At 43.1% G+C, this 120,082-nt stretch overlaps 3 protein-coding genes and 1 long non-coding RNA gene across 34 annotated transcripts; 2 read left to right on the forward strand and 2 right to left on the reverse strand.

Annotated features, from left to right (window-relative positions):
- Positions 1-21,673: 21,673 nt before the first annotated feature.
- Positions 21,674-68,098, reverse strand: HELQ (helicase, POLQ like). 25 transcript variants are annotated; one of them, XM_032334793.1, is made up of 18 exons: positions 67,874-68,098; positions 66,442-67,135; positions 61,920-62,098; positions 61,135-61,335; positions 60,630-60,702; positions 58,562-58,659; positions 57,170-57,268; positions 55,530-55,675; positions 50,627-50,866; positions 47,705-47,846; positions 47,235-47,339; positions 39,340-39,553; positions 37,248-37,405; positions 35,991-36,089; positions 32,070-32,243; positions 29,379-29,492; positions 28,402-28,536; positions 21,674-22,324 (listed from the first exon to the last, which is right to left on the reverse strand). In XM_032334793.1, exons 1-18 carry the CDS (start codon positions 68,018-68,020, stop codon positions 22,217-22,219), a joined length of 3,126 nt encoding a protein of 1,041 aa, XP_032190684.1. In that variant the 5' UTR covers positions 68,021-68,098; the 3' UTR covers positions 21,674-22,216. The 25 variants fall into 25 exon arrangements, 22 of the variants coding, with proteins under 22 accessions (XP_032190684.1, XP_032190685.1, XP_032190687.1 ...); XM_032334794.1 differs by lacking the exon at positions 57,170-57,268; XM_032334796.1 differs by lacking the exon at positions 47,235-47,339.
- Positions 33,484-45,167, forward strand: LOC116585306. Its single transcript, XR_004283555.1, has 3 exons — positions 33,484-33,494; positions 36,748-36,751; positions 45,094-45,167. It is a non-coding gene; the product is annotated as an uncharacterized LOC116585306 (long non-coding RNA).
- Positions 68,099-68,224: 126 nt separating the features above from the next.
- Positions 68,225-72,728, forward strand: MRPS18C (mitochondrial ribosomal protein S18C). Its single transcript, XM_032334827.1, has 6 exons — positions 68,225-68,473; positions 69,646-69,698; positions 70,794-70,877; positions 71,881-71,938; positions 72,467-72,526; positions 72,610-72,728. The coding sequence occupies exons 1-6, from the start codon at positions 68,374-68,376 to the stop codon at positions 72,684-72,686; spliced, it is 432 nt and encodes a 143-aa protein (XP_032190718.1). The 5' UTR covers positions 68,225-68,373; the 3' UTR covers positions 72,687-72,728.
- A 514-nt stretch (positions 72,729-73,242) lies between these two features.
- Positions 73,243-93,003, reverse strand: ABRAXAS1 (abraxas 1, BRCA1 A complex subunit). 7 transcript variants are annotated; one of them, XM_032334825.1, is made up of 11 exons: positions 92,612-92,721; positions 91,415-91,649; positions 91,130-91,219; positions 87,058-87,094; positions 83,909-83,975; positions 82,317-82,510; positions 81,146-81,265; positions 79,520-79,604; positions 77,009-77,123; positions 76,228-76,632; positions 73,243-74,305 (listed from the first exon to the last, which is right to left on the reverse strand). In XM_032334825.1, the coding sequence occupies exons 3-11, from the start codon at positions 91,158-91,160 to the stop codon at positions 74,256-74,258; spliced, it is 1,104 nt and encodes a 367-aa protein (XP_032190716.1). In that variant the 5' UTR covers positions 91,161-91,219; positions 91,415-91,649; positions 92,612-92,721; the 3' UTR covers positions 73,243-74,255. The 7 variants fall into 7 exon arrangements, with proteins under 7 accessions (XP_032190716.1, XP_032190710.1, XP_032190712.1 ...); XM_032334819.1 differs by lacking the exons at positions 91,415-91,649; positions 92,612-92,721 and adding an exon at positions 92,811-93,003 and having other exon boundaries at positions 91,130-91,220; XM_032334821.1 differs by lacking the exons at positions 91,415-91,649; positions 92,612-92,721 and adding an exon at positions 92,811-93,001 and having other exon boundaries at positions 76,160-76,632; positions 91,130-91,220.
- Between the last annotated feature and the right edge of the window lie 27,079 nt (positions 93,004-120,082).

Consider the following 120,082-nt stretch of genomic DNA (forward strand, 5'->3'; position numbering starts at 1 on the left):
CGCCCCGCTGATCCTGAACCCAGTGCGGGGCTCCACGCGGGCAGGATCCCGTGACCCTGAGATCACGACCTGAACCGAACTCAAGAGTCTGATGCTTTAACTGACAGAGCCATCCAGTTGCTCCTTAATTTTTTGTTCCATTTACTTAGATAACTAAAGTCTCTCAAGCTTATTTTGGTATTATTCAAGTGAGAACCTAAATGGTTTTTATTTCTCCAAATTTTTAACTAATTATTCCAACATCACCTTTTCTGAAAAAAGATATTTATTTATTTATCACTTGAGAGAGAGGGAGAGTGTGAGCAGAGGGACACGCAGACTCTGCACCGCGCACAAAGTCCTTAGTAGGCTCCACCCCAGCGGTGGGATCACGACCAGAGCCAAGAGCCACGGCCAGGAGCTCAAGTGACTGAGCCCCCCGGGCACCCCTCCGGCTTCAGCTTCTGGACATGCCTTCCTTTTCTCACTCGCTCTGTGTTGGTGTCCTTCCTGGACTGTTGTAAATGTCTTGTGCAACTCTGTTGCTTTGCACCCAGACACCTGCGGGTCCCAAAGAGCACCGGCAGGAAGGAGGCCGTGTTCTTCCAGGGAGCATCCCTCGGCCGGGGAGGAGGCAGCGTAGGCCGGTCACTTGCAGATCTCCCTCCTTGACCTGGAGTCCTCTGTCTCCGGAGGCGTGCGCAGAACCTGGGGTCTACGCCTCTGCTGCCCCAGCGCCTTCCCTCCTCTTGGGCCAGGCGGGGGAGTGGGGGGTGCGCGCCGGGCTCCCTCGGTCTGACGCTCCCCGGGACTCGGAATCCGGGACAGACGGTCGCTCTTCACAACCGTGGTGACGCACTACAGCAGCAGCAGCAGAGCCTGTCACAAGGTCCCTCCCAGCCGTCGTGGCTGAAAGATGACTGTCTGTCTGTCCTTTTTGTTCCCTGGAGTGCCCCTCCCTCCAGCTGGTTTTCCCGGCGGCCCGCAGGCCCCAGGCCGCCCTGGTAACCCGCACTGTGCTTCTGCTAGCCTCACCCGGGCCGCTTCCCGTCTCTTGCATCCGAGGACTCTGACTGCTGCTCGTGGGGGCTTTATTGCTGAGCACGGGTTTTAGACTTGTCCCTGGTACTAGTTTGTGGTCTTGGACAAGAGGCTTAAGCATTCTGAGCCCTAATTTTTCTCGTTTTATGAAATAAGAATAAGAATGTATGCCTTGGGGCGCCGGGGTGGGTCTCAGCCATTTGGGCTCTGCCTTTAGCTCAGGTCATGTCTCGGGGTCCTGGGATCGAGCCGGCATGGAGCTCCCAGCTCAGCGGGGGGCCTGCTTCCCTCTCCCTGCTCACGCTCTCTCTCACTCCCTCTCTCAAATAAATAAACAAAGCCTTTAATAAAGAAAAAAAGCAGAGTTGTTAGAACCTAATGAAACAAGTGTAAAGTATCCTCAGCAGCACCAGCATTTCTGTAAGACCTTGAGAAAGAAGAGTCGCCCTTTTATTGACTGTTTTCCTATGCACGATCTCATGTGAGGTTCGCACAAAGCAGGACAAAGATCCCCAGTTTACAGATTTGAAAACAGGTTCGGAGAGGCCAGGTGGCACCATTGAACTCTCATGGGTGTACATCTAGGGCTTCTGATTTGTGGTCCAGTTTTCTTTGAGCCCCGGCGGTGAGCTTGTAGATGGATATGAAAGTTGCCTGCAGACCTCTGGAGAAAGGTGATTTAGGGGTGTGCATTTGGAGCTCAGAACCAGCCAGATGCAATCTAATGCTGTGATCGTCGTGAAGAGGACAGTGGGCGTGGTCTGGTGAACACTGGCTCAGAGGGGTAACAGGTGCAAATGGAGGGTAGAAGGAGAGAATCGGTGTTTTTAAATTTTTTTATTACCTTCACTTAGCCGACCTAGAGCACACCATTAGTTTCTGACGTAGTGTTCAGTGGCACATCAGCTGTGTGTAACACCCAGTGCTCACCACGACCTGCGCCCTCCTGTACACCCATCGCCCTGCTTCTCACGGCTCGTCTCCCTCTCTGGTTTCTTCCCGTTCGGTTTCTCTCCCTTTCCCTGTGGTCCTCTGCGCTGTTCCACACATGAGTGACGACGGATGACAATCGTCTTTCTCTGAAGGACTTGCTTCACGTAATGCAGTCCCCGTCAGTGTTTTGTTAGCCCCTGAGAACAGTAAGAGCCGGGGACGGGGGACAGAATTAGGCAGTTAACAGAGTGAATACTGAGAACAGGCCATCGGATGTGGCTGCAGAGAAGTCACCAGAAGCCGGATCTCCACATGTTCCGCTCCAGTCGGCTCACCAAGCTCACCTGTATCAGCAAATTGACAGATGTTTTAAAGTATTTGCTTCACTCATGAAAGTAGACATAATAGAACATCAATGACATTTTCATTAAATATACTGTATTATGGTATTTGCTGATTACCACTAATCCTCTAAATGACAATGTTCCCGAAAATGTAAGAACATAATAATAATTTCTAAAATCACTTTGTAAAGATGGAGGCATTTTCTTATCTTCAATACATTTTTTATTGACCATTAGGAAGAAAATGAACAGCTTTTCTGATACATGTAAGTGCACAATTAAAAGCTAAAAAAAAAAAAATCCAGCTACCCAAGTATTATAAAACCATTTCCTAATGCCTAGAGATAGGAAGTGTGTGGGGCACCTGCTGCCTTGCTTGGTAGAGCGAGTGACTCTTAATCTTCAGGTTGTGGGCTCGAACCCCACACTGAGTGTAGAGATTACATAAAAGTAGTAACTTTAGGGGTACCTGGATGGTGCGGTCAGTTGGGTGTCTGCCGTCAGCTCAGGCTGAGATCCCGGGGTCCTGGGATCGAGCCCCACAAAGGGCTTCCTGCTTGGCGGAGAGTCTGCTTCTCCCTCTGCCTTTCACCAGCTCGTGCTCTTGCTCTCTCAAATAATTAAATAAAATCTTTCTAAAAAATAATAATATCTTTAAAAAAGAAAAGGAAAAAAGGAGGTGTACAATACCGGTGAGCGTTTTGTTTTTGTTTTTTGCAAGGTTGAGTGTAAATCAGTTCTGTGCCTGACAGGTTCACTCAGCTCCAACATCTAAACTAAAGCTCTGAGCACATGATTTGAAACGGGCTTTGGAGGACAGAGAGCAGGATGGGTAAAGACCTTGCCTGGAGCTTGCACAGTCCTCTGTGTCTTCCGGGGACCATAATGAAAAATTGTTCTCCTTATGACAGTGAAAAAGATATTATTTGGAAAACAGACTGTTGTTCCATTTTCTTTTGTTAATTTCTTGCAAATTTATTTTCAAATATATTTTAATAGAAAATATGAATATAATTTTAAATGTTTTTATGAAAATGTATTAATACCCTGTTTGCATTATGAAAACTCATAAGAACAAAAGGGAGACTCTGGCTACTTGACGGCCTGAAGGCAGACTCCAGAATGTCCCCAACAGCATGACCTTTGAGACCAAATTCAACAACCAGAACTTCATCATTTTTCTCACCAAGTTTGAGCAGCTGTATCTGCTTGGACAATGCATGGCAGAGTCTGGCTCTTTGGCTTGGACCCCTATTTTCTCCAGTACCCCCCAAAGGAGCTGGCCTCCAGGGCTGTGCCCCAGTGGGTTTTCTCCTCCTGTGTTTCAGGCCACGCTGGTCCCATCCGCGCCTCAGAGCTCCCCGGCAGTGGGAGACTGAGCACTGGCCTAGCCGGCGTTGCAGGCTCAAGCGGAAGAGAGAGACGGCACAGGTTCTCTTGCTCATTTTGGGGGGTGAATGTTATAAACATGCAAAAAGAATGGAGATAAAAAAGAAAAGCCAAAGGGGATGTGGTCTCAGTGGCTACACCAGCTATCAGTTTATTGGTACTTGGCTCAAAATCTATCCTTCATTGTCTGCTCTGTGATAATGGGCTAGACCCTTTAAGCACTTCTTGTTGGCATTTTTTAAGACTTTGTCGATAGAAAGTGCTAGAAGGACACTGCAGGAGGAAAGCGCTTGTCTTTCTGGTCTGGTTCTTTATTTTCCCAGATTAGACACACTTGCCCACCCAGGCAGAAGAGCACAGGGCCACAGCAGGCTCCCTGTGCTAGAAGTGGTTGGTGTGAGGGGGACCCGATCCCTTTTGCCAAGAGGTCACCGACTCCCCTACAGCTGCTGATAACATGCACTGTTGCTGCCCTAGCTCGAGACTGCCCTCAGCCACAGAGGTGCTGCCTTGGCCTGCCCAGGAGGCTCTGCTAGCCCCTCGCCCATTGCCGAGTTGTCCAATGACTGACCCATGCAGAAGGGTACGAGCAGCCTCCAAGGGCACTAGCTCCGTATCACAGCTTGTGCTCCAGACCATCTCCAGGTTATGAGACAAAGCCGTGCTTCCGCGGAGACCGTATGCTTGCCTCAGCTTATTCCCCTATTCTGCCCTGCTCCGCCACTCTGCTCCTCCGGGGATGCTTCCCCTGTAGAGCACTTGAATGTGAATTTGCATCTCAGGTTCTGCATCTGGGGAACCCAACCAAAGACCCACCCTCAAAGGGAGGCCTGTCCCACTAACACTCATAACGTGGAAGAGCTGAGCAGAACAGAGGCTCCGTTAGGACAGGGTCACTTCTAGGAGGAAATTGAGAGAAAGCCTGTAGACACATTGCCCTGATCTCTGCCTCGCCATGGCATTCTTTCCTGGGTCTTCACATCGTCTTCCCGTAAGGACATTGGTCATATCCGACTTCTAGACCACCCTGCTCCACGATGACCTTGTCTTACTCTTGCGACAGTGACCTATTTCCAAATAAGATTACCTTCTGAGGTCCCGGGGTTAGGATTTCAACATATCTTTCTGGAGGGCACAATCCAACCCATAGTGGCCAGATAGGGCAGCCAAGACACCTGGGAGGGCCAGATTCGCCGGAGGGCGGTCCGCTGGCTCATCCTGGGGTCCCTCCTCTGTGTTTCCATAGCGCCAGCTTCCACCTGTGGGCAGAGGGCCCGTCTCTATCACAGCACCTGTTCGGCACTAATCACCCCTCTGCTTTGAATTCCCCTTTGACCGCAATGCCTTGAAGGGAGGAGCAATTTGTTATTTGGGACCCTCGGTCCCTCGCATCAAACCTGCCATGCACGATTCAGTTGCTAAGTATGTCGTTGGATAAAAGTAGGATGGTTCTAGACTCTCAGACACAGTTTGGCTCCGATTACAGGGCCCATTACTTAGCTCCTCTGGGCTCTGGTGTGCTATTTGTCAAACAGAATGAATCAAAACTAACCTGTGGAACTGTGTGAATAAAGGACCGTGCCCAGTGCCATGGTTCGGAAAGTGCTAGCTTCCGACACTTCTGTTGCTCTTCTGTCTTTGAAGGTGTAGGAACTTACTTGGAGCCCCCAGAATTGGTATGAAGATTAGTTTAAGTTGAAGATATTTGAGATTCAACCAATGTAGAATAAAGCCTTCCTGGAGCTTCCCTTATCTGACTAAAAGCAGAAACTCCTAAGAAATGAGGCTGCCATAAATTCTCTTTGGGGTGGTTTCTACTTCCAGGAGAGGGACCAAGAATAAACCTACCCTGTATCCCCTCTCCAGGGAAGCCACGAAGGAGACAGAAAGACCACCAGCACCCGTATAAACAAACCATGATTTTCTTTATCTCCTGTTTTTTGTGCTATTAAAAATCCACTTGTGTTTGCTAAAAGAATCGATTTCTTCTTTTCTTAGAAGCTGTTGGATATACAAACTTTTAGCCATTTAACCAGCCAGCTACTTCTTTTACCAGCTGCTGTGTGCACACTGATAAACCTTCTCCTGTAGCCCTGGTTCTTGTCAGGGTGCCTGGGTGGCTCAGGATGTAAGCATCTGCCTTTGGCTTAGGTCATGATCCTAGGGTTCCGGGATCGAGCCCTGCATCTGGCAAGCAGGAAGCCTGCTTCTCCCTCTCCCACTCCCCCTGCTTGTGTTCCCTCTCTCTCTGTGTCAAATAAATAAGTAAAATCTTTAAAAAAAAAATCTAGTTTTGTCCATTTAATTTACAGGCCATGGGCCCTACACCTAAGAGAGTAGAGGGAAGAGTCTATTCTGCTACAAAACTTTTGGAAAAGAGCTATTTTTTAAAAATCTGTGGCTCGGCAGCTCCACTATGTACAAATACAAACATCTTGGAACGTTATCTTGACAAGGATAGATGATTCTGCCAAAAAACCCAGTGTGATCATATTGCTCTCACCCGCTTCTAGCAACTGCTGAACCATGTCTGAACCACAGACGTCCACAGCGACCCTTCTCTCCTGTACACAGAAGGAACAGGCAGTGCGTTTACATCGTGAAAATGCATGCCTTTGCGAGGAAACAAGGAAAGAATACATACCAAAGTGTTAGCATGAGTTATTTCTAGGTGAAAACATTTTAAAATATCTTTTCTTAGGGGGTTTTCTTTATTTTCTAAATTTCCAGCAGCAAATATTAATTTTGTAATACAAAAGCTCTTTCCTCCTCAATAAATATTATTTAAAAAGCAAAACCAAGTAATGAGAAATACAAGACAGGCAGTATCTCCTAGATCACTCTTGTTTGCTGGGTTTATTATGGTTGTTTTGTTTCTTTGCTTTTTTACCTTTAATGCAGATTTTTAAATTAACATATAATGTATTTTTATCCCCAGGGGTACAGGTCTGTAAATCGCCAGGTTTGCACACTTCACAGCACTTACCACAGCACATACCCTCCCCAATGTCCATAACCCAACCTCCCTCTCCCTACCCCGCTAACCCCAGCAACCCTTAGTTTGTTTTGTGAGATTAAGAGTCTATTATGGTTTGTCTCCCTCCCGATCCCATCTTGTTTCATTTATTCTTTTCCTACCCCACGAACCCACCACGTTGCCTCTCAGCTTCCTCAAATCAGGGAGATCATATGATAATTGTCTTTCTCTGATTGACTTATTTTGCATAATACCCTCTAGTTCCATCCATGTCGTCGCAAATAGCAAGATTTCATTTCTTTTGATGGCTGCATAGTATTCCATTGTGTATATATACCACATCTTCTTTATCCATTCTTCTGTGGATGGACATCTAGGTTCTTTCCATAGTTTGGCTATTGTGGACATTGCTGCTATAAACATTCGGGTGCATGTGCCCCTTCGGATCACTATGTTTGTATCTTTAGGGTTAATACCCAGTAGGGTCACTCTATTTTCAGCTTTTTGAGGAACCTCCACACTGTTATCCAGAGTGGTTGCACCAGGTTGCATTCCCACCAACAGTGTAGGAGGGTTCCGCTTTCTCCGCATCCTCGCCAGCATCTGTCATTGCCTGACTTGTTGATTTTAGCCATTCTGAGTGGTGTGAGGTCGTATCTCATTGTGGTTTTGATTTGTATTTCCCTGATGCTGAGTGATGTGGAGCACTTTTTCATGTGTCTGTTCGCCATCTGGATGTCTTCTTTGCAGAAATGTCTGTTCATGTCCTCTGCCTATTTCTTGACTGGATTATTCATTCTTTGGGTGTTGAGTTTGATAAGTTTTTTATAGATTTTGGTGATGTCCTTTTTCTGATATGTCATTTGCAAATATCTTCTCCCATTCTGTCAGTTGTCTTTTGGTTTTGTTGACTGTTTCCTTTGCTGTACAGAAGCTTTTGATCTTGATGAAATCCCAATAGTTCATTTTTGCCCTTGCTTCCCTTGCCTTTGGCGATGTTCCTAGGAAGAAGTTGCTGTGGCACCTTTAGTGCAGATTTGACATGGCTTTTTAAATTGACGTATATATTCATCATTCCTTGTTCACTGGTTACAGAGAAGGTAGAAGAGTCATTTCTTCTAGGATTTTGTAGTTGACATGAGTGTTAGAGAGAGAGAGAGCAGGGCCCAAATGGAGACACTTGTGCAAGCCCACATCACCAAACCAAAATTTAACACCTAACTTAATGTCACCACAGTTGTAACTGAACTCACGTGAGTTTGTTCCTGGGTGAGTTACAGGTGGGGACTGCCCCAGGTGAGGTTGTCACACAAAGGGAATTCTATTTGCAGCAAATGAGATCACATGCAATAACTTCCAAAGCCGTAGCTCTGGCAGCAGGGGTGAGTGGGTTTCTTCTCTTTAGTCTTAGGGTAAATCTTCAGAAAGGGGATTTTTATCATCCTACGTAGGGGTAGGCCTAAGGTTGGGCATGCATCTTAAGGATACATCACTGTACTACCTTCCTTGTAAGTGATGTTACGGAGGCCTGTGCTCCTCCTTGGGTGGGGATTTTAACCTTGTAATGGGGCAAAGGAAACTTGGACAAGGGGAAGGGGCTAAGGGTAAGCTCCAAGAGCAGGACTGGACTGAATGGGGTCTTGGGGACCTTATCTTAGGTGAGGCGTGTAGGGCCTTGCTTACTTTAGAAACAGCACTGATCTATTGTCTCTGGATCTAGTAAGGCTATTTCCAGACCTCGAAGAGACTAACAGTTCTTGCATTCCCTTGACACCCTTCACAAGGGAGGTTTTTTGAGTTTCTTTGTAATTCCGTACCTCCTGGGAAGTTCTGCAAGCCGTGTGCTTGGGTGATCAAACACAGATCAGGGAAAATCTAAAATGACTTCTCTTGTTTCACAAAAGCTCTGTCTTATCTTTCTTTTTCTAACTCACAACCCTCGTGAGAGCTTTCCCAGTGTTATCCGAAACCAGCCCCTGTACTCACTGGGTAGGAAGAGACCAAAGGAAAAGCCAGGCCATACCAGGTTGGCAGGGGGAGATTTAATATTAGCAACGGGAACTTACTACGTAGGGAGCTTGTCCTGAAAGGCAGCGAGATGAACGGATCTCTGCATCTCAGGAGCTTATAAAGAGGCCCTCAGTGGACTCGGTCAAGCATACTGTGCAGGAGTTCTCAACATCACCTCACCACCTCCAGGCTATGTCCTTGGAGCAGCCTCTAGGAGCGGGAAAAGGCAAGTGAAACCCATGTTCCAAGGACAGGGGAGCGGGTAGGGAGCCTTGAGTGTCCAGCTGTTGGAGGCCACATCTTTTTGATGATGTCACCCATCATCTGGGGAACGCTCACCCTTCCTGCGTCCATCATAGTGTCTCAGCCTCTCTCTGGAATGGAGTCTGAGACCAGTCAGACTGGAGTCACCTGGTGAGCTCTACAGAGGTAATCTGCCTCCCAGACCCTTGCTAGCCCCCAAAAGGAAGGTGACCTTGCTGTCAAAAATCCACTCTTTGCTGGTAATTTCCTTGTCCTGCCCCCTTCTGCCTAAAAAGGTCTTTCGTTTTGTACAGCTCTTTGGAGCCCCTTTCTATCTGCTAGATGGGATTCTGATCCATGAATTGTTGAATAAATCCAACAAGATCTTTAAAATTTACTCAATTAAATTTTATTTTTTATCTCGGGGTTTCAATATTTGCCCCCCAAACTGGAAACCACAGCTCATTTTATTTCATTTGCCAAAAATGCCTGGGCTGGTCACTACTTCTTACTAGAGCCCAGTTCTGGGAGCTGTTTTTATCAAGCAAAGCTCCTATTCACAAAGGAAAGGAAAATTAAAAAAAAAAAGAAATGGGTAGAATAATTTCTTGGAAAAGAATTATGAAATAGTGAAACGTGCTTTTTAAACAGAGGTGATTTTAAGATCACATACAACTTATTTGAAAACAATACTAATGTTTATTATCATGTGGTTAAGGACAGGTTATAAGGACATTTAAACAACAGAGTGCTTAATCTTGAACTGGCTTGAGATAAAAAGTAAATAAGAATTAATGGGTGTCAAACGGCCTTATTAGGAAAAGGCAAGAAATGTGCGTCCGCGTTTCGGACAGCTTTTGCTTCTTAACTATTCTAATAAACTGGCATTCATTGGGAAATTATAATTAAAAATGAAATGTGTTTGTAACTCAGAAAACCTGTCTACAAAGAAGAGAAAGAAAATCATCTTTCTACTGAAGAAGCATTAGGCCAGAACATGATATGCATCTCGGGCCATCTGCTAACAACAGCAAAGACAGAAGGGAATCTTCCTCTCTCGCAGCTCAGTGGCTGCACCCCTGACATTCGGTGGGTTTTGCAATTTGAAGTCAGATGGTAGTTGAAGTTAGGTCCGTCCTGTCCCAGGGAACTGGGAGGTAGGGCGCGATCTTCCCTGATGATTACGTTTCAGAGAGATGGCTCCTGGTCCGAGGTCCTCCAGGGAAACATTCCTGAGTTGTGAGACCGGCAACAGGCTTATTTAGCCACTAAAAATATTTACATCTTTTGCTTGATAAAACAGAGAAAGAAATTCTGAAAGAAAAGGGAAAGGAAGGTCTCTTCCCTTGTTTCCGAAAGGCAGAATTAAACCCATATCTGCCCTTACACACACCATGGGTGACTTCTCAATTCACTTACTGTGTGAGCGTCAGAGAACCAGGAGGCCAAAGCAATTCAGCGAATGTCAACTACGCAGTTTTTCCTTTTTGGCAGAGCAGCAGAAGCATATTTTTTCTGAATGCCTAGACTGAGGATTTTTTAGCTACGGCACTGTTAACATTTTGGGGCCAGATGATTCTGTGTGGTTGGGACAGTCCTGTGCATTGTAGGGCGTTAAGTTCCACTCCTGGCCTCTTTACCCACTAGATGCCAGTAGAATAAGCCCCTCCCAATCTGTTGAGTAAGGAAAGGGTTAAGGTATAGGCAGGGAGAGATAGGAGGCTCGGCTAGGCTCGTGCAGGGGCTACGTGACCAGGCTCACGGAAATCCCACAGGTGGAGAGATGCTGAGGCGTACAAAACCAGAGATAAGAGAACACAATGAGACTAAGAAGACTGCCGTGTTTGTCTTCCATGTCGGAGAGGAAACACCACCGTGACACTTCGAGCTGGGCCATTGGAACTTACCCAACGTCAAAGATAAATGAACATGGTGCTCTCAGTGGTGGAGGGGTCAAGGAGATTGAAGTTCCCGGGTCAGTGCTCAACAAAAGATGCCACTCACAGCCTTCAGCGGCAACCACCCGGGACCCCTCTCCCTCTAGAGAGCTGTCTTCTTTCCTTTCTGTTCTCACTGTCACTTAGTAAACTTTCACTTCGCTTCACCCTTGTGTGTCTTCGAGATTCATTCTTTGACTCCGTAAGAGTGCAGTAACCTTGTAACACTGTGGCCGCAAAATGTCTTCAGTCATAATCAAATGTCTGCAGGGAGTGAGGGTGGGGATCGCCCTCCGTTGAAAACCACTGGCTTCGGCAAATGATCTAGATACACAGCTCTTGGGGTGCCTGTGTGGCTCAGGCGGTAAAGTGTCCTACTCTTGGTTTTGGCTCAGGTCATGATCTCGGGGTGGTGAGATCAAGCCCCCTGTGGGCTCAGCACCCAGCGGGGAGTCTGCTTAACGTTCTCTCTCTCCCTCTCCCCCTGCCCCTGTCTCCCACCCCACACCCTGTGTGGTGCAGGCACACACACTCTCTCTCTAGAAACAAAAGAACAAATGACCTCTCCTCCCACCAACCCCACAAAGCAGGGGTGCCTGCGGTGCTCAGTGGATTAAGCCTCTTGCCTTGGGCTCAGGTCATGATGCCAGGATCCTGGGATCGAGCCTCACGTTGGGCTCCCAGCTCAGCGGGGAGCCTGCTTCTCCCCCTGCCTTCTGTTCACCCTGGTTATGCTCTCTTTCTCTCTGTCAAGTAAATAAATAGAAATCTTAAAAACAGCAAATATGACAACAAAACTACAGCCCCACCAGGTAGTTGAGCCTCACCTGGGCGGGGATTCCAACATGTCTTCAGCTCTCCCTACCTGAGCCACACCGTCTGAGGCGCTCTGTGTAGCGTCTGGTTGTGTGCCGTCTGAGCATGGCTATTCCAGAGGAATCCACGGCCAGGCCGCTGAGGAGGACACCCCTGTTTGCACCAGCAGCAGCCTCCCACACCTCCCCGTGTTCCACCCGACAATACCTTAGTCGTCTTTCTCAGTCCTTATGACGCAGGAAGTGGGGACCAACAGGCAGACGGAAAGTTGAGATGTAGCAGTTGAGCCTGATATAAGGCTGGATCCCAGGACCCGAGGATCATGACCTGAGCTGAAGGCAGACTCCTAACTCAATGAGCCACCCAGGTGCCCCTTAACATCCCCTTCTAATCTCCCCCAGACTGGGCTCTACCTTCCTTCTGAAGCTCCTCTCCTCATCACGTTTGCTGTGGGTTATTTATGAGAAAGCCTTCTCTGGCACTAAGCTACATGTTTCTTAAGGTCCAAATCCTGTCAGATTCATCTCTCTTTTTTTTTTTTTAAGATTTTATTTATTTATTTGACAGAGAGAGATGGAGAGAGAGCAAAAGCAGGGGGAGTGGCAGGCAGAGGGAGAGGGAGAAGCAGACTCCCCACTGAGCAAGGAGCCAGAAGTAGGGATCCCAGGACCCCAGGATCAGGAGCTGAGCCGAAGACAGTCAGTCACTTAACCAACTGAGTCACCACAGCGTCCCCACATTCATCTTTATATCCTCTGCAGCACACACCAGACCCTCGGAAGTGTGGGTTATACGAAGGAACTTCAACAGGTACCAAACTCCGTGATCTGCACGTGTCTTAAACTGATGTCCTGGTGTCTGAAGTAAGATTAGGGAGAGTTTTAGCAGCGTTCAGATTCTGGGAGCTGGGAGCGTTTGTTTCCCCTCAACTGTCTGGACTCCATCTTTCCTTTGTCATAGCTGGGGACACGTGCCCAGGCTAAACAGCTCGATTGTCTCTTTACCGGCCAGTCCATGCTTCCTGAGTTCCTGCTGTCTTCAAAACACCAATGGGTTCCCTGTTCCTACAGAGTCGAAGCATGGCAGGCGTGGAGGCCCTGATGGTGCTGAGCAGGACCACGCCGTGGCTGTCTGTTTATCAGAGAAGGTGCAGTTTGGAAACCAGAGCCCACCCTAGACAATTCAGTTGACGGAATGTGATTCAGGCAACTGCTTACAAAGTGTTGGAAGAGTTGAAGAGTCAAAGAAAGGACAGGGGAGGGAGAGGGAGAAGCAAGCGTATATTAGCAAGAGCAGAAAGCTGCCGGTAGGGAGAGGAGGGTATTGCGAGGCCAGGAGCCAGAGCCACCACCATCTGCAGGAACCATAGAGGCCAAGGGCAGGCCCCCTCAAGGTGGGCCACTTTAGCATAAAGCTTGTTTCTAGTTAAAACGACCGAGAGCCGGCCGATTCAGGAAAAGGTCTATACCTTCCCCCACAACTGCTTACAAAGAATTTAGATAGAGGACCTGCTCCAGGTAGAGAACTATCACCGCAGACAGTTACCTACCTACACTCTGAACTGCACACGGTAGACAGGGAGAACCTAGCAAGGCCTGTTTGACCCAAGTCCTCTGTGTCCTGTTGTTTCTGAGTGGTTCGGCAAACATTTGCTTACCATTGACATTTTCCATTTTCCCAGAAGATTGCATTCCTCCTCTTTGAAGACGCAGACTCCTGCTCCCTTCTGCTTAGTTCAGAATGACATATATGTTTCCTTTTGACTGTCTTCGGGATTTCCATGTCTATGTGGATTCTCCGTAGATATGTTATTAAATGTGATTTTTCTCCTGTTAATCTGTTTCAGGTCTCTTTGACTCTTAGTTTGGCTGGAAGGACCATGAATGGGACAGGAGTCCTTGCCCTCTGACAGAACCACCCACACTGGAAGCTCCCAGAGGAGCTGGGGCCGAGGAGGGGCTGCCAGCCAGAAGCTGGCATCTCAGGGGAGCCATGGTCAGACAGGCTGCCCAATTCCCTACCAGTGTCTCTCATGGGAGAAACTGGAGAAGAAAAACTTTCTTCTACCCTCTCAGGTTCACTAAGGGGGGGCCTGCGAATTTAACTGACAAAAGGCAGATTAACAAGAGAAAAGGCAGAGTTAGTTTGTGTGGACCATCAGTTTTACAAACCAGAACACTGTGATGCATAACTCTGAGGGGAGATAAGAATTTGGGAATTTATATGCCTAAATTAGTAAGGGAAAGAGAAGCTGGAGAAAAGTCTATTGGGAGAACGAACAGTCTCTCTAAGAAAGATGGATGGGTTTTAGGAGAACAAATAGGAGATAAGAAGATGTGTGGTGATGTCTGTCTGTACAGGTGCAGGTCAGCTTTCCACTACGACATCGCCCCAGGGAGGGGAAATATGGTAGGTAGGTTACTCTTGGTCTCTGTCCTGGGAACAAACCCACCCCCAAAAGGAACTTATGGAAATTAAATTTCTCAGAATTTTCTCCTTTGAGTCAGGGAAGGGAAGTTCTAAGAGAGCTTCTTGCTGTTTCTGTTGAATCCAGTATCTTCAAGTTAAGATAATCTTCATGATCTGGGTGGATCCTCAGGGGGTTCAGGACACGCTATCCCCAAATACGGCACCGTAGCATGCTGAATATTTTAAGCTGAAGGAGTTTCAGAAAATAGAAGTTGGAGGGTCACAGTGACCTTCCTTCTGCCCTTCTTCCAAAATAGGTAATAAAACCCCCACGTGAGAAGTGTTTTCCCTGCACCCCAAGAAAGGAATATCCTTATCTCCAAAGACAAAGGGACATGGAGAAGCATCTGAACAAACAGGTCTTATCAAGCTTCCTACACTAGGCTTACCGCATAGTCTCTTACCTGTGCTATTTCTACACAACTGCCCACTCCTCATTCAACTGAAAATAAAAATACTGAGATTTAACTGTTTCTTTGGGCATGATGTAAAACCTATATTAAATAAATCTGTGTGCTCTTCTCCTGTTATTCTGTCCCTGTTGGCTTAATTTTCAGACCCAGCCCAGAACCCTGGATGGTTGAGGAAAACTTCTTCCTTCCCTAGGGTCCCCACAGGTTTAACCCAACTGAGGGCCAGTTAGGCAAGAGAGCCTGGGAAATGGAAGTGTTCAGCCTCCAGGCCCTGAAATTCGGAGAAAAAGGAAGCAAGGAATGGTTCTTTTCAGCAAACGACTGACCCATCTCTTTTTCTGTGGTCAGCTGTGATCTAGTTTTACCGTTTGCCTCTCCTCCAGTCCTCCATTGTGAAGGAAACATGCCCAGACAGCAAGCCCAGGGGTTCACTTCTGGGTCTACTTAAATTGCTACCTTAGTGGTACTGCCTAAATAGCCCTCAGAGCTTTGCATCTGAGAGACCTCCACCATGCCCCCAGCAGTCCCATACATGAAAACTTCCAATTTATGTAGGTTTATAAGCATCAGCAAACTGTCCAAATAAAACACCCGAGTAACACTGGGAAACCTCTTAATTCACAATGTAGATGTGACAAGTGTTCCCAGAGATACGGAATAAGCCATTGCACCTAGGGAACAACTGACCGGAATTCTAGCAGAGACCAGCCAGGGCACCTGTTTCGAGGGTGAGAGTCAACCTTGTCTTTCTCCAGAGATCACTGAAGTTCATGACGGAAGAGCAGAAGTCTGGGATTCTTTGGTCTTAGCCTGCTTAGTGACTTGTATCAGACGTAGGAATCCAATCAGCCACTATTTATGAATGAAATCACAAGCTGCTATAAATCAGAAACATCCAAATAAATAAATAAATAAATAAATAACAAAATCTTAGTTACGCATTTGGAATAAATAGTGGGAAAGACTCCTTCTCATTGCCAAACTGACAAGAAAGAGGTTTTGCAGCATCTGCTAGAATCTGCTCATTTGGCAGGAAAAGGTAACGAAGTACGCACTGTCCTCAGTAATAGGACAGATGCAGCAGCTGCCAAGCTTGTGCCTCTTGTTCTTCTCCTAGTTAGGGAGGCATCACAGCATTCTTACCTTTTCTCTGTGGGGATGTGGACTCATGTTCTCTGTGCTTCTCTCAAGGACTTTCAGCTTCTGCAAGAACACATGTTCCTCCAGTCCAACATCTTGGCACAGGTGTCTTTCTGGGAGCAGGGTCATTAGTGATGGTGGCATCTGGCATAACTCTGGGGCACAGGGGAAGTCAGCTGTTACCGACAGCTGTGAGAGGCTCGTTTCTCTGCATTTTAGTTTCCCCAGCAGAGTGGCACAGACACCTTTATTAACACTTAATTTTGATTTAGTATATCTGTGCTGGCTGGAAAGAATAAAGTAGCCTGTTGCCTATAAAAGTTCAAGTCCCTTTGAGGTTATTCTGAACTGCACTGGTCAGGCCCAAGCGAGGGGTAGAGGAAGCTGTTCAAGGTCATTTCACCTTCTTCCTGCTACAGGAGTCTTGAAAGATGAACTTAAAAGCTATGTGAAGAGTTGGGATTACTTACACAAACCCCTCTTCCTACACCCTTGTGATCATGCTGAGAAAAAGAACCAAGAACTAAGGTTGTGTAATACAGATAGAAGGAAAACAGATATCAGTCCTGGTGATGGAGTTTTTTAAGTCCGCAACGTGATGCGTTTTGAACAAAACTAAAGAGTGACGAAGGTCCTTTCTTTGACTAAATTTTTTTTTTTTTAAACCACACTTTAGATAGTCTCCTCAGAGCATTCTTTTGGACCAGGCCTCATCTTGGAACTGCAGACTCTCAGCGTGAATGATTTCCTCCATTCTGTAGCCCCAGAAGGCCTTGCTAAAAGACCTGAGCAAACACTAACATGATTTCTAATTGCTCAAGGTTGCACCCCTAGGATGGCCCCAAATCTCTCTAAAGTATCTGTCTGAGAACGTTGCCCAGAGAAGTACTATTTGTTCCAGCTAAAACCTGGTAATAATGAGGCCCCAGAAATGGCTCACCCAAAGCCTTCCACAGCTACTTCAGGAACCTTGCAGTTGTCCATCTCGTCACCCCAGATTTTTGTTTTTTGTTTTTATTCAGTTTAGTTTACATATACGGTATTATTAGTTTCAGGGGTAGAATTTAGTGATCATTGGTTGCGTACAACACCCAGTGCCCATCACATCACGTGCCTTCCTTACTCCCCAGTTATCCCTTCCCCCCAACCACCTCCCCTCCGACACCCCTCAGTTTGTTTCCTAGAGTTAAGAGTCTCTTACAGTGTGCCTCCCTCTCTGTTTTCATCTTATTTTATTTTTCCTTCCTTTCCCCTGGGTCATCTGTTTTGTTTCTTAAATTCCACGTAAGAGTGAAATCATATGGTATTTGTCTTTCTCTGACTGACTCGTTTTGCTTAGCATAATACTGCCTCAAAATCAAGAATAGGTCAACACCTCAATATATAATAGTGAACTCACAAGTTTCAAAGATAAAGAGAAAATCCTGAAAGCACCTCAGGACAAGAGGTCCTTAACCTACAAGGTTAGACACATAAGTCCTGCAGCAGACCTGTCCACAGGGGCCTGGCAGGCCAGAAAGGACTGGCATGATATAGTCAACATGTTATGGGAAAAATATGCAGCCTTTTACTACCCAGCACTGCCTTCTCAAGAACCTGGAGCCCCTTGTTGAAATGCAGATGTGCAGGGCACCTCCGGCTCCCGGACCTAGGCAATGGGCAGCTTGCTCTAACTCGCACCACTACCTCCTGTTGCAAAGATACTAGAAGTCTGCTTCTCCTCCAGGTAAGCACCGATGATTAAACCCGGTCTGCTGGGACTCCCACTTGTTCCCCTCCTTACTCCTTCATTCTGGCTTTAAAACACCCACCCCTCTGCATGGATAGAAGTTGAGCTCTGTTCACACTGGACCGTCTTCCCCACTGCAGTGGTTCTTACTGAATAAAGTCTATCCTTGCCCCTTTAACCAGTGTCTGGATTAGTTTAGTTTAGTTTCGACAGATCACCATGTTCACAGGGCTGAGGTTATGAACTTGATCTCCACATGGCTCTGTCCGTATGGCCACAATGTGTACACCTCAGGCAGGTGTCATCAGTGCCTCTCAATGATCACGAGGGAAACCAGATTAGAAAGTAGAGGGTAGTCACCATTTGCTGCTTTGTTTGTTTGTTGCTGCTGTTTTGGGTTCTCATTACTGTTTTAAGAGCTCAAATGTCCAGATGGTGTGGGATATAGTCTTCACTTTGTTAACTTCAACCAGAAGACTATCTTCATGTCTGCCCTTCCCAGACGTCCTTCTCCCTTTCTATCTCAGACATTCCCAATTCCTCTGCCCTGTTAGCAGCTAGTTCACGCAGACCTCTTCTACCAGGTCTTTCTCAAAACTCCACCTCCCACTTCTCTCTCTAGTGTCGATAAGCCCTTTTGCACCATTTCATCTGTTTCATCAGTGGCTCATGTTCATGTTAACTAGGCAGGAAACAAGAACCAAATATCCCAAATTTGTTTTCCATCAGTATCAAGCATCAGGCTAAATATATCCAAAACCTTCAGGGAAATGCATTTAGCTATTTTCATGGAGCTTTCAAACAGCTTTGGGAAATTTCAACAAAATGATGTTGAATTCCCTCCCCATTTCTAGGATGGGCAATGGGATGTTATCATAATTCTCTAAGTGCTTACACATTTATTCAGAATCAAAGCGGTGTTCCTGCACTTTATACAGAGGAGTCAGGTTACTTCCTGTGCGTCTTCTCTAATTTTGTGTGTGATCAGACAATATTATATTTTATCCAAGGAAATAAATCATTTAGCATACAGCATTTTAACAACTAGTTCTTTATCCCTTGTTGTTGGCCCACATTTTCATAGTTTTACACAGACCTCCTCATTATTGTAACACACTCTATGCCCATTTAAGAGAGAAAAATAAAAGGTGTGGGAAAATTAAATAGACTAGATGGCTTGTAAAACTCCTCAGAGTTAGGGATTCAAACTTCTAGTGTCTGTGGTAATTGGAATTTTTTGTTGTTGTTGTTGTTCTTTTGTTTTAATCAACCAGAGGTAGGACTTTTATGTTTTACTTAAGCTGTTGTTAACAGGATAAGTTAAAAAAAAAAAAAAAAAAACTTTTCACTGGAGAAAAGTGCAGTTAATAAAAATGGTAGGCAGGGCACGTGGTTGGTTGAGCATGCGACTCTTGGTTCCTTTAGGCTCTGGTCATGGTCTCAGGGTTGTGGGATAGATCCCTGGGTCAGGGTCTGTGCTCGGCATGGAGTTTGCTTGGGACTCTCTCCCTCTCCCTCTGGCCCTCACCACCACTCTCCCTGTCTCTAAAATAAAAAAATCTTTCAAGAAGTGGTAGGCATTTGTTGCAGCTAATTTCTACAATTTTCAGGAATATAAAACCGTCCTTTCAATGGGCAAAATACATTTAACTTAGAATGTTCATATGTTGTGATCCGCAAGGGGCCCTCTAGAATGGGGTTTTCTAATTGTGTCCTATGCTATTTTCAGATATATTAGTTCCCTATGGCAGCTATAACAAATCACCAACAAATCACTGGCTTAAAACAACACAATTCTACTATTTTACAATTCTGAAGGTCAGAAGTCTCAAGAGGGTCTCAGGAGGCTAACGGGTATCAGCAGAGCTGAGATCTTTCCTGAGGCTGGAGGAGACAATCTGTTCTCTGCTTTTTCCAGCTTGTAGAGGCTGCCTGCATTCCTTGGCTTGAGGCCCCCGTCCACCCTCAAAGCCAGTAATGGTTCCTTGGGTCTCTTACATCACATCATCTGACTCTGTTTCTCCTGAACTTCTTTCCTTTATAAGGACTTTTGTGATTAGGTGGGGCCACTAGGTAATTCAGGATAATATCTCCAGCCCCAGTTAAGTCTGCCATCTCGATCAACTCCTTCCCAAACATGTGCAGGGAAGCTCATAATATAAACAAACACAATAATGATAAAAAAAAAAAAAAACAGTTACCAGCATGATGCAGGCTCTGTTACTTAGTGGGGTGACCCAGGGCAAGGCACACTTTGTTTGTAACATTTAGAGTAAAAAAATAACATATACCTCAGAGAAATTATCTAGATAACACATGGGCAAATGTTTAGTAGTCCTGGCATGTGACAAAACCCTCAATAAATGATAGTTTCTTGTCATCCTTATTACTGTTAAGAGTTACAAAAGAAAATATATACTTATCAATGTAATTATGATTAGAAATTGTCCAAGAAAACCAAGTATGGCAATGCTTACATTTCCTTGGTGTTTCCCTTGTCATGATGGGATGCAGAGCTCTTTCTGCTTGGGTCTTGAAGCTGTTTAGTGCAGAGTTGCCTGAGGGGAGGTGGCAAGTCCCCCATGGTGCTGAGTCTCTGGTTCTCCTCATTCTCAGGCCAGTTCTATCCCTGCTGTGGCTTGAGAATGTGGTCACTAAACATTGCTTTTCGTGGAAACTAGATATATGTGGATTTCTGTCACATGAACTGGAAAAACATTTCTTATATATCAAGTTCTTAAGTATATTTGAGTCTATTTTTATTCTCACCCTGTTCCCATTGACCTTTTCCTTTCTTCTGCAGAGCTGGAACGTTCATACTTCTTTACATTTTAAAATCTTCTGGGGCTAACCTACTGCGTCATTACACTTCACATAGCCTTTTAGTGGAACTGACCTAGAGAAACCTTGATTGAGGGCAGGGGGAGATCGTCCTGGACTACTGATGGAGCGATTTTGGTTTCTGTAAAGGTAGCTCCCTCTCCCCCCAATCCTGCCATCTCTAATCTTAAATTAAGTTGGTCAACTATACTTCAATTAAAAACAAATAAATAGAAATAAGTCAAGGTTACTACTCAGTTTCTTATAAATAGGCTAGCAAAAATTAGCAGTCATCTTTAGGCTTGCTTACTTGGGCGGACTCATGAAACTGGGGTTTCTAGATTTAAAAAAAATGAAGACTGAACTATGAGCCACTGTGAGCACACCTCAGTGGCTGGGCCCGAGCAGCCAGCAGGCTAGCCGTGGCTCTTTCACAACTATTTTAGCTGTAACAAGTGGAATATGTGCAGGGAAACCCAAGGTCTTCCTGAGACATTGGATGCCATGCTCTGACTCGTACAAAGGGCGGAGTGTCAATGAATGAGATGCGGCGCTAGGGCTGGATCAAGGACACTGAGGAGAGGATAAAATGGGCGGGTTCTACTGAGACTGGATGACCGTTAACTGCACACACGTTAGCTGGGAGAGCCTTGGTCTGAATTCCTGCTGAGCAACTAACTTGTACGTGACTTTGGGAAAGTTATTTTAATTTCTCTGTGTTTCAGTTTCCTCATCTGTAAAATGGAAGTAATAATATTATGGGCCTTACATGTGGTCACAAGGATTAAATCAGACACATGAAAGACTTACAACAGTCCCTGGCACATAGAAATTACCAGGGAAATGACGGTTATGATAGTGTCGTCTAAAATGTTAAGGCACAAAGAACTGAAACTGTGGATCCCTTTCCATGTTTCTAGGGGTGTCTCAGACAGGTGAGTAAATCTTTAAGCCAGTCCAGCCCTCAAAAACACTGCTAGTTATTATTTTTCCTATAATCGACATTTGAGCTATAATCTAAAAAGGGAAGGGGAGAGGCAATATTTAAGTTGTGTTTAAAGAGAATCTTCAAATTGCTGATTTGGGTACTTCTTTGCACAGGTCCATACTTTGTGTGATAGACTGGGCTAAGTGTCACGTGGCACCCAAAGATGACAAAAAAGGTCTCGGCCCTCCAGGGGATTTCAAACTAGTGCTATGAAGAAAGACATGGGCCTAATGAAGGGCCCAGAATACTCACAGGAGGGAAGAGCCCACGTATGGGGTGGGGAAGAGCACACACTTGGACAGTTTCATAGAGGAGACCGTACTTTAGAGTTTGTAGCTGACACCTGAAGCACATGGTACATTTTTAAAATAGGATTTTTTATTTATTTACTCGAGAGAGAGAGTGTGTGTGTATAAGTAGGGGAAAGGGCAGAGGGAGAAGAGAGAATCTCAAGCAGATTCCACACTGAATATGGAGGCTGATGTGGGGCTTAGGCTTATGACCTGAGCCAAACCAAGAGGTGGATGACCAATCAGCTAGACCACCCATGCGCACCCACACAGTACATCTTAAAGATAACTTTTCATGCACTGGGGGTAGCAAAAAAAAACCCCCAAACAATTAGGAAATGAAGGGTCTGGAAATCCCTTCTGGGGGTATTTCTGGGATTTCAATTTCAATTTCGTCTAGTTTGATGAAAAAATGTGTAAGAGAATAATACAAGGTCTGGCTGCAAATGAGGCTGGAGATAAGTGGAAGTAGTTGGATTTCATTGTGGTGCTAGACACTAACATGAGAGCAGAGAAATCAAGTCCAAGTGTCAAAGAAGATGGATTATTAATGGGAAGGTGAAGAGTATATTCAAACATCATCCACAGTTCTTCATGTATAATTAAGATGTATTTTTTTCATTGATAAATTATAAGGAATCTTCAGTAAAAATATGCACAATAAATCATTACTATTTGAAAATGCTCATCAGACAGCTTCATGCCTTTTCAGTGGAAGAGGCCTCAACACTGGGGAAATCAGAAGGCAGCCTCAATAACTCTTCCACTTCCTCTTGTAAAGCCTCTGCTTTCTCGTGCAACAGCATCTACAATAAAAACATCAAGACATGAGGCCAGAATATGCATTGTCAGGAGCCGCAGCCATCTTTACCACCGTCTGTCAGATACTTGAACCCTTACACATCAGCGATCCAGACACTGAGACCAATAATGAGAATGAAAAATAGCCACTTAAGCACAAGTGATTATAGTAAATGAAACTGAAGCATCTAGCTAAAGCCATTTTAACTGATCAGGGCACTTGGTATACCAAAAATAAAGGAGCTTTATTACTCTCAAAGATCTGTTTTATTGAAGACTCAGCTACTTAAAAATTAATTTACAATCTGTAAAATTTAAGGCAGTTTTACAAAAATTTAATTAGCTCTTGAAAATGTTATCCTTTATATATGCTTTTTATTATTCCTCAAAGTTTAGTATGCTATCTTTTACAAATCTCTATCAGTGTTTCAAAGAAAAATTTTGTTCAAGCTCCTAAAATTAACATGGCTAATTTCAAAAGAAACATAATGAGTCAAGAAAGTATTTCTGAATGTGGCACATGGTAGATGTCAATGAATATTTGTTGAGTAATGGTCTTCCCTTTCTTTTAAAAACCGGAAAAAGGGGTGCCTGACTGGTACCCCTTTTTCCGGTTTTAGTCTCTCGGTCTTGGGGTTGTGAGTTCAATCCCCACAGTGGGTGTAGAGATCACTAAAAAGATAAACTTTAAAAACAAAAAACCAGACACACAGTTTTGGTGTTTGCTGCAGCTAGGTGCTGGGTATACTGGGGGGCAGAATTTGCATTACTTCTGTTACAGAAGTTTTATAACAAAAAGTTCAGCAAAATCACATGGAGGAAAAAAAAATCATAGGACACAAAACAAAAGTGGAAAACACACTCTACTCATTTGACATAAAGCATAGCATTGCATAGCATTATAGACAGAAGAGATTAAAAGGCAATGAGGCAAGCTTTCCAGTAGCCGAGGTAATGGTGACCATGTAAACTCATCTCCCAATGCACCCTTTAAAAACTATACCGCTCAGGAAGAGCGACAAGTACACTGCACAGAAGCCATGTGTCAGCACTGCTAGACTACAGAGAACACCATTATCTTTGTATTATGGTAAAAATATCTGCCAAATTGCAGCAGGACCTATTCTCAAGCTTCTAGTCCAAGGGATTACAGAGATGGTGAGACTGAGAAAAAAAATACATGGGAAGGAGAAGAGGGGAACAGAAGGTTTTAGATTCAATATAATCACCTCCAGAGAGAGAAAGGCTACCCCAAGTATGAAAACACTGAGAAAAGACTTGATAGATTGAAGCACTGCCTACAAGAAGGGACTGAAAGCTCATGCGACTCTGGAAGGCAGTCTTGGAAAGGCAACCCCTCGGGGGAGAAGATGAGTAAAACAGGAGGAGCCCTTTAAGCTGCGCGGGGCGGCGGTGGGGGGCATAAGAGGGTGAAGTTTAGGATGCGGTAGGACAAAAGGAAATAAAAAAAAATCAAAGAACTTTTCTTTGCACTCCCCGCCCAAACTGTCCATGAAACTATCCTTTGCTACACGGACAGAAAAGACTTTTAAACCAGAATTCTCATCAGCCACTCCAGACGGCCGACTCTGTCTGAGAAGCGCAGGGGCACACCAGTTCTTGTTATACTGAATTACCGTATAAAATAAAACAGAAAATGAGAATCAAAGCTCTTCAGCTCATGAACATTTATTCTCCTGAAAGCAAACTATGAAGCAGAAGAACTGTGATGCAACATTCCAAACTGAATCAAATATTATTAAATAAACTATTTAATATAAAGTATAATTAAATATTATTAGATAAATAAATATCATTTGGAGATACGGGGGGGAAACACATCTAAATAAGTCCCAAAGTAGGAAGAGATGGACCCAGAACAGGAAGAGTAAGCTCAGGTAAGAAGTGGAAGAAACAGGCAAAATCGTATTAGAAATAAAAACCAACAAAGTGATCAAAGAAGAGTAGATTATAATAAAACTTAATTAGGGTCATGAGAGAAGGAACAGGAGTGGGACAAGAAAACAAGATGATGAAAATGAGATAAAGAAAAAAGTAAAGTGGCGCCGGATGGCAGAGCTGGTTAAGCATCTGGTTCAGGTCATAATTTCAGGAACCTGAGATAGAGCCCTGCATTGGGCTTTATGCTGAGCGCAGAGTCTGCTTAAAGTTTCTCTTTCCCTCTCCCTCTTAACCCCCACCCCTACTCTCTCAAATAAATAAATAAATAAATCTTTTAAAAAAAGGTAAAAGGGTCAGAGAGATTGAAATGGAAGATGGGCAAAGAAGATTCAACATACATATCACTAGCGTTGCTAAGAAAGAAAAATGAAACAGTGGATCATACTGAACTAATAGTTAAAACTACAACCTGGGGCGCCTGGGTGGCTTGGTCAGTTGAGCACCTCACTCTTGGCTTCCGCTCATGGGTCAAGGGATCGAGCCCCTGGTTGGGTTCGTTCTATGCTCAGTGGAGAGTCTGCTTGAGATTCTCTCCTGCTGCACCCCCCAAATCACACGTGTATGTGAGTGTGTTATGCTCTCTTTCTCTCTCTCTCAAATAAATCAATTAATTACAAAAATAAAACTACAGTCCAAGGAAACTTCCAGAAATAAAATAAAGTAAAGATATCCTAGTAAAACTACTTCAATTTAAAATACAGAACATATATTCATGTTTTACATACTAAAAATTCACAAGGATGGGGGGAACTAAAATGGGATACAAACAGAATCTAACTGCTCTTCCAATGAATTACATAACCACAGTGAAGCAGATTTTTTTAAAAAAGTGACATTTGAATACATTATTTCAGTTCTATATTCTCAGACTAAAGACAAAAAGAGCATGTACAATACTGAACTCATTAGTTTTTTTGCAATAGTATGGTTTAACAATTCTGAAAATTATTTTCAGTGCATTCTAGGATTGAGCAAAACAGACAAATATGCTGATGAAGACAGGAACTGGGTGTCTCACTGTTGGAGGAAGGAAGTGAAAATAAGAGAAAGGGTAGAACTACAATGAGTCCTGTAGTGTGGGATCAGTGTGGATTAAAGGTGACTGGAAATTCTTTGATGTTTACATTGGCAGGTGGGATTTGATTCTTCTCTTGAACCTGAATTCACTTGTAACCAATGGAGTGTAGTGGAAATGATGCTGTGTGATTTTCAAGGGTGGTCACAAGAAACTGCAGTTTCTGCATGAGTTTCTTGGACTGAGACCATTCCAAGATCTCCTGAATGTTCCCGCTCATATCCCCGCCCCATGCTATAAGAAACCCAAGCTAGGGTGGCTGGCTGCTCAGCGGGTAGAACCTGCAACTCTTGATCTTGGGGTCATGAGCTCCAGGCCACACTGAACAGAGCTTACATACGGAAAAAAAAAAAAAAAGAAGAAAGAAAAGAAACCTAAGCTACAGATAAATAAGAAACACACAATATTTTAAAAGAAATTATACCAGATTGAATAAAAAGCGGCAGAGAACCTTTGAGCCCTTGAACTTCTATGGACAGGGAAAGACTGAGAAAGCTCCCCAGCTGCAAACATGGGCCATTCCTTATGGGAAAGAAAGAATGATTCCGATGAGCGATTCAAAGCCAGGAAGAATCATTCCCAGGGAGAAAGAAGTCCTAACCAAGCAACTAGCCACAGGTGCCCGGCTGGATACCAGAACTGCTTCTAGGTGGGGCACACGTCCCCTCCTTTGAATGGCAGTACCCTGTGCTTCTGTCTCTGTTCACCATTGTATGTGTGTCTCTTTAGTTCACAGCTCCTCACAGTGAGAGGAGCATATCTGTAAAATTGTGCTCAAGAAGCATCACCTGCAGCTAGACTTGATTTAGAAGAAACACCGGACCTTGAGCCCGAGTCTGATGCCACAAAGGGATAAATCTTTTAAGGATGAGTATATTTTGCATGTGGGAGGAGTGTAAATAATCTGTGACCAGAGAGCAGACATTACAGATGACTACAAATTATTTGGCCCAGCCCTCATGTGGAGCCGGGGTCTAATTCCTCTTCTTTTGGATCTGGGCTGATCTTAATGGTCTTCTAGTAACCAACAGGACACAGCAGAAGTGATACTACTTAACTTCTGAGGTTAGTTCAGAAGATTTCCTGCCTTTTCTGCCTTGATCTCTCAAAATGCCCACTCTCTGGGCATTTCCTTGAAACTGAGCTGCCAAGCCATAAGAAACCCTAGCCCCATGGAAAGGCCCTATGTAGCTGCTCCAGTTGAAAGCCCCAAATAACAGCCATTTTCAACCACCAGCCATGTGAGTGAACCATCTTGGATATCCAGTTCAGTCCAATTCAGATGACTATAGGCCCAGTCAAAATCTGACTGCAATTGCATGAAACTCCAAGTAAGAATCATGCAGCTAAACCTTTCCAGAATTCCTAATCCACAAAACATAAGCACAATAAAATAGCTGTTTTAAGCTGCTAAACTGTGATGTAAAACTTTGTATGCAGCAGTATGTACCTGGAAAAATTAGGATTGGAGATACTGAACGAATTCATGCCCTTTAACAATTCACGTGTAAGTAGAGAAAAATATACATTTCTCCATATATGGGCTCTCTCTACTAAAAGAACCTAGAAACAATGATCTCTCTCTCTGCTTATGAGCATACTTAGCCGCTGGAACTTGGGTTTCTAAAATACCAATCTTCACCAGAAAGAACTACAGCTCGTTGGAAAAATGGCTGATTCCATGACTAAAGCAAGCTGAACCTTGACCATCTTGTGCGAGAGCACTAGTTACCAATTTTACCGTCTCTCAGCTCCAAATCCATCCCCCGTTGTCTTGTAGAGAAAGACACTAGAGGTGGATCCTGTAAACCCGGCTCCTTCGCCAGCTGGGACAACGCTCAGCTTCGTCAGTAGAGGGCACTGGAGGGACCGCCGGAGGATGGGGCTTCTCTTCCCGGGTTTGGTGTGTCTTTTCTTTTGGCTCCCACAGTGCTCGTCTGGTACCTGGACACCGTATCTGCCATCCCGGAGCCACACCCTCTCTCCAGTGAATCCCATCGGCAGCGGGTGGTGTGGGTTGGGGCGGAGGCTCTTCTTGTTACTCTCACGGCGGCTGAAGTTCTGTCTACCCCTTAGAAGTCAACTAATAGCCTTGTTACTAGTCACTAATCCTTTATATTGAACTTTCCTCTTCAAATTACTGTGTGCTTTCTGTTCCTATCGAACAGATATACCCCAAAAGTAAGAAAGCCCAACTATGACGGGGACCGGTCCAAAAGACAAACTGGCCCATGTCTAGAAAAGGACAACTAGGAAGACAGTAACTGCCTAAAGCTCCATTATTTAATATGGATGAAGAAACAGAAAAGAGAAATGCTTAGACACAAAGAGAGCTGTTTTCAAATATGTAAAGAATAACCATAGGAACAAAGAAAACAGACTAATTCTGGGGGTAGAACTTACAATATCTACTAATGGTAGATATTGTAAGACGGCAACAGTTAGCCTCACTATTGGGGTGCTTTTTGGAACACAGAGAGTGTCCAAAAGTAGAACTACCTAATTTTTGAGGTCGTCAGCTCCTTATCAACGAAGGTGTGCATAGGTGGGAAGACCAGACAGGATACCGAGGAGGGGCCTTCTGTGGAAAGCGTGAGGAGCGGATTCTGGGAGTTCCAGCTTCTCTGTACCTCAGGGGACTTTTGAGCCTAATTCTTAGCAGGTGCTTTTTCTGTTTTATGAGCCTTGTAGCATAACAGATGCACTCTTTTATCCACATACTGTAAGTACATGCTTTTGTGTCTATAGTTAAATGTTTTTGCTTTTATGTCCAAAGTATAAGGAGGTAACACTACAAAATATTATGAAGGGTAAAAACTGGTTTGTTTGCTTAACTTTTTTTTTGTTTTTAAAGATTTTATTTATTTATTTGACAGACAGAGATCACAAGCAGGCAGAGAGGCAGGCAGAGAGAGAGGAGGAAGCAGACTCCCCGCTGAGCAGAGAGCCCGATGTGGGGCTCGATCCCAGGACCCTGGGATCATGACCTGAGCCAAAGGCAGCGGCTTAACACACTGAGCCACCCAGGCGCCCCTGTTTGCTTACCTTTGCTGATGAAACAATTTGCTTGGCCTGGCGTCTTGATAAATGATCAACTGTCCTTATGAGCACTTCAGGATTTGCATTAGCTAAGTGAATCAGACTTTTATAGCCTGCGTTGTATAACTGTTTTGCTCGACCCTAAAGGTATTACACAAATCAACAGGGTCAGAATTTGGGATTAGAAAAAAATAATCAAGTGTCTTATTGAAGGAAAAATTTCACATGCAAGAGATAGAAACAGACTACGGTAATAATAAATATGCAGAGATAACACATCTGAATACAGAGAAATTTTAAAATATGTATTTGGGTAGTCCCAATCTGACTGCAAGACAGCTTTCTGTGCAGCTTAAGTTAGCCAATGTGTGTTGCAATCAGGAATGAGATGTTCTAGTGCAATACCCTTAAAATGTTTTCACAATCTACTCAGGGGACTGCTGGGGTGCGTGTGTGTGTGCGCGTGTCCCCAGGCAGAAGAACGCTTCTGACGGAAGGACTGAGTAACAGAATAAGCTGAAATCAACAGTTGGCTAAAAACAAAGAGTTGAGAAACCAGGTGAGGATACTTGGTTCTCACTCCCTTAGGAAATGGAAGTAAGCCTTGTTGCCCCCGAATCACCTTCCTGAGATAAGCACTGAGATAAGCACACCGACAGGAGGTAATGCTCCGCGGGAGTGGAGGAAGAGACACTAAGGACCATATACTCCGGGAGTCTCATTCTTATCCCCACTGTTGTGTTTTTCCACAAATGTGATTTTTCTCATCCGAACTGCTTCCAGATTGACAGGGGATTTCTGGGAGGCCATGACAACAATTTAATAAAGAAACAGACACACACACACACAAACCAACCTCTCATGATAAATGAGGAGTAAGACCGTTGTTGTTATTTACCTTGTGATAAGACTTCACAAAATAGTCAACCCTGACTTTTCTTTAGTTGAAATCATCTCAGTTGGGAAACTGGGAAGCCACTAACCTCTAAAACACCAGTCACTTCCATGAGAGGAATTAGCTCTGCCTTGACACAGTAAGTCAACTTCTTGGTAAGTTCTACCAATAGGGCTCTATAAACCCAAAACTCCTCAAGTTCCTACAAAATACAAAGAAATACATAGGATTTAGATCTGGTAAGTCATTTCTAAGCTTGGTTGGCATAGTAGGGGCCCAGAGAGGGTGTTCCTTCATTTAAGTTCTGAAACTTGGTAAAACCAGAGACGAGTAACAATTCCACACAAAATTATCATAAGGAAACATGGGCAGAGACTGAGGGATTTGATTAAGTGGTTCTGCGATGAGGAAGAAGATGGGAAGCTGGAAAACGAGCCACTGAGAAGAGCTGTGTTCATCTTTTATCAAAACGCCAGCAAGTGAACGTGCAATTTCTCTTTCCCAAGTAACTGAAAACAATCCCCACCTCTGGGGGTTCATCCCGAAGACGAAACATTACGTATGGAAGGATCCCAATGCAAGATGTAGCAATATTCAAAACAAAAAAATCCTGGAAGCAATATTTCAGACAGTAAAAATATTGGAAGACGTGGGTCAATCATGGTTAAAGGTGGGTGGTAAATGGGCATTTACTGTATTATTTTGTCTTATTTAATGTCTGAAAATTTCTGTCGTAGTTGTTTTCTAAAGGTCACTTTCTAAGGGCTGGGTGTCCCCGTGAGCACACGTGACACATGAAGTGGCATTAGCCGGCTACTTTGTGACCACCAGGAGAGCAGCCAATGCACTAGAGATGGCAGAGTGAAGAGAAGAAGACCTTGACCAGAACGACCAGTCCGCCAACCCTGAACTGCCTTGGCTCCAGCTGTCCGGTTACATGTGACGATCTTGGTTCGCTGTTGTTTAAACCTCTGTGGGGTTTTCCCCGTTACTCGTAGTTGAAGGCATTTTAACTAATACTACTGATGTACTATTTCATACCACTTATGTAGCTTTTTAAAAAGGAAAAAACAGGGGCACCTGGGTAGCCAGGGGGTTAAGCCTCTGCCTCCTGCTCAGGTCATGATCTCAGGGTCCTGGGATAGAGCCCCACATTGGGCTCTCTGCTCAGCAGGGAGCCTGCTTCCCCCTCTCTCTCTGCCTGCTTGTGATCTCTGTCTCTGTCAAATAAAATCTTAAAAAAATAAAAATAAATAAATACATTAAAAAAAAAAGGAAAAAACACTTTAAAATACTGAAAATACACTCATGAGAGCACAAGCTGTCGGGCAGATTGTGTCTAGGATCAACCACCAACTGATAGTTGTTTTTCAAATTTGATAGTTTCTTTTACTTGAACAATTCTATAAGGCTGAAGTCCTTATAATCCTAAGTAAAACAAAGGGATAGAATTTTAGGGGAAGTACCTTTAAATATGAAGAAACACAAACACAGAAAACTTAAAAAAATAAAGGCTAGCTTCTTACTACCTATAAATTTTGTCTACTGCTTAGCTAGCACATGATTAGGGAATGTAAGCTAATATTTAAAACTTAGCATAAGTGGGAGACATTTAGAAATGCGAATTTGTTAAAATAATTATCATTCAACCCAAAGTCAAGTATTCTGGATTATTTACTCATTAATACATATGACAGAATTGACTGCCATAAACGTACACAGAATATGGAAATTTAAGATGGGGAAAATGAAGATTTCAAATTTAAAAATAAGATTCATGAGAGAAAAATGTTTTTAAAAAATTGAGTATAGAAACAAAAATGGAAGGATTATTACACCATTCAATTAGAAGAAATTTAAATGCAGCCAAAAAAGGCTTATATTATCAATTCATCCCCAAAATTGTCCTAGTAGAAAGTCTGGTAAGCTTTGCTATGCTATTTAAAGAAACTCTGAAAGCTGGTTTTAGTAAAGTCTTAAACAAATGCATCCCAAATGCAAATGGCCAAAATAAAGTTTTCTTCTTGAGTTAATTAAACTATACACTTGACATAGAAACCTAAAGCAGCTGCCAAACACTGGAAGCAAAAATGGCAAAATACTGGCGATCACGAGAGCATGGTCCCAGGAGTGACAGGTGCCTGCTGGATATTGGTGAGGCACTCGTCAAACACTTCCCATGGTTAGCACCAGGGGAGAGATACCCCCCCAGAACCTGTATCGATAGAGAACTGTGGTTTTAAGATTGATTCCAAAGACTTGTCACTACCAGAGGTGGTTCTATGAGTAGGGATAACCAGGTGCTCGCTTTCTTTTTTTTTTTTTTAAAGGTTTTGTTTTTTTTTGGATTTCATTTATTTATTTGAGAGAGAGAAGATGAGCACAAGCGGGTTGCGAGTGAGGCAGGAGAGAAGCAGACTCTCCACCGAGCAGGGAGCCAGATGCGGGGCTCGATCCCAGGATTCTGGGATCACGACCTGAGCTGAAGGCAGACAGACACTTAACTGACTGAGCCACCCAGGGGCCCCATAACTAGGTGCTTTCTACTTGTTCGCTAAATATTTTAGGTGATTCTGCCAATTTTGTATCTTTACCGTAAGTTAGTATATAGGACTTTCATAAGCAGAAAAAAACAAGTATATTTTAAATATGGTTTGAGTGTTTAGTATTACTAGAACAAGTCAACAGTGAGGAAATAATGACTAACCGGTTTACGAGTTTAGCAGCAGTCAAAACAGAAAGATGCATGAGGCATGTGTCATGTAGTCAGTGGAATTACCTCACAGAAATGCAGCACACAAGAGGAGAATGAGGCAGCTCCGGCAAGAAGACTTTGTATATAGCCTCGAGGCATATTAAATTTTTCAGACACACTCCAGATGTTGGTCTCTTTGAGCAGGGTATAAAGAACAAAAGACAGGTATAGTCTGTTGACAATGTCCTTGTCCACCTTCTAGAAAGACAAGCAAGTAAATTTATGTCCTGGACCTGCTAAAAATGTATATCATATTGAAATTGGACAAAAGGCAATCTGAATGAAGTTCTACTACAGAATAGCCAGAACAGAATGATTCCACAGAAAAAAACCCAAGTTTTTACCATAGGTACTTCAGACTAATTCAGACGATCATTTTTCCAAGTATTAAAAAAAAGAAAATATGCCAAATTACTTCCAATTTAAACTTCTTCTACAGGGGAAGCTGCAGTGGGTTGAATCGTGTCTGCCCCCACAAAAAGATATTTTTACCTCCTAACCTGTGGTACCTGTGAGTGTGACATTATTTTAGAAATAGGATCTTTGCAGGTGTAATTAATTAAAGATCTTGAGATGAAATCCCCCTGCGTGTGTACTGCCCACTTAGGGCTCTGTATCCAGGGGCCAGCGTCCTTCTAAGAGGAGAGGACACAGAGGGACACAAACAGGAAGCAAAGTGAAGACGGCAGTGTTCAGTGGCGACACTGGAGGGATGCATTTACAAACCAAGGACAGCAAAGATTGCCAGCAGCCACCAAAAGCTAGGAGAGAAGCAAGATGTTTTCTTCCTTAGAACCTCCAGAGGAAGCCATCTTGATTTTGGACTTTTGGCCTCCTGAACTGCAAAAGAATAAATTTCTGCTGTTTTAAGATACTCGGTTTGGGCTAGTTTGTTGTGGCAGCCCTAGGAAAAGAATATAGGAAGGGAAGGAGTTGGGAAGACCTTTACATTTACTGTGGTATTTATAGGTTGTATATATTTGTGAATGGAATTAAACAAATGCATTTATTTGGATAGGTATGTTAATAAGCTTATCCATATAGTTTATAGTAATAAGTTATAGTAATAGTTAATAAGTTATAATAATAGTTAATAAGCTTATCCATATAGCATATAGTAGACTAAGTAAATATTAGATTTTATGATTTCTACATGGTCATGATAAAAAAATTAATGTTTCTAAAATTAAAACACTGAGAGAGAAAAACCTACCTAGAGCTGACAATTTCCATGTACCTGCTTCTGCCTATAGAATCTAGTGACCAGTTCTTGTGTAAAGTATCTCATAACCAATATCAAGCTAACTTAGAAATTGCGTAACTGATGCTTAAAACCAGAGGAAAGACAGGATGAACTGGAAGGGAAAAAAGTGGGTATAAAATATAAAATTGTATCCCCTATGGTGGTAAAAGAATGGGATGAGAACTCACAGTGGCATATTGAAGACTGTCTGAATTACAGAGTCTACAGGTCGATTCTTATAAAAAGCATCGAGCTGAAAACCACGATAGCTGAATTGCCAGTAGGGAGAAATTGCTTCTCAATTTCCCAATTTTGGTGCACCTTCATTTGAGTCAATGTCGATTTTGCTTAGAATGTATTTTCTAAGCCAAGAAAAATGATATAATTTTATTACAAGGTAGGATAAGATGCTTTATACCAATTTCAAGATCTTTCATAAGAAATATCTAAAGAAAAACGGGAGTGTCTTTTTCAATGTAGAGAAACAAATTTGATTTTAAGTAAATTTGTTCTCTAGAAATTAAATCAACTGAAAGTTTATTGACTATATTTCATTAACAAAAATAAATTCTCATATGATCTCTCTGATATGAGGATTTGAGAGGCAGGGCGGGGGTTATGGGGGGAAGGGAAGGAAAAAATGAAACAAGATGGGATCGGGAGGGAGACAAACCATAAGAGACTCTTAATCTCAGGAAACAAACTGAGGGGTGCTGGGGCTGGGGCAGGGATGGGGTGGCCGGCTGATGGACACGGGGAGGGCCTGTGCTGCGGTGAGTGCTGTGAAGTGTGTAAGCCTGATGACTCACAGACCTGTACCCCTGGGGCTAGTAATACATTGTATGTTAATAAAATAAATAAATTTTGATCCAAGTTTAAGAAGATGCATTATTCTAAAAAGATTTTGTAAATGTTTATTATTTGTTAATTGAGTTTCAAATTATTATTTTTTTTAAAAGGAGGACTCTTCTTCTTCTTTTTTTTAAGATTTAATTTATTTATTTGACGGACAGAGATCACAAGGAGGCAGAGAGACAGGCAGAGAGAGAGGAGGAAGCAGGCTCCCTGCGGAGCAGAGAGCCTGATGTGGGGCTTGATCCCAGGACCCTGGGATTATGACCTGAGCTGAAGGCAGAGGCTTTAACCCACTGAGCCACCCAGGCACCCCTCAAATTATTTTGATTTTTTATTTTATATGTTAAAGTTGTATATAAAATGTTTGTTTTATGAAATATTTTTATTTAACATTTTGAATGTCTAAGCAGCATAGGCATTTCTGAGGTAAGAGACCCAATCAAAATATTGTGATAGCATGAACACTCAACAACTAAACATTCAATTCTAATGTGAGTAAATACCATCTTTCACTTTTCAAAATGAAATGAGTAATATTTATGTAATTAAAGATACAGGGGAAATGAGAAGTAAGATAATTAGGTTTCAATAAAGATTAGATTACTGATAAAATTAAAAATGAAAAAAAGTGTATTATAAGGCAGAAAATGAAATTAACTTTAGGATTTGAAGGCATGTTTGCCAAAAAATTATTTCCATTCATTTTTTTTTAAAGATTTTATTTGCTTGAGAGAGAGCACAAGCTAGCTGGTGGGGTGGGGGTGGCGGCGATGGCAAAGCAGACTCCCCGCTGTGCAAGAAGCCCAACGTGGGGCTCAGGCTCAGGACCTTGAGATCATGACCTGAGCTGAAGGCAGACACTTAACCAAAATGAGCCATCCAGGGGCCCCTATTTCCATTCTTCTTGACATTAGTGTATTAGACACTTGCTTTGTATTTGTTGACTAAACTTCAAAACACTGTAACATAAGAATATTACACAAAAAAGTATTAATTTATCAACTTCAACCTTCTACAGAATTTTATGTAGTTCAAGTACTAACTAGACTGGGAGTTCTTTAAGAAAGAACAACAAACGACAACAGCAAGGAAAACCTCAAACCCATCCTATCTTAGAATCTCTGACATCAAGCAGAATGCCTAACAGAGTTTCTAGGTGTGGGGGAGCACCTGGCTGGCTCAGTCAGAGGAACATGTGACACTTGATCTTGGGGTCATGAGTTCAAGCCCCACACGAGGTGTAGAGATTATGTAAAAAAAGAAAAAAAAATGTTCTAGGGGGGTGTCTGGGTGGCTCAGTCGGAAGGGCACGCAACTCTTGATCTTGTTATAAGTTCAAGCCCCGTGCTGGGTGTGGAGATTACTTTAGAAAAAGTTTCTAGAAGATACATTTTCCTCCGTTGAACTGAAATTATTTCAGGATTATGTATTTTATAAACATTATATAGATATATAAAAAGATATATAAACATTTATATACATTATATACATTTTATAAAACATTTTATAAAAACTTTATGATTTTTATAATATAAGCCATAAGTAGCCCAAGAAAAAGAGATTAAGAAGGTTTACCTTCTCCTACGATAAGAAGCTTATATGTGCTTGACAGTGTTTCAGAAATGCAAAGGTACACATACAAAAAAACTCATCACACCATCCGAAAATACTGTTTTTAAAAAATTCCCAAATTTCTGGTCCTCACGTTTTAAATAGCAAAATGGGAATCGTATTAACTTAAAGAAAAAAATATGAAATGAAAAGATCGAATCAACAAAAGAGATGATACAACAGCATTAATTTTGCTAAGTCAACTTACTTAGGAAGAGAAAAAAAGACTATGGTACCTTTTTTATAGCTTGACCTGATGCTTTCTTCCCAATAAAGTTTTCAGAGACTCCAAGAAGAGCAGCTACGTTTTGTTCTGCTGGACTGAGCTGGCTAAACTACGTTTAAAAAGAGTAAACATAGAAAAAAATCAAATTGTAACTTTTAAAAAAATATTTATTTATTTGAGAGCGAGCAAGAAAGTGTGTTTGGGACAGCAGAGGGGAGGGAGAGAAAAATCTCAAGCAGACTCCCTGCGGAGCATAAAGCCTGACACAGGGCTCGATCTCACAACCCTAAGGTCACCTCCTGAGCTGAAATCACGAGTGGGACGCTTAACTAACTGGACCACCCAGCCACCCGTCAAACTGTAACTTTAAAAAATCTGCCTTTTGAACCAAATCCAGTATTTCCTGATACCACATTTTCATGCTTTTAAAGGATATGAGAAGAACACCGCCAATTTATTTATACAAATTGTAAGCTTAAACATGGATTATTGAAATACAACATATTTTAGCGGAATACTCAAAGGCATGGTCACAAGCACTGTGGTCTCCACTAGGGTTTCCACAGAGTATGTGGTCGCGTCTAATACTGAGGTGATGTCTGCTGGGAGGAAGAACAGGGAAAACTTCTGACAGTAGCTGCACAGACAGCACCACTTAACACCTTACAATTTTAAAACAGGACATTAAAAGAAAGATAATTTCCTGCAATTAAGAGCTGCATACTGCTTCCGCCTAACACATGGTCCTGTGTCTGCCGCGCTCACAGTAAAGTCATAATGGACTACACTCGACCGCCTGGTTTTAGAGAAAGCAGGACCAGCTGCACCTTCCTGTTGTGATAAAACTGACATTCCTTCTCAGTATTAACATCACTGGGCTTCGTCATCATGCTTGGCTCTGATAGAGCTTTCATGTAATTCAAGTCTCCAAAAAAACCCAGCTTTCACGGTTTTCTTCACACTGCAGGCAACATAAGTGGAGTGGTCACCAAACTGTAACAGTAACTATCGTTGCAGAATGGGAACAGGGATGATCCTCCTTTTTTTTTTCCTGATAATGAACATGTTTATATTTAACAGAAAAGTAGTATTTAAGTTAAATAAACTGAAGATGCTATTGCTATATTACTATTTAAAAAAACTGAAACATGAAAGACCCAATTTCAAATACATTTTAGTAGAGACAAAAAGTGAATAATCACTTGACAAAAATTCCATCGTCATTAATAAATAAAATAGCCTATATTGAAGAACCTTATAATCTTACCTGCCTGAAGTATATCATCCAGTCAGGGACACACTGAGAAGCCATATCATAGGGAGTTGTTAGGTAAATTAGGTGAAGAAGGCTTTCAAGCACAAGACCTTCGAGACCTTTCTTCAAATCTCTGTAGAGAATGTCACAATAAGCCAAATCTATAGTTCCTAAAAGAAAGATCAAATATTTCATCTTTCATAATTACCAAAAGGGAAACAATGTGATTTTTAAAGCATCTTATTTAGAAGTTACCTACATATAGCAAAAAGTCTTCAAAAGCTCTCAAGTTTTTTTAACTCCATTATAGTTAACATACAGTGTTAGGTTAGTTTCAGGTGTACAATATAGTGATCCCACAATTCTGTACATCACTGAGTGTTTATCATGATGGGTGTACTGCTAATCCCTTTAAACATCTCACCCACTCCCCCCCAAATCTCTTCTTATGGAATTTAGCATAACTATTTTGGAGGTCATTTTGATAGTATATATCAACATTTCATAAGTACATACCTTTTGACCCAAATACTTTGTTTCTGGAAATCTAACCCAGAGAAACATGTCCACATAACTCAAAAATACATAAATAGTGATGCCCATTGCAGCTTTGTTTATAACTGAGAAAACAAAAAACCTGTGCAAATGTCCATCAATAGGGGAATGGTTAACTAAATTACGGTATCCAGACTATGGATCATTACAGTAGTCAAAGAAAAATGAGGTAGATTTAAAGGAACTGACATGTTAAGATGCTCCTAATATTTTAAGTAAGAAAAGCAAGCTGCCAAAAAATACCTACAACTATGATTTCATCTTAAAAAATAAAGTATAAAACATATATAAATATATATGCATGATATATAATAAAATCTATACACATATACAGATACACAAATGTAAATACATACACATATTTATCTATCTACATAACAACATATGGAAGGACACACATCAAACTGTTAACAGCGGCTGCCCCTGGGAGACTGGAAATGGGACAGGAGAATGGGGTTTTCCTTTACATAATTCTGAGTTCTAAGGATTTTTTTAAAACAATAGACCTGTATTTTTTTTTTTAAAGATTTTATTTATTTATTTGACAGAGAGAGATCACAAGTAGGCAGAGAGGTAGGCAGAGAGAGGGGGAAGCAGGATCCCCGCTGAGCAGAGAGTCCAATGAGGGACTGGATCCCAGGACCCTGAGATCATGACCTGAGCCGAAGGCAGCGGCTTAAGCCACTGAGCCACCCAGGCCCCCGACCTGTATTATTTTTCATTAAGTAAATTATGATGTAGCCATTAAAAAAAAACTATTCACTGCTGTGGAACAATTTTTAAGATATTAAGCAAAAAAAGCAAATTCTGGAACAATACAAATGATTATTTATTTAAAAACAAAAGTTAAAAAATCTCAAACTTGTATACAAGTATGTATTATGCATTGAAAGGAAATGTACAGAAACTGTCTGAAAAGACGCATGCCAAATTATTATTCTTGGTAGATATTAAGATTTGCATGATTGCTAGGGGAGGGGGTGTATGAAGGGAGATTATCATCTATTTCCCCAAATACTTCTACAGTATCTTAAATTACTTGTAATCTAAAACATTTTTCGGGGCACCTGGGTGGCTCGGTTGGTTAAACGTTCAACACTCGATTTCGGCTCAGGTCATGATCTTAGATCATCTTACAACTCGTGGTTGTAAGATCAAACCGCGAGTCAGACTCCTGGTGGATGTGGTCTCCTTAGGATTCCCTCTTTCCTCCTTTCTGCCCCTCCCTGCTCCCTCTCTGAAAAAAATGAAAACAAAAAACCCAAAAATCCCCAACATATTTTCAACTTATTTATTTACAAAAAAATTTTCTTAAAGAAAGCTCTACACACAGCGTGGTCTTGAACTCACGACCCCGAGGTTGAGTCACACACTCCACTGGGCCAGCCGGGCGCCCTGATTTTCCAACTTTGAAAAGCTAAAGTAGTCTCATAGCTTATAAGATTAATGTTATTAATAAGAAATTACAGTTCCAATTTAAAGAAAGAGAATGATTTAATTTCTATTTCTTCCCCAGCACATTTCCTTAGAAACTTAGCTAAACTCTTACCCTTAAAAGAAGCTCGTCCCAGTTTTGTAATATGAAAGCTCTCGTCTTTGGGCTTATCAACAACGTCTTTCTGGAGAAGTCCTTTTTCTGTCAGGTATCTAAGCCATTCAACAGTTATTTCCCGCAGACTTTTTTCTTTCAACAAAATCTTTTGCTGAACACCAAACAATGTACCACCCATAAAGTGACATATGTCATCAAGATTTGTTGCGATCTGAAACAATTCAGGATGTCACTGGAGCATACGTCAAAGATACTGAAATAAATTAGTATGAAATTGACATATTCGCGTATATAAGGATAATTGTATAGTGATGTTTTAAAATTAATGAGAAACAATTTAAAGAAGTTATCATATTCATACTTCTAATGAAAACATGTACATATTTTTCACTCAAAAACTCCTCAGATTTTTGAGTAGCTTTTCAGTCTCTCCCAAGCTGTGCTGTTTCTTCTCCAATTATCACTAATTCCCACTCAGCCTCCTGCAGAAACCCTCCCTTCACCCCTTTCCACCCACCTGTAAGAATTCTTTAGCATTAAAACACACATACACCCATGCAGAACACAACTGAAAGTCTCCAATGGAACAGGAGCAGGCAATATTTCCTGCATATCACCTAAAAATAAATAGCAGTCTTCTTCTTTTTCTGTCTCTCTCATTCCTGTTCTTTTGCTGCCTTCCCTTTCCCCCTCTTAGTCACTATTTAAAACCTTTAATGGCAATCATAATACTTAACCCTCCATTTGGTATTCAGATGTAGAGATGATGCTGAATTAGAATTTTGTATTAGCTAACTTTAATGAAATCAGCATGTTGTACTAAAATATAGTCAATCAATAAGCATATTTCTCTCTCTCACAATTCTGATGATACTTTCAACTGGAAAACATAGTCATTGGATACCAAACCCAAATAAGGGTTAACAAAAAACATGATGAGGCACAGACATTTCCTATTGCTTTTCCTCCTTTTAGTAAAATTCACTTCCTTGGAAATGTTCTGACCTTTTATTATTATTATTACTACTACTACTATTATTCTTTGAGAGAGAGAATATTAAGCAGGATCTATACCCAGTGGGGAGTCTGATGCTGGGCTCAATCTCACAACCTTGGTATCATGACGTGAGCCGAGATCCAGAGTTGGACCCTTAACTGACTGAACCACCCAAGCACCCTAAAATTCATTCTAAGTATAATATTCAATTAGGACAAAACTGCAGTTTTAAGATATTCAAGACTGATTCTCAGTGTGTAGATTATCAATGAACTTAGTCGCTGAACTGTTTTCTACCTGGTTGATTTCCGTAAACACTGGGGATACTTCCAGCTACCATCATGTTATCTTTGTATCCCTCTATGAAGATTTTACAGCATTGTGATGGACACCCACTGGTCTAGCCTCTGTCTCTGGCCTCCACAGCTTCTCAAAGCTAGATTCTCTACTGCTGCCCCAACCTTCAGGTTCACCCACGCCGGACTCCAAAGTCAATCCATTCATTCGTTCAAGTACTAACAGAGCACCAACCCCATGCCAGGAACTGTGCTGGGCCCTGGGAGTCAGGGACAAGTAAAGATAAATGTGGACTCTGTTGGCCCAGGGCTTACATTCCAGCAGGGATCACTGCACTAACCAGCAAAGAAGTACAAACTGATAGGTTCTACTAAAGCAATGTGGTTCGATCAAGCATACAGTAAACTGACTGGACACAGAGGCACAGGGGGCTTCCCTGAGGAGGGATGGTTAAGTGAAGCCTCCAGGTCGAGTGCGTGAGGGTCAGACGAGAGATGGAGTGGGGAAGACGGGCGAGTCCAGGCTCAGTGAGCACTGGCGTGGAAGGACCCAGGAGGCCAGTGTGCCTGGGGTGCAGACTGCAAGGAGGCTGGCGGAGGGCAAGGCAGACAGGCAGAGGCCAAATCTACCATGGTAGACCGTGACAAGGAACTTGGGCTTCCTAAATCCTAAAAACAATGGGAAACCAATGGGACAAATTTTAAGCAGAGATGGGTAGCACACTCTGAGTTTACGTTTTGACAAGACCAGTCTGTGTGAATGATCATTTGGAGGGGATGTGGGAAGGCATGGCGGAATGGACGCAAGGCAGTCAGACCAGTGAGGGGACAACCACACTGACCCGGACAGGAGAGAGACACTAGGAGCACGGACCCCAGTGTCCAGGTGCGGGGATAAAGCTACAAGCAGCCTACAGAACCTGCCTCTCTTTGCCTCAGATTCTTTTTTTGTAAAAGGGGAATTTCATTACTTAATTCGAAGGTATGCAAGGATCAGAGATAAAACACATAGTGTCTAACAGGGTGTCTGAAACATGGTTGTGATAAATAAATAACTGGAGGCTCCCCAGGTATTTAACAAGGCATTTACAAGTTATTTAACAAGTCATTTAACAAGGCCCAACTTGTTAAACGCTCTCATTAATTCCTAGTTTCCTTCTCCTCGACCAAAGCAAGGACTTCGTCTCTCCAGGGGTGCTCCTCTGTATCCTCCTGCCCCCAACCTCACTGCCCAAGTCACAGACCTTGCCCTTCTTGCTTCTCCCTCTTCTACCTGCGTGTTTCTGTCCAGAGGACTTGACTGCTGCTTTAATTCCAACTCTGACGGTCTTCCTACTTTCTACTGTGTGTAGAGTTCCAAGCCTTCTTCCATGACTACAGCCCCATTGTGAGCCCTTACCCCAAGGTGTAAGAGGAACCCTGGTGGCCTGACCTCTTCATGGATGGGTCCACTTTCTTGAGTTCTGCCTCCTGTGGTAGGCTTGGAACAACAGCTGCCCACCTGCTAATCTCCTGCCTAGACTTCTTGCTGTACTTCACTGTTAAAACAGAATTTAAATGCAACTGTTGTGCCCCACAGCTCTTGGACTGCCAGGCCCATGAACCCTACCGCTGTGGCCAAGTCCACCCTCCCAGTAGTTACCTGAGTGGTCCCATCTTGAGTGAGTCCCAACTCCCTCCCAATTCCACGAGTCCTATCTCATATACACATTTGTCAGATGTACGTATTATATGTCCTGTGCCTTCTCATTTTAGCTGTCTTTTGAAGATAATTTTTAAAATTATGATGAAGTCTATTTGATAGATTTTTCCCTTCATGGTTTTTGTTTTTTGCTTCCCACATAGGAAATCACCCAAGGTAACAAAAAATTCTTCCATGTTCTTCCCTTTAAGTTTAGGTCTATGGTCCACTTTGAATTAATTATTTTTGACAAAATTAGTGTGAGGTAGGAGTACAGGTTAGTTTTTTGTTATTGTTCTATATAGATATCTAGTTGCTCCAGCCCCATTTATTGAGAAAAACTATCCTTTGTCCCTTTAAATGTCCTGACACCCTTTGCTAAAACCTGATGATACACAGGGATGCCTGGCTGGCTCAGTTGGTGGACACGCAACTCCTTATTTTGGTGTCCTGAGTTCGAGCCCCACGTTGAGTATAGAGATTATCATTTTTTTTAACTGTTTACATACGTGGGCCTAATTCTGGACTTACTGATCTATTATTGGGCTATATAATCCTTGTGCCAATACCGCACTGTCTTGATTACTCAAGCTTTATAGTTAGTTATTGAAATAGTGTGAACACTCTAAATTTGTCATTTTTTCACAAAATGAATTTTGGTTAATCTACTCCTTTGCATTTCCAAATAAATTCTATCAGACTTCAATTTCTACAAACAAACCTACTGAGATTTTGGCTGGTATTGCATTAAATTTACAGACCAAGTTGGGAAGTAACATCTGATCAAAACTGAATGTTCTAATTCTTGAACACGGTACCTCTCTCCATCTACGCAGGTCTCGTTCAATTTCTCTCAAGTTCTAGTTTTCAGTGTACAGATCTGACACATATTAGTTAAAGTTGTCCCTAAGTATTGTATGTTTTTTGATGCTATTGTGAATGGAGTTGTTTTTCCAATTATTTGTAGTGAGTATACAAATATAATTGAGTTCCATACACTGACCCTGTATCCCGTGACAGTGCTGATTACACTCTAGTTTTTTCCCCTACATTCCTTTGGATTTTTTTCTTGAAACTAGTATCGCAAATAAGACAGTTTTACTTCTTCCTTTCTAATCTATACGCCCTCATTCCTGTCTTGTACCGGCCAGGATTCCGATCTATGCTGAAAAGGAGGGTGAGCGCAGACCTCCTTGCCCTTCCTGATCTCAGACGGAAAAACGTAATCTTTCACCATTAAGTGTGATGGTACCTGTAGTGGTTGTTGTTGTTCTTAAAGATTTTATTTATTTACTTGACAGACAGAGATCACAAGCAGGCAGAGAGGCAGGCAGAGAGAGGAGGAAGCAGACTCCCCGCTGAGCAGAGAGCCTGATGCGGGGCTCGATCCCAGGACCCTGGGATCATGACCTGAGCCGAAGGCAGAGGCTTAACCCACTGAGCCACCCAGGCGCCCAAGTTTTGTTTTTGTTTCTGTTTTTTTTTTTTTTTTTTTTAAATAAACTTCCTTGACCTCTTCTCCTCCTAGTTTGCTGAGTTTTTATCATGAATGGGTGTTGAACTCTGTCAAATGAATAGTAACACTGACTTTTGAATGTTAAATTAATTTTGCATTACTGGAATAAACTCTGATTATGTTGCTGGATTACTAATACTTGGATAGGATTTTATCTATGTTTACGAGATACTGGCCTGTAGTTTTTTCTTCTTGTAACATCTTTGTCCGATTTTGGTATCAGAATAATGCTGGTTTCATGAGATGAGCAGTATTCCTTCTTCCTCTACTTTCTGGAAGAATATGTGTATGATTGGTGTTATTTCTTCCTTAAATGTTTGATAGAATTCACCAGTGAAGTCAGGTCTGGAGTTTTCTTTGTGGCAAGTTTTAAGTTATAAATTCCATTTCTTTAATAGATCTAGGACTAGACTTTTTACTTCTTCAGTCAATATTGGAAATTGTGTTTTCCAAGAATATTTGTAGTTGAATTCATTTCTTTAGCATTCAAGACTACAGTTATTCAAGGATTATTCCTTACTATAGCTTTAATATCTCCAGGATCTTCAGTGATGACCCTATTAGGAATGATCCTAATATTGGTAACTGAAGTGTTCTCTCTTTTCCCTCTGATGAAATCAGTCAATAATCTTACTGACCTTTTCAAAGAACTAGCTTATAGTTTCATTATTTTTTGTTTATTTACTTTTTATTTCATTTGTTTTTATTTGTATTATCTCCTTTATTCTACTTTGAGTCCCCCACACCCCACCCAGGTTCCTAAAGTAAAACTTAGAGCAGTGAATCTGGATCTTTCTTGTATTCTAACAAGGATTTTAAAGACATTTTAAGCACTTCTTTGGGTTCATGCCAGTAATTCTGATACATCTTTTTTCATTTTCTTTCCATTCGAAATATTTTCTAATATCCCTTGTGATTTCGGTCAAAGTATACTTACTTAATTTCCAAATATTTGAGTAATTCCCTGATACCCTTCTATTACTGCTGATATACTGTAATTGCTTCCATTAGATACCGTGCTATATTTTATTTCAATCCTTTTAAATGTATTGATATTTGTCTATGGTCTCAGAATACGGTATACAATAGTGAGATATTTCATGGGCATTTGAGGAATATTCTACACAGACAATAGTGTACTGGACAGAGTACAGGCCAGCAAGGCAGGAACCTAAATGATAGTCCAATCCAAATCATAACTCACTGAATGATGCTACACTACTCACCGACTCTGAGTCCGTTACCTCATCGAGTATGTAAGTGTGGTAAGACTTGCCGGTCTTCACGAGCTCTCCCTCCCTTACCAAGTCCTCGGCAACCCTCCTCTTGCAGGTCCCCTTACATTACATGTGGATTACTGCAACTGCTTCTCAACTAGTCTTTCAATACTTCTCTACACTATTATCCCAGACATTTTACAGATAAGGCAACTGAGTGAGGTCTAAGAGAGAGCTAATAACTTAAGCAGAGCAGTAAGAGACAGAGTTGGGACTGGGACACAGCCACGTGTGATATCAGAGCACTTGCTCTCAACCACCACATGTCACGATTCTCCACTGACAAGCGACATGTCACAGCTCTCTAGTTTGCAATTTAAGCACGCTCTCCCAGTTCCCCCAATTTACAGCACACTTCCGGCCTCCCTTTCCCCACCCAGTTTTCAACTCTTCAGGATCTGTAGCCCTCGTCTAGAGCTGCACAGTCTATTCTGCTGACTGTCACCTCACATCGCCTGAAGCTTTCTCACCGTCATTTCTATGTGAAGTACTCTGAGCGGCTTACTCCTGCAGATCTACAACTTCTCTTTCACCGTCCAGCACTGATTCCTTTTCTTCCTTATGACCTTTCACATTCTAAACTGCCAGGGAATGTTACCACTATACATCTACAAGGTAATCAAAACTTATGGTATTTTTGTTTATTAATCTCTTCTTCTATTTTCACCTAAACTGTTTGGGTTAATGAAGGCAGACTGCATGATAAGTTAAGAGCACTGGTTTCTTTGTTTGTTTGTTTTAAATATTTTTATTTATTTATTTGACAGACAGAAATCACAAGCAGGCAGAGGCAGGCAGAGGGGGAGGGGGAAACAGGTTCCCTGCTGAGCAGCGAGCCTGATGCGGGGCTTGATCCCAGGACCAGGGGTTTAATCCACTGAGCCACCCAGGTGCCCCAAGAGCATTGGTTTTATTGTGGAACAACAAATTCAAACCCTGGCTTTGCCACTTTACGGCCAAATGACCTCGCACAAAGGTAAAATTTACTTAAGAATAACCACAGAGGTGCCTGGATGGCTCAGCTGGTTAGTGATTTTTCTTTTTTTAAAGATTTGAGAGAGGGGCGCCTGGGTGGCTCAGTGGGTTAAGCCTCTGCTTATGGCTCAGGTCATGATATCAGGGTCCTGGGATTGAGCCCCACATCGGGCTCTCTGCTCAGCCGGGAGCCTGCTTCCCCCTCTCTCTCTGCCTGCCTCTCTGCCTACTTGTGATCTCTGTCTGTCAAATAAATAAATAAAATCTTTATTAAAAAAAAATAGATTTATTAGAGAGTGAGTGAGCGAGAGAGAGAGAGAGAGCACAAGCCAGGATGGAGAGGCAGAGGGAGATGGAGAAGCATATTCCCCACTGAGCAGGGAGCCCGAGGCAGGGCTCAATCCCAGAACCCTGAGATTATGTCCCGAGCCCAAGGCAGATGCTTGAAGGACTGAGCCACCCAGGCACTCCAGGCATCTGTCTCTTGATTTCTTCGCAGGTCATGATCTCAAGATCATGGGATCGAGCCCTGCCGAGCTCCGCATTGGGCTCCAGGCTCAGTGGGGAGTCTGCTTGAAATTTTGTCTCCACTTGCCCCTCCCCCAGCTCATTCTCTCTCTTTCTCTCAAATAAAAAAAATCTTAAAAAAAAAAAAGTATAACCATAAAAAAGAAGTTTAACTCAAGAGTAACCCTAAAAGAGAGAGTGAATTTCTAAGAAAAAGAGTGTTTTCCTGCTGTGTCTTTTTCTTTTTAAATTTTCTACCTGATAAAGGCTATACTAATCTCACAAATGTTTACAATTCCTAGAATGATCACAGACTACCCGTGAGTCTTATTCTTAACCAGGACAGAGATGACGGATAATCCCACACCAGGACCTACGTCTTATAGCTTCTTACATCCCCCAGAGTATACAAGAAAGTGTCTCACTTGTAATAATGTGCAGTTATGATTTGCTCATTTTTCATATTTCATAAAACTCAAAGCATTAAAATGGACATATAAATCTAGATTCAGATTTATGTCAGATTTTTCTTTTCCACATTAGATTAGAAGTTAGCATTTTTTTCAAACTTATAGTTCTCATAACTTTTAAATCTCTATTATCTCAGATAATGGTAATAAGATTTAAAAATAATGAAAAATACCTTCAAACCAATCAAAGAGAGAAACAAAGTTTGGATTCCCTTGGTGAATTCTTGAACAAGATGGCTATAACAATTTTCCAATGGTCTGCTTATTAACTCTGATACCTACAAAAGTTAAAGCAATATTATGTTTTGTGTTGTTATAAGAAAATTAAGTGTTCCATATAAAATTTTATATTTTGCATAGATCTTGTGGAAACAGGGGTGTTAAGGACATAGAGAAACAAATAAGAATTTAGCAGGTGTTCTCATGAAAACGGAAGAATGATAAATAAAGAAAATACTTTTCACTGCTTGCCTGACTACAAAAGTATTCAAACTATTCTTTGTCATTCCTAATCGTAGAGGAGAAAGAAACATTATTGAAAGAAATATTAATAATTAATTTTTAAAAGATGACATCATAAAAGGGCTAGACCAAAGACCAAAAAGAAAAAGATGAAACAACAAACCGACAGTCAGACGATTACCTGCTGCTTGTCTTTTTCCTGCAGTATAAGGACACTCTCCCCGACAGAGTCTATTCCGGCACGGCCAGCTCTGCCAATCATCTGCTTATACTGACTCCTCTTTAAAAACTCCTTTGCAACATAGGGAGCTCTTAAAATAACTCTATGGAATTGATAATATTAATTAAAAGTGATACTCCTTCTATAATACTGCCTATTTTTTTCATTCTTAATTTCATTATACAGTGATATTAAATTTAATGACATGTTAACTCAAAATAAGTCAGTGCTATTTAACAAGAACCAGTGATGTCCTAGATTCTTCATGTACATTATCAGTAATTCTTACAAAATTCTTGGTAACAACGTTCTTTATTATTTCACTTTAATTTTTACGAAGGGGCTAAGTGAAGCACAGACAAACTAAGTGGTTCACCTCAACACACAAAACTAGTAACTACCAGGACCATGCTTTGAACATGCTGGCTTGTCTACAGAGCAACAGCCTCCAAAGACTGATTCTACACCCCATAAATAAAAAATAGGATCATGCATCACCAACATATGCATATTTTAATTAATTTATGTTACTGTCAACTATATAACATTGCAGGTTTCAACTGTTTTTGACCTACAAATATGGTAATTTCAATTCTGCTAATGTAGTTGGAAGCCTGTAGCCAGCTTTCCTGTTCAGAAGTGAGAGACCTATGTCACCTAATCAACCTACTCTTTTATGAGCCTCAGTAGACAGCCAAGGTTACAAACACCTGAAGAAAACTAAGGGCATAAAGAAGAGCCAGAATACACAGAATAAATATCTGACAGAAACAGGGAACAGAAAGAACCTTAAACTGGGGGGTGCCAGGTGGATCAGTCAGTTAAGTGTCTGACTTCGGTTCAGGTCACGCTCTCAGGGTCATGGCATTGAGCCCTGCACTGGGTGCTGCGCTCGACATGGAGTCTGCTTGTTCCTCTCCTTCTGCCCCACCCCCCACTCATGCTCTATCAAAAAATAAATAAAATCTTAAAAAAAAAAGAATTATTCAAGGATGGCAAAATAAAAAGTAAGTCATAGAAGGAAGACGTGGGATATAAGAGGCAGCAGTAAGCAAAAAAACAAGTATAATTTACAGGAAGGTTTAAATAATTACAGACTGTAAGATGAAATGCAATTAAAAATCTGGTACTAAAATTCCAGATAGCTGCAACATACATGAGGCACTACAGGAGAACACACAGGAGTAAGACTACTGTTATGTTCAGGAGGGGAAACAATCATTGATTAATTCTAAAATGGCAGAAAAGCATGTTTGATTACAGCTGTTACAATTAAGAGTAACAACTGGGATAAGAGAAATAAGACATTTAACTTCCTTTTTTATTCTCCAGTTGTCTGAAAAATGGAAAATTTAAACTGTGACTGATGAAAATAAAAGAGTGAAGAAAGATATACTTTGTAAGGAAAACGTAATCCTAGTGTTCAAAGTGAAAACACTCAGTGAGAAAAACAAGGACCAATTTTATTGATAAAAAGTAAGATTCAGCAGTAAGATAGTTGAAATGAACCTTTGTATACCTAAACAGTTTTGAAATACAAAGCAAAAACTTCTAGAAATGCAAAAAGGAGAAAGACAACTCCATAATAACAATGGGAGACTAACACAACTCCCTGAAATGGACAGATCGAAGAATCACAGATAGTAAGAAAATCAAGGGAGCTGATAACACAATAAATAACTGTGATCTCATGGAGATGTATAAACTGTGTATCCAACAGAAAATACATGTGTTTTTTAATGTGGATGATTTTTTTTTTTTTTTAAAGATTTTACTTATTTATTTGACAGACAGAGATCACAAGCAGGCAGAGAGGCAGGCAGAGAGAGAGAGAGGAGGAAGCAGGCTCCCTGCTGAGCAGAGAGACTGATGCAGGGCTCGACCCCAGGACCCTGGGATCATGACCTGAGCCGAAGACAGAGGCTTAACCCTCTGAGCCACCCAGGCGCCCTAATGTGGATGATTTTTAAAAATCACCCAAGCTTTTGAAAAAAATGTCACAAATTTTAAAGTCAAATTTTTAAATAAAAATTATAAAGAGCAGATATCAGTTATACAAACCCACAACTTGGGTAATAACTGAAAAGATGGTCAAAGCTCTACTCTGGAAAAGATACTAGACCAGAAGTCTTTATGGATGAGTTCTCTAAGCTTTCAAGGAAATACCTATGTTAAATAAACTCAGATCATAAAAAATGGTAGAGCTTGCTGTTTGCAACTAGCAATAAACCCTAACGTCGAACCAGATAGGGAGAACACCAAAGAAGTAATTCTAATACCAGAAAATCTACCGGTTACTTTTCATTAAAATATTAAAGGAAACAAATGCGGGGCACACGGGCAGGGCAGTTGGTTAGGCAGCGGACTCTCGGTTTTGGCTCAGGTCCTGATCTCAAGGTCAGGAGACGGAGTTCCGCACTGGGCTCAGTGTTGAGTGAAGAGTCTGCTTGAGACTCTCCCTCTCCCTCCCCCGACTCTAAAATAAATGAAAAAATCTTAAAACATAAATAAATAAACTGAAGGAACAAAACAAACAATCAATTCAGCAAATGATGAAAAAACGTCTGATAAATTCTCATCCACTCCTGGGAAGGAATAAAACAACAAAAACTCCTGGCAAAGGGCGCCTGTGGGGCTCAGTAGGTCAAAGCCTCTGCCTCTGGCTCAGGTCACGATCTCAGGGTCCTGGGATTGAGTCCTGTATCGGGCTCTTTGCTCAGTGGGGAGCCTGCTTCCCCCCACCCTCTGCCTCTGCCTCCTTCTCTGCCTACTTATGATCTCTCTGTCAAATAAATAATTAAAAGCTTAAAAAGAAAAAAAAAATACACACTCTTACCTAGCTAAGAATTAAAAAGTTTTGAGCCTGGCCAATGGCTACCTTACCTTCGAGCTGGCAGATTCACACCTGCCGCCAGGGTGGACGTGCAGGTGAAGAGGCACAGAGCTCCCGTGGAATACGCCTCCTCCAGGAGCCTCTTTTCGTCGCTCGTTAAACCGCTGTGGTGGTAAGCGACGCCAAAGGGGATGGTGCGCTTTAAGATGGGGCACACGTTGCCACCGCTGATACTCTTCAAGTTCTTAATCAGCTCATGTTTTTCTTTCTCCCTGTGTTTCAGATACTCCCTAGGGAAAAAGATCTATTAGAAATATAAACCCTCGATCTTATAGGGAGAAACTGCCTACTGTTTTAATTTTAGTAGATACATGTAAACATTCTTTATTAAAAAATATATATCTTTCATGAATCTCAGTATACAAAATGTTCTTAGAATTTGATTCTGATTTCACTAACTCTTGGGCACTCTTTCAACCTTTTTGTGGATCACAGAACCCTGTGAAAATCTGGTTAAAGCTAAGGAAGGAAAAAGAACACAATATAAACATGACACTTTGCTTGTAGTTCATGGACTTCCTGACGTTCCTTCTTATGCTGCCTATGAATCCGCGGACGCTGGGGTTAGACACCTCCTGTGGGTGTCACCATCATTTTTTTCACTAGAATATACATTTCTATGGATGATTTTTATAGAATTTTTAAAAAATTCCAAGTCATAAATGTTCTTCTCTCAAGATGGAAACCTACTTACAATCGAATCACATGTATGAATGTGAGACACTGACTAAACACTAGTATTTTAGAACCATCAGTGAGGTCCCACAGTCTCTGCATTTACGAGCACTAAAGTCCCTTCAGAAAAGCGAGGAAGCACTGAAAGAGTAAGTGCGACGAGTAACTCACGCACTTTGAATGATAGCCGCCAAAAACCAGTCTACGCCACACGCACTGTTTCAGGGTGCTTCGTGGAAATAAGGGAGAGCCCTGGCTCTCTTACTCTGATGTTCCCAACGGGAGGCCAGGGACGTCACAAGAAGCCAAGAAACAGGGTGCAAGGAACACAAGAACCAAGAAGAACTGGGAAGAGCGTGGCCAGGAGTCGTGGGCACGAGAATGACAAGTGACAGCTGAGGAGGGAGCAGCAAACTCTGTGACCACTTCCCAGTCAGTGTTCGGGGTCATGCAAGGGACGGGACGGACACGACGAACTCCTCTCAAGAAATTACGTCCTACGTGGGGTGAAATGTGGATAATCACCACATAATGTTAGAGAAGAGAGACACTACTGATGGCTGACCGGGTAAGCTATGGTTACACGGCGAAGGGGTCACAGCAGAAGCAGAGGTCTGAGCTGGCTCTCGACCAGGGAGTGTCAGTGCCAGTGAAGAGGCAGGGGAGCACCCTTTCCTGGCAGGAAGGAAAGCATGATCAAAGGCACAGACACGAGAAGTTCAGAGCGCGGACAAAGAGAGTCGTCCGGGTGAGCCGCGAGGGAATGAGGAGTAAAGCAGTACGGGTGCACAAGTGAGCTGGACGCCAGCCTGAACCTACATGGAGAGAGCACAGTGCTATCATTCTGGGGGAGATTGTTAGGGAAACTGATATGACTAGAGCTTCGGCAGTTTTTGGCAAATGGTGTTTAAAAGTCATTCTTTTTTTTTTTTTAAAGATTTAATTTATTTATTTCTCAGAGATCACAAGCAGGCAGAGAGGCAGAGAGAGGAGGAAGCAGGCTCCCCGCCGAGCAGAGAGCCCAATGTGTGGCTCGATCCCAGGACCCTGTCTGGATCATGACCTGAGCCCAAGGCAGAGGCTTTAACCCACTGAGCCACCCAGGTGCCCCTAAAAGTCATTCTTGACTTAGAAGTCAATGGTAGTGACAGCTGTAAAAAAGATGATAATTTTCCTTGCAATTGAGATAATCACTAGGGAAAAATCTGTTTTAGTCTTTGCACTTAAACAGACATAGCACCTGTTCTACTGCTCAGGCGGGTTTACTGCAATAGCCTCGCATGCCATTCACGATAAGGAGGACATCCCACGATGTCTACAGGATACAGTGGACATCCCAGGACACTCAAGAAATCATGCTTTACAGACATGGCTTGGGTCAGAAGCCATTTAGCTCAGGATTTTACTTCAGCTACATGTGAATTACAGAATAGTATTAAATTGTATGAGTAAAACATGATTCACCATTTCTTAATTAATAGCCATAAAAAAGGGTGCTAAACTATACTTGGAATATTCAGCTTATGAAAGCAGCAAGTAATATGCAAAATAGATTTTAGAGGAAATTTTCCTTCAGAAAGTGTTAAATCCTACTTCTTTAAGAAAGTATCAAGTAGGGACACCTGGGTGGCTCAGTGGGTTAAGTCTCGGTCTTCGGCTCAGGTCATGATTCCAGGGTCCTGGGATCGAGCCCCGTATCTGGCTCTCTGCTCAGCGGGGAGCCTGCTTCCCCCTCTCTCACTCTCTGCCTGCCTCTCTGCCTACTTGTGATCTCTCTCTGTCAAATAAATACATAAAAGATCTTAAAAAAAAAAAAAAAAAAAAGAAAGAAAAGAAATATAAACTCTCTCCTGCAATCACACAGTGATGCTACCGCCCCTGGGAACCGAGACACTCATGAGGAAGATCCAAACAGAAAGGACGTGCGATGATCTGAGTGGGACGTGTCCGCGTGAACACATGCGGTATTTTGTCTTTAACTATTATGCGGCACCTCCGCCCACTAAAAATGTCTGGGAGAAGTGCCTGACCAGGGGTGTCTCGGTGGCTCAGTTGTGAAGCATCTGCCTTCAGCTCAGGTCCTGATCCCAGGGTCCTGGGTTTGAGCCCCGCATCAGGCTCCCTGCTCAACGGGGAGCCTGCTTCTCCCTCTCCCTCTGCCCCTCCCTGCTTGTGCTTTTTCTTGTGCTCTACTCTCTCTCAAATAAGTAAAATCTTTAAAAAAAAGTGTCAGGGGACGCCTGGGTGGCTCAGTGGTTGAAAGCCTCTGCGTTCAGCTCAGGTCGTCCTGGGATCGAGCCCCACATCCGGCTCTCTGCTCAGCGGGGAGCCTGTTTCCTCCTCTCTCTGCCTGCCTCTCTGCTACTTGTTACCTCTGTCTCTGTCAAATAAATAAATAAATAAATAAATCTTTAAAAAAAAAAAAAAGTGTCAGCTCAGGGGGCGCCTGGGTTGCTCTGTGGGTTAAGCCTCTGCCTCAGGTCATGATGTCAGGGTCCTGGGATCGAGCCCCGCATCAGGCTCTCTGCTCAGCAGGGAGCCTGCTTCCCTTCCTCTCTCTCTGCCTGCCTCCCCCTACTTGTGATCTGTCTGTCAAATAAATAAATAAAATCTAAAAAAAAAGAAAGTATCAAGTATTGGGGTGCCTGGGTGGCGCAGTCTGTAGAGCATCTGACTCCTGATTTAGGCTCAGGTCATTCAGGGTCATGTGACTGAGCCCTGTGTAGGGGCTGCACTCAGTGGGGAGTCTGCTTGAGATTCCTGCCCTCTGCCCCTGCGCCGGCTTGGGCACACTCTCTGATAAATAAATCAATCTTAAAAGGAAAAAAAAAGTATCCATTACAATTTATTAACTAAGGGTCCTGGAAAACCAGATGTTTAAGTGCTTCAAGGTTAAATATCAACATTTATGAGCCAAGTAAACTATTATCATCAACAAGCAAAATAATTCAAGGGTATAACTAATAAATCGCATGTCTTCCAGTCAAATGTTAGTCTCTAAATCTCCACATCACTTAGCCAGTGCTAAAATTCCCTTAGTCTATGAAAAAAAAAGACTTACTAAGACACCTCAATGACAATTTAATTTCCTTAGGTTTCTATAATCAACATCATCATTGTAAAGGCAGACTATTAGTTACCAAAATGGAAAACTCCTGGACTCTATCCCAAACATCTAGATCTTTGTGCTGGTCAATAAATTTAGCTCTATCAGACCAATGCATGACAGCAGGACTGGAAGGGGAGATGGGAGCTGCCTAAATTAGAATCCAGGGTCATAATGGTCCACGGTAATACAGCACTGGTTAGGGGGCCAAAAAGAAGTCTGAAAAATCTGAGGAAACTACACACGGCACAAAGGTACAGAAAAAAACTCAACTGTTCACACTCAAGGTTACTTTACACTTATCTCTATGAATATAACAGAGCCAATATTAAAATACTATCAAATTACAAACTAATAAATTACTTAATTACCTAAGAAAATCAATTTAAATGTCCACATAAGTGTGACGTTTACTAAGAAAACAGAAGCAACAGTACTTAATTAAAGAGAAGGTTAAACTAAACTATGATTCATGGGGCACCTGGGTGGCTTAGTCACTTAAGCATCTGCCTCAGGTCAGAGTCTCAAGGTCCTGGGATTGAGCACCTAGTCGGGTTCCCTGCTCAGCGGAGAGTCTGCTTCTCTCTCTCCCCTCTGCTGCTCTCTCTCTTTCTCTGCTTCTGTCTCTCTCAAATAAATAAGTAAAATCTTTGAAAAAGACGATGATTCATATCTGCAGTGATTAGTGACTGATCCTCTGTCACAGCCAGTTCCTGACCTTGGCTGGAGGCTGAACCTGCCTGGAAAGTTCTATAAAATAATGACAGCTGGGTTTGCCCGCAGAGAGTCTGATCTGTCTGGGATGTAACCTGGGCCCTCGATTTTTTTAAAAGCCTTTGAGAGGATTCATTTGCAGTCAAGATTGAGAAGCACTGATCGAAGCCATTATACGGGTCAGCACTCTCTCTCATGGAGTCTTGGAATTTTTCTTTGGCTATTTCACAGACACGAATTTCACGGTTACACTTCCTTCAGGGTTAGGGCCCTTAGAATCTAGTACAGCAACTTAATGTAACATTCTACAAGAAATAACAAGTGCTTGTTGAATAAACAGAATACACAGCATGGAAACCACAATAGAATAAAACAATATTTTTTGAAGATGAACATACTTGCTTAAAAATTTGCATATCATTTCTGCTACGTTTTCACAGTTCTTCTTAGTGGGACAAAAAACTAAGCAGGAATAATTGGGAATGACTTCTGTCACCAATGCCACCAAGTGATCGGGATCCATCTTTTTCAGAGTATCAGAATACTGTACAACGAGATGTAGGAACAAGGTAGATAGTTAGCAACCAAGAAAACCTGTCATTTACCAGAGTGCTCTGTAATTTTGAACTTCTCATTTAATTTAATAAATCTGATCATTTAAAAGAAAGATGAAACCCAGATGAAACATCAAAATGTTAAGTCCCGCTTTTAGGTCGTTAAGGTTTTGTTAGGTGTATTTGGTTTTAAATTAAAGAAGTGAAAATAGCAAATGTTATTAATAACCCCACTGCATGTTCATCTGTACCAGAGCAAAGCAAAGAAGTCCACAGAGAGAAACTCAGATTGGTCCCAATAACCGCCAAAGGACCACATAAACAAGATATACTTTTACTATTACTAATAGTTTTCAAAAACATAGGTTCAATCATACTACAGTATAAATTTTCAGAAATAAAAAATGTATTTGTCAAGCAGACACATGGAACCCAACATATGGAAAAATACAAAAATACAAAATTATTTAATAATATAATATTAAAAATACAAAAATACAAAATTATTTAAAAATCTCACTTCTGGGACGCCTGCATGGCTCCATGGGTTAAGTCTCTACCTTAGGCTCAGGTCATGATCTCAGGGTCCTGGGATCGAGCCCCGCATCGGGCTCTCTGCTCAGTGGGGAGCCTGCTTCCTCCTCTCTCTCTGCCTGCCTCTCTGTCTGCTCGTGATCTCGCTCTATCAAATAAATATATAAATAAATCTTTAAAAAATTTTTTTAAATGTTAAAAACTTCACTTCCTTCAACTTTATTGGAAACCAAGATACAGATTTAGAATAATACACCTTTACAGAATTCTAAAAATATTGTAAAATCCCTTTCTCCCCTTTTTAATATCCTTAATATAAGTCATGGAACATTAACACAGCAGACATTAACATTCTTGTACTCAGTAACTGAACTACATAGCCCACAAAAATTTCTTCTTGTTTTGTGCTTATTGCTGAATGAATGAACATTTAAGGGAGATGTCTGCAGATTTTCTTGGTTCATGGAGCTCCAGGGCCAAAAGAAATACCTAACAGCTTTGTTTCTTAGGTATTTAGGTACACACAACTTAAGTATGTATTTCCTCACAATTCAGTAGCCGTTTGAATAAATAATATGCATCAGTTGAGTGAAGAAAGTATCATCTCATTCTTAACCATAACAGCCCACTGACAGGATGTGCGCACAGCTGGGCACTGCACAGTCTTTCAGAACTTAGAATCAGATTGGAAATGGCTACTCTTTTTCTATCCCACATCGATTTTCACCTGGTGAAAATCAGTAACTGCAAGAAACAAACCAACAAAAAACTTCACTAAGACCTGATATCATAGAAAGGAACACAGTGTGATCTGATGTCCAAGCTGTCCAAGCTACCTCGAACCAGTAGTTTGTAGGGTGTGCAACAGGTGTCAGGCACCAGCTGCTTCTCGTAAATATCTCTTAGGGCACCAAGGGTGGGAACCTCGTATCCAAAGTTATCAATGTTACCTGACAATTAAGGAGACGTGAGAAAGTCATGCCGTTCTCAGCTTTGTTGTCAACCTCATATATGGCATCGTTTATTTTCAAATATTCTTTTAATTCAACCTTGGATTGGAAAGACATTTGCAATTAATACCACATACAAATTCCTCTTTCCAGAGTTTTAAATTTTATAAAATGTTCTAAAAATGGACAACTACAGGAAAACTGTAGCTTTTCTAAGGTATTTAAAACATGCTTCAATGTAAAAGTTTTTTCTTTACCATTTCTTTAACTTTCTTTTTCCCTTTCAATCAAAGTAGAGATTATTATCCTTGAAAAAGATACTTTTGAACAGGCACTATCTAAAAGGAAAGCAGACACTTCTGTATTTGTCACAAGAAGGATAAATAAGTCAATGTTCACATTCTTGTGTTATTCCTCAGATCTAAAATTTTCTGTCTTATCAGTCATTAGTTTTAATTGTAAATATCACATTATTTTTAATTTAAGTATTTGTAGAGAAAAAAAAATCTTCTTAAAGATTTTATTCATTTATTTGAGAAAGAGAGAGAGGGAGTGTGTGCATGAGCAGTGGGGAAGGCGGAGCTGGAGGAGGAGCAAACTCCCCGCTGAGCAGGAGCCCAGTGCTGGCTGGGCCACAGGCAGATAGTCAACCAACTGAGCCACCCATTTTATAAAAAATGTTTATAAATACAGTCCATTGCATTTTTAAAAGAAGTCAGTGAGTATCTGCTGAAAATTCTTTTTGGTGCAAATGCAAAAACATCCAATTTCAAATTAAACTTTGGTGATTCTCAGTAATTATTTTCTGAAAAGCTATCTGGACACTGACCACGCATGCACACTAGTACCGCACACAGAGTATATGTTCATTATAAGCTACTTTCAGATAACTGCAAATTGTATTTATTTAAGTCTTTTGGGAATACCATTACTAGGGAGTTCAAATTAAATCCACGTGACATTTTAACTTATTAAAAGAGCATTGTTAACTACCAAAAGCATAAACATCTGAAAACACCTTAACTTTCAAGATAAACAGTTTTATGTGCTAATAACTCAAAACATGACTGAATTTTGACCAAATGAAAAAAATTTACCTTACAGAATTAAGAAGTGAAAAAACAGAATGGGTCTGAAAAATTTCACTCAGTGAGTATTCATTGAAGGCCCACGGGCCAAAGCATTGTTCCAGGTGCTACAGACACAGTAGTGACCCGAGCCACAGTCCCTAGCCCCAGAGTTTATATTCTCTGCACACAAACTCTTATTAGCGTAGTCACGGTCAGGGAGGGGAATTATGCCCCTTCCCTACTCTCTGGTACGTTTCCTCCTTTTCTTTCTGAGTGAGATGATACGTAACAAACCCATACGGTGCAAACCTTAGGTACATACTGGTCTAAACTGACTGGTGTAACATTCCGCTTGAAGAAACTCTTGTAGATCTTCAACATTGTTCAGTGTTGCACTCATGCCAATAATCTGAGTTGTTTCTAAAAAAAAAAAATCCAAAAGAGCGAGGCAAATGTGTTACTTGGTATAACATAATAGTAAGTTAGTAACCTTTCTGGGTTCAGGACTCTTCCTCAGTGATCTGGGAAAAGGAGGGAGAGACTAGGAGGTAAGAAAAAATTAAAAGATATTGGCAGAGTATTATTCTGGCAAACAAAGACTGAAAACTTTCAGTGACCTGAAACTTACTATTTGGAATTCTACAGAATTTCACACTTGGCAAAAAGTCCCATCTTCATCAAGACTTCTAAGCAACAATAATGAGTATGAAATACTCTTGTTGCTGGCTCTCTGGACCACTGCCATGAAGAGCTAGGACATGTGCCACAGGTATGCCTAAAGGCAGAGGTACAGCGTAGGCTGCAGGGCTGAACAGGTCCTGAACACTTGCCAAATAAAGCCCTTAATGGGATCTTGCTATCAGGTTGTCAACTTCTTTTTCTTCGTAAACAAAGGTGGAGTAAAACTCTCGGAACTACATGTCCTCTTGGGCAGTATGAAATGGCTGCCTTCCACAGGAGAGCAGTTCAGTCAGGCAGGACCTATTACTATCATCCATTTTTTAAAAAATGCTTTATTATGGCGGTATAGCTGACACACAGTGTTGTATTAGTTTCAGGTGTAGAACACGGTGATTACACAATGCTGGACATGACACGCTATTCACCATAAGTACAGCTCCCATCTGTCATCATACACCATTATTACAATATTACTGACCATATACTTCCCAACCTCATGACTTATTTGATAACTCTAAGTTTATACCTCTTACTCCCCCTCACAAATCTTGCCCATTTCACTAACATCTATTTTGAGGCATAAGGAAACAGAGGCGCAGTTGCGATACCTTGCTCAAGGTCACATATGCAGTTAAAAGTGAGCCAGGATTTTAATCCAGCTCGAGTCCGTCCTCAGCCATCACGCTATGCTATCTCTCATGGTAATACACGCTCCCCACAGAGGGTGCTTCAGCACTCAAAGGAAAGGAAATCGATAAACAATCAAATGCTGAAGGAAAAGACTGACAAGGACCGTCAGTGTGCACTGGATTCGACAAATAGGGAACGCTTCTCCTCTTTTCCTCTGCTTTTTATTTTTCCATAGAAATTGTCACCATTTGACACACTGTATGTTTTCTTGTTTATCTGCGTATTGTCTGCTCACTTTCACTAAAATACAGGTCTGATGAAGGCAGGGTTATTTTTCTGTGTGTTACGCACTGCTATATCCTTAGCACTAAAAACAATGCCTGGTACAAAGTAAGTACTCACTAAAATTTTTTTAAAATGAATGATTCTAAAGTGCCACGACCTGTCTAGATACCATTGCTATCAAAATTTTAAAAATAATTTTAATATTTGACCCTTATAATAACTTTTCCATAAATAAGCTATTGCAATATATAACTTAGTAAGTTATTGCAATAGTGTATCTATAAATAGGAAAGAAGACATTCAGAACAAATACCGAAAGACCATCCAACGTTGCAAAGAGCTCTTTGAGTGACTACTTGCATTTGCTGCTCTACTGGTCCGACCAAGGTGAGACTGACGGCGGCAGCAACAATTGCGTATTGAGCGCTCCGTGCGAAGCAAGTGCTGACTGCTTTACACTAACTCATACGATCCCCCCAGCAATCCCCTCAAGGTGGTACCATTATCCCCATTTAGCAGATGAAGAAAAAGAGGTTGAGTCACATGCCTACACATGCACAGCTGGTAGTGAACATGGGATGTCCCGATGTTAATCTCCTTCATATTCTCAGCTCTGCTCATCTACCCATTTTTCCAACCAAAATTCCTCAATTTGCTTTAGAAATAAAAATCCAAGGAAGAAAGCTTAAGTATCTTACCCAAGGGTGCATCGTCTAGCTAGTGATAAAACGAAGTCTTTCACAGGCCTCCTGAGGATAAATCAGTTAGGGACCACATTTGAAAAAAATACTTACTGCTAGTGTAGAGGATTTTTGCTAGGGTCATTTCCAGGATAGCCCCACGGCTCCCTTCACCAATCATGTGCAACTTTGAGATTTAAAAACAGAAGGGAGGAAAAAAAGTAAATTTGCATATAATGCCTATATAGAGCATGCATGTATTTATATGAAATGAAGTAATCTTTGCTTTATAACTCTTAAGCATTTTGGATATAGCAACCAGATTACATATGCACTGTATCACTGATATTTTGGTTAATGAGGTTTGGGGGCAACATCCTGACATATCTAGAATTCATAAATACCATTATAAAATTGAATACATGCAGACATTTATTCACTCTTCAAAAAACACTTGACATAAAACTGAATTTAAGATTACCAAGCAAGCATAAATGTATTCATCTGTATAATCTATCTATTAAAACAAGTTACTTATTTTCATAGAGGTACTAAGGAGATACACATGATAATGTTAGTATAATAAAAATGTTGATAAAGTATAAAAACAGTTACCAACCTCATCTACAACAACCAGACCCAGACTGCCAATCCTTCCAGTTTCAATCAAGGAGTTTACCAGACTATGTCCTTTTTCGATAGTGGCAATATATAGAGATTTTTTTTCCCTTCTTTTAATTGGAGGAAATTTTCCTTTGCTTCCAGCATATTCTTCAACAAAGAAGCCCAGTTCTATACCAAAACTTGACAAACCTGAAATCTAGAATATTAGTTAAAATAAACATACAAAAAAAAAATCTGAAAATTAAGAACTCAATTACCAAGTGCTCATGTTGATTTTTTAAAAAATCTAAAATACTATGTAATACCAATAAATGAGAACAAGGTCACAGATAAGACATCTATATCTAAGAAATGTCATAATTAGTATGTATGGCTCTTTGCAAAAGGAATGTAACTTTTAAACTACATAATCAATGTGGGAATAAATTTCAACTGTCTCCTCGGATTAAAAAAAAAACAAAACCCAGAATCATTCACTTACTTTGATAATAACTGGTTACTTTCTGCTTGAAAAGGCAGGCTGAATATCAATATATTAAATATCAGTATTAAAATGGAATTTACTCTGCCAGCTTAGAAAAAAGAATAAAATTCTTGTTGTGATTAGTATTAGAAGCGATTTTCGGCAGGTCCTGCGCTTGCTTTTGCACACCCTAAGAATATCCTTCAACAATATTCTTCACCTCTTCTCTAAGTCAATCAAAGTCTTGAAATTTACGCTACTTTTTATATTTTAATGTGAAAATGTCAGCAATGTTGTTTGTTAAAAGACAGTCACACCTTTTCTTGGACAATTGCCACATACGGTAGGATCATTAGAACATCTCTTCGCCGGCAAAGCAGCTCTTGCAGCATTAAAATTTCCGCCACAAGGGTTTTTCCACCACTCGTTGGCAAGGAATAGATTAAGTTTTTTCTTTCTTGCACAGAATTCAATGTTAAGCAAGTATGTTGCCATTCTGTGGAGTTAAAAAAAAAAAAAAAAGGCATTTTTTTCCCCTTCTACAATTCATTCTCAAGAAAGTTTCCTAGGAAGGAAAACTCAAATCCTACTCTGAGGATCCATCTTCTCATAACGATAAGTGTAATTATACATCAACATTAAGTGTAAGCATCCCCAGTGCACCGGGGACACAGCCAGTTAGAGTCTAATTCTAACAGTGGGTCACTAAGCCATCTATTTGCCAGATGCACACTTAGGTCTAAGATTCCAACAGTGGCCTGGGACATAATCTGAGACATAAGAAGAGCTAAAGGACAGTACGAGGATCTGTGTGAAATTTTAGGCTTTCCTCTTTTGTTCTGCAAGGAGATCATGTAAGCTTCCTTTCCTCTTCTACACAAACATCCTAGAGAAAAAGGGGGAGGAAGAAAAAAACATCTATGAGGTTTTATACACATTAAGAAAGACTATTCACCTGGCTCTTGTGGGGAGCTGAACTCTGGTCTGAATGCCATTTTGAAGTGTTAAGAATATTTAAAACATAAAAGGCTAGGACTGGGTCCCTGGCTGACTCAGTCAATAGAGCATGAGACTACTGATTTCAGGGTTGTAAGATCTCTACACGTTGGGTATAGAGATGACTTAAAATCTTCTTTTTTTCTTTTTTTGAAGATTTTATTTATTTGAGAGAGAGAGAGAGCACAAGCAGGGAGGGGCAGGGAGAAGCAGACTCCCTGCCGAGCTGGGAGCCTAATATGGGGCTTGATCATAGGACCCTGAGATTATGACCTGAGCCCAAGGTAGACGCTTAACCACCTGAGCCACCCAAAATGGCTTTTATTTTTATACCCCCCAAATAAAAATCTTTAAAATACAAAAGACTAAGATTATTAACTGGCCCATCTAGGAGTTCCACAATTTAGCAAGGTGGAATTCATAAAAAGGATATCAGACCCAAAACATAGTGTGAAATCTAGTGTAACTACTCTGTAGGCTAATCAGACAATGTGGATCATCGAAAGTCTTCAAAACGCACGTTAGTATTTCACCACTAGAAAAACGGGCAAAAGATAGGATGACATTTCACAGCAGAGAGAAATGCACGAAAAGATGCTCCACTGTTACTTACGGGGTTGGCAAAATAAAGACACAAAGTACAAGTAACTACTACCAACAAAAAACACAAAAGCTTCACACATGGAAAATCCAGAGCTAACTTGATTGGCGACAGACATTCTCAGAGTGGTCGATGAGAGCATAAAATACTATAATCTTTTTCGAAAGCAAACAGGATCAAAAATAAAGCTGCAGGGTGCCTGGGTGGCTCAGTGGGTTAAGCCGCTGCCTTCGGCTCAGGTCATGATCTCAGAGTCCTGGGATCGAGTCCCGCATCGGGCTCTCTGCTCAGCAGGGAGCCTGCTTCCCTCTCTCTCTCTCTGCCTGCCTCTCCATCTACTTGTGATTTCTCTCTGTCAAATAAATAAATAAAATCTTTAAAAAAAAAAAACAACTGCACACCATCTTTGAGCTAGCAGTATTACTTCTAGGTCTCTACACCTACAGAAATAAAAGCAAGGACATAGAAAGATTGTGTGCAAGAATGTTCATCACAGCAGTGTTTGTATGTAACAAAGAGCCTCCAGGGGGTTGAATGAATTATTGCACAATTGTATCGTTCTTTGCAGCTTGAAAACAGGTGGTTGACTGCTCAATGTACAGTTAAGTAAAAGATCATGAATGTGAATTGGATTGTATAAACCCAATTATATACAGATATTAGAAACAAATATATAATAGAAAAGTTAGATTTGAATGTATTATGTTTTCCAAAAAAAAAATTAAAAAAATGACTAATAGGATGTATTACAAAGGTATTAAAAAGGTATGTCTGCGGGACGCCTGGGTGGCTCAGTTGGTTAAGCGGCTTGCTTCTGCTCATGTCATGATCCCAGGGCTCTGGGATCTAGTCCCCCATCCAGCTCCTTGCTCAGCGGGGAGCCTGTTTCTCTCTCTGCCTCTTCCTGCCTGTGCTCGCTTGCGTGTGCTCTAACAAATAAAAAAAAAAATCTAAAAAAAAAGCCAACAACAACAAAAAGTTACGTCTGAATGACAGCCAAGTGACATTAATTTCTTATATTTTGGTGATTCCCAAATATTTACAAATGATTTTTTTTCATTTTAAATATTTCAAAAATACTTTAATACTTAAGCTTAATATTAAATATTTATATATTAAAAATATTTCAGACTGGTATCATCCATTATCTATGGAACTTCAGATGTCTATAAGAAAATACAACTTGAGGGGCGCCTGGGTGGCTCAGTGGGTTAAAGCCTCTGCCTTTGGCTCAGGTCACGATCCCTGGGTCCTGGGATCGAACCCCCGCATGGGGCTCTCTGCTCGGTGGGGAGCCTGGTTCCCTTCCTCTCTCTCTGCTGGCCTCTCTGCCTGCTTGTGATCCCTGTCAAATAAATAAAATCTAAAAAAAAAAAAGAAAAGAAAAAATACAACTTGACCATTTCTGTATTTTTTCCAACTCTAATTTTTAAAGACTACAATGACCAAAATAGCAAATATTTGGTAATATCACTTATCTTCACACGTTGAAAAAAGATATTGATTCTGAACATTTATATAATACATTAACCATGCAACTCTATAATAAAAATAACAGAATAAGAAAAAGTATAAAAAGTATAAAAGTATAACAGTATAAAAAAAGTAAAAAAAGTATAACAGTATAAAAAAAGTAACAGTATAAGATTGAGGTTCTCAAGCTCAGTGGTTCTCAAACTTCTGGCACATCAGAATCCCCTGGAGGGCTCGTTAAAACCAATTGGCAGGTCACAACCCGTGATTCAGGAGGCCTAGAGAGCCTGAGAACGCCTATTTCGACAAGTTTCCGGTGATGCTGATGCTGGGGTCCAGGCACTATACTTTGAGAACGACTGCTTTAGCGTAATCAAAGGTGGCACACACGCTTGATTTTTAAATCGGTCATGTCATCAAGCCAGATTTATAAGTAAAAAGAGATTTAAAGACCTGTTATTTACGGAAGTTCTTACTTAGAAGCTGCCAATATAGTTACAGACAGTCATTACCACCGTTTAATTTGGCATGTCCTTGATGCAGAACATAACTTAAAAACAATCATTACTGGTATTACTATTCCTTTTTAAGAGTTCAGGAACTGAGACTCAGAGTGCAAAAGCTGTGTTTCAGTACAGGGCCTGAATTCCTAACTAGCTGATGACCCCCAGCAGTTGAGAACCGACCAGAGTGTACCAGGCACAGAACTAATTCTATAAGAAAAAGCTGAGTTAGACAGAGCCCTGTCCTCAGGGGATTCAGTCTGGGAGGAGATGCAGCTTAAACAAAGAACAAGGTACTAGGAGAAAAGCAGAGGGAAGAAAGTTAACACCTATTTCAAGGGCAATACACACCTTTAGTTCCTTAACTGCAAACCTCGCAATTCAGAATTTATTAGACTCTTGTAGTCTTACATTACTTTGTTTCCTGTAGTTCTACTTTTCCACCCGCTTGTCTTGTCCCCGAGATGAGAACCATGTTTTCACATGGTTCCTAAGGCACTAACACAGGAGTTTCGGAAATACTGATGAAGGATCTAACCAGCCAACAGGCTCATCTTTGAGGATGCCAGCAACCGTCCCTTCTTTGTCTAAAATGACACACAGTGAAGATATATGCAAGGACCCAGGATTTTTGAGAAACATTACAATATATATTGTTACTAATACTACCTCTTGCACTTAATTCTTAACTTCTGCTATCTTTAAAGATATTTAGTTTTAACCAATGGTATCACTAACATTGACATTTTCACTCAAGCCATGAATGGTCAAAGGAAGTTCCAAGTTTTTGTACAGAAGACAGAGTCAGCCAAGGAGACACACCAGCTAAGAAAACTGAGAAGCAGCTAGACAGAGAAAAAACCAGGCGCATAATGTCAGAAAGCCAAGAAACAGGTGTTTCAAGGGTCTGGTCAATTGTGTCATGTAAGCTAACTGAGAAGTCAGGCAAGTGAGAACTGAAAATACCAGTGGATTTAAGACAGCCTTGTCCTTGCATCTTAAATGAGAGCACAGAACCCCAAGTGGGCTGGGAATTATTTGAGGTGAGGAAGGGAGACAGCAATGACAACAGATTTGAGAAATGTGACCAAGAAGGGAAGGAAAGAGGTTCCGTAGCAGGCTGTTAGGGATGGAAGGTTCAGAGGACCGATAGTTTTATTTCTTAAGATGAGATCTAGAACCGCAGAAGCATCTGATCTCTATTGACTTGCACTAGTATTATGGTAATAATGGTAATTTTTTTTCATTTCAGCAAAAAGCATTTACCATATAATTTTTCAATTCCCTTGAACTGAACATAAAGGTCTCTCACTTTGCTGGGTAATGAATAAAAAGGACCAAGATCATCTGATGATGACTCCATTGTTTTCTTAGCAACACTAATTTCTTCGGATAGGAGAGTCTCTTTGAGCTGTTTAGTTCTAGAAAACACTGGTGTTTGGGCCCTGGCATTTCCAGTCATGGCACTTTTTAGATGTTCTTTAAGGCTCTTTCTCCTATTTTCTTCTGATCCCCTTCTGACTTCTGAAGAGGCATCATCAGGTTGCTGGTGCTGTTCTACGCTATTCCGGGGGAATTCCTCATTCGGAGTGTCGAGAGAGGATGCCTCCCAGCCCCTCTCTTCAGGACGCTGGTTGCCCACACCAGCGGGCGAGTTCTCCACGTTTCCAAAGTAGAGCGCCTGTGAAGAAGGCACGTCCTCCAAAGTGCCCCGCTGGGCAGAGGCATCCTCACGCCTGCTGCGGCTCCTCACGGGCTCGTCCGTCTCCCACTCCGCGAAGCCGCCCGCAGCAGTGGCGCCGCCTTCCCCACGAAGACCTTCGGTGCCGAGCCCTGCGGCGTGTTTTCCGCGTTCACAATCCTGCATACACTGTCGTCCCGCGTCGTCAACGTGAGCCAGAAAAGAATTTTCGGCAAAGCTGTCATAGTCGCCGAACATGTCCTCGTCGCTGTCGTTACTCTGCAAAGAAAACGAGGTCTGCGGTCAGTGCGGCTCGTTCCGGACAGACGCGGCGGCCGGGAGCCGTCCAGGCGCGCGAGTCCCTAAGCCGGGTCGGCGGCGGAACGGAGGTCACCGGCTCCGCTCCAGGATGAAGACGCGCGGGGCCAGGGCGTGGACGGGGTCTGCGCCCCCGCGCTCCCCGCAGGCCCCCGCGCTCCCCGCCGCCCCGCGCTCCCCGCACGCCCGCCGCCGCCCCGCGCTCCCCGCAGGCCCCCGCGCTCCCCGCCGCCCCGCGCTCCCCGCAAGCCCCGGCGCACGGAGACCGGCCGCAGGAGACTGCTCCCGGAGTCCGGACCGCCAGGGCCCGCACCGCAAGGCCCGCACCGCGCCCGCGACGGTCTCCTCGGCGGGAGACGGGAACGTGGAGGGAAACGGACGGCGAGCGGCGAAGGACACGCGGTCTCGGGTCCCCCCCGGTCCGCGGCCGTCCCGCCCCGCGCGCTGCACGCACGACCCCGGGCTCCACCCTGGACACCGACACGGAAAGCCACGGCGCGGCCCCGCGAGCCAGAGCTCCCGGCGACGCCGGAGTCGAGGCCGACGAGGGCCGCGGACCCCGGGCGCGACCTCGGGGTCTCTGCGCGCGCCCGAGCCGGCCTGCGGGCTCCTCCCGGGGGCGCGCCCCGACGCCTGCGTCCCCCCCCACGCGGGCAACCAGCCGGGCGCCCGCGGAGTCCGGCGCGGCGCGGGCGGTACCTGGAGCGGCTGCGCCTCCGCGGTCCGCCTCCGCCGGCTCCCGGCCCCCGGCTCCTCCGCCCGCTCCTGCCGGGGCTCCCCTGGGCTCGGCCGGGCCCTTTTGCGGACAGACACCCGCCGGCGGAGGCGGGACCCGCCCTCATCCATGGCCGGGGCCGAGGACCATGGCCGAACCCCGCCCCGCGGGGCCCGAGCAAGGGGAGCGCGGGGCCGCGCTCGCCGCTCCAGCCGCCTCGGGCCACAGGCCAATCGCGCGGGCTCTCAGGCCGGAAGCGGAAGCACGAGCGTAGGGACCCGCCTTTCCCTTGTCCAGTCAGAGGCGTCCCGGGCTCGCGGCCGGGAGCGTCGGAGCGGGAAGGGGCTGCGCAGGCGCGTCGGACAGCGGACGGGCTCCGTTCGCCCGCGGAACCTTTGAACCGAGTCCTCGGGCCAACCGGGGAAGAGCCGCGGCGGGACTCGTCAGGACGGCCGGGAGAGAGCAGCGGAAGAGGAGGGGCGACATGGCGGCCCTGGGCGCCGCTCGCGGTGGTCCGGGGGCGAAGCCGTGGACGCACCTCGTGAAGGCGGCTCTGGGCCTCACGGGCCGCGGGACCCGCTCGGGTACGACTTCCGGGTCCCAGGCCGTTCCGTGGCCGTCGCCGCCGCGCTCCCTGGGTGCGGGGGTGGTCCTGTGGGCCGGGGGACGCCGGCTCTTCGCGGGAGGAGCTTCCCCGAGAGGGTCGGGGTCCGCCGCGGGTCCTGACGCGCGTTTCACTCTGTTTCTGGAAGACGCGGCTCGGCGGGGCGGGCGCGGGGCGGGGCGGGCGCGGGGTGACGGGACGCGGGGAGACGGGACGCGGGCTCCCCGCGGAGAGCCGGACACCGGGCCCCGAGCCGCGGCGCCCCGGGTTGCGTTTCCGGGTGAGAAGCGGCGTCTGAGCCGACCTGGAGAGCGGGGCGCCTGCCGGGACGTCCGGGCCCAGGAGGAGCCGCTGCGGGATTTGGAGAGACGCCCCCGGCCCCGCGCCCCCGGCCGGGTCGCGGGCTCGCGCGGCGCCTGGGTCGCTCGTCTTCGGAACCTTCCGAGTCGCGTCGCCGCCGGGACCGGTGCCGTCCCGCGAAGGGGACAGGGATGTCCCCGAGTCCTCCCTCCCTTTCCCACGCGCGGAAGGAACGACCGCGTGGCTCTCGAGCAGCGGCAGGGACTGACTTGCCTCCAGCTCCAGGCGCAGCCGGCAAGGACGGGACATGTCCGGAGGCCCGGGTAGTGCACTGCGGGCGCCGGAGTCCGGGACGCGGGCCCGAGCGGGACGGGGGCTCTGGCGTCTCCCCTCGCCGCCGATCTTCGCCGCCAGTGGCTGCTCCTCGGAGGCCCCCGCCGGCTGCAGTGACGCACGACCCGCCTGGGGCTCTCCAGGCTCTGTCCTCGCAGCCGCTCCCCCTGCGGGGCGCGCGGGCGAAGCGGACCGTCCCCGCTGGGAGGCGCGCGGGGAGCCCCCGCCGCAGGGGCCGCGCAGCCGACGCTGTGCGTCCGGGGGTCCCTCCTGCCGGCTTGCCCGACCCCGGCCCTCACCGCGCAGAGGGAGAGGCGGTCTCGGGAAGGGGGCGGGCGGCGGGGCGCGACGGGCCCGTGGGTGTCCGGCCTCGCGCTGCGGCTCGCCCGGAGGCGTCCGTCCGCGCGCGGGGCTGGCACGACGCGGGTCTTCGCGCCGTGTCCCCGGGTCAGCCGCCGTGAGGCCGGCGCCGGCCGTAGCTGCGGCGGACCGCGGACTTGGTGTCGTCTGTGATTGCAGTGCCCTGGAGAGGCTGTTGGCGGGGCCCGCGGGTGGCCGGCCACGACGACCTGGTAAGACCTTCCCGCTTCCTTCTTAAGGCGTCGGCGGCTGCGGCCCGGGTCTTGCACTGTAGCTCTCGGGGCGGAGTCCGGTGATGAAGGGGTTCGTGGGTTTGCGGTTGAGAACGGTGATTTGTTGGCGAAGCTCGTCGTAAGAGTCCCAGAGTCCTAGCCGAGCGCGCCAGGAGACCCCACAGTTCCCTTCTTAGGGCCCAGATCGACGGCTCCGCTCCGGGGATTCGAGGAGAGACTGGGGGGGCGCACAGGGCACTGCGGAGTCCGCCCGCTGCTCGGCCGCCTTCGCCGGCCTCTCCGCTGCCGGGGGCGGGCTCGGGGGTTCCGGCGCAGGAAGCGTCGCGGTGGGAGTCTGTCCTGGGACACGGGACCGTCTCTTTTAGCCCGGACGTGTGTCCTGATGGGTTTCAAGCGCTGGCATCGGGCTTGGCCAGGGTGAGTTTTCGTGCAGAGGGTACGGGACGCGCGCCCGAGCGCACAAAGCCTGAGCGCGGGCAGAGCAGGGGAGTCCTCGCTGCGCGGGAGCCGCGTCCGTCCGACTAGGAAGGGCTGCGGAGCTGGCACGCGCGGCTCTTCAGTCCTGGACCGCCCTCCTCGGCAGCTAGTGCCCAGCCTGGTTCAGGGGAGTAGAGGGGAGTACTAGAGCTCTTTTCTAGGGTCGAATGAAATGTGGGCCCCGGGGTGGGGGTGGGGGGGCACAGTCTCAGTCATTGGAAAATCTGCATCCACCCGAGGGGCTTACGGACTTGCCACTCCGGATTGAGAGTCTAGATCTGGACCACAACAGTTACCCTCCCACAAACCTTTGTTTTCCCCAAGGACTGTATTTTTATCTCAGAATCCTCCTTAGCCAAAGCAGAGCACTTGGACCCAATATGTACGCACACACCGAAATCTGGAAAATGGCGACTCCTTTTCAGATACACGGATTTTTCTTATATAAGCCAAGCTGTTGTGTTTTTTCTTTTTCATATAAGAAGGGTACAGCTAATCCTTTAGATAGATTTAAATGTGGTAACGTTAAGATTTAATCTTTTTAAGTTTAATGCATGAAACTGTATTATCAGATCTTTTTCCTTTCCTTTATCTTAGCCCGTTCCAATGGAAAACCCTTATAAGGAGCCTCTTAAAAAATGCATCTTGTGTGGAAAACGTGTAGATTATAAGAACATACAGGTGAGATACGGTTTTACTTTGCTACATTTGATTTTAGGAGTTGCTCCTTTGTTGGTTATAATTGAGGAGGATCAAGTTAGTTTTATAACAGGCTTTGTGTAGAGGCACCTGTTTTAGTAGCTTCATAATTTCAAATCTGATTTTCTATGTATAAGGCGTCTCTGTTCTATTCTAATGAGAGCCCTTTGGCTCTCCCTCATCCGCTGTTACTTCGGGTCAGTGTTCTCTTGTCTTCCCTGGAGGTCACCAACAGCTCACGGTGCAGTGATTCTTAGTTGGTCGAGTTGAATAGTTCGAAAAATCTCCTCTGGTGAATTTGGACTCCATACTAATAACACTGCCAGTGTAACTGCTTCAGATGTAATTTTATCTGTTGTCCAGGGCTCAGCAGATTAAAAGTGGCAAATGTAGGGGAGAGGATGATGCCAGAGGGAGGTGTACTGACAGCAGCAAAAAGTGGTAGCTACCTTAGATGAGAACCGAGAAGTTTACAGATGCATCTTACAGGGTTCTGCACAGTGCCAGGAATAGTGCCTGTTATTTGAAAAGTACTAAAGAATTTAAATGAATAAAACATAAATTATGGCAAGTGGCGTGATGTACCTGTACCTCTAGATCTTACTGTCGTCTGATAGAATGTGACAGCCTCTTGTGGCAGATGAAATGCTTAGTGCCTTACTACAAGCAATAGTATTGTAGGAAAGTATCTGTGGAAAAGCTCAACAGTTTTAGCTCTGAAAAAATGTGTACATTAATCTGTTTTGACACACTGGATAAAAGAAATTAACTTTAGTAATCAGTTTTTTCATTTAAAATTAATCAAAAATTTTTTTTAATGACCTATTAATAGAATGAGCATAGTTCAGTATTTTTAAGAAGTTTGTCTGAAATTTATTAAACCTTTACATAACTTGACAGTGATATATAATTTTTAAAATTTACATAAAGTTGAACAGATGTGTTGATAGAAATTTTTTTTCTTCTCCAAATAAAACGCATACAGCTTTTGTCCCAGTTTATTTCTCCATTTACTGGATGCATTTATGGAAGGCACATAACAGGTACTTTGTTTTCTATTATAGCAGCTTATTAAGAAAATTACACAAGTCTCCTTCTGTTATTTAAGAAAAATGTCAAATTTTCAAGTTGTGCTGTAAATCGCTAGATACTACAGGTCCTTTGAGAAAGCCTCTTTATAGGCCAAAAGGATTATTATTTTACATGTCTTCTTATGCTCAGAGTTAACTATAGGCAGACAACATGTAAAAAATGAGGGCTTAAGAAAATGGCATTGCTGTTTTGGGGTAGATGGGAGTCATTCCTAGACCACTTATCTAACCCAGGGCCTGCTGCCTATCGGCCACGTCACCTCCCACCTGTTTTTGTCAGTAGCTTATTTACATTGTCCTTAGGGCTGCTCTGTGAACTACGTCACAGTAATTACACAGTGGCTGTATGGCCCGCAAAGCCTATGAGATTTACTGCCTGGCGATTTACAGGTTTTCCAGCCTTTCCTTGACTGAAAATAGTTGCTATGCATTTGGAGTGTTGACATTTTTTTATGAATATGAAAGCATTTTTTTTAATAGGTCTTTGTGGGAAGAAACAGAAAGAAATCACAAAAGCAATTAAAAGAGCTCAAATAATGGGTAAGAGCACCTGAAAAACTGAATCAGGCTAATCCAAAGTTTGCTTGTTATCCTTTGTGAAGCATTTTCATTTTCTTTTACAGGGTTTATGCCAGTTACATACAAGGATCCTGCATATCTCAAAGACCCTAAAGTGTGTAACATCAAGTATCGGGAGTAAATTATATGAGCCTTATCATCAATAAACATATTTTATAATAAATGGTCATGTGATTCTAATACTGACTCAAATTATAAGATTTCATAACCTTTGGGTAGAAAATCAGCTAAATCTTTTTAAACTGAAGTATTAGGTTTTTAATTCTTCACTGAAATCTTTCAAGGAAAAAGTAAGGCTTCCTCTCCACTGTCCTTTAATGAAAACAAGTTATTTAAAATGTTAATACACATTACATTTTATATACATACATACAAATTTTAAGATGGTCCCCAGTAGGCTCATACAACTCATTGGGATTTCAAATACGGAGAGGAGGATGACTTATATTGAATTTTACTTTAGACCCAGATTCTGTCTTGTAAATGGGATTTTAGGGATATAGGTGCATGAAGGTAGAATGCTAGTGTTAATGTACAAATTCCATGTGGCAGGATATGGATTTAAAATTGCTGATTCTTTCTTTTTTAAAGTATTTTATTTACTTATTTGACACAGAGACCAGGAGAGAGGGAACACAGGCAGGGGAAACAGGAGTGGGAGAAGCAGGCTTCCTGCCAAGCAGGGAGCCTGATGCGGGGTTTGATCCCAGGACTCTGGGATCATGACCTGAGCCGAAGACTCAGGCTTAATGACTAAGCCACTCAGGAACCCTTCTAACTTGGAAAGAGGAGTATGCTTGGCTAGGACATTGGTTCTTCCCTTTGTAGAGATGTTACATGGGGATGGATAGGAGTGCAGTCACAGGACCTCAGATTTACTCCTGGGCTTGTCTATCTTAAAACTTGGTAGCATACTTTAAAATGATCCATAGGCAAATGGTCTAGAACTATCTTACTCCAGTGATAGGCTAATCACCAAAAGTTGAGAATTGGGGAAAAAATGACCTGTCGGAACCCATTTTCTTCTTTTCATTTAATACCTTGAAACTTGGGTCATCAAACTTAACTATGGAAGTTCAGCTGGTACTGACCTCAGCAAGATTCTCTGAAATTTAGCATTTCTTCCTTCAGAGATGATGGATCATTGTGCACAAGTATGAGCCAAATGCATTCCCTTTCTATAGTGTTTCAGCAAATTGAACTTGGTTTGAAGGCATGTTTCTTTTAAGCAGCCTTTGAAAAATCTATTGTCCTCGGGAGATCTCTATTCGCATATGTCTAGCCTGTTTCATCTGTTGGTTCATAATCTGGTACATGGAGAGCAGGGAGAGACTAAAGGGGCAGATAACTCCAAGATTTGTAAGTTTCCCTTAGCAAACAAGGGAACTTAGAAGTTTGTCTTGGGTGGCCCCAAGCCAAGTAGATTTCCGCACCTGCCTGCTAGTCTTAGTTTATATTAAGGCCTTAACTAGGTTCAGTCACACACACAATCCATATGGTGTCAACACCTTACTTTCTCAAGGCTATGTCCCTGCAACAGTTTCCACTGTGGGAACAGTAGGCAAAATGTACAGTCCAAGGATGGGAATGGGTGAGGAACCTTTGTTTCAGTCCAGCTGGCGGTCAGCCAGCAGTCTTGTGCTTTCAGGGACTTCCTCCAGTAGTTCATTTGTTGGTTGCATTTAGTCTTTTATCTATGTTTTAGGTGATGTTCTAAATGCTCTAGTGATGTTTGTGGTACTTTAAAAAAAAAAAAAAGACTATTTATTTATTGGAGAGAGAGCATAGGGTGGTGGGGGTGGGTAGAGAGGAACAGAGGGAGAGGGAGAAGCAGATTACCTGCTGAGCAGGGAGTCGATCCCAGCACCCTGAGTTCATGACCTGGGCCAAAAGCAGATGCTTAACCAACTGAGCAGCCCAGGTGCCCCTGTTTATGGTTATTTTTAAATTAGGCTTTAGACTGCCAACCTATTACCCCTCCTCCTGCCCTATGTTGTGACACCACAGTGCTTCTTAGGTAACCAGTTAAAAGAATCCCAACAGAAACTCAATAATTGGTACAGAACATCCCTGCTGTTAATGTGGGCTTCATTAGCACCCCATGGTAACTAAGGCATGTTACAGATAAAAGATAGTCTTGATAATAGCTAGAATTTGGTCTGTTACTTAGTAAAATGGTCAAAATGTGTTCAGCATTTCATCCAGTGAATAAAACACGAAGGGTTCATATGATGTATAAGCTTCGTGGAAAATTCTCACAATTAAGGAAAAGACGAATACAAAAAACATAGTAAAAGCTCTCCTAGCCAACTTCCACTTAACCAACTGACTGGGTTAAACTGTGAGTTAAACTCAAAATCATACTGAAGCCCAGGACTCTTCAAACCTGCTGAGTTTTGCATTGCCAAGAGGCAGATGTTCTGTCCCCAGACCTATGTTAGTTTTGTCTGTCACTGTACTGATGAAGTATGAGCATTAAAGTTATTCTTGCCATGAAAACGAAGTAAATGCTTTTGAAAGACTTGCAAAAAAGTGAGAAAAGAAAAAGAGTTGTCAGATTCAGTGTGGTTAGAACTGAAGAAAGGTGCAAGCAGGAGGGTGCCGTGAAATGGGGAAAAAAAAAAACCCAGCATTTTGTACTTCGGTTGCTTTTCAAAAGCTTCTTTAAATTCTTCACTCTTAAGAAACTAAAACTGGGAACTGTAAAGGTTAAGACATGTATGTGATTTACACAGGAACACCAATATTCTCACAGAGAAGTGCCTAGTCCTACAACAAAAGGCTGACAAATGAACGTACAATTCTGCTTCATGTTGCAGTGAAATCTCTGTGATAGACATGTGTATACTGATACCCGTATGTACCATTTTTGAGTCCCATTTTAACTGGTCTTTTCAGATACTTGACCAGCTGCTGATCTCAGACACACTGGATTACCAGGCTTGTTCTGTACTCAAATTCTGGATTCACTCAATTTTGTGTAGAGGGATCTAGACTAGGGAGAGAGATTTGTGCTGTATTACAGTTCTGCCATAATTAGAACTACCAGATTTAGCAAATAGAAATACAGGACATGTAATTAAATTTGAACTCCAATTCAGATTCAATTACTCATTTAAACAATGTTTTTAATGTTGTCCAGCATTTTATCTGGCAACTCTAGCCATTTATCATAAAGAGCAGGAATTGCAATGACTTAGATAAAAATGAAATACATTTCATATTAACTTCAGACATCTTTTTTTCTGTTGTGAAAATAAGGCTAGTCTTTCTTTTCCACTTCTAAACAATGCTATAGAAGTTTGAAAGAATATCATTTAAGCTCTTCCCTCAACAGTTTTGTAAAAGGAGCAAAAAAGGGCGGGGTGCCTGGCTGATTCAGTTGGTGGAACATGCAACTCTTGATCTTGTGGTTGGGGGTTCAAGCCCCATGTTGGGTGCAGAAATAACTTAAAATCTTTAACAAAGGCAGGGAGGGGGGTGGACAAAAAAGGTTATGGTTTTAAAATAAATTGCTTTAAAAAATAAATGTACCAGAACTTATGTATTACTGCAAATACCTAAACGTAGTAAAAACAATATAAATGGCTTTACCCTTCAGCCAATTAAAAATGTCCCTCTGGCCTAAAAGGATCAAAATGTAGGAGACTGTGGATATTCACCAGAACCCTTCATTTTTTCAACGTCTTCATCTGTTTCAGGGCTGCTCATCGTGGATGCTTTTTCTTGATTACTACTATCAGTATCTGTTTTAGATGGTTTGTTTTGTATCTCTAATGGCCGTGACTTCTTGAACTGCCATCCATCATCGGTATCTAAAGCTTTACGTTTAATGATCTGCGGCGCACCACTAGCTGCACTAGCTTCAGGAATGTCAGCATATTCTACCATTAAGGTTAAGTTGTCTATCACATCGAGTTGGTGGTTGGCAGTACAGCTACTTTTAGAAATATGCCTATTTTTCAAGGAGATCACACATGAATGAAGAAATTCACAATCTGGAAAAAAGGTCCTTAAAGCTTGACAAAGAAAAATGTTCTCCTGAGGGTCTTTTTCTATGTTCTCTCCTAAACAAAATAAAACAACAGTTCAACATACAATATTTGTTCTACAAAGCTTTTGCAGCAATCTGTTTTTCAGTAAAGTTAAAAAGACTTTAACTGAACAGTTACATCAAATCCTCTAAATTGAGAAAAATGGTGTGCATAATCCTAAATTCTAATTTATACGCCCTATAAAGAAGGTTTAAGTTGTATTTTTTTAATAGCAATATAGTCTAGCTACAAATACCTTTATTTAGTAGGATTTAAGAGTATTAACAAAACAATTATTTTTAACCCTAAGGTAGATGATCAGTTAGTGTAGGCAGCTCACCCGTAACTCACATCAGTGAGAATTTTTTTTAACGCACGGAAGGTAGTGATGTGTGAACTTTTTACTTACGTGCTACTTGAATTTGTGCCTGTTTTCTTTTTTTAATTTCCCGTTTCAATCTAGTTACGTCCTTTAGTAGTTTCTCTACCGCTCGCTCACTGTGTTCTACTTTCTTGCATATACTCTGCCAAGTAAAGGAATTTAATGGCATGGATAAAATTCAAGTTGTGTCCTACAGTCTAGGTTCACAAAGTATAGGAAATCCTTTGTGGTACACAGTATCAAGTATTATTAGCCTTTATAAACACTTTTTATTTTGCTATTTTCTGAAGGAATTCAACAAGCATTTACATGGTGCTTTATAGGTTATAAAATGTTTTCCAGATGTAGTAACTTCCCATTTATACACAGCTTTATCACACCAGTTATCTGCTTGATAAGACACAGAAATAAAATATTTTTGGAACAAAAAAATACTGCAGTATTTTGAGAAATGCACATTTACTGCAAACATCTAACATTAAGAAACTGACAATAAGGAAAAGTAACTTTTTTTGTTATGAAAAAACTGTTACAGATTTTTAATTAGTGTAGAAGAAATGACTTTTGAAAAGCAGACTGGCCTTACCAGTTATTAGTTTTAAGTACTAGTTAAAATACCCTCTGGAAATACCTTAAGGAAATAATAAATAAAATAAAATACCTTTAGGAAATAATAAAAACTAATGTAAGATGATGTTTCTTGGTATACTTCAAATCAAAAGTAACTAATTTCCAATTATAGGGTAGTATGTTGTTACATCTAGTTTTAGAATGTTACTTTTTTACTTCTTCATGCTTAGTTTTAAAATGGATACATTTTAGGATTATCTGCCCAGCCTATTTCTCACCATCTTGTCCACCATGCCATAAAAGTTTACCAGTGACCCCTTTTACCGACTTTCACCCTAACTGACCCAAGCAGAGATATCACATAGCCAGTGGACAAATCTCAATCTTCTGAACAGATCTTAATGTTTTTCTCTGGTTAGCCAGTGAATGAACAAACAGATCTGTAGGTACTATGCAGGAAACCAATGTGCAGACACAAGGGGAAAAATTAAGTTCTGGTGGCATTCCACCTCCTGGTACCAATTTCTTCCTGAAGCTCGGCCGCTTTCTGTCTGCAGTTCCTGTAACAGACCTCTACATTCCTTGTTTTAGGCCAAGTTAGTACTTTTGACATAAAAGTTCTAATATATTGCTATATGAAATACATAGCCATTAAAAAGAACTGAAGAATATGTAACAAAAATGCTTATTAATGTTTTTGAAAAATGCTTCATGACGTTAAATAAAAATCATGGCAGAAATTTGTAAATTTCCATCACTGTCGACTATGTAAAAGCCTTTATATATTAGGGAAAAACTAGAAAATATGGCAAAGTGAAAATAGTTATGTTACAATGATGGGGTCTGGATGTTTCTATTTTCTAAAATTCCCATGTTACCATTCACATTAAAAAATAGCAATATTAGTAGTGTGAAATGTATTAACCTCACTTCTCTTAATTTGCCTTATCAATGAATATGGTGGCCATGGAATATACTACTCATATCTCCATTTGGGAGAAGCCTAGTTGACTAAAGGCCCCAGCTACCATCATTTTGGGTCCATTACTGAAGCCACGCTTCCCCTAGGCTGCTCTTAACCAGTGACTGAACACAGTGGGCTATTAGTACAAATCCATTCCAGTAGGAAAGCTTTGCTCAGAGTCCTCAGCAGCCTGGCTGAAACCACTCTGGCCCTGCAGTCTAAAGCTCTCTCTACCCAAATGTCCTCCCCTTCCTGTCTGTCTCCTTTCTCTGGTGTCGGACTCAGCATTACAACTCTCTCGGCCTGCTCCTGCTCCTCCCCCCTCTTATCTTTCTCAGGCCTAATAAATCTCTTACATGTCTAATCCCATCTTGAGGTCTACTTCTCCAGCTGATTCAATGAGATAGAATTTAGCACGGTGGTAGATTATTTTATTCTCAAATACTGCTTCCCTTTTTAGGGAAAGAATTATATATATATAAATATAATACATAATTCCTATAATACATAATATAATATATATTAGGGAAGGAATTATCTATTATATTTATATATAAAGGATTATACATATCCCTATCTACTGCCATGAAATAGAGATATATATAATCTGGCCAATGAAATGTGAGTGGAAGCGACCTGCCAGCTCTGAGGAGTTTTAAGAGCTGTTGTGAAGTGTCTCCGCTCTCTTGCTCTCTTCCCTTGTCATGAGAAGAGCACGTCCCACATATGGGTGCTCTTTCAGTCTGGACCCCGGAATGAAGACGGCACTTAGAAGAGCACAGCTGCAGCCAGGATATAATGTAAGTGAGACTAAACTTTAGTTTTGGTAGGCCACTGAGACTGAGGTCTTTGTTACTGAACCTGAACTACTATAAAAATATAAGAATATAAACTACTATAAAAATATAAACCTAATGAAATGCCAAGTTATCCCTAAAGATTTCAGTTATCAATTTGATATGAACTCTCCAAGTAGTCTTTAAGTGTTTGATATGTTAACTTACCTTTAATTCCTCTTGTAAAGAAGCATACATTTCATTTATTTTATGTACCTCCTTTAAAGATCCATCTTCTGTAAAAAATTCAGAGCTGCAAAAATTAGCATTTTGTCAGGCAAATATATAGAGATCATTTTAATGCCACAATGAAACACATATCCGTAGTTGAAAAGATTCTTTTTACTCGTTTTGTAGGGACCATATTTTGTCAACCCACTTGTTCACAGCAAAATCAATCAGAAAACTTCGTACATATCTTCCCATTAGCAGACTTCAAAGTCTTTTAAATTCGATTGCCAGGACTCAAAAGAAGTTAAGTAAAAATAAACACTGAAAGAGAGGGGGTAAGAAAACAGTTTCCTTCTTGGCAATGGGGACTGGGGACCAGTCAATTTTAAAAATATTTTATTGAGGGCACCTGGGTGGCTCAGTGGGTTAAGCCACTGCCTTCGGCTCAGGTCAAGATCTCAGGGTCCTGGGATCAAGTCCCGAATTGGGCTCTCTGCTCAGCGGGAAGCCTGCTTCCTCCTCTCTCTCTCTCTCTCTCTGCCTACTTGTGATCTCTGTCAAATAAATAAATAAAAAATCTTAAAAAAAAATTTTATTGAAGTCATCACTGATTGAAAGAAACATTATTTTATGTGACAAAAAGGAAAAAAAGGGAGGGGTTAGGCATAGTTTGTAAAATACCCCAATGTGAGACGTAAAACTCTGTATCTCAGAATCAATGAAATGCGGTATTCAGTTTCTATAAAAATGGTTAATCAGGGCGCCTGGGTGGCTCAGTGGTTAAGCTGCTGCCTTCGGCTCAGGTCATGATCTCAGGGTCCTGGGATCGAGTCCCGCATCGGGCTCTCTGCTCAGCAGGGAGCCTGCTTCCTCCTCTCTCTCTCTGCCTGCCTCTCTGCCTACTTGTGATCTCTGTCTGTCAAATAAATAAATAAAATCTTTAAAAAAAAATGGTTAATCATCGTGGGGACACAAAAATGAATAAAAATTGAGTCCCTTATTCTCAGTTTCCACTCTCCATTTCCACCGGGACTATAGCACTCTATAGTCCCAGTGTAATTTCTGACATTATTCCCTTAAAGAACACAAAAAAGTGGGGCACCTGGGTGTCTCAGTGGGTTAAGCCTCTGCCTTTGGCTTGGGTCATGATCTCAGGGTCCTGGGATTGAGCCCCATGTCAGGCTCTCCGCTCAGTGGGAGCCTGCTTCCCACCCCCTCTCTCTTCCTGCCTCTCTGCCAAATAAATAAATAAAATCTAAAAAAAAAAAAACAAAACCCACAAAAAATTACAGTTCAGTAGCCTACATAGTATGAGTGAATCTTGGCTAAAGCCTCGTATTATTTAATATTCAGTCTAATTTCATGCCTTTATAATTAAATTTCTGCCTTAGAAAATTGAGACTAGCTATTTATTATTAGAATACATATGTGGACTTATACAGGATATGAAACACCCCTCCTTTTTTGTATATTATAAATGGACAAGTGCTAGAAGGAAATACGGAGAAAGTAAAAACAGTCTGGTTTACGTGTGTAAGGTTATCATTGTTCTTTCGTTTTTATTCTGTGTAATAAAAAATAAATTTCAAAACATGAACAGGGAAAGCAGCTGAAGAACCTCACCTGTGTGTTTTTACTGCTCGGCTAAAACCAGCAGACTCACAGGAACCTGACATGGTTTTATAACCCAGCTGTTCCGACATGCCCAGATTGGCCACCACTAATGGTATCCTGTGAAAAAGTCTGAAAAAATAAAATTTTAACTTAAAGTGAAATATTAGCATCCAACTATTACATACCTATATAAACTTATACATATTATATACAGAGTACCTTTCCCCTGCAAGATTAAAAAACAACAACAAAAAAACCCATTCTAAACTACTTACCTGAGATAGAATTTATTGACTTGAGGCAAATGCCTTTTAAAAACAGTAAAAAGGTCCCTGATATGAGGAAGTGGTGATGCAACATGGGGGCTTAAGTGGGTAGGAGAAGAATCAATGAAACAAGATGGGATTGGGAGGGAGACAAACCATAAGTGACTCTTAATCTCACAAAACAAACTGAGGGTTGCTGGGGGGAGGGGGGTTGGGAGAAGGGGGTGGGATTATGGACATTGGGGAGGGTATGTGCTTTGGTGAGTGCTGTGAAGTGTGTAAACCTGGTGATTCACAGACCTGTACCCCTGGGGGTAAAAATATATGTTTATAAAAAATAAAAAATTTTAAAATTAAAAAAAAAAACAGTGAAGAGGGCATTGCGTAAGATAGTTGTGTGAAAATAATACTTTAATGGCTATTTTAACATGTAAAAATAGGCAGTATTGTTGAGCTTTATCCTGTCTTCCATGAATAATAAAATTAGTTGGTAATCTTTTACTTAACCCTCATATTCCACGAGAATGTTCTATAACTTGGTGGTGGGGGGGTGTTAACTCATTTTGGTGGGCCATCAAGAATGACCTTGCTTCCCTGCAGAGTTAGAGAAAAGCTGCTCAAGTACCTAAGCTTGGTTCCATGTTGCGTCCTTCTGTAACCAGTTCTCTACCTCATGGGAAATAGTAACAAATCCTCAGTGCCAAAACACATGTCAGCGTTCCATACCGGGCTTCTAATTTCCTTATCTAACCTTCATTTTCCCATCTGAGAGACATGGCAGACCAACTTCGGTTATTCTGACAATCTAATGCAACAATATTTAAAAATGTTTGGTAAGAGGCTAAAAGTACAATGAAAGCATTGGGTATATTTTTCTATTAACTTAAAATAGCCAGTGACTGGCCAACACTGACCCCTTCTGAGGTTTATATAAGGCATGCTCCAGCCGGTGAGTAGAGCAGCTTTCCGTTATTATGCTTGGTGTTAACAGTAGAAAAACAAGTTCCCGGCTTGAGAGGTGATTTTGTAAGTTTTTGTGAAGCAGTCTCTCTCTGAATGTCATGATCTGGTCTGAATGACGTCGGAATTTGTACCAACCAACCACAGCCTGAGAGAAAATACAAAAAAATCAGGTGTATACCTTAATGGTTATAATTATTATGTGTCTTACTATCATAATTAAGCAATAAAGTTGACAGCCTTACAAATGGCTTTCTCAAACTTAGCAAGATTTGGGGCATAGATAAACAAAGCACAAACTTTAGTATATACTTTACTCTTTTTTCTATTTATTTTTTTAAATATTTTATTTTTAAAATAGCAAATACTCACCCAACTGACTGAGCCACCCAGGCATCCCTACACTTTACTTTTAAAGTATGCAAACTGATTTATAGTCATTCAGTTAAAGTCCATTCAGTTACATGGCTACTATTTTAGTTAATGTAGAGAAAAAAAAATTCCTAACTTCCTCTAGCTCCTAGAGGTATTTGCTATTTTAAAATCATAGTTTTCAGTCATAATTTAAATGAAGAAAATGTCAAGGAAAACAAGTTAACATCCTGTTTGGGTTCTTGGTTTGCTAAATAAGTAAACTGAACCCAACAACTTTTAACTGAAATTTATATGGAAATGATATCACCTAACCCACAGAGCAGGTTTCAAAATTGAATAAGATCCTATGAAATGGTTTTATAAACTGTAACATCTGCTGAACAAATCTATAAGTATTACTAAATTTTTTTAAACTGGAAAAATGAATCTCATTCGCTGAGAACTTGGTAATTACAAGATGAAAGCAACCGCTTTGCTTAGAGATCTGTATATGACGACTTTAGCAACGAAGTTTTGTATCTGTACATTTAAACAGAGGAAATTAAAATGAGTTCTCTTCTTTTTAAAACCAAAAAATTTTTACAGGTACATTTTAAATGTAAAATATAATGTAATTTTATAATAAAATGTAAAATATTAAAAAAGCATTTTCATCAAAGGATGGTTTTTAAATTTCTCTTACTGAATCTACTTTTATTCTCAACTCAGAGATCAAAATGTTTTAAGAAGGAACCCTCCCTCCCCCACCATTTTGTATTTGGAAAAAAAAACCCTATTTTGATCACTCAACAAGTCTTAACACCAAGTATGTGTAGAGGGTTCAAATGAGGTTCTATATAGCAAAGTGCTAGTAACTCCAGCTATGGAAAATAACAGGAATGAGTTAGGTCCTAGAATAAATGGGCTGGGAAGGTGTGTGGCAGGAATACAGGAGAGGATCAGCGCTAATTAGAATCGTTGAGGAGGAGAACAAGAGTAATAACTTTGAATGACTAGTTCTGCTCTCAGAGCACAACTCTGAATTTCTGGAAAGAACAAGCCTTTCCTCACCTGCTTATAGGACATTGTGAAGACAAGTGCTGCTTTAAGATTCTGTCAAAGTATTAGATGTTTTTCAGGCTGAAAATAATACACATAACACCAAACAAACAAAAGGTCAGTTAGGGAATACCTTTTTGACACTTGATAATATTTTCTTCAGTGCTTGCTCATTTAGTTCACCAGAAGAATTATAAAAGCTGTAAAACAAGCCAAAATTAAAAGCATTTCAAATAGGCTAAAAATATGATTTTGCTAGCACTTTTGATTTTAGTTACTCCTTACCCAACCAAAATCCATATACCCACTTGCTGGTCAGATCAAGTTCTAAAAATAGTAACAGAGAAATTTCCTCAAATTAACAGACTTAAAACGGTAGAAATGTGAGGCCCATAAACAACAAGAAAGGAAAAGGAGTGGAGAAATTTCAAGAAATAAATTTGGGCATCATATTTTCTTGAGCCTAAAACAAACTATCCATTAAATATAAAAAGTTTTAAAAGTCTACATAGCCAGTCACAATTCATTCACAATCTGCTTATTAAAACTTTTTTTACAATACTGATACATACAAAAGAACGTATGAGTAATGAAACACAACGACAAACAGTTTATTTATTGCTAATTCCAAAAGCTGTACTTCTATTACGTTGAGCAGCACTTTAGGTGCGGGTCCTTCTGGGGTTTTTTTGGTGGGGCGGACAAGGTGCTTAGACTTTGGTTTAGTTGTCTTTGTCCTGCTGGAAGGTCAAAGACGTAGGAAGGACTGGAAGGATAATTCTAAAAGACTCTGAAGTGTCTACTTTCAGCTTTCCTCCTTCTCCAACAATAGTGGATGCAGATAATACTCTCCTCTTTTTAACATTCACTGAAATCAACAATATTCTTTTCTATGATGGTGAAATACCTGTCATGCAAACTCCTTTGTAAATAATATTCACTGTAATAAGGCTTTTACTGGTGGTTCTAATCTGTACTGAAAAAATTTAGGTATGTCAAACAAAAAAATACATTCTAATAAGCAATGTTTTTATTTTTTTTTAATTTACGACTTACATTAAAAATTTTCCATCAAAAATTTTAATGGGAAAATAGACAAAATGGAGTGTTCCAGCTATCAAAAGGGGATTTCCACTGATCAAAGAGATCCATCCACCTAATCTGTTATTCTAACATGAATACTCTAAATACAAGAGTTTATTCCTGTATTTCTCTAGCCTGGTCCACTTCCCACTTCTCAAACGGGGGCGTAAGGCAATACACCAGGTGTGTAAGAAACAACAGGATAACAGTATATACTCTGTGCAAACACTGATTTTATGTGAAATTCCTGGGGTGGAGAGGCACATTTTTATATAGAATGATACTGTGCAGAATTCACGTTAAACTGCGTAACTTTTTAAGTGACTGAGTTTTAGGCTTCAGTGGACTGTTTTCCAGATGTTTCCTCTAGATTCTTGATAAGTGATTTGGCGTTCTTCATTGGAAACCTTTGAGAAACAATGTTATTAGAAAAGAGCTGGCAAACTTTTCTGTAAAGGGTCAGAGAGTAAATATTTTAGGCTTTGCTGGACACAGTCTCTGCTGCATATTCTTCTGTTGTTCTTTTTGTTTTTAACAGCCCTTAAAAAATACATTAACTATTCCAGATGGCCCTATAAAAATAGGCCATACTTTGCCACCCTCTGTATTAGCACATAAAAGTGGGCGTTAAAGCTTATTCAACTGGGAGTCCAAGAAGTATGGTATTAAAAGGCTTTAACATGTTTAACTCTATTATTCAAAACAGGGAAGCGACACCATGGTATGCTGTTGGGAGCAGAATTGACAAAATCCTCATTCTTCTAGTTTCTGCTCTACTGCAAACTAGTTCTGCGGCACTGGTTCTATCATGAACTTTTTTAGGCCTCATGTTTTGCTAAGGAAAAATGAAGTGTGTAGAAAACTTAACTAAGTGACAGCCTTTTCCGGTGGTTCTCCTTATGCCTTCTTCCCCTTTAACTTACAAGGCAAAAAGGCTGAGGCATGGGTTTCTCATCACTGGATCAGACGGGCTTCCTCCATTCTAAGGCTCTATTAAGTTGTTATAATTATTTAGGGCAGTTGCCAGTAGACACTGAATCACTTTTCCTTTTCACTCTTCATTCCTAATCTTTTTGCTGGTCAAGAGTCCTTAGGGAAGTACTTTTTAAGAGTCTCCACCAAGAATTCCTCATTCAGCAAGTATTTTTGTACGTCCGTTGTATGCAAAACACTATCCAAGATCTCGCTCTTTCTGGTGCAGCAGTTTAAGACCGCAAGAAGCCTTGACTTCTGTCATCCGCTACCACAGATCTTCTTCACCCTTACCATATGCTCCACTGCCACTCTTACACAGCCTCAGTCTATGTACAGTGTGACCGTAAGACAGTAACACTGATTTTCCAAGTACAGTTTATATATATCATAAAGTTATTTCATTATACCTACACCATGCTGTGATTACAGGTGTTTATGAAAATTCACTTATGTGTGTACTTTTCTATATGTATGTTATACCTCAATAAAAAGTTTTCGAAAATACCATAGCCTAGCGGCACCTGGGTGATTCAGCTGGTTAAGCGACTGCCTTCGGCTCAGGTCATGATCCGGGAGTCTCAGGATCGAGTCCCGCATCGTGCTCCCTGCTCAGAGCAGCAGGGAGCCTGCTTCTCCCTCTCACCCTCTCCCCTCTCATGCTCACGTGCTTTCTCTCTCAAGTAAATAAATAAATAAAATCTTAAAGAAAAAAAAATACCATAGCCTATTAGGGCTACCGTACTATTATAATCTGTGCGACTAATAACACAAGTTTTCACCATAGAAAGCAATGGGAAGCAGGTTAGATAACCTAACCAGTTAACAGACAAAAGATGACATTAGATATGTGGTAAGTGAGAAAACAAGTGATGAAACAGGCTGAATAAAAGAGTAGGAAAAAGGGCTGCTGCTGTATGAGAACGAGTCAGTGAGCTGACACTATGCAGTGAGGTGACTGAGTGTGAGAAAAGCAACCTTCTTGGTGAACGGGCAGCTGGGAGTCAGCGGAGTCCGGCTAATGCAAGCACAAGGCAAACACAGAGAAGCAACCATCAGACAGGGTTGAAATGAACAAGTGGATTTTCACGTATTTTTTAAAAAGTCTTTTCATTTTTATCAGTACCACCATGTGTAACTGATAATTAAAATGTTTTGTATAAAAAGTGACTTCACTTGCAGAGGGTAATTTTCACAGTGGATCACTTACTTGCTGTGACTACTTACCTGAAAAGCTGATAGCACGGAATATATTTCTGGATGTCTGGAAAAAAGGAATTTTTTGCTAGGACTACATTAATATTCATTTGAATAGCATATATTAAGTGAAGTACTTTAACATTATCTCATTTAATCCTCACAACAAACCTATGACACAGATGTTACATCATTCCTTCCGTTTAAAAGATGAGGTAACGAGCAGAGAGAATGGTGGGGCCAAAATTCAAACCCAGTGCCTCAGTCTTAACTTGAACACTACATTCCCTCTAAACAGGTTTCATAATGAACGGCACACGAGAGATGAATTTAAAGTCGCTCTATTTTCGTTGAGTTCTAAAAAGGTTATATTCCAATTTTACCTAGTTGACAACAGCAGCAGCTAAAGGAATTATCTTCTACTATTCCAAGTAGTTGCTTCATAAAAGATTCATTAACGTTAGCTCCAGACTAAGAAACAAGAACCCAGTGTCTTTTAGGAACGGAGTTTTATTCTCGCCAATAAAAATACACCTAAATTCTGGTAGCTGCAGATACTGTGCAAAAGAGAGAAATTCTATTGCACAAGACATCACTATAAATCTTGCAGGAAATATCAAGATGAATATAGTGTTCCCTCTAGCAGTTCAAACTAACAGATCTTTCAAAATTATTGGAGAACGACAGGAGTGGAACATCCACACCTGGTAACACAGCAACCTGCCAAGAAAACACATGTTCTGGGGCGGCCGGCTGGCTCAGCTGCAGAGCGTGCGACTCCTGACCTCAGGGCTGTGAATCTGAGCCCCACTCCAGGTGCAGAGATTAGTTTAAAAACAACAAAGAGAATATAAGTTCTTCCAGGCTTCCCACTCTTAAGGGTCCCTTCTGTCAAAATCAAATCTACCAGACAGCACTTACTGGATCACTCTAACAACAACCATGTATTTCAGACGGTTCCCATGACATGTCCTATTTGTGTGTCAGGTCATTGCAAGAGGACTAGAAATTTTTTTAGCCACTTAAATCAAAGACATCAGTTTGATTACAGAGAATCTGTGACTCTTGAGCTAGATGAGGAAAGCGGTTATCAGACTGCTACTGAACAATCTCTTTGAGTAAACATCTGAAGGCTGGAGACATCTCTGCATGTTTGTCCCTGCAAGTGCCATGTTTAAAGAGAAAACTACATGAAATCATCATCTCAATAACTCTATGTGTATATTAATAAAAATAATTCAGTCAATAAAAAAAGGGAAAGTGACCATCCTCTTTAGACAATTTTCTCCTAGCAAATGGATGTTACCCTCAGATAAATCCCTGTCTTATAAAAAAAAAAAAAAAAAACAAGACTGAACAGAAACAGTCCGTTACTGATAACCGACCAAACATACTCTGATGTATGTCTACAAATGTATATGATGAAAATCTCATTAACCAAAGCAGTGTAGTAATTTGCAGATCTTAGATTTTACTTGTTAGTCATCTAGTAATCCAACATTTAAAAATAATCTGAGCAATTACTTAAGTGTTCCTACAACACTTGCCTAATAATACCCTGAAGTTTAACACTGGTCCCAGCACGATGGAGTTGTTCAATAAATGGTTGCTTAAACTCCTTAAAATATGTCTGGTTACCTTGGGCAGCATGCCACTTACAATTAGGGGGAAAATGCCCCAAGGCTTTGCTTTTAAAGTTTGTGTCTGGAGGCACCTGGGTGGCTCAGTGGGTTAAGCGTAGGACTCTTGGTTTTTGGATCAGGTCATGATTTCAGGATCCTGAAATTTAAGCCTGCATGGGTTCCACATGGAACCTGCTTAAAATTTTCTCTCCCTCTGCCCCTCCTCCCATTAAATAAATAAATCTTTTTTTTTTAATCATTATTTTTTTAAAAAGGTTTTATTTACTTGTTAGAGCACAAAAAAGGGGAGCAGCAGGCAGAGGCAGAGGGAGAAGCAGGCTCCCCAGGGAGCAGAGAGCCCGGTGTGGGGCTTGATCCCAGGACCCTGAGATCATGACCTGAGCCCAAGGCAGATGCTTAACGACTGAGTCATTCAGCTGTCCTTCAAATAAATAAATCTTTAAAAATAAATAAATAAAGCAAGCAAGCAAGCTTGTATCTGAGCTGAAAAAAACACCATTAACAAAGTAAAATTACAAACTGTACAAACATGTGCAACACAGGACAAAAGCCCAATTACCTCACATTATAATGTAATTTACAAATCAGTAAGAAAAAGCAAAATAGTTTAGCAGAAATACAGTCAAAGCATGCAACAGGCCTGTCTTTTTCAAAAACAAAAGCCGCCCCCAAAGAAATAAACAACCTCATTTGTAATTAAGAAATACAAATTAAAGTTGTTTTCATTGATCAAATTGGCAAAGATTAAAAAATTGGATAATACTTTGTGGTAGCAACAGTACGTGCACTTTTACGTATTGTGGAGAAATCTTAAGATAGAATGACTTTTCCAAAGGCAGCGGTCTATAAGGAATCTGACTTTCCAATAGACTCAAGCATAGAGATATATATACACTATAAAAGTGTTTACCATTCTATAGTTTTGTATTAACAAAAAAAAATAGGAAGTCATTCATAGCTGATTATGTAAGTGCTGGTATGCAAATACAGCGTAAACACAGAGCCATTAGAAAGAAAGGGCAAATTATACACATTGATACTACTGTGCGCTAATAGAAAAGTATCACTGGAGATACTTATCTTGGAAATATTTATCCATGTATAGGATAATCCCATTTGTATATATATAAATATATACACATTTATATACCTGTGTATTGTTAATGAGGAAAAAGATACTTGTAAAACAGGGGATGCTGCAGAGGAGACTCTAAGGAGACTGAATTTACTTTATATACTTACTTCAAATATATATGCTACATTTATATACAATTATTTATTTATTTGACAGAGATGGATACAAAATGGGAGATATGTAAATTTACATATATACTTCCATTTTTAACCTTTAAAAGTGGCAAACAAAAAAATGACAAACACGACTATAAACTGATACACCATCTTTCTGGAAAGCAATCTGCTAATATAGATCAAGAACCTTAAAAATGCTCATATATTCTGACACCATAAAACCACCCCCAGGAATCTATGTATCAAATGTAGAAAAGTGTTTAAGGATGTTCACTGTAGTGTAATTTATGAAAATGAAAAGCTGGATAATTTATTTAAAGGACTGCTAAATTCCACAGCAAAAACAATGCAGTTACCAATGATGATACTTAGAGACTCGTTTAACATGGGAAAGAGGTCATGAGACAATCTGATGTCATCATGCCACGTCTTTTATCAACCACACCCCCAATTTCTTTTTTCAAAATATGCTTAGAGGGGCATCTGGGTGGCTCAGTGGGTTAAGCCTCTGCCTTCAGCTCGGGGTCCTAATCCCACAGTCTTGGGATCTAGCCCCACAAGCAGCCTCTCTACTCAGCAGGGAGCCTGCTTTCCCCTTTTTCTCTCTCTGCCTTCTTGTGATCTCTGTCAAATAAATAAATACAATCTTTAAAAAAATATATGCCCAGAAAAAAGTCACACATTAGGTAATCAGAAAACGCCCTGTCGATTTCTATGTTCCCTTCTCCCTTCCTCCTGAAAAAATAAGCTGCCGTCTGCTGCAGGTGGTCCCGCGCCCATCCCTCAACCTCTCTGGGGGCCGGCCTTCCCCCCACTACACTCCGCAAGCTACTTAGGGTTTCCAGTGATCTAATCAGTGTTTTTTCAGTTCTTCTTTTCCAACTTTTCTGCAGTATTTTATGTTTTTATCTGAACTGTTTTGTTTTTTTTTGGGGGGGGGGACTGCTTGCTGGGCCATCTTCCTGCCACTTAAATCTAAACAGGAGCTATTCCAACCTTTTTCCGCAGGGTAGTCTTACATACATCCTACGTCGCACACTCTTTCTTGCTTTATAGTAGATCATGGTCATAATTTTAACTGAAAAGTGAATGCAACAAAATCTGCTTTAACATGCTTTATCTGTTTCTTAAAACAATTTAAAAACTCACTTATGCTGATCCTGTTCAGCATAAATCACCAAATACAAGAGACAGAATAAGTGACTCACCAATTGTATAAATAACTTCAACATCATCCATTTGGGAATCAGTAATACTATTCTTGGCTTCACCTTTCACTTCCCCAAGGAGAAAACCTTCCTATAAGGATAAAAATAAGCAGTATATGGAATTATGTGGTTGAACTAACTACTCAGTCACTCCACTACCCAATGTTTCCCAAGTGTTTCCCAATGCATACAAAATGCGGGAAACAGCCCGGTACCCAGAAGAAAGCCCAGGGGCACTGCAGTGTGTTGGGAAACAGAACAGCAGAGAGACGGCAAAGGCCTCACCCGGAACCCAGAAGGCTTCAGGCCAGAAACGAACACACAGTATTTGGAGGAGGAGGAGCGTCAGCCTGGGGCCAGAGAAGGAGCCTGGGGACTCCCGGTTCTGAGCGGTGAAACCCTAGACGGGAACAGCAGCGACAGCGATCGTCCCAGGAACGGGTCAAAGACTGGATTCGGGAAGCCCGTGGCTGCTTCCGAGCTACGAAACGACCCAGCGCTTCGGTCCGCGGGTTACAGCCTGCAGAGCACGAGAGGTCGGGAATGGAGTCCGATTTCTGGACGGGGAGCTGTGCGTCCTGCTCGTTCCTCATGTGCAGGGGTCGGCCGCGACAGCACCGACGTCTCCGGACTCGGGCTTCAGTCCCTCCACTCGGCGCACTGACGACCCGGCGCGCTCGGCACCCGGCAGAGGCGCGAGTCCGCGTTCCGAGGCGCCGCCCCCGGTCACGAGACCCACAGGGGAAGGTTTCAGGTCGCAGGTCGGAGCCCGGACCGGACTCTCCACCGCGCGGAGCCGCGCACAACCCCCGGGAGGGAAGCGGTGCGGGAGAAGACGCGGGGCCCGGCCGGCTCCCCCGGCCACCGGCCCGCGCGCTCCCGCTTCCCGCGCGGAGACCCAGGGGCCCCGCACCCCGCAGCGGTCCGCACGGCCGAGCCGCCCCGCGCGCGTTCCCGAAGGCTCCGGCCCGGCCCCGCGGCTGCGCGCGCACGACACGCGTCCCGGCCCGGTGGGGACCGTGCCCAGACCCGGCCTCGGCGACAGCCGACGCCGCGGGACGCGCGACTCCGCGCCCGGCCGAACCGCAGGCTCTGCCCGCGGCGGAACCCTCGGACGCGGCGGCTCGGGCGCGGACTCCCCGGGCTTCCCGCACGTTTCCGAGCCGCGCCCGCCCCCGAGAGCTTCGCCGCCCGCACAAGCACGACCCAGCGGCCCGCGGCGGCGGACACGGACGCGCTTCCGTCCCAGGGGCGCGTCCCGAGCGCCCCGAGCGCACGCACCAGGGCAGAGGCCCGCCCGCCGGCGCACACCGCCCCCGCGAAGCCCTCCCGGGCGGCAGCCGGCCGCGGGGCGCGTCCCGCACGAGAACCGCAGCGGCCCGCGGCCGCGAACGCGCGGAACCTCCGGCGCCGGGAACCCTCCGTGCGCTCGCGAGCGAGCTGCGCCCGAGGAACGGGGACCGCGGGGAGCGCGGGACACACCGGTCGGGCGAGGACTCGGACACGGGTCGGAGGGGGCGGGGCTCGTCCCGCCAGAGACCCGGCGGCCGAGGGTCCCCCGGGACGGCCCCGGAGCGGGAGAGGGCGGGGCGCCGTCGGGGAGCTCGTGGGCGGGACCCGGGAAACGGCGGCGGGGCCTCTTCCGAGGCGACGCCGGAGCCCGCCTCGCCCCGCGGCTCACCGTGTCCGAGTCGGTGTTGAGGTGCTGGAACGCGAGCGCGCCGAGCACAAAGCCGGAGAGCACCGCCGACGTGCTCTCGCCCTCCATGCTTCCGCCGGCGCCGCGCCGCGAGGGGTGCAGGGGCGGGGCGCGCCGGGCCCGCTGCTCTGCGTCGCGGCGGCAAGGCGGGGCCGGGCGGATGGGCGGGGCCGGGCGGATGGGCGGGGCCGGGCGGGCGAGCGAGCGGGTGGGCGGGGCCGGCCGAGCGACCCAGCCAGCGACCGAGCGGAGGGGCGGGGCCCGCGTCGGCGCACCAGAGGCTGCGCGCACCGCGGCAGGAGCGGGCCCTTGGAGGCGCGGGCGCCCTCTGCCCGCAAGGGTGCGGCCAGGGGGTGGGGTCGGCGGCGGGGCGTCTTCCTCCCGGGCGGAGCGGTCGCCGTCGCCGTCGCGGTCCCACCCGGGCTTCGGCTTCAGACTCCGCGCTCCAGGCGCACGCGTGTTGGGACGCGGCTGCGCAGCACCGTACCCGCGGCGCGCGCGCACCCTGCGCGGAACGAGCGGCGCGGACGGGGGACGCTCTGTAACGTCATGGAGTAGCGCGAGGGCGGGGCCGCGTCAGGGCCGCGGAGGCCGGGACCCGCTCTTCCTCCCGGGGCTTCGGCGCTGGCGCCCGTTTCGCGGGTCGCGCCCGCGTCTCCTCCGGAGCCTGCCGCGATGCGCGGCCGCGGGAGCGCCTGCGGGGGCGGCGGGGGCGGCAGGCGCGGGCGGGGCGGCGGCCGCGCGGGTGCGTGAAGCTGCGTTTCCTGACGGCCGAGTGCCGGGCTCCGAGCTGGGGTGCGGCTCGGTCCGGGTCTCGGGGCGCCCTGTGGGCCGACTTGTGTGTTTCCTACCGAAGCGGCGTTTCCTGCCTCGCTTCAGCCGCTCTTCGCGGAGGACACGTTCCGCAGGTCCCGGTCCCCCGAGCGGGGCGACCCCGGGGCGATCCCGGGGCGATCCCGGGGCGGGGACGTAGAACGGGGGACGGTCGCGGGACCAGCCGTCAGTCCTCCACGTGGCGGCGAAGTGGCCACGGCCGGGCGCGGGGGACAGGACGGAAGGGGCGCTGGGCTCTGGCCCGACCCCGCGGACCGCAGCCCCGACCGGATCCCGGACGTCCCGGGCAGCTTCACCGCGTGGGATTCGGGATGTCGTCTCGGTGACACCGAACGGGAAAAGGCGCAAACTGTACGTCATCAACGAACACCTTTGTCAGAGCACGCGGTGGCGGGAGAACGGGCCGCCCGCGGAGTGGGGGCAACACTGAACCGCGCGTGGCGAGAGGTCGTGTCCCGCGTCCGGAGCAGCGGGTCCGTGTCCCGCGTCCGGAGCAGCGGGTCCGTGTCCCGACGGCTCGCGGCAGGAAAGCCCCGTTGAAGAAGGAGCGAGGAACGTGACAGTGACAGACGGACGGATGGCCTCGGCGCACCACGACGTTAACTCCGCTCGGCCGTCGGGGAGGGCGCCGAGGCGGCACCGATCGCGACGGAGATGCAGGCCGGACCGCCGCGGAGATCCGGCTTCACGCGCGTCAGGACGCGGGATAATGAACAGTGCGTTTGGTCCCGTCCCCGTCCCCAGGAGCAGGTCCCTGAACGCGGAGCGTCTCCGACGGGAGGGACGTGTCGTTCGCTCGCGGGGCCGCGGGCCCGACGTCCCGGGACGGAGCCCGTGGCTGCAGACCTCGACTGGAACGTTTAGCTGCGTTCCTGACCTCTTCGGTGAGCTTCAGCCTGGTCTGCGGCGGCCAGTGCTTGATTCGGTCCCGCGGACGCGGTGAAACCTCCGTTACGGCTCCTGCAGAGTGGGATTTGCCCGGTGCCCGGTGCCGCCAGCGGTAAGTGTCCGCCTTTGGCTCAGGTCACGGTCCCAGGGTTCTGGGTGGAGCCTTGCCGAGCGGGAGCCTGCACTCGCCCTGCTCGTGCTCACGCGTCCTCTCTCTCGGACAAGTAAATACAGTCTTGAAAAGAAAAGGAGAATCTCCCTGAAAAAAGCAAGCATCGGAGAAGTCTTATAAAATTTGTTGTATCAGCTTCTCTCTCAGAAACTAATAAAAAAATTAAATTAATTAACAGGGAAATGGGGAAAGGCAGAGCGCAGAGTCCAAGAACTCTCCCCGCAAGTAGAAATCTTCGGGTGGTTATTAAGAATAAGGTAAATAAGGCAGAACTAGACGGGGTTGAGATAAGTTCTTAATAGCACTCCCCTGCTCATGCTCGCTCCCACTGTCTCTCTCAAAGAAATAAATACAGTGTGTTTTTTTTAAGATTATATTTATTTATTTGACAGAGAGAAATCACAAGTAGATGGAGAGGCTGGGGTAGAGGGGAGGGATGCGGGACTCGATCCCAGGACCCTGGGATCATGACCTGAGCCGAAGGCAGAGGCTTAACCCACTGAGCCCCCCAGGCGCCCTGTATTTTTTTTTTTAAAGACACAGAAAATCAGGGCTCTTAACTCTTTTTAAAAATTATTTATTTATTTGAGGGAAAGCATGAGAGGGGAGAAGCTCAGAGGGAGCAGCAGACTCCCCGTGGAGCTGGGAGCCCATTGTGGGACTTGATCCCGGGACTCCAGGACCATGACCTGAGCTGAAGGCAGTCACTTAACCAACTGAGCCACCCAGGGCTCTAAATTCTTAAACAAGTATTTACCCAAAGCAGAACAGAGGAGATGAAGCTTATTGGACACCCTGCAAGGGAACAGCACGCGGGACACAAACCGAGACTGTCTGCCGGGAGTCAGTGGTGAGGGGCTGCGGTTAACGGGGGAAGGTGAGGAAATGGGGAACGTCTAGAATTTTCCTTTTACTTGGGCCCCATGGGCACATTGAGGAGGTTGCCTAACGGGCCGCTTGTTTCGGCCTGTGGGGCACTGTGGGCCCGTTGACGTCCTCGGACCCTCATTTCTCAACTGGTTGCCCAAAAGCACCCTCAGTGCTTAGTGCTCTTGAACCAGAATTTGCTAAGACTTCCTCCACACCATCCAATTGTCTGATAGGAGACTGTGGGAATTCACAGTTCCATAAGAAATGAGTGCTGAAAAAAACAGTCACGGAATGGTATCTTTGCCAGCGTTATGGGTCAAAAATTTCCTCCTGGGTAGTTTCAATTACTCTAACTGGTACTATGCTTGTTCCTGAACTGAGGCATCATTTGGCCATTTTTATTTATTCTCTTGTAAATTACATCGATATAAATTTGCTCTTTTTCTATTGTTTCTATCTTATTTATTTAAAAGAGTTTTGATATATTAAAATAATTAAGTTTTCTCTGTCAAATATTCAAAGTGTTTTTGTCAGATTTTTTTTAACTTTTGTGTTTAAGGTAATTATTTTTAATACAGAAATATAAAACTTTGTATTTAAAACTTCCATTCATGTTCTGTATCTTTCTGTCTAAGGTGTCAGGTTTAGGAACACTTCCCTGTCTTATGATTTAAAAACTTCTTTTTAAAGATTTCATTTATTTTTTTGACAGAGATCACAAGTAGGCAGAGAGGTGGGGTGGGGGGGAGCAGGCGGCGGGCCTCGATCCCAGGACCCTGAGATCATGACCTGAGCCGAAGGCAGCGGCTTAACCCACTGAGCCACCCAAGCACCCCTAAAAAACACTATTTTAAATAAGAGGCGATTACTGATTGGGATTAATGGACTAATGGGTGAATGGATCCATGCTAGAGATTGTTTACCAAAAGTCTAAATGCTGGATTCACACAAACGATAGAATTGTTTTTAAAAGGTTTTTAAAAAGATAATTGGTACCTTTCTTCACTGAAAGGATCTAGCACTCCTTGGGAAAAAGGCTGATTTCAAGGACTGACACAGAGAAAATACAAGATGAGCCCAAAACTTTTTTTTTAATTCCAGAAAGTAAAGATGGCCTCAAAGAATGATGTAAATAGTCAAGCTGACGTAAGAATCAATTAGAAGAAGGTGAAACTGACCAAATCTGAGGCAATTTAAGTATCAAAATCATGATAGTGATGGATTATGTCCCATTAAATAAAATAAGAATCTTGGAATCCATACTGACAAATTAACGAATAAACAATTGGCGCCAGAGAAAGGTCTTTTACTTTCAGTAGAATACCAACTAATAAATGTAGACGAAATCATGAAATTAGAAAATCTCTTTTGAAACTGTCAGCATCATTATCATCATCATCAATATAGGCAACAGATACTACAACTGGTGGGTAAAGCTTGAGTAACAGGCTGTTAATATAGTCTCCAAGTATCTTCCCAAAAGATGTTTGTGAATGACAGGAAGAAAAATAATTTTACAAACGCCACCTTAACCAAATAATGAAAGTTAACATTACCAGTAAAGAGACAAATTAAGATCGGATGCTTCCTGATAGGGTGCTCTGAGAATAAAACACCCGATCTGTGATATTCTTGCTAAAGGAGCATCACCTGAATTTTATCACAAAGAAACACCAAACTCAAGTTGAGGAACACTTTGCAGAATAACTGACCTGTACTCTTCATAAACGTCAACGTCATGAAGCCAAAAGACTAAGAAGTCACTCTAGATTCAAGAAAACTAAGGAAACTGGACAACGAAATGCTATAAGGAATAACCCACAATGACAGAGACAAACTGGTTCAAACAATATTGAAGTATTGTTGAAAATATGCTTTACCCGATTTTACTTTGCTTTATCTATAATTAGCATACTATAACTCAGGAAAACCTGAAAAATGGAGAGACTTTGGAATCTCTATTTTAAGAACTCTTTAAAAAATTTACAGGGGTGCTTGGGTGACTCTGTACGTTAAGTGCCCAATTCTTAGTTTTGGTCAGGTCATGATCTCATGGGTTGTGGCACGGAGCCCCGAGTTGGGCTTCAAGTTCTGTGGGAAATCAGCTTGAGATTCTCTCCCCTGCCTGTTCCCTGACTCATGCACATGCGCATATGCATGCCTCTCTTTCTCTCAAATAAATAATCTCAAAACAAATTTACAAACAGGCCTCCTCCAGTTACCCAAATTGTCAATCTTTGAATATGTTTGAAATATTTTTTGTGATAGTTTGTAAATTTTCTGTTCACACTAAAACTTCTCTGCCATGCTCTAAAATTTGCCATATATATATAGATAGATATCTAGATAGCTAGATATCTATCTATATAGTTTTTCCAACACGGGGAATTCCTTTAATATGGTCTATTAATGATAATTTTTAAAAACACCCCATTTTACGGGTAAAATGTTTAAGGAACTATGGAAGACATTTTTAGAAATGTCATTGTGCATATCATTCCCAAAACTTTGAGAATACAAAATGAGACGATCTAGTACAAGAGCAGAACAGTTAGAATTTCCTAAAAAGCATAATCTTCCTTCATTTAAAGTTTTACTCCATCGTCATCGCCATCATCATCATCACCATCATAATACAATCTCTACCTCAAAATCCCCATAAACTTTCACCACATGAAACTTTTATGGTATGTTCTCGTGAAGATTGGCTTGACTCCTATGTGACAGATTCCTCCCTGCTACATTTCTAATATTGTCAAGTGTTTTCAAAATACCATTTTCATAGTATATGTCCAACATGTGTGAGATCCATTTCCAAAACAAGTGTTACTGGGCATATCCCTCCTTCATGTACTACCATAAGATAGAAGAACCACACCAGAAGTCAGCTTTAGAACATACTACAAAGGAACCTTTTGGACCTTATATAGGTTTCCTAAACTCCAATGCATACTTTTGTGGGAATGTGCTTCCCAGCTGTACTAGTTTTCTAGGGCTACCGTATCAAAAATCCACAGACCTGGTGGATTAAATAATAGAAATTTATTTCTCACAGTTCTGGAGGCTAGAAGTCCAAGATCAAGGTGCCAGCATGATTGCTTTTTTTCTGAGGCCTTTTTCCTTGAGTTTGCAGAGGACATCCTTCTCACTGTGTCTTCTCATGGTCTTCCCTCTGCACGAGCATCCCTGGTATCTTCTTGTATATCCAAATGTCCTCTTCTTATGAGGACATCAGTCACTTGGATTATGGCCCACCCTAATGACCTCATTTTAACGTAATTATTTCTTTAAAGATCCTACCTGCAAATATAGTCACAGTCTGAGGCACTGTTGGTTAGGACTTCAACATGAGAATTTTGGGTGGATGCAATTCATATCATTGGCCTGATGTGTTTGGGATCCCGGATATCTAGCTCCACTGGAGATCTGATCCTGAGATTCATTAAGTGGTTTCCATAAGCAGACTTCCAAACAATCTATATATCAACAAGATGTCATTGGGTATTGTCATAGATAAACAAAGCTGGACAAAGCTTTTACTTAGTAACTAGTGCCATAGGGGAAAGAATTGAGCTCCATTCTAATTTGTGCAGAGGTGATAGGGCGTTTTAAAGGGAGAATGAGGGGGGTGCCCAGGTGGCTCAGTTGGCTGGACATCTGACTCTTGGTTTCAGCTCAGGTCATGGTTGCAGGGGTCGTGAGATCCAGCACTGTGCTGGGCACTGCACTTGGCTGGTAGTCTGCTTGGAGGTTCTCTCCCTCTACTCCTTCCCCGACTTTTTTTTCTCTCTCTCAAATAAATAAATAAATAAATAAAAATTTTTAAAAGAGAGACTGAGAGTATAAGGAGGAGGAGCAGCTCCAGGTTGAGCAGAGTCAGGGACGTGAAAGATTACATAAAAAGGGTAAGAGTTTTGGTTGACATAGACGTGACTAGACCGTCTGTTTCTGTTAACTGGCACTTATTAGAATTGAGCTCCCTCCCTCTCCCAAAAGTTCTAGGAGGCAAACACCCTATCTTTCCCGATGATTCCATTTTTGGGTCCTTGAGAAAGACCTTCCTGGTTATAGGAAATACAAATACATCTCAAAGGGACACAGAAAGGATTTATAATTATAAGTCCTTTTTAGTAAATGCTCTAAGAAAGGAACACCAGGGCCTGTCCATTAGGTATTGGCTGAAACAAACAGCAAGATTTTTGGCAGTCTTGAGCTTTTGCAGGGGGCGGGCAGGGGGAGGGGGCTGTTGGTCATCCAGGAACCTGGCCTTAGTCAGCTAGGATCCATGCTAGAGTTTGGTCAAGCTTCTTAGTGCGTGGGTTTGGATTGGAGCCATTTGCGCTAAGAGTTTTTGTTTGTTTGAAAAATTTTTAAAATAAATTTATTTATTTATTTATTTATTTAAGAGAGAGAGAGAGAGAAGGCATGTGCCTGGGAGCGGGGGAGGGGGCAGGGCAGAGAGGGAGGGAGGGGGCAAGCTGACATGGGGCTCAATTTCACAACGCTGAGATCATCACCTGACACAAAACCAAAAGCTGGCCACCCAACCAACTGAGTTACCCAGGGCCAAGAGTTTTTATAGTCCTTGGTATCAACATCTTTCTCCCATGATCTTTGGATAAAGATCTGTGATCTAACATTGAACTTTAAAATTCCTAAATATCAGGGTGCCTGAGTGGCTCAGTGGGTTAAAGTCCCTGCCTTCAGCTCAGGTCATGATCCCGGGGTCGTGGGATCGAGCCCCGCGTCGGGCTCTCTGCTCAGCAGGGAGCCTGCTTCCCTTCCTCTCTCTCTGCCTGCCTCTCTGCCTACTTGTGATCTCTGTCAAATAAATAAAATATTTTAAAAAATAAAATAAAATTCCTAAATATCATTCTGAAACAATAGAAGTGACTACAATTCTTTCCAACTATTGGATTAACTGACCCTGGAACGTTCTAGAATATTACCAGCCATGGTGCATCTACATGCCTTAATTGGAAACTAGACCTCTAATAATTACTTGTTATTACTGTTATTTTTCAGGGCCTTAAAGAAACCCAAGAGACATCAAGAATAGAAAAGAGACATGGAGGAGAGTCCCTGGGTGGCTCAGTTGGTTAAGTAGCTGACCCTTGACCTCAGCTCAGGTCTTGATCTCAGGGTCTTGAGTCCCAGCCCTAGCATTGAGCTCCATAGCTGGGTGTGGAGCCAGCTAACAACAGCAACAAAAACAAAAGAAAACAAAGAAAAGAGACCTGGGACCAATAACGGAAGCTGACATCTAAGTATTTCTCACAAAGCCAATAAAAACCATTACTTGATTTGTTTAACTCCATTCAGGGCACATGTCCTCCACATCAGACCAACTAAAGGAAGACTGCAACTGATATTCAAGTTACCTTAAACTGCACATTTATGTTTCCTTGATGAGAATCCCTGGGACATTTCTTCCTATACTTACCTCATCAAAACACAGCGTGTAACTTGGATGTGATTCTGGTGAGCAGGATTTATAGCGTCAGCCCCCAAGGTTTGCTTTAGCTCCAGGAAGCCACCTAGGGGCCATCGTCTAACTGATCACGCAAGGGTATAAAGCCCTGGCCATTTTGGCCCAAAGAGGGACAAGACTGATGGGTCCTGTATGTCCCCGAGCTCCCTGTGGGTTTGGCTGAGGCTTTCCAGGTCTGCGTGACAGTTTGTTTTTATCTTCTGCCTATTCCTCCTCCCACCCACCTCCCAAGTGTTCATTCCTAATAAACGCCCCATAGGCAAAATTCCATCCCAGTGTTGGCTTTCACTAAACCCAGCATGCACCAGTAGTCATTGGGACTTTGCAAAACTCAAAACAAGTCCACCTGTTGCTCATATTTTATTAGGAAGATAAAGTACCAGGAGCAGTCTGAGGCCCTGCATGTCTGGTTTCTACAAGGCTTTTTGTTTGACCGGACTGCAAGCTCTTGAGCAAAAACTTGTGATATGTAATTTAGCCCTGACTCTGACCCAAACTGGATAATCCCAGGTTGACTAAAGAATTGAATATAAAATTCAGTTCAAAATACTTCTTATGGTATTTGTGATTGTCATTGATCTTTTTGTCTTTCCCCATTGTCTGATATACAGGTGTGTAAGTGTCGCTCTGCAGCCGTTATCTCAAGGCTAAGTCTAACTAAAAATACCATGTCAAAAACAGCCTTTATGGACAACTCAGTTCCTTTGGGAGCCGACATTAATCAAAAGGGGGGAACTGAAAGTTTCTGTTGAAAATGATGCAGTCCTGGTTAACTAAGATAGAGGCATCAACAGCAGAACAAAGGTAGATGTGAAACAGTATCACTAGGGTTTTCGTGCCTTCCCAGAACAATGGTCTCAAGGTGTGGTTGCTGTTAGATCCGCAAACTCTCTAGCCTTGCCGCAACCCTGTGGAATGAGCCGTTCAGCACAGCACTCAGTGTTTTACTACTGCCTGCTAGCATTGGAGAACCATAGTTGAAGGGAATCTGCAAGTAATGGAAATTGTTTTCCCCCAGGACCCAGCAGCACACTCCAGGGCAGACTCTGGGATGGGCCCTCAGCGCTAACTTCAGTTAGCCAGATGACTCAAGTGAAAGAAAACAGAGCCCACTATTCCTAGACTTTTCCCTCCCATCTGATCACCTCCTTTAATATTTTATTTTTACCTTTGATTATGAATGTTAGGGTCCGTGATCAAAGGAGAGAAACTGATACAAAGCAAAGGTCAAGCAAAGCTTTATTTTGTGCCAGCACCAAGAATCAAACCGATGGGTCGAGGCCGTCCCTTATGGAGAGAGTGACCCCTCCCAGCCTCACAGACTAACTTATATAGAGCAAAGGCCATGTGGTTGAGCCTGGCCACACACAGGTGGCCAATGAGATGGTAACACACAGAGAAAGCTGCACCCAGTCACACACGGGTGGCCAACTGAATTACAACTCACCCCATAGTAGCTACTTGAACTAGCCTATCACCTTGGTCAGAACTGGCACCCAAAAGGCGCCCAAATGGCGGGGCCCACATTCTTTGGTAGTTAGGGAGATAGTATTGCACCCCACTGATTGGATGTCTCCACCTGACCTGACCTGTCCTTGTATTTGGGCTCTGTTATCAGGGACTGCTTGACCATATTTTACTGGTTTCCCGGATTTGCTTCTAAGGTGTTCCTCTGGGGGTGGGGCGGACAGGATCAGTTTAAGTTTTACTGCATAAACAACAAAAATCACTGTTTAACTGAGATGGAATCACTCTGGCTAAATAGGCCCTTACAGTAAACACAAGTAAACTCCTAATACACTACTCATGTAAAAGGCCTCTGACTTGTTCTGTGACATGACCCAAGCAAAGCCAGTTTCTAAATTAATTTTTCTGAAATTAATATTTTGAGCCTGGGACACTAATACTGGAGGCGGGGATTGCCAGGCTGAGGGCATACCCCGGGCCAGCAGGCGGCCCTTCCACTGGTGAGTCCGACTTATTTGACACCTGGAACAAGCATGTTGTTTTTTTTGACATTCTTTCCTCCACATGACAAAATTATTTTCAGTAGTAATCATGAAATAAAATGAATCATAAAATAAAGGCCAGAAAAGAAATGCAAACATTGAAACTTTTCTTTTATTGAAGACTTTGTATAATTATGTCAGGAAAAATGAGTAAACAAATAATTAAATATTTGAGTAAAAAGGACAGAAATAAGGGATTAATAATTATTATCATTAATAATATTGATATATGTTTTTGAAATGGGGGAAAGTCATATCTACACATTGGTCTATGTCATAATCGACAGCAACACCACAGTGTCTCTTCCAGAGAAGAAACACGTAGTGAGGTCTAGTTCATTCTGGGTTTGGAATTCCAGTGAAAATAAGAGAAAAGGGCTTATGCTCCCTGCACTGTAACAATGTTGTGTATAATAATACATATAGAACTCGTTGTTAAATATCAGAATAAGGAAGATAACAATCAAATACGAAAAGCACTGCAGCTGCTCGGTTAGACTGGCGTTAGTCAGAGATTCAATTCTTCAGAGGCATGTGCTCACCTAAACTGGGGTCCAGTGGGGGCGGCTGGGTTCAGCCTCTGGCTCAGTTTCGGCTCAGGTTGTGATCTCAGGGTTGTGAGGCTGAGCCCAGCGTTGGGCTCCACGCTCAGTACAGAGTCTGCTTGGAGTTCTCTCTCCCTCTGCCCCTGGACCCCATTCTCTCTCTCTCTCTCTCTGATAAATACATCTTTAAAAAAATGGGACCCAATAATATTCATCTCTATTAAGTAGTTGTGGCATTTTAAATGGGTGGGTTAACACAAATTCAAATCATTTCAAGGAAAAAACACATTTCTTTTACCTTTTTATTTGCATTTTAAAATTTATTTTTATTTTTATAAATATTTTTTATTTAAATCAAATTAAATTAACATATAATGTATTATTGTTTTCAAAGGTACAGGTCTATGATTCATCAGTCCTATATAATACCCAGTTCTCATTACATTACATGCCCTTCTTAATGTCCATCACCCAGTTACTCTGTCCCTCGACCTCCCTCCCCTCCAGGATGCTCAGTTTGTTTCCTGAGATTAAGAGTCTCTTATGGTTTGTCTCCCTCTCTGGTTTCATCTTGTTTTATTCTTTTTTTCTCTCTTCCCCTATGATCCTCTGTCTTATTTTCTAAATTCCACACATCAGTGAGATCATTTGACTGTCTTTCTCTGATTGACTTATTTTGATTAGCATAATACCCTCTAGTTCCATCCACATCATTGCAAATGGCAAGATTTCATTTTTGATGGCTGTGTGATATTCCATTGTGTATCTCTATATCTACATATATAGATATATAATCTATACATATATAGATATATAATCTATATGACATATATATGTAGATATATATATATATATATCACATCTTTTTTTTTTAAGATTTATTTGACAGACAGAAATCACAAGGAGGCAGAGAGGCAGGCAGAGAGAGAGGAAGAAGCAGGCTCCCCGCTGAGCAAAGAGCCAGATGCGGGGCTCGATCCCAGGACCCTGGGATCATGACCCGAGCCGAAGGCAGAGGCTTTAACTCACTGAGCCACCCAGGCGCCCCTATATCACATCTTCTTTATTCATTCATCTGTCTGTGAATATCTGGTCTTGTTCCATAGTTTGGCTATTGTAGACATTGCTGTTATACACATTGGTGTGCAGGTGCCCCTTTGGATCATGACATTTGTATCTTTGGAGTAAATACCCAGTAGGGCGATTGCTGGCTCATAGTGTAGCTCTATTTTCAATTTTTTGAGGAACCTCCATGCTGTTTTTCAGAGTGGCTGCACGAGCTTGAGTTCCCACCAACAATGTAGGGGCGTTCCCCTTTATCCAAATCCTTGCCTACACCTGTTGTTTTTTGTGTTGTTAATTTTAGCCATTCTGACAGGTGTGAGGTAGTATCTCATTATGGTTTTGATTTGTATTTCCCTGATGCGTGATGTGGAGCATCTTTTCATGTGTCTGTTGGCCATCTGGATGTCTTCTTTGGAGAAATGTCTGTTCCTGTCCTCTGCTCATTTCTTGACTGGATTTTTTGTTTTTTGGGTGTTGAGTTTGATAAGTTCTTTATAGATTTCGGATACTAGCTCTTTATCTGATATGTTATTTACAAATATCTTCTCTCATTCTGTTGGTTGTCTTTTGGTTTTCTTGACTGTTTTCTTTTCTGTACAAAGCTTTTTATCTTGATGAAGTCCCAATAGTTCATTTTTGCCCTTGATCCCTTGCCTTTGTGATGCGTCTAACAAGAAGTTGTTGCAGCCAAACTCAAAGAGATTGATGCCTGTGTTCTCCTGTAGGATTTTGATGGATTCCGGTCTCATTTTAGAGAGAAAGAGAGCTTTCATCCATTTTGGGTCTGCTCTTGTGTGTGGTGTAAGAAAATGGTCTGGCTTTATTCTTCTGCATGTGGCTGTCCAATTTTCCAACACCATTTGTTGAAGAGGCCATCTTTTTTCCATTGGACATTCTTTCCTGCTTTGTCAAAGATTAGTTGACCATAGAGTTGAGGGTCCATTTCTGGGTTCTGTATTCTGTTCCATTGATCTATGTGTTGGTTTAAAAAAAAAAAAAGATTTTATTTATTTATTTGACAGAGACAGATCACAAGTAGGCAGAGAGGCAGGCACAGAGAGAGGGGGAAGTAGACTCCCTGCTGAGCAGAGAGCCCGATGCGGGGCTCAATCCCAGGACCCTGAAACCATGACCTGAGCTGAAGGCAGAGGCTTAATCCTCTGAGCCACCCAGGTGCCCCATGGTCTGCTTTTGTGCCGGTACAGTGCTGTCTGGATGATCACAGCTTTGTAATGAGCTTGAAGTCCAGAATTGTGATGCCACCAGGTTTGTTTTTCTTTTTCAATATCCCTGTGGCTATTCGGGGTCTTTTCTGGTTCCATATAAATATTAGGATTGCTTGTTCCAGCTCTGTGAATAAAGCTGACAATATTTTGACAAGAATTGCATTGAATATGTAGATTGTTCTAGGTAGCGTAGACATTTTAACAATATTTGTTCTAATTCAAGATCATGGAACTTTTCTCCATTTCTTTGGGTCTTCCTCAATTTCTTTAATGAGTGTTCTACAGTTTTCTGAGTACAGATCCTTTGCCTCTTTGGTTAATCTAAGATGAGATAAGATACCTACCCACTCGGTATTTTATGGTTTTTGGGTACAATTGTAAACGGGATGAACTCCTTTCTTCCCTCTCATTGTTAGTGTATAAGAATGCAACTGGCTCTGTGCACTGATTTTATATTCTGTCACTTTGCTGAACTCCTATATGAATTCTAGTTATCTACTTAAAGTAGATATTCAATAGTTGTGAATTCATGAAAATGAAGAAAATATAAAGCAGGATTCCTATTCTCCAAGAATTTAGAATCTTAATAAGGAAAGAAAAAAAAATCCAAGAAATATTTACTGTGCCCAGCCATCAAAAATTAAGAACCAGGGGTGTCTGGGTGGCTCTGTCAGTTAAGCATCTGCCTTCCGCTCAGGTCATGATCTCAGGGTCCTGGAATAGAGACCCCCCCCCCAATGGGTTCCCTACTCAGCGGGGAGACTGCTTCTCCCTCTGCCTCTCTCCTGAAGCTTGTGCTCTCTCTCTTGCTCACATATTTCCTAAAATAGCTGACTGCTTTGTGTAAATAATCTGACCCACTTAATCTTCCACTGTCCTTTCTCCACTCCCCACCAAGACCATGCTTTCTCTGCCGAACTTTACCTTCTTGTATTTCTGTCTTAGTCTCTTTGGGCTGCTCTAACCAAAGCAGCCATAAACTAGATGGCTTGTTCACAGTAAACATTTCTTTTTCTCAGTTCTGGAGGTTGGAAAGCCCAAGAACATGGTGCTGGCAGAGTCAGTGTTTGATGAAGGCTCCTTCTCACAGTTACCCTGTGACGGCTGGCTTTCTGGGGTCTCTTGTAGGGACGCAAGGCCCTGTCTCGAAAGAGAACATATGGAGTGGTTGTTCTGAATCAGAGTCCACTGGAGAAAAGCAAGAGTTCAGCATGATGGTTTCTCATCTGGCTGAGTGGCTACAGTAGTTGATTTCTTATGTGGGAGATGTGGTGTATATTTTGTCCTGTTGGACCTATGACTATTGATTTTTTCCTGTCGACCGTTATTCTGTTGAGGTGTGTAATTAGTTGACAATTCTTGGTGTAACTGATGTCAAGTGTCACGGTGTGAGAGCTGCCCCTTCTGGCCTCCTGACTCCATTTTAGGGAGGTTTCCTTTATCAGTTTTCCCTGGAATCCATCACCCCACTGGGAGTCAGTTGCTTCCGTGGTGGGAAAGGTTTCTTGACTTTATTTATACTTATAGCTTATGCAACAGCAAAGAAGGCTTTCCCTTGGGGAGGCAGATGTGGGTTTATTTAAGAATTGTTTGCAGGAGATCAAGAGCTTTTGCGTCAGTGCCAAGCACCCAGAGTCTGTATCTTCCACTAGGAGGGACAGAAATGAGGAATAGGACTGCGTTTGGTGCAACCAAATCCATGCTGGATTGTTGATATCTAACATAAGGCCGTAAGGCCAAATAAGCTAAAATATGCTGGTGCTTTCTTCAAAATGACTGCTCCAGTAGCATAGTGGAAAGTGGATTAGAAGTGGCAAAAGTGCTGTATTTATGCACCTTCTTAGTCAATTTTGTCACATGCCATGGACCATTCTATTCATCTTTAAACCTCCAAGATTTATCATAATATCTGGCTTAAAAATAGTTTGACCTCCATATTTGCTTATTGAATGAAGGGACTTTTTCACTAGGAGTTACAAAAAATGTCAATACAGAGAGAATGGAACAAGATATCCCTGGATTGCCAGAATTTGGAAATAAGAATATCCTTTGAGAATGAAAATAATGTATACATTTATTTCATATATATTTAATAAATGTATATCACTTATACATTTGTTGCTCATCACTTTTTGTTTTTGAAGAAATTACTTATTCTAGCTTGTCTCTATTTTTTTTGAGATGGAGGGAGAGAGAGAGAGAGAAGGGGCCGAGGGAGAGGGAGAAAGAGAATCTTAAGCAGGCTTCACACTCAGTGCAGAGCCCCAAACAGAACCCAACATGAGGTTTGATCTCACAACCCTGAGATCATGACCTGAGCCGAATTCAAGAGTTGGACACTTAACTGACTGAGCCATCCACATGCCCCTATCCTCACTTTTTTCAAAAAATGATTTAAGAGGATGCATGAAACTATGCATAGTGAATCATTTGTGGCAAAAAAAAAAAAAAAAAAAATCAGGAAAACCTGGTAAATGTGTTGCAGAAGAGATGTGAGGAACACCTATGAAAGTGACTTGCATAAATTTCCCAGATGAATGACAAAAATGCCTAACAGGAAAAGAACCATGACTTCACTGACTATCGAGAAACTTATTTGATGAAGGAAGCTGAGAGTCCAAGTGGAGTAAGGGAAAAGAGAAACCAGACAGGCTGACTTGAGTGGTTATCACATCACATGGCCAGAAGAGACGCTGGAAGGTGGCGACTTGTCTTTTAGCCACAGCAGTGAGGCCGCTCCAGGTCTCTCTTGGCCGTGGATGAAAGAACCCTCAACGCTGTACAGCTCTCTTGCTCTCCTTTCTTTTGATTCTGAAGTTGGCCTTTAAACCCTTTTACACAGTGAAGGAGGAAGTACTATATTTTGAAGATGTTCTGGCTACTAGAAAAATACACACAGTCCCATAAATATGGAACTAGGCTTTCTGATTCATAGCTCAGTCTCCTGTGAATTTGATGTTATGAACTGACCACAAAAGCTTGATCTAAAACCAAATTTTAGATCTTAAAATCAAGGGCCATATTAGCTATCTCAAATGGAGATGATCGCACCGAGGGAGAGGAGGGTTTGCAATTTGATGTTCTGTCTCACTCTCGCTAACCTCATTGGAAATTTATAAGAAGAACCTGCCTCATCAGGGTAGCTCATTCCAGGCAATCTTGCAGAATCTCATTTGCATTTGGCTTTAGGAGTGCTGGGGAGACTGGATCACGGTATTTTCCAGACAGGCATTGCAAAGAATATGCCCCTAACACACTTTTGTAAATGCAGGTGAATAGGAAAGTTTGAGGTTGAGACCTTAGTCAACAGTGGGAAAGCTGATGTTTTCCTTAATTCATTCAACACATATAATATAGGTGAACCATTTAGTTTTTAAGGTCTTTAATGACAGAGTCATACATTGGGATTTTCCTGGTTCCAAAGAACATTTCCTTCAGATTTAAGTTCACCAGACTCAGAACCATATCAACATCTTCCTGGGGTGCTCAACCCAGAGAATTCTCAGATCTCTGAGATCTCTGTTGGTATGCTCTAATTTAAGAAATGCTGAGTTAAAGAGTTGATGGTCACTCCTTCTTCACGGAGGACTTATGGATCCTCCACGATTCTGTTTGTGTTTCTTGTGGTTCTGGGAACTCCATTTTGAGAAGCACTGAGATGATTGCCTTCACCGGACTGTTTGTTCATGGGTGAGGTTGGGTTAACCAGTTTTCTTTGCATTTATTATGAGGTCCTGCCCAAAACACTGTTAGCCATTTTCTAGTGAGAATAATACCTGATGGATTTAAAGTAAGTAAGATAAAGTTCTCGTCTGTTAGAATAGCAAAAAGGATGGTGGAAATAACTGAAGTGTGGAAGTCGCATTGGAATGTGCTCAGCACTACTGTCTCTTTTAAACTCTGGCTTGATGAGGCCGTGTTTTTCCTCCGGCTTCAGTGGGGAGGCATGAGGAGGAGACGACGAGTAATGGGTGAAGCATTCTAAGTAACAGTGGTGCCTTGTAACACTCATCATGATGGTTGAAGAGATTTTCTTTTTAACAGAGGCCAGAGTACACTGAAGCTGCTAATTAGTCAGCAAGCTGTTTTCTTTTAATTGTTATTGTCAGCTAGTTGCTCTCTGCTCAAGATGCAGAAGTGACCTTTAGCACTATGTATTATAGGGTGGTGACAGTACTCCATTAATTAAGGGTAACTCATGATTTGAAAACGTTTTTAACTTATGAACTTGCAGAATAAAAAATTCCAAGACTAATCCTTGGATAAATTTGACCACTATCACTATTAATCTACTTATTTTTACTCTGAGTAAAAGGAAGGTATGCATCTAAAATATTTAAAATACCAGGGTGCCTGGGTAGCTCAGTGGTTAAGCTTCTGCCTTTGGCTCACTTTGTGATCCCAGAGTCCAGGGATCAAGCTCCACATTGTACTCTCTGCTCCGCAGGGAGCCTGCTTCTTTTTCTCTCTCTGCCTATCTCTCTGCCTACTTGTGATCTCTGTCTGTCAAATAAATAAATAAAATATATAAAAAAATAAAATAAGATATTTAAAATACCAGTTTCCAGCTATTACCACTTGTCCCAATAAATAGTGTAGAGTTGCATTTTGTTTTTCAAAGTTTTTTATCTTTCAAAGTTTTTTTTATTTTCCCTGAAATATGAATATTTTAAGGACAAAAGTCAGAAAATCAATCTCTATGACAAGTTTTCCAATCATGAAGGAATTTCAGTGCATGATTGATTATATCATCAGAGAATGATAAATCATAAAATCATTCCTGGAATCATCAAACCACCAAGACCTATGTACGAGCAACTATGTGAGTGCATGTGTGTCCTTCCTTCAGAGGGTCGAGGACTTCACCCACTCCCAGGTGAGTTCAGAAGGCTAGATAGAGTATTAGCATCTGAACAAAATGTTGCTCTTATCCAGGAATTTTGAATGTGAAGCCAACTTTTAAAATCTCTTAAGAAGTTTTGCTGGTTATTATAATAATGTAATGATCCTTCCAAAATTGGAAAAAGATTTTGGGAATATTGGTAAATTATGTAAAAGTGGATATTACTGGGGATAAAGTGATGACAGCTGTCTGAGGAAGAAGACCTTCGCTAAGCCAACAGTTTCTTACTGGAAAATTTGTCAACATTTTTATTATTTCCCCAATTTTATTCTCCTTTGTCATCATCTCTCTCCTCTTCTCCAGAGATACCAAACTGTGTAGTGGGGTCTTCTGTCTTCTGTTTTAGTATTGTCCTAGGGACACAGGACACTGGGTCACCAGACTCCTCTAATCTTAAATGAAGATCTCTGGTCTTTGACCCCCCCAAAAAAAAATTAAAAAGAGGAGAGAAAGGAAGAAAGAAAAGAAAAAGAAACTCATTTCTTCACAATATCCAGCTCTTGGGAATACTGAAACCCTAAAGCTTTGGTAGTAGTGGGATAATAAAATTCCCTGTGGAGGAAATTCTGACTAACTGGGCAGGCTGAGATTTAAATTCAAACACCTACTGGGAGAGGCTGCGCAGGTGATGAAAATGAAGTAGACTGAGGTGAAGAAGGACCTCGGTACAAAGTACAAGTCATTTCCCTCATATTTCTATCCTACTGTAAGAAACACATCAGTGCCCTAATGATGACAAAAGGCCGTGAGAGGGATGAAGAGGAAGAGGTTCTGTCCTGAGGAAGCAAACTCAGTGTTGCCTGATTATGAAAGAGTCTGGAAATTCTGATTTTAGTGTGAAGATTTTAATACGTAGGCAATCAATTCCAATTTATTAAAAAAATGTTGGATGGGTCTTCACAAAGGCCCTTTGGTTTCTGACAGCTGATTTACATAAAATCAGTGAATAAATGGACTGGGGGAAAGGGAGCCTGGGCTTTCTTGTCAGAGGCTTCCCTTGTCCCTGTGGACATACTCCTGAAAGCTGCATTCTTGCTCTTTTGGGACATTCTGTTCAGTTCAGCAGTGTGCATTGACTATATTACTATATCATAACAGTTTGCTATGGCATGAAAAAGTGTAACTACTAGTTCTGACTCCCACATTTGGAGACTAGGTAGCGTAGGTTCAGCTATCGGGTCCTATGATAGTGGTTCCCAATCATACTACAGACTAGAATCTGTGGGGTCACATTCTATTTTTTAAAGATTCATTTATGTATTTTGAGAGACAAAGAGAGAGCATGAGCCAGAGGGACAGAGGGAGAGAGAAGCCCAAGCAGACTCCAGGCTGAGCGTGGAGACCCACCTCGATCTCATGGCCCCCAAAACCACCGGAGTAGAAACCCAGATCCTGACTCTCAGCCAGCTGTGCCACCCAGGCCGGCTGTGGGGTCCCATTTGAGATCCCAGAGTTAGTTTCTTAGCCTGTCCATAAAGACATAGTTGAATGTGTCAAAATCATCCTTGAAGAGTTCCCTAGGAACGTTCCGTCATGGAAATGGATAGACTACCTCTTCCAATGTCAGTTTTCCTTACAAAATTGGAGCAGATTCATTGCTCCTTGGACTGAGCACAGATGAAGCAGATGCTTGGCTTTTAGGGCTAAGCAGTTTAAAAATATGCACTCTAGTTTTTAAAGCTAGAATCATACCTGGCAAGGAAAATATTCACACTTTGAGAGACCCCCCCGCCCCAGGAACTGACACCTTGAGAAAGAAAAGATTTATGTCTCCCACTTCAAAATGCTACCTGTGTGGAATGGCCACTATTTCTTTTTTGCTTTTTTTCATTTTTTTAGTCATATAATTTAATTCAGATAAGTTGGAATGAGGCATAGGCATGAGGTATTAGCCAACTCCATCATAAATAATGTGCCTTCATGCACTATGACTTTTGTTGGAAAAATACTTCTGTTTAGGTCATTGGTTTTCAAAATATAGACAGGGACTCCTGGAAGTCCCTGAGACCCTTTCAGGGGTACACGAAGTCACAGCTATTCTTATAATAATACTTTATTTTTACTATTTTTATAGTTAGATGTTACTTTTCCTTTTTTACTCTCATTCTCACACATGAGTGATTGATGGTATTTAATTTTTTGGTTAAATTTGAGTAGAGTTGACACACAATGTTATATTAGTTTCGGGTGTACAACATAGTGATTCGACAAGTTTATACATTATGCTATATTCACCACAAGTGTAACTATCATCTGTCAACAGACAAGGCTATTGCAATATCATTGCATATATTCCCATACTGTGCCTTTTATTCCCATACGAACTCATTCAGAATCTAAAGGTTGAGTTTTCTGGAGTTGTCTTTTTAATCTGATTGTATTTAAGTGCACCAATGGCTCTGTTTTCAGGATACAAGGAGGGCACTGATAGTCCGTAGCATGATACAGCAAGAGACATGCAAACTATGGCCATTGGATATTCCTAATGAGTATTAATAGAAGGCAAGTTTCTGGGTAACCATATATTTGCTATCTTAGAACATTTTGGTTAAACTAAGGAATATAATGAGCTTGATTGTTCCTAACTTCCCTCTAATAGTAGGGAAAGGAGGGGGTGAGTTCACGGTTTTAGATTTTTGGGTCGCCCCCTGCCAAGTAAATAAACTGAAAGCTTCTGTATGTGCCCTGAAAGAACCCTGGTCTTCTGGAGCCATGGGCCAGTATTTCTGAAAAGCAGGCCTCGAGTCTCATCCTCTGAGTGACTGAATTATAACATAAAATGTGATGGCATTGATTGGGAAGAAACAGGATCCTGAAGACTGACAAGAGGATATCAGGGCCAATCTTGACAGAGCTAGGGGACATGGAACCTTTAAAGTCTGCTGAGTCATCTTTGCCATTGGAAGCAGCTTTCTACCTCCACCTGAAGAACTAAGCCCTCCTTTGCCAGAAGATCCTGGAATGGGCTCCCCAAGGCACTTGCCTTGAAAGACACAAATCCAAAGACATACCTCTTCCTTCAATGGTGACAAATGAATTTGTGAAAGGGAGCTCCAGCATCCTTAAAAAGCTCTGTGGTTGCTTTTCTCTGTGTCAGAGTTTACAGTGGGAACTGCTACCATTGAACTGGGGTCCTTAAATGTGATGGGACTCTAGGAAGACAGGAGCCAAGTGGCTGCACTGAAGGGCCACAGACAAGGTGAGTAGGATGACTGTAATGGACAGCAGAGTCAGAGTAGTAAGAGTTTGAATCCATGAAACCTCTGGTGTTGACTGCTTGAGCAAAAGAAATAGACAGGTTGTGTACTAAATTCTCACTTGTATCCTGTATAAGTGGAGGACTTCTAGGTTTAGTCAACAGAAGTTTACTTTGAATCACAAAACAGATAGCCTTAGTCCCTCAGTTAATTCCCAAATTTGAGCCAGTTTACAGACCCAGAACCACTTGAAAGAAGGGGAGGCTGGGTCCCTTTGAAGACTGCTGAAAGTGTTATACTGTTACTATATCTCCTGGTCTTCCACTAAAAGACCTGAGGCCATTTATTAAGGTGACTGCACATTGAGGAAAGAGAAATAATCAACTTTCAGGGAATACTGGAAGCTCTTTTGAAATTGACACTAACTCCTAGAAACCCAAAATGTCATTCTGATTTATCAGTAAAAATAGTTTATGGAGGTCAGGCGAATGATGGAGGTTTACATACATAAAGATAAACTCGAAATGGGTAAAAGACCTCAATGTGAGGCAGGAATCTATCAAGGTCATAAAGGAGAACATAGGCAGTAACCTCTTCAACATCAGCCACAACAACTTCTTTCAAGATACATCTCCAGGGGCACCTGGGTGGCTCAGTGGGTTAAGCCGCTGCCTTCGGCTCAGGTCATGATCTCAGGGTCCTGGGATCGAGGCCCGCATCAGGCTCTCTGCTCAGCAGGGAGCCTGCTTCCTCCTCTCTCTCTCTCTCTCTGCCTGCCTCTCTGCCTACTTGTGATCTCTCTCTGTCAAATAAATAAATAAAATCTTAAAAAAAAATACATCTCCAAAGGCAAAGGAAACAAAAGCAAAAATGAACTTTTGAGACTTCATCAAGATCATAAGTTTCTGTGCAGCAAAGGAAACAGTCAACAAAATAAAGAGGCAACCCATGGAATGGGAGAAGATATTCGCAAATGACAGTACAAAGGGCTGATATCCAAGATCTGTAAAACTCCTTAAACTCATCACACACAAAACAGATAATCATGTCAAAAAATGGGCAGAAGACATGAAAAGACGCTCCTCCAAAGAAGACATACCAACGGCTAACAGACAAATGAAAAAATGTTCATCATCATTAGCCATCAGGGAGATTCAAATCAAAACCACATTGAGATACCACCTTACACCAGTTAGAATGGCCAAAATTAGCAAGACAGTGAACAATGAGTGTTGGAGAGGATGTGGAGAATGCAAGCTGGTGCAGCCACTTTGGAAAACAGTGTGGAGATTCCTTAAGAAATTAAAACTAGAGCTTCCCTATGACCCTGCCATTGCACTCCTGGGTATTTACCCCAAAGATACAGATGTAGTGAAAAGAAGGTCCATCTGTACCCCAATGTTCATAACAGCAATGGCCACAGTTGCCAAACTGTGGAAAGAACCAAGATGCCCTTCAGTGGATGAATGGATAAGGAAGATGTGGTCCATAGACACTATGGAGTATTATGCCTCCATCAGAAAGGATGAATACCCAACTTTTGTATCAACATGGACGGGACTGGAAGAGATTATGCTGAGTGAAATAAGTCAAGCAGAGAGCGTCAATTATCATATGGTTTCACTCACTTGTGGAGCATAAGGAATAACACAGAGGACAGTGGGAGATGGGGAGGAGAAGTGAGTTGGGGGAAATCAAGGGGGGAGATGAGCCATGAGAGACTGTGGACTTTGAGAATCTAACTGAGGGTTTTGGAGAGGAGGAGCTGGGGGGGTTGGGTGAGCCTGGTGGTGGGTATTAAGGAGGGCACATATTGCATGGAGCACTGGGTGTGGTGCATAAATAATGAACACACACACACACACACACACAAAATAAAAAAAAATGATGGAAGTTTAGCACAGGTCCATGGGGTGGGTGTTGGAGGGATGTTGGGGAGGGCATTGGCAAGGGGAACTGTGATGTGATCAAAGACCCACACAACAAGAAACCCAGCAGAAACCAAAAGAAGGTGAGAAAGGTTTTGTTGGAAGGTGATGGGAGTTAACATTGGAGTGCTTCAAGAACTAGCCCTAGATGTTTGGACTTTACTTAGTCACCATTAGGGTCATACTGCTGGCTTGGAACAACAGTGGGGCATGAAGTAAGATTCTGTGCTGGTGGAGGAGTGGATAATAGTCAGGGAGATACAGATGAACGAAAAGATTCCCGATAGTGAGCAGTTTACAGTGGAACGGTAAAGCAAACACGGGAATCAAGGCGGGATATGATGAAGACCCAAGAAAGGTGTGAAATCAGAGAAAAGAGAGGTCTCATACCAAGACTGGAGACAAGAACTGCAAAACTTGTCTGTTTAATAAAATGCTTCAGTGACCTGCTTCACCCCAGGTTTCTGAGTTCTACCCTACCTCTCAAGTTAGATCAATATTCGTCATTTAGCTTCAAGTTTGGCGTCTTATTTGCTGGAGATATCTAGTCACAAGAGTATTGACATTTGCTTGAAGTTTGTTAACCTTAAGTCCTCTGCTCACATCCCTCCAACTGCTGTCAAAGCAGGGGTTTGAAGATGATACAAGATCACAAAGTGAGTCCTGGATAATGGCCGCCAGCTCTTGGGAATCACTTCTTTTGCGTTGTCTCCTAGCGACTTACCTGGACCCTGCTAAGTATTTGCATTTTAACAAGAGCCCCAGGGATTTCTACCCACATTGAAGCTGAGAAGATGTGAACAAATGCTAACCCCTTTCCTTAATTCCCTTATACAATTAAATTTGGCCTCAGGTGTTGACAAGGTGCCATACAAAGAACTTGACAGTGATTTTTTTCAAAGGATCCAATATTTTAGGAGTGGGAAGGATCTTAGAAACTATGTAAGCAGAAGGGAACCATGTGATTTCCATTCAAACCAGGATATTTTTGAGAGTGATAGGAAGCATTATTAAAATATGTGCCAGGACAAAAGGTGAAAACCAGGGGCGCCTGGGTGGCTCAGCGGGTTAAGCCGCTGCCTTTGGCTCAGGTCATGATCTCAGGGTCCTGGGATCGAGTCCCATATCGGGCTCTCTGCTCAGCAGGGAGCCTGCTTCCCTCTCTCTCTCTCTCTCTCTGCCTGCCTCTCTCTCTGTCAAATAAATAAATAAAATCTTTAAAAAAAAAAAAAGGTGAAAACCAGGATTGTTCTGAACAACCTCATGATTGAACATTTTACCCTCAGCTGAATTTTTAAAATATAATCTCAAATCCCAATAACAACCTCTCCAACTGGGTCTTATCTCAGTTTTCAGAGATGATAAGAGTAGTGGATTTAGTGGATTGAACTGTAGCCTTCCAAAAGACATGCCCAAGTCCCAACCTGTGAATGTGACCTTATTTAGAATAAAGGTCGTTGCAGATTGAGTATAACTAAGTGAAGGATCTTGAGATGAGATCATTCTGGGTGAGGGTGGGTCCTGAGTCTAGGATGACAATGTCTTTATCAGAGAAGAGAAGAGACGGGAAGAGAAGACTTAGCAAGACTGAGACCATGAGTGGAGTGGTGCCGCCACCAGCCAGCGAATGCTGGGAGCCTCCTGAAGGGAGAGGAAGCAAGGAAAGAGTGTCATCTCCACTCCTCCCCAGTCCTTTGGGAGGAGCTTGGCCCTGCAAGAAAATCAAGTTTTCTTGTTTTGAGTCATTAAGTCTGTGGTCATTGGTAACAAGGTAGCCCTAGGAAGCGAACAGAGTGCGTGCAGGGAGTCCGAACTGCAGGAAAGGAAACAGGGTCCTACCTGGGTTTCATTGGAAGCGCCTCAAGGGCTGCAGGAGAGGGGAGAGGTGAGGTGAGTGCTGCGGGGAGGTCTGGGGCCACCCACACTCTCTCCCCTTTCTTCCCTCTCCCTCCTCACTTGCAAAGGTGAGTCTACCTTGGCTCTGCAGTGTTTTAGGCAAGAAGAAGATGGAGAGCTTTTGCACTTGCACACACTAGCTTTCTGATCTCCTCGGAGAGCTTTGTTGTTGACTGATGAGAAAGCTGAAGCACAGCAGGACTAGCAGCCTGAGCTTAGAGCTTTTGTCTGCAGTCGAGCTAAGACCACACATTCCACGTTACTCTCATTCTACCATTCTGTTGTGGGACGATAGTTCTTCCACAACAGTGAAAAAAACAAAAAGGACAAACCCAAACCAGTTCATGGAGTTTGGTAACGAGCAACAGAAATGACTAAGGATTGTGGGCAGCACCTGTGTCTGGCTGGTTAGAAAAAGTCATCCTTAGGCCGAGTTGCAGGCCCTGGGTGTTTGCTGGGTAAACGCTGGCCCAGTCATTCAGCATTCCTGTCACCTTCCTTTGAGGAAATACAAGAAGTAAGAATTTTGCCTCAAGTATAAATGTTAAATGAGTCAATATAATCTTTTTTTTTTTTTTTTAAGATTTATTTGACAGTAGATGGAGAGGCAGGCAGAGAGAGAGAGAGAGAGAAGCAGGCTCCCTGCTAAGCGGAGAGCCCGATGCGGGACTCGATCCCAAGACCCTGAGATCATGACCTGAGCTGAAGGCAGCGGCTTAACCCACTGAGCCACCCAGGCGCCCCAAATGAGTCAATATAATCTTTAAGGTTTTATGCTAAATAGGTGTTTGTTTTCAGCAAGAACTTGGGACAGTTTTGCCAATCGTGTCTTCCTTCTTTTTGTGAACTGGAAGGTCATACAGAGACACCAAAACCCCGAAACTTCTTCATTCATAACTTGGTTCTTTAAAAAAAATTCTTAACAGATTTTATTTATTTATTTGACAGATAGACACAGCGAGAGAGGGAGCACAAGCAGGGGGAGTGGGAGAGGGAGAAGCAGGCTGCCGGCTGAGCAGGGAGCCCACAGCGCGGCTCCATCCCAGCACCCTGGGATCATGACCTGAGGCCAAGGCAGATGCTTAACGACGGACACCGCCGCCCCCTGCCCCCGTAACTTGGTTCCTAGGACCAACTCGTCATTGCTTTCTTTGCGGCCCGCACCTGGCAGGAGGTGCGCAGGACTAGCGTGTACTTTCTTCGCCTCGAGGCTCGTCTCCTGCTTTCTGCGCCCCGTTTCCTCCACACCCTGGGCAGGGGCAGGTTTCCTTGAAGCGTCCGCTCGCCCTCCCAGTTTTCCCAGCTTGAGACGACCCCCGAAGGAGGCCTGGGTGCGGGAGATTCCGGCCCCTTTCGGTCGCGCTCTGGAAGCTCGGGCAGCCCAAGGCTCTGTGTCCGGCAGGCTCAGGTCGCGAAAGCCACGGAGGGTTCGGCCTTCCCGGTGTCCCGCGGGCGGCCGAGGCCGCGGGGTCCCGCTCGGCCGGCGGCGCGCGATCGTCGGAGCCTGGCGTCCCGCGCTCGTGCGCGCCGTGCGGGTGGCCGCAGCGCCCGCGCCTTCCCCGGCGGAGAGCGCGGCCTCGGCCGAAGGGCGCCCGCGCCGGGGGGAAGGCGGCCGCGGGGAGAGCTTCCCCTCCGCCGGCGAGCGGGAGACGGGCCGCGCCGCTGCTCGGGGCGGGGGGGAGGGGGCGCGGGAGACCCGGACGCGGCGCCAACGGCGGCCCCGCCGCGCCCGGTGCCCGCCCTCTCCCCGCAGGAGCTTGATTTACAGCCGCGACCTCCTCCACGTCCCGGATGCGTCATTCCGCGGGTGAAGAAATGCTAACGCGTTGCCCAAAGCTCTGCTCCCCAAAGGACCTTGGCCGGGGGAGGCGGGGCGCGGGGAAGCAGGGGGGCGGCGGGGGCGACGGGGGGCGTGTGCCGCGGCGCGGGCGGTGCGGACCCGCCTGGAGGCTCCGGGTTGGGTGGCGGGGGAGGCGGGGCGAGGCCCGGCGCAGAAATAGGGCGCCTGGCGCAGGGGCGCAGCCTGCCCCGACCCAGGGCTCGGCCTGGCGCCAGTTGCGCCCGCGGCGCGTGTGCGGTGGTGCGGGGCGCCCGCGGGGCCGCGCGCTCCGGGAGGGCCTGGGTGACTCAGCCGCTGAGTCGTCGCAAACGCCGCGCAGAGGAAATCAGGCCCCGGGGTGGGGCCCGCGCCGCGGTGTCACTGCGCTCACCCCAGCTCCGGTCGCCCGCC

The sequence above is a fragment of the Mustela erminea genome, chromosome 2, assembly GCF_009829155.1.
Source record: "Mustela erminea isolate mMusErm1 chromosome 2, mMusErm1.Pri, whole genome shotgun sequence".
Classification (NCBI taxonomy): domain Eukaryota; kingdom Metazoa; phylum Chordata; class Mammalia; order Carnivora; family Mustelidae; genus Mustela; species Mustela erminea.

Coding starts and splice junctions, on each gene's coding strand:
- HELQ (XM_032334793.1), bottom strand. CDS start 68,020: ATGGATGAGGGCGGGTCCCGCCTCCGCCGGCGGGTGTCTGTCCGCAAA. Junction 58,660..60,629: donor AAAAATCCTCTACACTAGCA/GTAAGTATTTTT, acceptor TTTTTTTTTTAG/AAACAACTCAGATTATTGGC. Junction 57,269..58,561: donor ACACCAGTCAGTTTAGACCA/GTATGTACCTAA, acceptor TTCCAATCCAAG/GTTGAATTAAAAGAATATTT.
- MRPS18C (XM_032334827.1), top strand. CDS start 68,374: ATGGCGGCCCTGGGCGCCGCTCGCGGTGGTCCGGGGGCGAAGCCGTGG. Junction 70,878..71,880: donor TAGATTATAAGAACATACAG/GTGAGATACGGT, acceptor AAACGCATACAG/CTTTTGTCCCAGTTTATTTC. Junction 71,939..72,466: donor TTATGGAAGGCACATAACAG/GTACTTTGTTTT, acceptor TTTTTTTAATAG/GTCTTTGTGGGAAGAAACAG.
- ABRAXAS1 (XM_032334819.1), bottom strand. CDS start 92,897: ATGGAGGGCGAGAGCACGTCGGCGGTGCTCTCCGGCTTTGTGCTCGGC. Junction 83,976..87,057: donor CCGTGCTATCAGCTTTTCAG/GTAAGTAGTCAC, acceptor CTTGTTTTACAG/CTTTTATAATTCTTCTGGTG. Junction 81,266..82,316: donor TTATATAAACCTCAGAAGGG/GTCAGTGTTGGC, acceptor TTATTTTTTCAG/ACTTTTTCACAGGATACCAT.